General features: G+C 45.5%; 1 long non-coding RNA gene across 2 annotated transcripts; it reads left to right on the top strand.

The window, feature by feature from the left end:
* Positions 1-25,049: 25,049 nt before the first annotated feature.
* LOC138567508 (uncharacterized) lies at positions 25,050-127,699 on the top strand. 2 transcript variants are annotated; one of them, XR_011302231.1, is made up of 3 exons: positions 25,050-25,218; positions 25,951-26,029; positions 125,679-127,699. It is a non-coding gene; the product is annotated as an uncharacterized lncRNA (long non-coding RNA). The 2 variants fall into 2 exon arrangements; XR_011302230.1 differs by lacking the exons at positions 25,050-25,218; positions 25,951-26,029 and adding an exon at positions 30,562-30,724 and having other exon boundaries at positions 125,679-127,673.
* The last annotated feature ends 16,480 nt before the right edge of the window (positions 127,700-144,179 follow it).

The following is a 144,179-nucleotide window of genomic DNA, read 5'->3' as shown; positions in this document are numbered from 1 at the left end:
GAACGAACATTAAATGGCTTTCGTTTCTGAAATTATATTCATTATCGTTTCTTACGTTATTGCCCCACACCCCCAAAAAGAAGTCTTTCGGGATGGTCCCGGCCTGTCAAGGTCAAATAACAATAGAACCTTATACTGAGTCGTGGGCCATTCCGGCACCCGAGCAAAAAATCAAAGCAGCTGACCTTCACTTTGAACGAGCACACATTCCTAATTAGCTACATTCAGTGTAAGGCCATCTCACAGGACTTGAAATGTACACTCCATCTTTGCATTTTGTCTGCGTGCATTTGCAGCCCCAGAGAACCATAAATACGGAGACATTCTATATTTTTTGAAAAATGATTTATATTACTGTTTGGTTTAATTTAATGCGCAAATGAACAAGGTTGGATAGACACATTGCATGTACATTGAGCAATCACTTTTATTTACACAATACATAGTTACACATATTCAATGGGCCTGCAACATGAGGAGACTCCAGAGCAAAGTCACAGGTGACACCCGGGTGGTTCGCACAACTGCACGGTGAAGGGAGGGGCAACGGTGGAGAGACACATTGCATGTACACTGAGCAATCACTTTTATTTACACATTACATAGATACACATATTCAATGGGCCTGCAACATGAGGAGACTCGAGAGAACAGACAATAAAATTACAATCATTTAAACCGTGATGTGTATTTCTCAATGAGCTCTTCTTTAGGTGGACATGGAACACAGGCAATGTTGGGTGGCAATGCAGTTGTCCCCTGCACAGGTTCGTTCACAACTCCATTTATGTGCCTATCTAGGACGTCAACAATAAGTCTTTCAATAAACTCATATTGCATATCCTCAAACACTGGTTTGATCACCCATTGTTTACTTCTTTTAGTGAAGGCCTTATTGTAGCGAAGCATCCCTAAAGTTCCGGTTGTCCTACTTTGTTGACGGCCAACATTATGGTTATGTGCCAAGACCGCTAGAAGAGTCCGATTTATCATGCCCTCCATGCCAAAATGCAATCGTTTTGGCCTGTACTTTAGGCACATATTGTGGAACACCTCCAAATCTCCTGTGTGGCAGAATTCCGTGAGTCCCCTCAAATCTCTTGTTATAGTTTTATCAAATACAATCTTTTCAATGGCTTTGTGAGTGGGTGATGAAGGAATCAACCACTTCTTCTTCCGTGCCTCCTCTGTGGACAAATGGCCATGTTCACAATTGTGGAAATGTTGGTTTGTGTTCCAACGGTGAATGTTGGTACAGTGTAGCATTACTGACCGCCATTTTTCCAGTAGAATTTCCAACGACCCTCCACATGTTTTTGAGCTCCACCAAAGATGGTTGCTGATTGACTTGGACCACTGTGAAATACCTTGCATATCTTTTTTTTTACCTGCAGCCGACATTTTTTTATTGATTGTTTTTGCAAGATGCCAAACGTCAAATTGGTGATTTATATTTTTGTACTCTTCTCTCATTGTCTTGGCAATTGAAACGTGTCTGTCCGTGGCTATCAGGTCGATCACCATTCCCCGCGATTGTAGTTCTTGCAATGATGCTACAAAGCCAACTTTCTCCATGGCCACTGAGGATGTACTTTGTGACACCTGCACGACCACCAAACTCACAATTTTCTTACTTTCCATGTCCTGAAAGTGGTAGGTGCAGTACTTGGCTGAAAATCCTGGGCTGTCGCACTGTCCATCACCGGCTAGCCTGAACCGTTTGCCCGCGAATGTACTATCAATAGACATTTTTTCCATTCTCCAAGCTTCGGTAATGGCTGGAAATAGATAATCGGTTTGGTATTTGTAGAACTGAGTTTTCGCAATGAAATGGATTCCCACAAACTGAAAGAAAGACTCTAACTTTTTAAAACTTGAACCACTAAAAAGTGCAGCCGCTGCACAAAGTAGATTGCCTGCTGGCAGTTGCCCCAGCATGGATTGTGCAGACCATGAGAAAGGATGATATTTTGTACAGGTGGCATGTATTTTAAGGTTAGTGCCTCGAATTGCACGAGTCACATTAATCAATGGCTCCCCACATACTTCCCCACCAACCGAATGCCCACATTTCATCCGAATAATAATATCAATCAAACAACTATCGAATACAATGAATTTGGCCTCTTTCCTTATACTGTCACTCTGCATCCCAGCTGGTTCGGCCTGTAACGTTGAGGACATGTCACTCACATGAAAGGTAGAATCTCTGATATCGTCTTCCGCTATGTTCAGTGATATTGATGGTGTTTCATTGTCGTCCACTTCATTCTCTTCCATTGCAACATCTGTTCCTTCTCCGGCGATGGGTGAATAAAACAATTTCTTCAACTTTCTCGCGGTCTTAGTTTTTGCGGGTGTGGATTCTGTGAATTGATCTCCGACTGCATCCGAACTACCAGGAGGACATTCACTATCAATGGCTGGTGGTGGTATAGCTCCGTTGTCAATCACTTCATATTCTTCCCATTGGCACGATGCATCTCCAGTCTCAAGTCCCTGCCAAAAGGTTTGGCAAGCAACATCTCTCGTTCGCTTCACTGTCTGTGTAGATCTAGTTCGTACACCCACTCGCAACTAGAGGACAGATTGGAAAAGGGATGTTCAGTTTAAACACAACTTACAGTATTGAACTATTAACAGTGAAAAACAACATAATATAGTGACCAGGACACTAACCTTCTTTTGCTTTCTTTTCTTTGAAACTTTCTTGCCTCGAACTTCAACATCAGGACGCTGTTGCTCCGACTCGTGTGTGCATGTCTCCACTTCCTCTTGCGCTGCAACGACTATATTTTCATGATAAGCACATCCATCACGCACTGAAGCTCCATCGACTCCCTGAAACATAGAACTTTCATTAGTATGTATAATAATATCGAAAACACAAAATGTACTTGGGGACCAATACACACGTACATCTCAATAGCAAAACACGAATGAACGCTTTGTGTAGAACATTGAAACGACAATTATTCACGCATTGTTGATCTAGTTAGAAGGAACTGTCAAGATCCATTCCTCGGGCTCCTCATAGACTTCCATTGATGATATTATTGAAGATGATGCTTCAGTAACTCCCTGAAACACAGTAATTGCATTAGTATGGTTTTCTATTTTGTTAAAAAGAACATAAACTTTGTGCAGGCGTCAACGGCTCATCTAAATAGACCTGCACAAATGATCAGTTGTCTAAAATAAATAATGGATATGTAAATATGATTCGATTTGCTCGATCGTTGGAAGTGTCACCACCCAGAGATCTGCATCAACTACTAGGGGTGATGTTCTTGTAGAAGAAGCTCTGTCATCTCCCTGAAACATAGTACTTGCGTTAATAAAGAAGGATAGCGGATGTAATCACGTCATATGATTTCGCTTGATCGAACTGTCAGTATCCATACCTCGAAATGCATAAGAACATCAAGGGACGATGTAACTGTGGTGCACACTTCTGCAAGCTGTTGCGCCGACCCGTAACTGCATGCTCCCCCTTCTTCTTGGACTAATGCTCCATCGACTCCCTGAAACATAGGACTTTCATTAGTAATGAACACAATATTGAAAAAAGAAGACACATAGGAGGGCGACGACAGAAGGACATATCAATGGCTAAAAACGAAAGAAACATTGTGTGTAACAATCACGCTACAAGAATGCAAGATCTGATGATCTCCATCGATGGAACTGTCCGGAAACGTACCTGGAGCATCTGAGTGACATCAACGGTAGTCGTCAATACGTTGGACTCCTCAGCATCTCCCTGAAAGACAGTACTTGCATTATTTTGGATAACAATAATTATAACTGAAAACAAAGACTAGAGGACGAGTACAAGGGTGTACCATTAGGTAAAATATTTACACGATAAATTAAAACTATTGATTTACATGCCTAAAACAAGTCAGTGGCAGAATAGCCAAGTAAGATTACCCGATAGGCGCTTGAAGTGGCTGATGACTGCAATAACGACACGGATGGAGAATCTTCTGCCTTCATATTGAGTGGATACATAAATGGGGAAATTATTGTTAGCTAATGCTACACACTACCGCAAGGCCGAGAGATAAATACGTAAACTTGACTCACCAGTGGAGGGATGTGGACGAATAGAGTGGGAATAGCGGTTGAGAGCAATTTTCGCCTCGCTCGCGGTGTGTTCTTCTTCATTAGCAATGATGTGGAGTACATGTCAGAGGTAAAGTGCCTGCTGCAGATGCGGTATCGATCACCCCTCTTGTCCGCAAAGACTTCTAGGACTCTACTTTCAAGCTCAGACGGTGGATATCCGCAATATCGGACCCATTCTCTTATCTGATCTATTGTCTTAGGGAAAACATGCATTATAGTACCTTCAGATTTATTATGGGTCTTCGAAGGGCAACCGCCAATGGAACAGGCAGGCATTGTGGAAAGTTCTGAAAAGTAAAGATCAACAATTCTCTATGAATACCAATGTAAACTCAGAACATGTGACTAGTTCCTTGCATGTACTGTCTTGAACGAAAAGAAATTGGACGCAAAATGATTATGGTACATGGCCTTACCTTGAAGAACAAACAGTTAGATGCAGGGATCAGAGTAGTTTCTTGTCGTAGAACAGGGAGCAGTTCACAGGTTGCAAACTGACGAGTTTCCTCGAAGTGGTCACGGAAGTTCACAGAGACGAAGAGCAGATAACCAGCACCTTCACGGGTTCACTAGCAAAGCGCAAAGAAGTGCTCATTAGAAATATGAAGTGGGTTATAAAGAATTCGAAACAGGGGTGTGTTTGTGAATGAATGACGTGTATATGTCGTGGCATTATGCGGTTTGCAGGGGGCCGTCCAGCGTGAGGGGGATGCTTGGCAGGAGACACGGGGTCTGGAGGTAGACATGGGAACAACAACCCATGCTCTATAGACCACTTTGAAGTGTACATGGTCTTTGGCACCTCTTGGCCTTTATCGCTCCCTGACAGCTCCACTTACCAGCACAAGTGCCCCGGTGCGAACTGCCTTTGATAGGGCGGGGGGTGGATTGGGGCGGTGGTCGTGCAGACAAGACACAGGAAGACTCGTGAATGGAGACACACTTATGTGGATTGCAGGGGGCCGTCCAGCGTGAGGGGGGATGCTTGGCAGGAGACACGGGGTCTGGAGGTAGACATGGGAACAACAACCCATGCTCTATAGACCACTTTGAAGTGTGCATGGTCTTTGGCACCTCTTGGCCTTTATCGCACCCTGACAGCTCCACTTGCCAGCACAAGTACCCCGGTGCGAACTGCCTTTGATAGGGTGGGGGGTGGATTGGGGCGGTGGTCGTGCAGACAAGACACAGGAAGACTCGTGAATGGAGACACACTTATGTGGATTGCAGGGGGCCGTCCAGCGTGAGGGGGGATGCTTGGCAGGAGACACGGGATCTGGAGGTAGACATGGGAACAACAACCCATGCTCTATAGACCACTTTGAAGTGTACATGCTATTTGGCACCTCTTGGCCTTTATCGCTCCCTGACAGCTCCACTTGCCAGCACAAGTACCCCGGTGCGAACTGCCTTTGATAGGGCGGGGGGGTCGATTGGGGCGGTGGTCGTGCAGACAAGACTCGTTTGCCGCAGGGCCTCACCAAGGAGAGGCCATCTAACTGCATGTAAGAGGCAGGCTGCAGGATCTAGTACATGGAAGGCAGGGGGGTGAGTTTATAAATACCTCAGCCTCCCAGGAGAATATATGGGTGCTTTTCACCCTGGAGACCCTGGATGCCTAGGCAGTTAGTCAGCAGCAGGCTGGCCTGTGGTGGCAAGGCGGCACGGGCCAGAGGGGGTCATCTCTGTACCCGGTGCCCAAAAGGATGATTTATTATGATCAACCATATTGATTATTTCCCTATAACCATGTTTTGTATCAATAAAATCCAACGGCCTTCCTTTTATTGCCAACGCTTGAACAAAGTGGAGACACACTAGATTCATTTAAAAAATCAAAACAACCATTGTTAAAATATATGTTGGGTTTTATTTTAGATCTTAATTTCAATTGAACATAAATAATAAACATAACACATTGTAAAGTTCCGGTTGCAGCACATCCAGGGAAAATCCGCGGTATTGTCCACTGTCGCTGGGGAAAAGTTGTCTAATGGCAAGTACCGCACAGGCAGGTATTACTCTCCGAACGCGGTGTCCGAGCCTCCCGTGAAGCCACCAAGTGAAGCAACGATAGGCCACCAGCCTGTACCACCTGTGAAAATGAAAGATGCAAACTGTATTAAAATGACAAAACTTTCTTATCACTGTCGATTCAGGTAAAAAATGTCATTCTGCTTTGAAAAAAATTCTATCTAGAAAATGCACAATATGGAACCAATTTACATGCATTCAAATGATATGTAGATGTAATTTTATATGTGGGAGACGACCATGAAATAGTAGTGGCATCACTGACATCACAACCAGAGTATACTTACTCGTTACTCGGATTACGCGGACGAACAGTGCCGCGAAGTTCGTGCATAAGCACCATCATCATCCTCAACACGGTCCGTGAGAGGCAGGCTTCCCTGAACTCTGGCAGCTGGATGATGCATTGCGTACTTGGCTCGCCTTCCGAAATGTAGGCCAAGCACCCGGAATTTTCACGGCAGCAGCAGTTCTCCTCCTCAGTTGGCATTAGCTCGCACCGATTGCACGTGCACCAGGTGGAGACGCCGTCCATGCGACATGGTCCAGGCTCTTCATCCGTTGACTGGTCCTCCCAACTGCCGTCCGAATCCCCATCGTTTTCGCGTGCTTGCCTTTCCAGTAGTTCCTCCTCGGTGTACTCGGGCTCGTACATATACGGCATTATTGTAGCCATTGTGTGGTAAAGAAAGTAAAATAATTTACAGAGATGGTACAGGTGTTCACAAGGCCTAGAAGCGGCGAAGGTAGCTGACCAGAGCACAGAAACGAGTCACAGAATACTCAAAGTAACACAGAGAGAGGAATGGAATCGAAAATCTGCTGCTGTGTGTTGTGAAACGGTGTGTTTATACTTATTGAGGAAAGAGGCGCCCTGCCATTTCCATGGCGACACGTCATTAGCTGAGGCGCAGCGATTGTTGACACGAAACGTGCTTTGGCGTTGGGAAATGGGCGGTACGCGTCTGCTGATGTCAGGCTCAGGGGCGGGGGATTTGATTTAGTGCCACAAAAGCAGGTCAGCCAGGGCGATGCGGCAAGTGATAGGATTATCAGAAAATGGCGGCTGATTTCGAGTGCGTTAATGGACGAAAAGTCGGGTAAGGTCCATAGGAAAGTTTTCTACGATCTACCGATTTATGCTTAAAAACACATGGCCGAACCGTAGGGACAATAAAAAAAAAGTCCCGGAACTATCCTTTAAAGAAAATGTATAAAACACATAGAGGAGTCAGAGATGAATGAAGGGTTTGAAATACAGGGAGAACAAAGGGTGATTTTTTTTTTTGATAGGCTGGAGCTTTGGCGAGGCTGGACTCACGGACTACTGATCGTTGTCACTGGAGAAGACTGGTGATAAATAAGCAAGGAGTTCATTGAAGGCTATAGCTCGACTCTGGGGCAGTCTTCTGGCAAAAACGGGCTGAGGCATACATAGTTGCAGGAAAGGAGATTGCCAGACAAGGGCAAGACGGCTCTTCTAAAAGACTGAGAGACAAGATTCATTTGCATGCTGAGTATCAGAGAGAGAAATAAAAATGAGGCACCCTTCTGCAGGGTAATTGGTGGGGTGTCAGATTGGACATGAAAGGCGACACTTCCTTAATCTTTATGGTGCCAAATGATTTATGGAGTAGGCTGTATTCAAAATCTTGAATGGGAATTTGTCCCTGCAGTGCAAAAAGGGTCAACATTTTACAAGCCATCGTAAGATAAGTGAGAACATTTGAATAACAGAAAACTGAAACCCTAATGCTTTTATAGTGTTTTGGTAACACACAAATGCAGGGAAGGGGCTCTGAGGTTAAAAATAAAAACGTGTATGCATTAAACTAAATGCTAAATTAAAATGTGGTTTTTCTACATGTGTCTTATGATAAATGTTTATTGTATTCGTGCTCAACAAGTGAGATAATACAGTTAACTGTTTCTTGCTGATTTGATTTGAGTTGATTTATAAAGCGCAAAAAACCAGGCCCAGGGGCAACCGGGCGCATACTCTTAAACATGTTACAAAAAGCAGTAGTTACAGAAGTTACAAAAATATACAGCATATATACATGTACATACTCTTAAACATGTTACAAAAAGCAGTAGTTACAGTGAGTTACAAAAATATACAGCATATATACATGTACCGAAGGGTACCATTAACAGGGTATAATACAGGGACAGAGCAGAGAGAAAATGTATATTCAGTTCTGTACCCCACATGGAGTCTGGACTGTGTCAAGGTTTCATGAGTCTTGGGAGAGCAGCCATGTTTTAGCATTGTTCTTGAAGGAGTGGAATGATGGTTCAATTCTGATAGGTGTGGGCAAGGTGTTCCAGAGTTTGGAGGCCAGGACGGGGAAGCTCACCCCACCAGCTTTTTGGAGTTTGCATCTAGGCACGATGAGGCTGTGAGTTTGGGCTGCTCTGGTAGGTCGAGTGGAGGTGTGGCGTGAGAAACGAGTGGACAGGTAAGGTGGGGCGTTGTTGTTCAGACATTTGTGAGTCAAAGCTAGGGTTTTCAGGGCAATTCTCTGTTTTACCGGGAGCCAGTGTAAGTCCAATCTGACGGAGGAGATATGAGAGCGTCTCGGGATGTTTAAGGCTGCCCTTAATGCATTATTTTGTACAGTTTGCAATTTATTAAGGTTAGACTGACCGGTCCCTAGGTAGAGAGCACTACAGTAGTCGATTTTGGCCATAACAAGAGTTCTGGCGAGTGTGATACAGTCGGTGGAGTTTAGGATGGGTCTACAGGCAGTGATAAATTTGCAGGTATAGGCCGAAGCTGACCTAACTGCATTTATTTGTCTGTTCAGAGAAAGCGAGGAGTCAAGATAGACCCCTAGCGTCTTAGTATCTTTGGAGACTTTAATGTCATTGCCGTCAATAATGAAGGACTTGTAGGTTTGGTCTAGTTTGTTGAGCCGATGATTTGATCCTAAAAGTAAGAGCTCAGTCTTATCATCGTTAAGGCAAAGTTCGTGCTGTGCCATCCAGGCCTGGATGACCGAGTAAACATCGTTAAGGGCTTTGGTGTCAGCTGTGTAGTCTCCTGTGATAGGGATGAGTATCTGGGTGTCGTCCGCGTAGTTAGTGTAGGAGACACCCAGATAGTCAAGCACATCAAAGAGGGGCTTGGTGAATACGTTATACAATGTAGGGGATACACACGAGCCTTGAGGAACGCCACAGTGAATGGGGGAGGGATCCGCTGATGCCAGCGGTGAGAAGACCCTCATGGATCTATTGCTCAGGAATGAGTGGATCCAGGCATTGGCAGAGTCGGAGAAGTGGGCTGCGGATTTGAGATGCTGGCAGAGTATTTGGTGGTTGACCAGATCAAAAGCCGCGGAGAGATCGAGGAGAAGGAGAAGAGCTAGCTTCCCATTGTCCTTCAGTGACTCCATCTGAGTTTTCAAGTCGATCAGAGCTGACTCCATGCCATGTTTAGGGCGGAACCCTGATTGTCCTAAGCCCAGGAGATTGTTTAGTTCGAGGTAATCCTGAATCTGCAGGTAGGCTGCGCGGTCCAGGATCTTGAGCAGGAATGGGGCTGTAGTGATAGGTCTGAAGTTAGTTGGGATATTAGGGTCAAGGGAGGGTTTTTTGAGGAGTGGGATAACCCATGCATCCTTTAGGTTGTCGGGGACAATACCCGTCTTGAAAGAAGCATTTATGAATGCTGTAATGAACGGGGCTAGCTCATGAGATGCTTCCTTGATAATAGGTGCTGGGCAGGGGTCGCCTTGGCAATTGGAAGGTTTTAAATTGTTTATGATGTTTTCTACTTCGAGAGTAGTGAGTGGGGAGAAGGAGGAGTGAGTGGGGAGAAGGAGAAATGTGTTAATACACATTTAATTTAGGTTAAATGTGTATTAAGTGTAGGTGTGGTCGGTGGTTGGTCAAGCTGTAGGGATTTGTGTTTGTCCCTGATTTTAGATTGGAGGGTAGCAATTTTACCCAGGAGTGCTGACTGAATATTGGTGCACCAAGTGTTGTCTTTGGAGCATGAGTCAGGGGGGGCTGCAGGTGTCTCGAGTTCCTTAAGGATATTAAAGAGTTCCTTAGTATTGGACTGGGCTGACATAATGCGGTTATTATAAGAATCTTTTTTTGCCTGGAGTACAGCTTCTTTATAGTTAAGGGTGGCTATCAGAAGACTGTCCTTGTAGGCGTCGGAGTGGTGACTTCTCCAGCGTGACTCTGCTGAGCGTTTCTCTTTGCGTAACACTCTAAGCTGGGGAGTAAACCATGAGTTAAGGTGTGCTCGTTGTTTGGGTTTCCTCAGTTTGAGCGGGGCAATAGAGTTGATGGCTGCAAGCAGTGACTGGTTATACATGTCGGCTAGGTTGGTGGGGTCTGAGCAAGTGTCAGGAGCGTTATTTAGCATGGGAAGGATAAGGGGGAGTATTTTTTCTGTCGTAATGTTCTTTTTATTTCTAGTGAGGGTGGCTGGGGCGACCAAAGGCCTGGGTGGTGGGGCTGCTTCAATGCTGAAAGTGATGACATGGTGGTCAGACCACAAGCAAGGGGGCGTTGGAGATTACGCTAATATTGCAATTGGTGTCACTAAGCCAGTCAAGGGATCGCCCTTTAATGTGGGTGGGTTCCTGTATGTGGTGAGTGAAGCCTAAATCTGTTAAGGTGTTAGCTAGATCGAGGGCCGCAGGATCATTAGGGTCTTGGTTTCCTAGATTGAGGTCGCCAAGAATGATGGTTTGGGAGTTGGATTTAGCATTGTTGAGTACTAACGTAGAGATATCATCCACAAAGGATGTGGGTGGACCAGGGGCTCTGTATATTAGGTGGATGATAGCCGTTTGGTTAGCTGAGAGCCCAAGCTTGACAGAGAGTAACTCTGCAGTTTCCACCTTAGTGCTTGGGATGGTTCTAAGTCCTAATGGGTTATTAGCGATGAAAGCAATTCCTCCACCTCTCGAGGTGCGATCACATCTGATGATGGAGTAATCAGTGGGGGTGGCCAATGAGAGTGCCGGGCCAGAAGCCGCGTGCAGCCAGGTCTCGGTGATGGCGATGAAGTCGAGTTCCTGAGTTTTGATAAGATCAGCAATGTCCAGAGCGTGTGCAGCTGGGGATCTTGCGTTAATCAGGGCAGCTTTAATTAAACCAATGTTGCTTGATGAAGCTGTGATGGTTTGAGTGTGATTGGGCGTGGGTCAGGTGGCCGTTTGTGGAGGCGGGCTGTGCGTATGAGTTTTGAGGTATGGGCTCAGGTACATGGGGTGTCCCTTCTTACCCATAAGTCTAGATCCTAATCTTAGGTTTCTAAGAGTGATAGGACATGGTTGGTTAGGTGAGGGTTTTTTGGCGAAATGGTCGAGCCATAGGGCCGGATTGTTCAGGTAGATGTTGTGGTATTGAGGTGCAGTACTTTGGTAGGTATCAGGAGATCTGTGAGAGGTGGCTATGGATGAGGTGTGCAAGGAGCTAGGTGCAGCTAAATCGGGAGGTGGTAGGTGTGATGACCTGGTAATTGACCACACTGAGAGTAGTACTTGTAATGAGGAGAGCAGTGACCTTAGGGAGGACCAGCGTGGTAGCATGTTACCGAGATTAGGGAGGAAGGGCCGCTGGGTCTGTGAGGCAGTTATAGATAAGCGTTACAGGCACTATTTGGCTATGCAGTGCGTGCTCTGTACGAGCAATGCAGGCTAATGAGGTTAAGACAGGTTAAGTCTACGTATTCAGAGTCAAGCAATGGGGGTGCATCAGATCAGGGTACACAGGCAAAGCAAATACCAAAGCTTGCATATACATTAGCATGTTAGGCAGGGAACAATGCAGAATGCAAGAGGCGTGATCTAATTTTAACGGTGCAACAATTCAGGCAGAGGAGACATTCTAGTGTTGGCAGCAAGTATTGGCAGATCAGGTAAATGTCAAGTTGAAAGGCTCGGCAGAGTAAGGCAGGTACCCTGGAATTAGCTTAGATCATGTGGACATGTCTTACGCGGAGCGGTGCAACATATGCAGGCATAGATCAAGGTGTGGCGCAGCAAAATTGGGAATACACAATGAGCGTATCAGGCAGGCAGAGCAGCATATATCATGGAGCTAACAAGTGGGTCCAAGTTGCGGTTCTGAGCAAGAGCTAAATTATTTCAAAAGCGAGCATGGGGTTGACAGCATAGTAGTTTCAAGGCAAGCACAGGCGAACAGAGCCGCAAATGAAAGCGGTGCAGTGGTCATGCAATGGGAAGGTATGGGCTGGGTGGCAATGAGAACAGACATAGGCAATGCAAGCAAATAAGGCGCTGAAATGGTGCGATCACTTGGTGGTAAGCAACCGCGAATAGGTAGCGACTAGGGGCTCAAATACGTAGTCGCCTCAGTTGATTAAAGTCAGGACGCTCGTAATAGATGTGCAGACTTAGTACAGAGGTGTGCATGGAGCAGGTTGCTACGTTGCTACAGCTTGTCAAGTGGCGTATGTGATTATATTAGCATAGTAAAGGCATTACCAACATCAGGATAGATAGTATGTCAGCAAGTTCAACAGGCAAGATAAATGCTTGTAGGGCAGTAGGCACAGAGTGGACAGCTTATATAGCTATACTAGGTATCAAGCTTGTGGGAATAAGCATAGCATTCGGAAGTGCTGGAATAGTTGATAACGCTACCAGTCTTAATTTCAGGATGAGGAGAGCGCTAGTCCATAGGTTCACGAGGAGGAGAGTCAGCTGTGTAACCACAAGCAGGGATTAGTGCGAGGTGAAAAAGGGCATAGTGTCCAGGCGAACGGCGAGTAAGGCTGAGGACAGGCTAGGACAGGAGTCAGCCTTGTTTCACTGGGCCTTGGTGAGAGTGGGCCGGCTTCGCCTGCCGGCTCCCGATAGGTAGCTGAAGAAGGGTCACCAGCCAATCGGGACTCAGCAGCGTCTGCTGGGTGGATTAGGCAGTGGATGCCTCAAATGGGTGGCGGGCGGCCATCTTTGAGAGTGCTGGGCTCCACATGGTGAGCAATGGTGGAGGCATGCACATGGTCGCAATTTCGGCCGGTGCCAAAGCAGATTTCAGTTGCAGGGACAGCAAGGGCATCTGGGCATCGTAGCTGGGATATTGTGATGCAGAGAATCCGTTTTGTACAATTTGGAGGTGCACTTACCGGAAAAGGTTGTAAAATTCGGGGTGCCTTCCCTTTGGTAGACCACTGCTCCTGCAGGGTCACGGGAGCTCCTGCTCCACTGAAGAGGAAGGGGGGAATGGTGTAGCGGCTGGGACAGGCTAGGACAGGAGTCAGCCTTGTTTCACTGGGCCTTGGTGAGAGTGATATTGAATGATATTGAAAATATAAAGTGACTAACTGTGAAAGGGTGTGGTAGTCTTTATTGCGTCCAATAAGTGAAATCATCATTACTGACAAAATGTGCAGTACTAAGCCTGGTAATGCATAGCTAAGATCCCAAGGTATAATAAAATTAGCAAAAATGAAGGATCAGGTTATTTTTTCCTACACTTCAAAGGATCAGCAAGCAGTCTGGCTACTTCTATGTTTGTGGGCATGTCCAGGTAGAGTATTCTTAAGCAGTCATTCAAGTAGTTTCTTTAAGAGGAAGATGGTTTCGGTGCTTATTTTATGGTGGGAATTTGATTATTTTTGGTGCTGTAGGTTCTTTTCTGCAGTATATGCACTTTTGACCCATGCACTTGCGCGATCTGAATGACACCTGGCCTAGTAGGATCGTTTGTCTGTCTCCCCTTGTTCCTCCCTCCCTGCCTCGTCGCGCCTTGAAACACTTGTGTATAGGCGCGTTACAAATGCCATATCATATCATATGTGTTAATTGTGGTCATTGTATTTTTTTATATTATTAGCTGTGGTTGGGTTATTGGATATGGGCCAGAGATGGCCGAGTCAGCATTTGTCTTTTGGAAGAGGTGATACAGTAGCTGTTTAGAGGAAATTAATAGGGATAAGTTGCAGTAGGCTATCAGGAGTAGGGCAGCGTAGGTTATAATGTTTTTCGTTAGGGTCGCATTGCATGGACAGCATTCTTCTGCAGTTACTTTTAAGTTTTTAGTTACTTTAATTAATACATCTGAAGTTATGTATTGGAAATTGGTGATTTTTTAGGGTGTACACACATTCACTGTGGGGCAAGTGTAGACCTTATTTGTTGTTTATTATGAGTTTGCATGTCAGAATTTTAACGAATGACATGTTACCGGAAACAGAAATATATTATTCTTTTTTTTTTAATTGTGCGCCCCTGCCCAATCTCCCTGTTTCCCCATGCTTCTAGCCGCACCCTGAACCACTCCCCACGCCTTTTAACCCTTTAACCCTATACCCTATATATTTAGTTTTCGGTATTTTTTAGGTAAAATGTCGTTCATTGTTTTCTTTTCGGTAACATCATTGAGTACCATCGTAACATCTTCTTGGAAGTCTGAGGCTAATTTATTGGCAAGAGGAGTTGTGGGTGTTGAATTATTTTAGATTTGTTGTGGGTAGTTAACTCATTGTATATTATGAACTCCTCTTTGGCTTTTTCATTTCCCATAAGCTCAATTCCTTGGAGATATCCTTCAATATGGACTGCAGAAATGTCCAACTACCTCTAACGATCTCTAAGGCACAATTGTAAGATACATGTTTCAGCTAATGTCAGCACCTATATAACACATCCATTCTGTACTAAAGTTATCCTATCACCACTTCTGAAAAGACACCTAATTGCCTTTGGGGTTCTCTTCACTCATCAGTCTACAATTCCACAATGAGCAAGCAAACGTTTACACCCGATTATTACAGCTGGATCATGCATCTAACATCTACAAAGACACCTGTAACATCCTTGCAGAGGACCAAAATATTATGAACATAATGTTTTGATCATCAAACTTAAATCACATTCACTCTTAAATATTCATCATCATCATCATCATCATGTTAACTTTATCCACAATAAGGTCATCAAAGTACACATGCACCATGAAGATTAATAAAAACAGATTCCATCTAGCCCCCTGTAAAGATCTGGGTTCTGGCAAGATGACTCTGACATCCTGGGATGTACCCGTGACTCCGTTAATAAGTTCCTTGTGCATGACATCAAGTACATGAGGTCAGGTACACAAAAGTTAGTGGGCATCCTCTCTCAGGGTGTCTACATCTACAACTGACTCTCACAGATCACCACTCATACATCAACATTCTCTCAGGCTGCATTCTCTGTCAATCACTCAAACATTCCATGCATTCTACTCAGGGTCCAGGGGAAGCTTAGTCACTACATACCCCCCCCCTTAATAATAACAAACAACACCTACTAGCAAAAGACACGCACTCACAAACACACACCATCCAATGCACATGCATCTCTTACCTCAAAACAGGAACACTCTACACACACACACAAACCCAAAGACCGTCCTCATCCTGTGGGACAATTACTTCACCAAACAATGTCTCTCCCCTTTTCAACACCGTAAAGAAGAGACACCATCAACTTCAACAAAGATACCCTTCTAATCTCCTCAACAACTTCAGGCATACCAGCCCCTCTACCCATTAGTCAACTCACAGCGCCAACATCACATCAATTACTCAGCTCCCTCACACCCACATCAAATGCACAACTCACTGGCTGCACACTCCACATATTCCTAAAACCAGGCTGGGTATTCTGAATACCTGGATAAACAACACCTCAACCTAAGTGTCACTATCCCACATGGGCCCGTGTTCATAAAACACCTTCTACAACATACCTCTTCCTGCAGGGAGCACTAAAATCACCACTCACCACAACATTCAACTCTTTATTAACCACAAAACATAAGTCAATGAATACATTCACACTACTTCCCAACAGCCACACTATACACACAACATACTGGCTGTAGACTACCACTCTTAAAAACCAGGCTGGGGATTCCAAATACACGGATGAACAACACCATACAACATAAACATCCAAGGTGCCGTGTCGCCACCCCCAACAGTTACCTGTGTCCCATGAACCACCACCTAGAACCAAATACACTTGCTGTAAGAAAGCTCAACATAACCACACACAACAACACTTGGCACTCACAGCATCACACATTTGGCATCTCATACAACCATTGGCAATCTCATACCATGTCCACACACTATAATGATCAAGTAAAACAGTTGACTACTTAGCATTTCAAATAACACAAATTCTACTAGTGAACTTCTAAAATCAACCCTTATTGACAAAGGTCCCACCTGCAATAAAATCATTAGTGTGGACAAATTTCACAAATCACGTTTCTGAAGTCCATTTACTGCTAAATTAACCAGTGCACACTGCCTATTAATCTTTAAAGTCCATCTGTGGGAAAAAACTGTTAAGCATAACTTTTACTATTAACTCACAAATATCCACTTCACTACTGTGCATTCCTAATAGAGGCCACGACTCCCAAAATCATCCAGTGCACACAAAATCAGTTGCACTCACCATCTCATCCCATTCATCATAGAATATCTACAGGCCTCACATCGCTACTACTATAACAACTAATAACCCTAACCAAAAGAAATAAACCAATTTGTCTTCATTGCTGCTCCTCCTGTCAGCATGAACTTAAAAAGAAAGTCCCTCTTGCGACATGGCCCCTCTTCCCACTGGTCTCTTGACCAGCCCATTTCCAATAACTCTGCCAGTACTCTTCTGTGAATGCCCAGTGTACTGCAGTTGCTCCCCGGCATTTGCTTCATTTTCTTTATCTCCTGCATTGCTCAACACCCTAGCAATGCCGCCCACGAGCAGCACCCACAATGAGGTAAGGCTTCCTCTCCAGCTCGCCCCTTACGCTACACAGTACTGAATCAACAACACTGTGCTATACTCCTGTAGTGTTTTCATTCTTCAGCAAAGTCATAATTCGAGCTTCTCAGACCCTCCAAAGTGCTGCTATGGGCTCTAAGCCCCTCCAGGTGCTCTGCTAGAGGACCTATAAGCCCCTTCAAAGCACTGCAATGGCTCCAAGCCCCTTCATTACTGCAACTGAGCACCAAATGCCTCCAATGCGCAGCAATGGGCTCCAAGCCCCTTCATGTTATGGGGCCTCATCCCCACCCAGGCACTAATTCTTCATAGCTGCTTTATCCAATGTCTCTTTTGCCTGCTGGCTGGCACCTCTCTGTTGCCTGGCTCTGGCTCTGACCTCTAAATCCAGCGCATCCAGCGCTTGCCTTCTCTGCGCCTACTAGCAAACAGCGCAGCCCCTACCTGAGAGAGGATCTTCTTCTTTGGTTGGGGGCAGTGCATGTCCCTTCCTTTGTGCTGTCCCCCCAGCACAGCCAGCATCCTCGTTGCCATTGTAAAGTTCTGGGCTCTGGCAAGATAGCTCTGACATCCTGGGATGTAACAGCGACTCCTTTAATAGGTTCCTTGTACATTACATTAGGTTCCTCAGGTCAGGTACACATAAGTTAAGGGCAACATGCACCCGCATCCTCTCTCAGGGGGTCTACATCTCCAACTGACTCTCACAGATCACCACTCATACATCAACATTCTCTCAGGCTGCATTCTCTCTCACTCACTCCAACATTCCATGCATTCTACTCAGGGTCCAGGGGAAGCTGAGTCACTACACCCCATCACAACACAAAAACTAACATGATGTCAGAGCTAAGAACAGTATTAATGGCGGCTGTATCCAAAAGAATAGAGCGCTGCTAAATTGTCGGTCTAAAGTGCTCCCATGTCATTGCTGGGCCCCTCAGATCTTTTCCCCAATGGAACTGCTTTGGCCACCGTAAGCAATCAATTCTCAAGCCTAGTTCCAATCGGGCACTTTGGTCTCATGTCAGGACGTTCTTACAACGAGGGAAGGGACTGATTTTAATCCGGTTGGATGATGGGGCATTACGTCTCATTCCGCTTCCCAATTGTCCTTCAGCCAACCTTGGGTCCCTCGATTTAATCTGAACCTTGTCATGAGTACTTCCCTCGTGGTATCCTGCTCTTGTACAGCTTATAATATCCTCTCTGATCAGGGAGTGACAGCAATATACCTTTCTAAACCAGCATATACATTTGTTGGTGAGGGAGTCTCTGGCTACACTTCGGGCGCCAGAGCATTTGGGAAACCTATGCAAGAAGACAACCCGCCTCCCCTTCGAGGCCCCCTCATGTGTCCACACCCCAGACCCTAGGATTGAGCATTATTTGATTTTAGAGCAATGGGGTTTGGAGCATTAAAGATAGCGTGATCTGGGGCCAATCTCTTTTTATTTTTTATTTTTTAATTTTTTTTTCCAACTTTATTTAATAATTATACAGAAAATAATACAACTGAGTAACAACAGAATGGGAACAAGTAAGAGATTACTCCATATACATCAGTGCAACAAAATGCAAATTACTACTAAATTAACTGCTATTCAAAAGGAAATCCGAAAACATCCCCACCCACCTATCTCATGGCAAGACGTAACAACACAAAACACAAAAAAACAACAACAACAGGACAAAACATATACCCCTACCAACCCCCCAACCTCAATATCTACAAAATAAACCAAAGCCTACACCTCATCCAAATAAATCACTGAATGACCCCCATCTCTCCAATCTCTGATTGATGTTCTCCCCTGCTTACCATCCCACTGGTAATGGTTGCGCCAATGCTCAGTCCCCCCCTGGCTGTCCCTCCGGGATGTATAAAATGGTTTATACTCAGGATTGGCAGTTGTGAGGGAGATGCCAAGGCCGCTTTGACACTGAGGGCCCCTTACTGGACAACACTTCAGTATTGAAGATCGGACCATTCATGACTACCTGGGGCACATCCTCCTTGTGGGTTCCAGGGGGTTTCTCCACTACTGATTAGATACTCCTAATGGCCTTGCTGGCTTGGTAGGGGTTCCGTAGATTGGCTACATTTGTCCCCCTGCACTTATCTAGGACCCGCAGTAAGAGTTTCTTCAGGGCAAGCAGTTCAGCAAAAACTAGAGAGCATTTGCAACCCGGTACTGGTTCCACAGGGGAGAGAGCAGCGCCTGGAATGGAGGACCATCTAGTGGAAGCCGCTGGGTTTGGATAATTGGCACATGTAGCGCACCCTTATTCAGTGGGCAGACCGCGCACCTCAAATGCTTGGGGAACAAAAATGTTTGGTAATTTAGAGCGGCTGAACCTGGGCAACAAGATCATTATCCCCTGTACCCCTCTTCCAGGGGGGCTGGGTGTTGCATTTGAGGGGGAAAGCACATTGATGCTCTCTAAATTGGAAATTACAAGTGGCGTGGGAGTTGACGATGTGTAGTAATTACAGTTCACCGGTCACTTCACCAGAACCTTGTGGTCGGGGTTCCCAGAGTGGTTTATCACAGGCAGGGACATAGAAGTAGGAGTAAAATCAGTTGCAGCAAAATATGTCTGGGTGGTTGTTTCGACGAACCCAGGGGTGTCCATGCCCTGGTCAAGCGCCCCTCGGCTCAAAGAAATAGTAGGGAGCACGTCAGTTCTCACAGGGCTTGCATCAGAATGGACTAGGGAACATTCCCTACATTGGGATTCGGGGCTGCACAGTCTTTTCCATTATCATGCAGTTTAGAACAACCCCCTACAACAGAGTCATTTGCGTTGCTCCCCATAATGGATGCGGTGCTTCCCAGAGAATAATATATTTCCTGTATCAAATTGTAGACATCGCCTGTTAGCATGATAGGGCTATGAGCTCTCATCCTGGTGCCAACTAAGTCAGAGTTTGGGGTGGGTGGATCCTGCATCCTTCATTTGACCTTTAGCATGTTCCTCTTAGTTGTACAGGACACTGAAGGACTTTGTGATGGCAATGCTGAGGGGTGGTCAGCGATATCCACCTTATCGACAGATTCTGTTATTAGTGCCATGTCCCAACCTGTGAAAAGGAAAAAGAGGACAAAGGGGCAAGATGGCATTTTGATTAAGCCCCACCCCCTTCACACTCCTCAACTTGTCCAAGTTGTCCTGATGCCTGTTTCGGGGTTTCACCTTTTTTAGATGCCAGTAATTCCAATCGCTAAACGCCCTTGAGTCGCTGAACACCCCTGGGGAGCTCAACACCCTGCACCCTTGAACTCCCGGTGAGCTTCGGCCCGTGCGGGATAGTGCTGGTCATGTAGGAGGGGATGTGGCCTGCAAACCAGTCCTCTGCAGTACGGAGGACCTTGTGGGCCAAGAAGAAACTGGGGCTGAACACCCCGTGCCCTCGGACCCCGCGGGGTTGGACCGACATAGTTGAAAGCATAATCAGCCATCTAAACACAAACCGCATTCCTAGACCCAGCCTGCACAGCCTTTTTCCAATGCCTGAAAAGACCTTGCATTTCACGTAGGCAGAAAGGAGACATCTCAAAATGTGTCTTTAGAGAAGTAATGTGCTCCAATTCCACTATCTAACACGGACACCAGTCTAGGCAAGGTGCTGGGAATCCTACTATACTCAAATAAGAAATACCCTATTAGAAATCCGGTAACATAAGGCTCATTAGTAAATAAGTACCCACACTCAAATTGCAAAATATGCTGCAGAAATGCAAACATTGTGACAAATGCAATGTGAGGTACAGAAGCATTGTGTGAGCATAGTTGGAAAGTCACTTCTCTCTTTGCTTATTTTTACTCCTTGTCAAAGGCAGAGTTGCATGCTCCAGTAGATCCTGTAGTCGTCAGATTTCTTTAAATCCTCGTTAGGTTGTTTTGCCGTCTGGAAGGATTCTGAAAACGATTGCATCGTATAATGTTAGACCTCCATTTATCCTGTCAGTTTCTAAGATCTTTGAAATTGTTGCCTCTTTCCATCAAATACTGATTATAGTCACGAAATGCATTTTAATTGCTTTGCTGTCACCCTATCTTGTCAGTTTAAGCTTCTTGGTGCTTATGATGTACACGGAGCAACACAGGTTCGATCCCCGAGTCCGCGCTTAGAAACCTCTGGGTATTAAGCGTGTTATAAATAACCAATCATATCAAATCTAGGTTTCATCTGGCAAAATGTCTTCTTTCCCCTGTAACACTCATGTGTCAAGAGCTTGTGTCTTTTTCTTAAAAACGATTGCTTCCCTACACCCCGGTTCAGCTTCAAAACGGTTTCAAACACTTCCTCATCCTCCACTAATGACCGATTTCTTCGTAGAGTTGCTGGATTATTTGTTTTAGGGGCATTGAGGCCTTTTAAAATACTCCTACAGTTAAATGAAATCTCGGCCTACCTGGGACTCATTGCATTGCTCTCTGGTAGCATGTTCCTCCCGGAGCACTGTTGCTTCCCTACCTTTTTCCAGGGCCCAGACTGCTTATCACTGAAGCGCGCGGGAGTAGGCAGCGCTTACAATAATTTCCTTTGCAATTCTGCGTGGGAAAACTGGGCATTAGCAGCTGAGTGACTAAAGGCAGGTAGCCCATGGTCGCTTGCTAGGTGTTGCATGGCACCCCTGTGAGGGGCCATGGTACGTTCCATGGAGGTATGTGGTCACATGGTTACCCATGTGACCAACCTAATAAAAGGTCCGAGCCGCTTCCGGCTCGGGAGTCACGAGTGAACCTGACTCCGCGTGGTGTGTTGTGTTGGTGCCTGGGGGGTGCCTCGCCACGTGTGCTGGGCCCAAGGTCGGGGCCCAGCTGGAGGACGGTGCCCCTGCCGGGCAACGCCGTCCCTGTGAGTCCCCCAACCATGTGAGGCGGGTTGGGGAGGCGACCCCGGCCTGGGTGCCCCCAGAGCCGGGGCCGCGGTAAGCCGGTGGCCAGCCGGCTGTGTGAGGCGCTCCGGTGATCTGGAGCGGGGTGGGCGGAACCCCCACCCCTGAGTATGCGGCGTGATCGCCGCACTGAAGTGTGTCGTGTCGGGTGCAACCCGACACGAATATGGGGCTGCCCGGTGGACCGGGACAGCCCCCAACAATGGCGACGAGGCGAGGGGCCCCGCGTGCCCCGGAGAAGATATGGTGCGGGCCCATCTCCATCTGGGCCCGCGATGTGGAGGAGCGGAGACGTCCTTTCCCCCTATCCCCGTGGGGAAGAGAAGTTTCAGCGGCGGCGGCCGCGACGAGGAGCGGCTAACATCGCCGCGGTGAGGAGGCGCTGCCCCTCCCCCACCCGCGACGAGGGGAAACGGCGAGCATCGCCGAAATGAGGACGCGGGCCCAACTCCAACGGGGCCCGCAGAGGAAGCATCCCCTGCGGCCAACTGCGCCGCAGGAAGATCGGCGATGGAGCCATTTCCCCACCCGGAGGAAGAGGAGGGAAACGAGGGGCCGCCCAACAGCTGACGCGGCCCCCGACGGAAGGCGGGCCCATCATCAGCTGGGCCCGCAACAAAAAAAAAAAAAAAGGGGATGGTGCAGGCCCGAATCGAACGGGCCTGCAAAGGAAACAAAGGAGGCGGGCCCAGCATCAGCTGGGCTCGCAAGCACAATAGAGTGCTCGCCCCGAGGAGCGGGCGGAGAGCTGCCTGCCCCCCCCCACCCGCAGGCCGCGGCAAACATCGCCGCCGAAAAAAAAAAAAAAAAGGCAGCGGGCCCAACACCAGCTGGGCTCGCAAGGAAGCTGCCCGCCCCGTGTGGGGTGATCCTGCGGCGTCGCAGCACCGTGAGGTGGGCTGTCTGCCCCCCCAACTGGAGGAAAGCATGCGGCAGTGCCCTTCAAGAGCATGGGCCTGCCGTGCAAAGAAAAGGGGAAACGAGAATGCAGGCCCCCAGGCCCCTGCAAGGAGGAACAGGGTTTTCTCTGCCACCCTGCCACGATCTCCTCTCCGTGCAAGTGGACTTAGCCGATGTGGCCCCTGGGCCTCCCCAGGTGCGGCTTTGCCGGTGTTTTGTGTAATTGTGTAGTAACTGTCCTAAATGAACTCTGGTGAGGGTGCGAGCTGGTTTCCGGCGACTCCATACGGAAGGTGGACCTCATGAGTGACATTCCCCCGGAAGACTGTGAGCCGGCAGACATGGACTTGCTTAAAATGGTCCAGTTAGTGGGCAATGTTGTGTGGTGCCCACCTTCAGGCTCCGAGTGCTTTATGTGGTGCCAGTAGCCCTCACTGGTGCCGTTTAGTGACATGAGAGCCACTCACCCAGGTTAATAAAGGGTGTGTAAAGTAGTCGAGTGGCTCCAGTAGTAGTAGTGGTAGTCGTGGTGGAATTTTGGAGTTTTTGCATTGTGTTATGAAAAAGGAGGAGTGTTGCATGGCACCCCTGTGAGGGGCCATGGTACGTTCCATGGAGGTATGTGGTCACATGGTTACCCATGTGACCAACCTAATAAAAGGTCCGAGCCGCTTCCGGCTCGGGAGTCACGAGTGAACCTGACTCCGCGTGGTGTGTTGTGTTGGTGCCTGGGGGGTGCCTCGCCACGTGTGCTGGGCCCAAGGTCGGGGCCCAGCTGGAGGACGGTGCCCCTGCCGGGCAACGCCGTCCCTGTGAGTCCCCCAACCATGTGAGGCGGGTTGGGGAGGCGACCCCGGCCTGGGTGCCCCCAGAGCCGGGGCCGCGGTAAGCCGGTGGCCAGCCGGCTGTGTGAGGCGCTCCGGTGATCTGGAGCGGGGTGGGCGGAACCCCCACCCCTGAGTATGCGGCGTGATCGCCGCACTGAAGTGTGTCGTGTCGGGTGCAACCCGACACGAATATGGGGCTGCCCGGTGGACCGGGACAGCCCCCAACACTAGGTACGTTTGCGTGGCTCATTGCTCTTAACAATGCTTAATTTCCATGGCTTTGCGCCATATGTTTCCTGTCCCAACACAATTTGTTAGGTACACTGTTTTGTTAGGTAATACAACATATCCCCATTAACTACTTCTTTGTAAAATGCCTTTCTACAGCATCCCATCAGCAGCATTGCCACAAATGGACGCCCACATTTAGCCCACCTGGGCTCGGAAACAAGCCCAAATCTAGGCCAATGGCCTGCTCCACCAATCGCCTTCAATATCGCAGTGTGTCTGAAAATGGAGTTATCTCACTTTTGTTGTGTGTCTAAGTATGGAGATTAAATTCGCAGAAACCAACAAGGACATTTGTTATGCCCACATTGCACGGCTGTGCTAGTTTTCCATTCAAGATTGGCAAAATTAAGCAGCAACCACATATATTCTGATTTAACATAGTTCCTTAAGCTACTTTATTATGATCCGTGCCCTTTTTACAGCTCTATATCCCCCATTCGGAATGACAGTATATACTTAAAGGAAAGCGGAGTAATGCAAGGCTAATTATTCACCTCTTGGTTCTTGAACTTACTTTCAAGTCTTAGACACACAGGCCCCGATTCATGGAATGTTTGCGCTGTTCAAAGTGACTTTGCACTGCTGAAAAGTGACTTTGCACTGCCGACACAAACCCTGATTCATGGAACTGTGCAAAGTGTATTTTTGCAGTGCAAAGTCAGGGCAAGCGGTAATTTTTGCAGTACAAAAATGACTTTGCACTGCAAAAATACACTTTGCACAGTTCCGTGTTTGTGTCGGCAGTGCAAAGCCACTTTTCAGAAGTGCAAAGTCACTTGGAACCGTGCAAAAAATTCAATGAATCGGGCCCCCAACCTGCAGCTAGTCACTGTTATATTTACTACAGGTTGTGTGCATGGGCGTAATTATAGGGGGGGACGGGGTTTTTCCCCCCCCCCCAACTTTTGGCCCGCATTTGTGACCGGTCTGGCGCCAGCTGCTGAGTAAAAGCAGAAAACAAAACTCAGCTACAAGCAGAAAACGAAACTCGGCTGAGCTGCGTTTCGTTTTCTGCTTGTTGCGTGTGCAGCGCTGTGTGGGCCGGCTGGGTCAGTTTGCTTTCCTATAGTAACACTGTAACGCATACTATACGATATTTCATTGGCTGTTGTCAGCCAATGAAATTCGTTATAGTGGGGTCACGGGTGGGTGAGGAGGGTGATGATGACGTGCACGCTGCTGCTGCGCACATGCATGCGCGCGGGTTGCAACCTTCTGGAGTTTTCGAGCTTGAGGCACCCTGGTACCTCAGAGGCACGTGTCCGCACATCACAGACAGTTTCCCACTACAGTGACGGTCGGTGCGAGTCTGACCCGAAGAAGATTCTTCAGTCGATAGGAAAGCAGCAGGTAAGAGGAGAACGAGACTGTAAACTGCTTTTCGGAATGGAGGCATTCTCCATAGAAATGCAGGGAATGGATTTTGGTTGATTGTTTTAATTTAAAACATAGTGACTAGAATATGCTGTGCATTAGGAGCAGTTGAACTTTGCTTTGAGGTATCAGACTATAGATGGGATCTGTTAGGCTCCGAAGCGGTGTCAAGCTATGGGGCAGGGAGGATGGATGGGTCGTAATAGCCAGCCTTTTCTCACCTGGAATGTTTCAATTAATGGCGATGGCCACCTACAGTCATTCATTCGGTTTAATAGAGCGCCTGCCCGATAAGAAATGTGTTGCTGAAGGTTTATACCATGCTGCCCACCTCTCATCTATTCTAAGCAAACTGCAAAAATAAATGGTTCTGTACTTAGTTTTTCGACACATGGTGTGGAAGTTAGATCGGATGAACCGCAGCTGGCCTGTGGATGAGAAACTCACTAAGGTGTCATCTGCCATTTAAACGTGACCTAACATTTCAAATAAAAGGTCACCCTGCCAGCCATCCAATGGCGCGCCTATTCCTCAGCAGCTGCCGCAAGTTCATTGGGGGTGGGACGCCTGCTATAAATATCCGAATAGAAAGACAGCGGATTCTGGTTATGTGGCCATCGCTGGGAGGGACTCTATGCAGTCTGGGCCAAACTCTTAATTTCAATATCTCTTTCTTTTGCCTTCTTTTGTGTCGTCGCTGCCTTCCAGTTCCACCGGAAGAGGCCACCCCTTCACACATGTCCATGGTTCATAAATTGCCTTCTTACCTGGCTTTATTGTTATTGTGGTAAGAGTTCTTTTTTATTTTGCTGGGGATCTGCCCGAAATATGATCGAATTCGAAACTAATACGTTGTATAGCCCTGCGAGTTAGGCGCATGCTGCGAGAACTGCATGTGACTTGCAGGTTACAGGTTGTGACCTCCAGGTTACAGGTTGTCGACACATGGCAGCAACTGTTATTAGTAGAGGTGTATTAAAATCAGCTGAGGGAGAGTGTCCATGTTCACTTTTTTTTAGCAGTAAGACTAACGCATGATTTTAGTTTGTGTGTGCATTAATTTATGTACTTCTTAATGCAAGGCGAAATGTGAGCGCTAATCTTTCCGTACATTGTAATTTTTTTTAAATCATAAGTTATTGTCACCTAGCTAAAATGACGCCATGATCATCAGACCCTACAGTTCATAGTGGTGATTTTGCTTTCTCACTAAAGAAACGTGAAATTAATGCTTTGCAGGTGTCCCTCCAAAATGAAAGCCATGCCAATTACAAGGGAAAACAGCTGTGCATGTGTTCCGGTAGCTAATCGGTGTGCACCTGCAACTGCCCATAGCAGCAACCGCGCACACTGACCCCAGCGCCGGCTTGAGGTGCGCTCATGGGGTGCGGCCACCATCCCTTTCAGTGCAGCCCCCGTCCGTCTGATGTAAATTCCAGGCGCTGTCCCACTTCTCCAATCCCCTTAATGTATTATTCAGTTACAGAGGGGGAAGCTAACTTCGCCTCTGGCCCATTGGGGTCACCCCGCTAATGGTGGTGACCATCAAAGCCTCCCAGGGTCGGCGCGGTCCCGTGGCAACGGGATTCAGATTGTTCCCCCACCGTTCCCTTCATTCACTATGTATAACAGGAGATCCATAGCCTACCCTGCTTTTAACTGTGACCTAAGCTGCCATACCAATTAAACATCACCCACTCGCATAAGCAAAAATGTATTAAACATGGTATTTCACGTTTACCATTCAGTGTTTCCTTAAGTATAGGACATTCCTCTGCTTGTGAGTGGGCTGGCCACACTGGAGCGGTGTGCCTGGTGACTTATTTCCCCTGTAATCAACAAAACAATTTTTCAGGGTGAGAGGTCACACCAAAACATAACCAATTGTTCTACTTTTCTTCTTTTCTCTTGAAAAACTGGTAGAAGTCAAAACCTGTTCATGTCTTGGCTTAATACATTTTAATTAGTATATCAAAAATATGTGATAACACAGTATTGGGATAGAAGACCCAGAGAACAATAAAAACACACAATACAGGTAGGTATAATCCGGGTTAATGAACTGGATTCAAATGGAACTAACAAAATCTGCTAAAATATGTTACAAAAATAAGTAAAGCAGATACAACAGATGACAAAAGAGCTAATCAAATGAACATATAGAAATCAACTGAACATTGCTTAAATGCTTAAAAAAATTGATAGAAACCCCGGGACCCGAACAATCTATATTTACATCCTGAAGAGGGCCTGCATAACAAATCTCATTCCACAGCCCTTATTATTGGCCGAAACACCTTGTGTCGACGATCACTTTTTATGTTCATCAAAGCAATGTTCAGTTGATTTCTGTATGTTCATTTGATTTGCTCTTTTGTCATCTGCTGTATCTGCTTTACTTATTTTTGTCACATATTTTAGCAGATTTTGTTAGTTCCATTTGAATCCAGTTCATTAACCCGGATTATACCTACCTGTATTGTGTGTTTTTATTGTTCACTGGGTTTTCAGTGCCAAGGTCTGCCCACTCCATCCGCCCCTTTTTTTCAGTTGTTATGATGTCCCCCCCAACATTTTCAGCAAAGTTATTCCACTGCTTGTCCTGATGCCTGTTTCGGGGTTTCACCTTTTTTAGATGCCAGTAATTCCAATCGCTAAACGCCCTTGAGTCGCTGAACACCCCTGGGGAGCTCAACACCCTGCACCCTTGAACTCCCGGTGAGCTTCGGCCCGTGCGGGATAGTGCTGGTCATGTAGGAGGGGATGTGGCCTGCAACCCAGTCCTCTGCAGTACAGAGGACCTCGTGGGCCAAAAAGAAACTGGGGCTGAACACCCCGTGCCCTCGGTCCCCGCGGGGTTGGACCGACAAAGTTGAAAGCATAATCAGCCATCTAAACACAAACCGCATTCCTAGACCCAGCCTGCACAGCCTTTTTCCAATGCCTGAAAAGACCTTGCATTTCACGTAGGCAGAAAGGAGACATCTCAAAATGTGTCTTTAGAGAAGGAATGTGCTCCAATTCCACTATCTAACACGGACACCAGTCTAGGCAAGGTGCTGGGAATCCTACTATACCCAAATAAGAAATACCCTATTAGGAATCCCGTAACATAAGGCTCATTAGTAAATAAGTACCCACACTCAAATTGCAAAATTTGCTGCAGAAATGCAAACATTGTGACAAATGCAATGTGAGGTACAGAAGCATTGTGTGAGCATAGTTGGAAAGTCACTTCTCTCTTTGCTTATTTTTACTCCTTGTCAAAGGCAGAGTTGCATTCTCCAGTAGATCCTGTTTGAGTCTGGACTAATGGTCGTCAGATTCCTTTAAATCCTCGTTAGGTTGTTTTGCCGTCTGGAAGGATTCTGAAAACGATTGCATCGTATAATGTTAGACCTCCATTTATCCTGTCAGTTTCTAAGATCTTTGAAATTGTTGCCTCTTTCCATCAAATACTGATTATAGTCACGAAATGCATTTTAATTGCTTTGCTGTCACCCTATCTTGTCAGTTTAAGCTTCTTGGTGCTTATCATGTACACGGAGCAACACAGGTTCGATCCCCGAGTCCGCGCTTAGAAACCTCTGGGTATTAAGCGTGTTATAAATAACCAATCATATCAAATCTAGGTTTCATCTGGCAAAATGTCTTCTTTCCCCTGTAACACTCATGTGTCAAGAGCTTGTGTCTTTTTCTTAAAAACGATTGCTTCCCTACAGCCCGGTGCAGCTTCAAAACGGTTTCAAACACTTCCTCATCCTCCACTAATGACCGATTTCTTCGTAGAGTTGCTGGATTATTTGTTTTAGGGGCATTGAGGCCTTTTAAAATACTCATACAGTTAAATGAAATCTCGGCCTACCTGGGACTCATTGCATTGCTCTCTGGTAGCATGTTCCTTCCGGAGCACTGTTGCTTCCCTACCTTTTTTCCAGGGCCCAGACTGCTTATCACTGAAGGGCGCGGGAGTAGGCAGCGCTTACAATAATTTCCTTTGCAATTCTGCGTGGGAAAACTGGGCATTAGCAGCTGAGTGACTAAAGGCAGGTAGCCCATGGTCGCTTGCTAGGTACGTTTGCGTGGCTCATTGCTCTTAACAATGCTTAATTTTCATGGCTTTGCGCCATATGTTTCCTGTCCCAACACAATTTGTTAGGTACACTGTTTTGTTAGGTAATAAACCATATCCCCATTAACTACTTCTTTGTAAAATGCCTTTCTACAGCATCCCATCAGCAGCATTGCCACAAATGGTCGCCCACATTTAGCCCACCTGGGCTCGGAAACAAGCCCAAATCTAGGCCAATGGCCTGCTCCACCAATCGCCTTCAATATCGCAGTGTGTCTGAAAATGGAGTTATCTCACTTTTGTTGTGTGTCTAAGTATGGAGATTAAATTCGCAGAAACCAACAAGGACATTTGTTATGCCCACATTGCACGGCTGTGCTAGTTTTCCATTCAAGATTGGCAAAATAAAGCAGCAACCACATATATGCTGATTTAACATAGTTCCTTAAGCTACTTTATTATGATGCGTGCCCTTTTTACAGCTCTATATTCCCCATTCGGAATGACAGTATACACTTAAAGGAAAGCGGAGTAATGCAAGGCTAATTATTCACCTCTTGGTTCTTGAACTTACTTTCAAGTCTTAGACACACAGGGCCCGATTCATGGAATGTTTGCGCGGTTCAAAGTGTCTTTGCACTGCTGAAAAGTGACTTTGCACTGCCGACACAAACCCTGATTCATGGAACTGTGCAAAGTGTATTTTTGCAGTGCAAAGTCAGGGCAAGCGGTAATTTTTGCAGTACAAAAATGACTTTGCACTGCAAAAATACACTTTGCACAGTTCCGTGAATCTTGTGTCGGCAGTGCAAAGCCACTTTTCAGAAGTGCAAAGTCACTTGGAACCGTGCAAAAAATTCAATGAATCGGGCCCCCAACCTGCAGCTAGTCACTGTTATATTTACTGCAGGTTGTGTGCATGGGCGTAATTATAGGGGTGGACGGGGGTTTTTGTCCCCCAACTTTTGGCCCGCATTTGTGACCGGTCTGGCGCCAGCTGCTGAGTAAAAGCAGAAAACAAAACTCAGCTACAAGCAGAAAATAAAACTCGGCTGAGCTGCGTTTCGTTTTCTGCTTCTTGCGTGTGCAGCGCTGTGTGGGCCGGCTGGGTCAGTTTGCTTTCCTATAGTAACACTGTAACACATACTATACGATATTTCATTGGCTGTTGTCAGCCAATGAAATTCGTTATAGTGGGGTCACGGGTGGGTGAGGAGGGCGATGATGACGTGCACGCTGCTGCTGCGCACATGCATGCGCGCGGGTTGCAACCTTCTGGAGTTTTCGAGCTTGAGGCACCCTGGTACCTCAGAGGCACGTGTCCGCACATCACAGACAGTTTCCCACTACAGTGACGGTCGGTGCGAGTCTGACCCGAAGAAGATTCTTCAGTCGATAGGAAAGCAGCAGGTAAGAGGAGAACGAGACTGTAAACTGCTTTTCGGAATGGAGGCATTCTCCATAGAAATGCAGGGAATGGATTTTGGTTGATTGTTTTAATTTAAAACATAGTGACTAGAATATGCTGTGCATTGGGAGCAGTTGAACTTTGCTTTGAGGTATCAGACTATAGATGGGATCTGTTAGGCTCCGAAGCGGTGTCAAGCTATGGGGCAGGGAGGATGGATGGGTCGTAATAGCCAGCCTTTTCTCACCTGGAATGTTTCAATTAATGGCGATGGCCACCTACAGTCATTCATTCGGTTTAATAGAGCGCCTGCCCGATAAGAAATGTGTTGCTGAAGGTTTATACCATGCCGCCCACCTCTCATCTATTCTAAGCAAACTACAAAAATAAATGGTTCTGTACTTAGTTTTTCGACACATGGTGTGGAAGTTAGATCGGATGAACCACAGCTGGCCTGTGGATGAGAAACTCACTAAGGTGTCATCTGCCATTTAAACGTGACCTAACATTTCAAATAAAAGGTCACCCTGCCATCCATCCAATGGCGCGCCTATTCCTCAGCAGCTGCCGCAAATTCATTGGGAGTGGGACGCCTGCTATAAATATCCGAATAGAAAGACAGCGGATTCTGGTTATGTGGCCATCACTGGGAGGGACTCTATGCAGTCTCGGCCAAACTCTTAATTTCAATATCTCTTTCTTTTGCCTTTTTTTGTGTCGTCGCTGCCTTCCAGTTCCACCGGAAGAAGCCATCTCTTCACACAGGTCCATGGTTTTTAAATTGCTTTCTTACCTGGCTTTATTGTTATCGTGGTAAGAGTTCTTTTTATTTTGCTGGGGATCTGCCCGAAATATGATCGAATTCGAAACTAATACGTTGTATAGCCCTGCGAGTTAGGCGCATGCTGCGAGAACTGCATGTGAATTGCAGGTTACAGGTTGTGACCTCCAGGTTACAGGTTGTCGACACATGGCAGCAACTGTTATTAGTAGAGGTGTATTAAAATCAGCTGAGGGAGAGTGTCCATGTTCACTTTTTTTAGCAGTAAGACTAACGCATGATTTTAGTTTGTGTGTGCATTAATTTATGTACTTCTTAATGCAAGGCGAAATGTGAGCGCTAATCTTTCCGTACATTGTAATTTTTTTAAAATCATAAGTTATTGTCACCTAGCTAAAATGACGCCATGATCATCAGACCCTACAGTTCATAGTGGTGATTTTGCTTTCTCACTAAAGAAACGTGAAATTAATGCTTTGCAGGTGTCCCTCCAAAATGAAAGCCATGCCAATTACAAGGGAAAACAGCTGTGCATGTGTTCCGGTAGCTAATCGGTGTGCACCTGCAACTGCCCATAGCAGCAACCGCGCACACTGACCCCAGCGCCGGCTTGAGGTGCGCTCGTGGGGTGCGGCCACCATCCCTTTCAGTACAGCCCCCGTCCGTCTGATGTAAATTCCAGGCGCTGTCCCACTTCGCCAATCCCCTTAATGTATTATTCAGTTACAGAGGGGGAAGCTAACTTCGCCTCTGGCCCATTGGGGTCACCCTGCTAATGGTGGTGACCATCAAAGCCTCCCAGGGTCGGCGCGGTCCCGTGGCAACGGGATTCAGATTGTTCCCCCACCGTTCCCTTCATTCACTATGTATAACAGGAGATCCATAGCCTACCCTGCTTTTAACTGTGACCTAAACTGCCATACCAATTAAACATCACCCACTCGCATAAGCAAAAATGTATTAAACATGGTATTTCACGTTTACCATTCAGTGTTTCCTTAAGTATAGGACATTCCTCTGCTTGTGAGTGGGCTGGCCACACTGGAGCGGTGTGCCTGGTGACTTATTTCCCCTGTAATCAACAAAACAATTTTTCAGGGTGAGAGGTCACACCAAAACATAACCAATTGTTCTATTTTTCTTCTTTTCTCTTGAAAAACTGGTAGAAGTCAAAACCTGTTCATGTCTTGGCTTAATACATTTTAATTAGTATATCAAAAATATGTGATAACACAGTATTGGGATAGAAAACCCAGAGAACAATAAAAACACACAATACAGGTAGGTATAATCCGGGTTAATGAACTGGATTCAAATGGAACTAACAAAATCTGCTAAAATATGTTACAAAAATAAGTAAAGCAGATACAACAGATGACAAAAGAGCAAATCAAATGAACATATAGAAATCAACTGAACATTGCTTAAATGCTTAAAATAATTGATAGAAACCCCGGGACCCGAACAATCTATATTTACATCCTGAAGAAGGCCTGCATAACAAATCTGCATTCCACAGCCCTTATTATTGGCCGAAACACCTTGTGTCGACGATCACTTTTTATGTTCATCAAAGCAATGTTCAGTTGATTTCTATATGTTCATTTGATTTGCTCTTCTGTCATCTGCTGTATCTGCTTTATTTATTTTTGTCACATATTTTAGCAGATTTTGTTAGTTCCATTTGAATCCAGTTCATTAACCCGGATTATACCTACCTGTATTGTGTGTTTTTATTGTTCACTGGGTTTTCAGTGCCAAGGTCTGGCCACTCCACCCGCCCCTTTTTTTCAGTTGTTATGATGTCCCCCCCAACATTTTCAGCAAAGTTATTCCACTGCTTGTCCTGATGCCTGTTTCAGGGTTTCACCTTTTTTAGATGCCAGTAATTCCACTCGCTAAACACCCTTGAGTGGCTGAACACCCCTGGGAAGCTCAAAACCCTGCACCCTTGAACTCCCAGTGAGCTTTGGCCCGTGCGGGATAGTGCTGGTCATGAAGGAGGGGATGTGGCCTGCAACCCAGTCCTCTGCAGTACAGAGGACCTCGTGGGCCAAAAAGAAACTGGGGCTGAACACCCTGTGCCCTCGGTCCCCGCGGGGTTGGACCGACAAAGTTGAAAGCATAATCAGCCATCTAAACACAAACCGCATTCCTAGACCCAGCCTGCACAGCCTTTTTCCAATGCCTGAAAAGACCTTGCATTTCACGCAGGCAGAAAGGAGACATCTCAAAATGTGTCTTTAGAGAAGGAATGCGCTCCAATTCCACTATCTAACACGGACACCAGTCTAGGTAAGGTGCTGGGAATCCTACTATACCCAAATAAGAAATACCCCATTAGGAATCCCGTAACATAAGGCTCATTAGTAAATAAGTACCCACACTCAAATTGCAAAATTTGCTGCAGAAATGCAAACATTGTGACAAATGCAATGTGAGGTACAGAAGCATTGTGTGAGCATAGTTGGAAAGTCACTTCTCTCTTTGCTTTTATTTACTCCTTGTCAAAGGCAGAGTTGCATGCTCCAGTAGATCCTGTTTAAGTCTGGACTAATGGTCGTCAGATTTCTTTAAATCCTCGTTAGGTTGTTTTGCCGTCTGGAAGGATTCTGAAAACGATTGCATCGTATAATGTTAGACCTCCATTTATCCTGTCAGTTTCAAAGTCAGGCCAAGCGGTCATTTCTGCAGTGCAAAAATGACTTTGCACTGCAAAAATACACTTTGCACAGTTCCGTGAATCAGGGTTTGTGTCGGCAGTGCAAAGCCACTTTTCAGAAGTGCAAAGTCACTTGGAACCGTGCAAAAATTCAATGAATCGGCCCCCAACCTGCAGCTAGTCACTGTTATTTTTGCTGCAGGTTGTGTGTCTAAGTCCAGCAATAATGAAAAATGCAAGAAAATAAATTAAGCAGGAACACAATTACTTTTTGCTAATACATGTCAAACAGGTGTCATGGAAAAAAAATAAGCCAGCTTTAAAAGAAACATCAGAGTCCTTTTGTTTCAGTAGTTAACAGTGGGAGCTGCGTGGATGCATTTATTTGCAAAAGCCTCCACCAGCTCTTATCACCCAAACATGAATTCCAATTTGGCGAGACTTTCTGTCATTCACAGTTGGCAAAGTGCCAGGCTTTGAAATGCACAGAGACGTTCTGGCATTTGCATGACCTTAATGACAGATTTAGGCGAGTGGTGTTTTGACACAGGTGGTTCTGGTGAATGGGGTCTGAAAGGCCCCCAGCACTGTGAATCCCTGGACAGTCACACAGTCCACACATGCCTTCTGCTCGCCCACTTATACTATTTTTTTCGAATGGTTCCTTCTGCCGTGAAACGTAGCCCAAATCAGACCAACATTTGGAAATCTGCACATGCTCGTACTGTAAATAGACCAACATGGCAGCTCTCCCCATAAAACCTTCCACATCCCATTGCATGCCTTATTGAGCACCCTGCAGCACAAAGGAGTGGATTGGGGTGAGGTTTCAAGGCGTGTGGGGGACTCACAATCGGGGCCGGCCTGAAGGGCAGCAGCGCCCTGGGTGAAATAGCGCCCCCCCCTCGCCCACCGCACGCCCCTGGTTAACAGGGGGCGAAGCGGAAGGGGAAAGGTCAGGATAGGCAATTTTATTTTTTTTTAACCTCCTTGCCTCGGCGAGGAGGTAAAATAGGGCGCATCAGCACCCCATTGTCATTGAATGAGCCCGTCGCTGCGGGTGCAATCAATGACAATGAGGCGCTGCCACGCCTTCTTCCACTATGCCAGCTCGGGGGACCCCTTGAAGACTCTCCCGAGCTAGGGGTGTCGGGGGCCAATGGCACCCTGGGGGGCGTGGCGCCCCGGGCGGTCGCCCGGCTCGCCCCCCTAAGGCCGGCTCTGCTCACAATGCTGTATCAATGAGGGTGGTGGTGCTCCTGTCGAGGTTCCAGGCAGTGATCGGTACCACTGCCTTGTCCCGGCTTGCAGCGATCTCTCTGAGTGTGAGGCCTTCTCCCAGGGACGTCATTTCACCAAAAGGCCAGGGATAGCGGAGGTGACATCACATGACCATTGACCTCTGATTACATCACAGGAAGTGATGTCATTTGACCCTACCGAAAGTGACATCACAGGAAGCGATGGAGGGAAGCGATGAAACACACCTTTTACCCCTTGACAAAACAGGAAGTGGCATCACATAGCATTGTTCCAAAGTACACTATGAAACATATGGTTACAATATCACTGTAAGGTGATATACATTTCATACAAGAATGTACCCCTTGACAAAACAGGAAGTGGCATCACATATCATTGTTCCTAAGTACACTATGAAACATATGGTTACAATATCACTGTAAGGTGATATACATTTCATACAAGAATGTACCCCTTGACAAAACAGGAAGTGGCATCACATATCATTGTTCCTAAGTACACTATGAAACATATGGTTACAATATCACTGTAAGGTGATATACATTTCATACAAGAATGTACCCCTTGACAAAACAGGAAGTGGCATCACATATCATTGTTCCTAAGTACACTATGAAACATATGGTTACAATATTACTGTAAGGTGATATACATTTCATACAAGAATGTACCCCTTGACAAAACAGGAAGTGGCATCACATAGCATTGTTCCTAAGTACACTATGAAACATATGGTTACAATATCACTGTAAGGTGATATACATTTCATACAAGAATGTACCCCTTGACAAAACAGGAAGTGGCATCACATATCATTGTTCCTAAATACACTATGAAACATATGGTTACAATATCACTGTAAGGTGATATACATTTCATACAAGAATGTACCCCTTGACAAAACAGGAAGTGGCATCACATAGCATTGTTCCTAAGTACACTATGAAACATATGGTTACAATATCACTGTAAGGTGATATACAATTCATACAAGAATGTATCACCATGTGTATCAGCAGAAAAAAACATGCTCTAACTGCAACTTGCGAAAAGCAAAATACATAGTAAGAAATGGATGCTTATTCTACTCTAAATGCTCTTTGGAGGATTTTGTCTGCATTGTGAATTTGAGGTGTTTAAGAAGAGATTAAATCAGCGACTCACCCCCTGATGTGTGCCTGAAATAAACCTTTAATGAGTCTAGCAATTATTGTATAGAATTCCAGAAAGACAAATTATTTGTTATTCCTCCCCTGGTTTTTTTAAGAAGCCTGAACAAGAACGCCAGCCACTCTAGAAAGAAAGAGCCACATGGCATTAGACCAGGAGCATCAATTTGAAGAAGAGAAAAAAAAAGTTTTTTTGTTTACATTTTTTTTGGGGTAGCAAGGGAGACCCCAGGGTTAGCAAGGGAGAGCTTAGGGGTCGCACGTGTGACCCCTAGCTACCCCTAAATGACGTCCCTGCCTTGTCCTAGGTGACCCTGGCGGAGCCAATCGAGAACCGTTATTCAGAAACTACATACTCTATCATCCTGAAATGGATGGCCGATGTACGAAGTCACTGTAAACGCCTTCCGTGTTATGCTTTTTAATAACTTATCCTGTGGACACTTTTATTGACAATTTGCTGGATCCACATAAAGGGCCCGATTCATGGAATTTTTTGCACGGTTCCAAATGACTTTGTGCCGCTGAAAAGTGACTTTGCACTGCCGACACAAACCCTGATTCATGGAACTGTGCAAAGTGCATTGTTGCAGTGCAAAGTCATTTTGTACTGCAAAAATGACCACTTGCACTGACTTTGCACTGCAAAAATACACTTTGCACAGTTCCATGAATCAGGGTTTATGTCAGCAGTGCAAAGTCACTTTACAGCACTGCAAAGTCACTTGGAACCAGGCAAAAATGCCATGAATGGAGCACAAAGTGTCACTCCCAAGCCTTTTGCCATCTGCCTCTCCACACGCCAAGTGCTGAAGCTGACATCAAGCGAACAGAGCATGGCCTGTGCAGCCAAAAAGACATTCTCTGAGCAAGGGACCTTCCAGTGGATTGTACGCTTGAGGCACCGGCGCAATAAGCAGTGCCGCTGTGCCTATTGGGACTGCAATGAGATGATGTATAACTATTAAACTCCCCTGTGATTTAAAAGTGTTTACATTGTTTACAATCAGCGCCTAGCTGTTTCAGTGTTTTTGTAGTCGTACAGAAGTCATGAATTGTAAAGCATATTGTCTGATACAGGATGTTGTAGTACTTTGCATAAGTTAACAATTTGGTGTCAAAGAAATAAAGAGTAAAACGATCTAACACTAGGATCAATCTGTTGCATTTACGCAGCTTCACTATTAAATTAGATTTTCAGAGATATTGCATGGACTTAGTGCAACAAGAGCACACCAACAGTTCATGACATCATGTTTGGGTGAATGCGTGGACTGACAGAGGATAGATGGATGGAAGAAGGGGTGCACTATTTAAGTAGTGCGGCTCTGGGAAAGGTCTTCAAGATGCTTCATGGTTAGAGCAAAGGGGTGAATGGAAGATACAGATTATAAATTGTGAGTACTTTTGCTGATTGTGAAGTGATTGGTTTTATTGCGATATTTATAGATATTTCCTGACATGGAACAAAGATATAAGAACAAAACTGTAGAGAGGCAGATGCATACGTCATTCGACCCCACCCCCTCATCTCCTTCATATTGGTAAAGCAACAAGAAGGCACTGTGCCTGACAACGGGTATCATCTCAATACGACATAGAAGATATGAGAGACAGTATGCGCTCACACAACTGTCCCGAATGTTCCCTCAAACTGATGCATTAGAAGGAAGTCTGCAAACACCACTAGGCATAAAAGAACTATAAGTAAAGTCTGACAGGTGTAAAGTGACGTCACAAAGAGAAGAGACGAGACAAGGGTGCACTGAAACGATATATGAATACTTAAAGAATGAAGATGTGACTGAAGTAACAAAGTGAACATACAAATGTGAATACGAAGAAATCATATACGCTGAGAATATAAGTACAAGAAATGCAGTAAATGAATATACGCAGAAACGCAAGGTAGATAAGATATATAGAAGCTTGCTAAACATAGAAAATATAATGTGAGTAAAGCAGCCATGTTGAGAAAATGGATGTCGGTTTTGTGTAATAGTAAGCGAGAAGCCTCAAGGAGAAAAACGAAGGCTGCAGAGCTAGCAAGTACTGGAAATACAAATTTGTGCAAGAACAAAGCATAAGCCGGTCAAGTGGCACAGCGAGTAGAGCGCTCGCTTTGACATCGGGGCAGAGTCTGCTAACGCAGGTTCGAATCCCGGCGGGGCCAAACTCAGCCTTTCATCCTTCCGAGGTCGATAAATGAGCACCACACACCGTGGGTAATAATAAGCAGCGCTCAGATACCTGAGGGTTTGTAGCGCTATATAAATACCAAATTATTATTAATATGTGTTTGGCTCAGAATCAAGGATGCAGCAAAAAGAGGCAACTGCAGGGCTTGAAAGGAGTCAAAGAGGATAATCCATGTAAACAGGACATATTTCTCTTAGATTAAGTAAACAAGTGAACATTTGAAGGTGCCAAGTATGGTACAACCAAAGATGCAGAAAGCATATGCAAGACGGAGCAACCAAGTCTCCAGAGGCCAAAGAGAGTAATAGCACCTAATATAATTGAATCAAATGGCACTAAATAAGAATGGAAAAAATCATGGTCTCCTCACACGTGGAGCATGACCAGGAAACACAGCGTATTTATAAGTCTGCATATCAAGATAGCAATGTACCTTCACAACCTTTAAAGTTCTCGGAGAAGAGAACAGTCAGCAAGGTTAACTACAAAGAAGAACCCTTGGTTTAGGGCCTAACTAATGCGAGATGGTAGGCTAATTAGTCAAGTCGGAAGTTGTCTGACATTGTTCCTCGCACCTGGGTTTCGTTTTGCTTATGTGCTGCTAACGAGCCGAATGTGCAAAGTGGGAGGAGAGTGCCAACCAATCATGAGAGCCTGTGTGATGGAGGATTATACATTGTTGGAGAGGCCTATCTGCTGCAGTTATTCTGCTATTATCTGTATTGATAAGGGGCAGCTCATGATGTTGCTAACACCTAGATGAACTATACGTATATATGTTCCCTTAACCCTCCGCCCTATAGGATTTTACTGTTTGCCACACAGGATGACGCCATACCTGACGTACATCGAGGTATGCTCGCCAGGTTTCCTTACTTTATTGAATAGATAATAAAGTAGTATTTTGCCATATTCTTTGTGTCTGTCTGGTTATTTGGGCCTGAGATTAGTTATTGTGGTGATCCGATCTAGCCCCTCTGGAATGCTCCAGGTGCTACTACACAAAACAGTCATGACAAATCTATTTTGACAAAAAGTTATTTTAATATTAAAATGTATTTACAATTAATGTTTTTTGTCATTAAGTAAACAATGCAATTTAAATAAAAGCTACTTAAAAGAGTCATTCTGGCAGGATACCGGGATACTAACCCTACCATTACCAGCACCTGATATCCTGGTATTACTGGGATATTTCAAGAGCCGGCAACATTGTTAAATCCCCATTCCATTGAGTCCAACAGGACTCCATGGAGGGGAGTGCGGATATTTCGAGCACTGGTAATACCTGTGCTGGAAATACCATTGGGTTCTTGCCGGTGGGGGCCTGATTTATCTCCATCTCTTAGCTGGAGGTAAATCAGGGAACACCCACCTGCAAACTTATAGTTTGCCAGTCTGAGAAAATTGCCAGTCGCGGAATTACCAGCAATTTTCCTGGACCGGCAAACTTCTATAGTTTGAAACCGGGAACACATTTTTAAGCAGTTACATTTTCTTTGGAACATTTAGCATCCTGGAATAGGCTTGAAACAAAACTTTTTTTAAAAAAATGTGATGAAAATTGTAACAATTCCGTAAAAAATCTGTACATGATTGTAGATAGCTGATCTTAGTTAAAAAAAAGTCATGTACTCTAAAAATTGTGATAAAATGAATCTAACGCTAATGTCAGTCACTTGAGCACGTGTGCTTTTGCTCTGTATTCTTCCATTATTTTGTCACAGTTGGAGGAGTTTGGACCATGGGCAAAGGAAACTGATAGTTGTCAATGAAATTTTGGATTGGATGGTATGTTCCCTATTGACATCCTGTGTTGCTCTTTTATGAATGTAAATCCAGCTGCAGTGCTGCTAGTTATGTTTTTGGGAATTGTGAATTGCTGTAGTACATTTTTCTTAAATATTTGACTTTGGAGTATTTTTTCTTAAATGACATTTTTTGTTGTGTGGTGCAAAGCAAAAACATTTGTCAGAGGAGTACAGATACGTGAGAGATGAGATGTGAAGAGGGACACACAACCTGTGTTTGTTGTTTCTATTTTTGTCCACCCGGTGACTGCCTATGGTCATGCTGATCCCTGTTGTCATTCCTCCACTACCTCCTCACCCCAAACTCTTTGAGCTAGATCTTTTACACTGCAACATAAAACAATGTGCTGCCCTGGAGCTCATATTGTTATTTGTAGGTGGTCTTCTGAAAGGGAATGACTTAACTACAGCTGTAAATCAGCTCCTGGTTTGATGAAAATAAATATCTCAACCAAGATTGCCTGCAAGGACTTGATTAACAAGCAATGTCTTTCTAAAACTAGCTAAAACATCAACAACCTCTTCTTAAACTGCTTGTTTCATTGGCCACATTGCTTGCTACGTTAAATGATACTCTGCTGACAACGCATGGGCAGATGGGGAAACCATATTGATGTTATCTTTCGAAGCATAACAGTGTTATTTTCCATAGCCCAGTGCCATTTTTTCAGCACATCTCACTGCATGACTTTCAGTTTTGGGCAGGGAAGATAGCTCAGGGGCAACACACTCATCTTGGAAACAAAGTGATGTGGAGCAACAAAGGTTCGATCCCGGGTCGTGCTTCTTTGGTATTGTTATAAATAACCAATCAAAAATATCAAATAAAAAATCCCGAGCAGAATAGTTACTTCACTTCTCTTTCTTTTTTTTCTGCTTATAAAGCGCCAAAGCCCTCAGGCATCTATCGCTGAACAGAAGATCAGAACTACAGAACGAGGATATCAGATTCATTCAAATAAACAGCCTAGTCTTCAGCAACTTCCTAAAGGCAAGGTGATATTCTTCCTTCCAGAGTGATTCTGGTAGCTCATTCCAGGCCTCTGCTACCCGACCATTGCCCAAGGCTCTTTTGAATCGATTGACCTTCAAAAGGCATGCGTTAGCTAAGCGAAGATTCTGAGTGGGATGATAGATCTCTACTTTCTCTTTAAGATATTGAGGGGTGGTCCCGAAAAAATACACTTATGTTCCAGCGTTAACAACTTGAAAAGGACTCTGGCTGCCACCGGAAGCCAATGCAGCTCTCTCCGGGCCGCTGTCACTGGTTCTCTCTGTGTCATATGGTGGACTATGTGCACTGCTTCATTTTGTATTTCCTGCAGTTTCTGTATAGCATCCTTACTAGAACCCCCTAACAGAGAGTTGCAATAATCCAATTGCGGTAATATAATAGCCTGCACTAATTTTGCGTGGTTATCCCTTGTGACCATAGGCCCAACCAATCTCAGCACTCTGAGATAATAATTGGTGTACCTCACTATGTAATCCACGTGGGCATCCACGTTTAGATTAGCCTCCATATAAGTCCCGAGGGTCTTAACCTTCGTAGCCACTGAGATCAAGCTACCCTCGATATGGAAGCCAGAACAATCTTGACCTAAACTTTCCCAGGAGTGCGTATATCATCAGCTCGGTTTTCCCGGCATTTAAGCATAACCAATTCATGAACATTCTATTTTTAATGACCATATAGAAGTTATTTAGCCTCTCCTAGTCCTCTGCATAATTTTCGCTAAGCTCCATACATAGCTGAAAATCGTCTGCATAGTTTGTGAGAAAAAAAAACAATCTCTCCAATTCCACGCACAGAAGTTGGATATAGATATTAAAGAGAGAGGGGGACAAACATGCCCCCTGCAGAACCCCACAAACAGTGGGCTCTGTATCGGACGGCACATCTCCCCAATGGACCCTAGACCTCCGTCCCTCCAAAAACGACTTCATCCACCAGACCGACTCCCCTGAAAATCCCCCTATAGCAACCTGCCTCTCTAACAGTATTTTATGGTCCAGTAGATTGAAGGCTGCTGAGGAGACAAGCAAAATCAGCAGAACTGATCCACTCTTCTCCAACACTGTCAGCATCTGAGTCTGGAGGTCAATCAGGGCACTTTCTGTGCCATAGGTACGTTGGAAACCCAATTGTTTTTTATGCAGCATGCTTATGGCCTCCATGTGCCGTTGGAGCTGCATAGTGGCCACCTTGTCAAGCAACTTAAGAAAGAAAAAAGTGTCAGATATAGGCCTCATGTTTGATGCATCATAGGGGTCCAGACCCTGTTTTTCAAGAGAGGTGTCACCACAACAGCTTTAATAATTTGTGGTATGACACAGTTATTAAAAGATGCATTCACAAATCTGCATATGAATAATACAAAAATACCATAATGTTGCAGGATGACCTTAGATGGTAATAGGTCCCCTGGACAACTCGTGGGATGCATAATCTTTAGAATATCCTCAACTTCTGAAATCGTCACATTTGAGAAACAAAATTGCGGGGAGGACACCGCCATGTTTGCTCCCTGGAACCAAAAGGCATTTGGTCAGCCACCATTTCTTGTTGCCTATTTTCTATAAAATCACCAGCAGTTGCAATATTTAACCTTTCCAGCTCATTACAAATCTTAGCTTAAGCAAGCACAACTTTGTGTGCAAATGCCTTTTGAACTCGTATACAGTCTTCTTGTTTAGGGTTTATGTTTTTATTAAGTACTTTAGGCTTTTCCCATGTTCTAAACACTTTAAAAAGTTCCTTTGTTTCATTTCCAGCCCTGCTTATTTGTTCGTTATAATGGTTACGTTTGGCTTCTATGATCTTTGTTTCATTGTTTGTTTGTTTGTTTATTCACTTTTATTGCGCACCAGACCCGTAAGTAACAGGGCGCAGCAGTAACAAAATGCAAAGCTTACATAGTTACAAGAAATACAGTACATACAATAAAAGCTTACATAGTATCCATGGTTATAAAATATACAAGATATACAATAAAGACTTATGTGATTACAAAAATATGCAATGTACAAATATACAAGTGACAGAGAGGCACAGAGTTTAAATGAGAATATAAGGCGAGTGAGACTCAACTGATCAAGGTACGGAGTAGGCCTAGAGGTAGGAGACTAGGGGTCGGTAGAGATGAGGTGTTTGATGACATTTTTTCGGAAAAGTGGGTAAGGTTGGTCTACTCTTATATCTAGTGGCAGTAGGTTCCAAGATTTAGCAGCCTTCACTGGGAAGCTATTACCACCAATTGTGTTGAGTCTGTATCTATGTATGGCCAAGCAATTAGCATTGCCAACTCTCGTAGGTCTGAGAGAGATTCTTCTATGAAGTTTATCTGTGAGGTAGCTAGGGGCAGTGTTATTTAGAGCGTTGGGAGTCAGTGATAACGTCTTTAGCTGTATTATGTTACCAGTAGACAGCCATTTATGATGGCGTCTAATGGAGGAGATATGGGTTATTTTATTTATGCCAAGTGCTGCTCTCAAGGCATTATTTTGTAATGTTTGAGCCGCTGGATGGTATTTTTATTAGCACCACTGTATAGGGCATTACACTCGTCAGTTCTGGATAGTATTAAGGCTCTGGCCAAGATTAAACAACTTTCATTAGAGAGGAATGGCTTGCCAGCTCTAATCAGCTTGCAGGTGTAGGCTGTGGTGGAGGCCAGGGATTTTACCTGTTTATCAAATGACAGGGTGGAATCCAGGTAGAAGCCAAGGGTTTTTACTTCCTTGGAGACTTTGATGGTATTTCCATCGATGTTGAATGAGGAAAATTCCTGACCTAGTTTTTTTATGTTGGCATGTGTTCCCATGATTATCAACTCTGTCTTATCATCGTTCAGGCATAGGCCATGAGTGGCCATCCATGCCTGGATGATAAGATATACCCTGTTCACCAACTCCGTGTCCTTGCTCTGATCCCCAGAAAGCGGGAGGAGAATCTGTGTATCATCTGCATAATTGATGTAGATGATCCCCAGATGGTCCAAATCATCAAACAGGGGCTTGGTGAAGATGTTGTATAGAGTTGGAGAGATGCAAGAACCCTGAGGAACACCGCACAGGATAGGGGTAGGGTCTGCAGCTGCCGATGGAGAGAAAACTCTCATGGTTATCTCGCTCAGGAATGATTCAATCCATCTGATAGCCTCAGGGGAGAAGTGAGCGGCAGAATCAAGGTGTCTACAGAGGATCTTGTGGTCCACAAGATCAAATGCAGCTGAGAGATCAAGTAGGAGCAAAAGTACGGACTTACTTTTGTCTCTCAGCTCATCAATTTGGGATTTTAAATCGATAAGGGCAGTTTCTGTTCCGTATAGAGGACGGAAACTAGATTGTATGTCTCCTAGGAGTTTGTGCCGTTCTAAGTGTTTCTGAATTTGATTATAGGCAGCTTTGTCCAATATTTTGAGTAAAAATGGTACAGTGGTAATGGGGCGGTAGTTGGTAGGGATGAGGGGATCTAATGTCTGTTATTTTAGGAGAGGTAGCACCCACGACTGTTTTAGGTTAGCAGGGATGGAGCCTGAAGTAAAGGAGACATTAATCAATTTAGCAATGAACGGAGATAGTTCCCTGGCAGCATCTTTTATTAGTTGCGCAGGGCAGATGTCGCCTTTACAATTAGAAGGCTTCAATGAAAGGATGATTTTTTCTACTTCCAGCTTAGACATTTTGGTGAAATGGAAAATATTGTCACGTGCCATCGGTGGGTCACTAGGCAGAGGGTTTTTGAGTGAGTGCTGTAGATTCAACGTTTCTTTTTTGTGCTGGATTTTATTTTGGAGCATGTTAATTTTGTTTGATAATGCCTGTTGGATGTCTGTACACCAGGACTTATCCTTAGTACAGATATCAGGTGTAGCTATAGGTGACTCTAATTCTTTTAGTATAGAGAAGAGTTCCTTCATGCTAGAGTTGGATTTGGCAATGCGCTCGTCATAAGAATTATGTTTAGCCAGGCAGACTTCATTCTTATAGTGTGAAGAGAGCAAGGTTAATTTGGCTTTATTATCGGTGGAGGGGCAGAGTCTCCAGTTGGTTTCGCTTTTTCTTTTCAGAAGGCGTAGGTCTCTAAGTTGTGGCGTGAACCATTTATTTAAGTGGGCTTTGGGTTTGCTAGATCTAAATTTAAGAGGGGCAATTTTGTCCAATGTAGTGAGCATGATATTGTTGAATTCCTGGACTAGGATGCTAGGATCTAGATTTTCTGGTAAAGCATTTACAGTTGGAAGGATCGCAGGGATTACTTTATCAACTGTAATACTTTTTTTGTTTCTTGTTAGACATGGTGGCTCTAGTAGAGGGGCAGTGGGAGTAGGTCTGGTCATGGATAAGTGAAAGGACACCAGTGAGTGGTCTGTCCAGGAGAGAGGTGTGATGGATGAGATAGTAACTGCACAGTTATAATCCGCTATCCAATCCAATGTTCTCCCCTTAAAATGGGTGGGTTTATTGACTTTTTGAGACAAGCCTAATGCCTTGATTGTGTTAGCTATGTCTGTAGCATTTTTGTCCATCAGGTCATTAAAGCCTATGTTGAAGTCCCCTAATAAGAGTAATTGAGAAGTTGGTTTGAGGTTGTTAGAAAGTATATTATGCAGATCCTCCTCGAAAGTGCCAAGAGGACCCGGCGGTCTGGTTATTAGATGGATGGTAAGTGATTGAGAATTATTTATCTGGAATTTAGCAGATAGAATTTCGCAGGATTGTGACAATTGGGTAGGGGCTAGTCCGAGGGATAGGCACATTCTGGAGATGATAGCGATACCGCCTCCTTGTGCACCATCTCTGTCTTGTCTGGCTATTGTGTAGCCATCTGGGATGGCTAACATAAGCGACAGTCCTGCTGCATTATGTAGCCATGTCTCGGTAATCGCAAGGAGATCCAGATTGCCTTCTGTGATTATATCAGCAATGTCAAGGGCATGGGCGACAAGCGATCTTGCATTGAGAAGTGCTCCTTTAAGGGAGGGGGCCTCAGTAACCGCTTTGACCTGGACAGGTTTGGCTGTGATATTATCGCTTGATTTACATTTATGATTATTGGTTTGCTGGGCATTAGTATTGGCGATAGAATGTGAAGGTGACAAATTAGAATGAATAGGTTTCAAAATATGCTGGAAGTTAGTCTTCAGGTTGGTGGGAAGTAGTGATCTTCTCAGTGGTTCATGTAAGTTTGTTAATCTGGCGCAGAGTCTAAGGTTTCTAGTAGACGTGGCACAAGGTAGGGAAGCAAAGGATGCTGGCCCTAGGGCAATATGGAATGCAGGTTGTGAGGGCGTAGCATAGTGTGTAGCGGTATTTGTCAGTTTGAACGGGCTAGGATCTAGTATGGGTGCTAGAGCGAGCTCAGTGAAGCATACTAGGCTTCTAGTGTAAGTATGTAATGTGGCAGTCATAGTGCAAAACAGAATAGTTAGAATTGACATCTTACTCAGTTAAGCGGCAGGAATATGGCAGTGCTAGTCGAGGCACCTATTCCGGTACCAGTTGGTCAACACAAATAAGGCAGTACTTGTGAGACAACGAGGCGCCTGGGCCAAATCACAATTGGGCAGCAAGATTAGACAAAGTAGGTCAATGCAGGTAAGGCACCTGGGCTGGCACACAATTGGGCAGCAAGAATAAACAAAGTATGTCAATGCAGGTAAGGCACCTGGGCCAGAACACAATTGGGCAGCAAGAATAAACAAAGTAGGTCAAACAGGTGAGGCACCTGGGCCTGCTCACCACCAAGTGTGGCAGTGCCAATAGGCAACTGGGTGAGATATCTATTCACAATTGGCAGTTTATGCAACACAGATTGTACCGTGCAGGTGAAGCATCTGAGCACCTAGGCCAGATTACAAATGGGCAGCGGTGGTGGACAAAGTATGTTAATACAAGTGAGGCATGTATGCGAGGTAACAGTTGTCAATTTAGCCGTTAGACAGCCCCGATAAGGTAATGCAAGTAGGGCGGCAGGGTAAGTTACCAAGCATGGAGTAAGGTCAATACCTATGTGGTGCCACGAAGTGTAGATAACCAATGGGCAGCAGTCCAAATGACATAAATATAATGAATGATATGATATGATATCTTATCTTTGTACTACTTCTCCCTATGTTTCCATTCTTCTTTGTTCTTGAGAATTTTGTCCGTAAGCCATATATGTTCAGCCTGTCTTTTCCTTAACTTTAGCTTATTAGGAGCAATCCTGTCAAGCAGAGCTATCATGTGTCTATTATAGCTCTCCATCAATAGATCAGGATGATCCAGCTCGGTGGTCTGTGTCATCAGGGCATTCATACATCCCGCCAGATCGTCTGATGTAATGGTCCGATAATTTCTCCCTAAAACCTTACGTAGCAACTCACATTGCTGCCTGAAAGGTTTTGGGAGTTGGATCTCGCATAAGTAGAGAGTAATCCAACCACACACAAGGGGTAGTAGTAGTAACGCTTGTCAGTGTTATATTTCCACTGGCCAGCCAGTCCAGTGAATTTCCCTTTATGTGCGACGAGTCAGAGTTATGTACAACAATATTCCCATTATTCAGTAATCTTTCCAATTCAAGTGCTTTGTCTATTGGGTCTCCTCTCCATTGATTTAAATCACCCAAGAGAATTATAGCACTGTTTGCTTTCTGCATGGGAGATAATAAATGTATGAGATCTTCATTAAACAGGGGAGTCTCACCTGGTGGCCTATAAAGAGACACAAAATTAATACTGAAATTTTGATTAGGAATGATCTTCGTGTGGAGAATATCACATACTTTGCAATCCACCTTCACCTCATACATCTCAATTATCTTTTTACAAATAATGGTACTCCACCTTCCTGACCTGTTGTATGATTTATTCCAAAAAAGGCATAGCTAGGGAGGGTTACTTGCTCTATGGCAATGGGCCATGGGCATCTGTGAGCCATGTTTCTGTTATACACGTTATGTCCACATCTTTCTCCAAATTGAAGTCGTGAATGTCAATTGTATGTTTGACTAAAGACCTGGTGTTAAGAAGAGCAAGATTAAAAGAGCTAATTGAGGCCAAATCAGGACCAATACTGCTTTGGGCATCCCCAAGAACAACATTTGCAATTGGGGCACATTATTATTATTAGAAGCAACTTCCTTACTTTCCATGGAGTACGTACAGTCCATGGTCACAAGCAAGAGATGCTAAAGATCTAATGGAAAGCGACCTGCCTAGAACATATAGGGCATCATTCCGAGTATGGATTTAATACCGGTACCGAGTCCGCCCTGGTTCAATGGGGAATTACCCGTCCATTCCGACCTTGGAGGGACCGGTAAGTCCCCATTGAAAAAGGCAATCCCCATTCCCATTTGAGCCCCCAATTTGCGGTACCGTTATTTGCTCCCTGGTCCCTTTGCAGCTCCCACTAAGGGCGCCTGGTAAAACCAGGCGCCCATAGCGTGACCTGCTAAGGGACCTCGGAATAGGGCGCAAAGGGATTACCGGCACCGATGTCCTTAACGGTGCCCGGTATCCCTTTGCGCCCACCTTGTAATGAGGCCCATAGTATATTGCCATAAAAGAAAAATGAGGCCTGTTTCAATCCTAGCGTATATATCGTAGCCCGGCAGTGAAAAACTTCTATTCCCAAGCACGTACCTTCTGAATTGATTTCTTTCACTAAGAAATCAATGTTTAAGTGTATAAACAATCTACCCGGAGTTCAGTGAAGGACAGAATCAATACTTTTTAAACATCAGTGTTCGCTGCTCATAAAATATCGCCATCCACAGCTCTTATTAGTGCCTGTTTTCTTCTTAGCTAAATGTGTGTGGTGGCTGTGTGCACGTAGACATTCGGTTTACGGTTTATTGCTCAATTGAGCCATCACGTGTATTGAATTCACTGTTTCTTTTCCTCTTTTTTAGAAAAGTGTAGGTTTGTCCTAATTTTGTAGAAAGTAAACATTTGGCAAGTGACTATGGGCCTCATTACAACTCAGGCGTTAACACCTGATTCCAATTTTAACGGCTGCTTCTAGCAGCCGTTAAAATCCATGGCGCTAATCCGCCTTGGTGCTAATTACGCCACCGTAATTTACGGTGGCGTAATTAGCGCCTTCCCCACTCCCATTATGCCCTATGGGGCAAAATGGGAATGGGGAAGGGTAAAATGGGAAATGGGGATAGTTTACACCATGGTGGTAAAGTTGGCGTACTTACCGCCTGGGTCGTAATGACCCCCTATGAAAGTTACAAAGTGTCCATCCTTGAGCCAGTCCTTGCTTTTCAACCAACAACACTTTGAATTGGGCAATTTCTTGTTGTTTACATAGGCTCGTGAGTGTCTACTTGCATCATGTAAAGCAAATTTGACAAAATGGGAAACTGATGAAAGGAGTCACATGACATAGGTCCACGAACCAAACATTGACAAAATCAATCGGTTGCGTTTCGTTTGATAATATAGCGCTATTCTTACCTCTGATAAATCACATGCACTATTGTGACTGGGTCCATTAGGTTGTTCTTTGATATGATATGATATGATATGGCATTTATAACGCGCCTATACACAAGTGTTTCAAGGCGCGACGAGGCAAGGGAGGGGGAACAGACAACGATCTTACTAGGCCAGGTGTCATAAAGATTGCGCAAGTGCATGGGCAGGGGGAAAGGGAAAAGTGCGTGGGGGAAGGGAGAGGGGAAGTGCAGTACAAGGGATAGTAGAATAAATAAGATAAATAAAAAGCAGTCAGCTGGTGGCAAGTGCAAGTTAAGTGCAGACGTAGGTGCTGGTAGGGGGACTGTAGGGATACAGAAAACAGTCCCCAGGTGCAGTGGTTGCCAGGGAGGCAGTGCTGGTGTGCAACTGGCGAGGACTGGGCCCGAGATCAGAAAGGGTGGCCAGGTAACCAGTGCAGTTTCTGCCAGAAATTCAGCAGGGGAGAGGGGGAGAGAAAGCAGAAGCAAAGAGGAAGGTTTTGAGATGCTTCCGGAACCGGAGATGGTTCTCCTCAAGTTTCGTGAAGGAGGGAAGGCTGTTCCAGAGGGAGGCCCCTGCCGAAGAGAGAGATCTACCACCAACCCGTTACTTGGAGAAGCGACTGACCCTGAGGGAGTTGGAGGCGGATGAGCGAAGAGCTTGAGAAGGAAGATATTTAGGAATAGAGAGTTGAAGGTAATGCGTCCCCAGGCCCTAGAAGGCATTGTGGACAATGCAGAGGGTTTTGAACTTAATACTCGCAGCCACTGGGAGCCAGTGCAGAGATTTCAGTCCTGGAGAGATACGATCCGTGGGCTTGAGGCCAAGGACAAGTCTAGCAGTCCTGTTCTGGATAAGTTGCAGAGGGCGGAGAGTAGAGGTAGGCAGATTTAGAAAGAGACTGTTAAAATAGTCCAGCCTAGAGAGAACCTGGGCTCTGGAGACAGTGAGCTTCTGGGGGAAGGAGAGGAAAGGAAGAATACCTCTGAGGAGGTGCAGCTGGTAGTGTGACTTCTTAGAGACGTCAGAGATGTGAGGAGAGAAGGAGAGTGTGTAAGGTTTTTAGCCTTGCAGGTGGGAGCAGGAAGAGGGCCAAGAGAGGCCGGCCAGAGAGCTGCAGGGAAGGAGGGAGCGGTTGTGTGCCGATGAGTAGAATCTCAGTGTTACTGGCATTAAGGCAGAGGTCATTGGCGGCACACCACTCCTGGATAGCAGACAGACAGTCAGAGATGAGGGAAGGAACGGAGGAGGCCGAGAGTAGCCTGAAAATGAGCTGGGTATCATCCACATAACACTGATAATTGGGACTGAGAGCAGTGATGTGGTGGGCAAGGAGTGCCAGGTATTGGTTGAACAGCCAGGGAGAGAGGTTAGATACCTGGGGGACACCACAGGTAGAGAATAAGATATCAGAGAGGAAGGACCCAAGTTGGACCTGGGAGGGTCGGTCAGAGAGGAAAGAAGTCAGCCACACCAGAGCCTGATCAGTGGTAGCCAGGTTATCAAGGAGACGGTTGGGCAGGATGGCATGGTTGACAGTGTCAAAGGCAGAAGAGAGATCAAGCAAGATGAGGATGCAAGGGGTGTTAGAGTCAAGGTTGGAGAGCAGGTCTTCACGGATGTTCAGGAGAGCAGTTGCCATGCTTCTGCCCAGGAAGGGAGTTATGGAGATTGGGAGATAGTTAGCCAGGCAGGAGAGGTCGGCAGAGGGTTTCTTGAGAAGAGGGTGCACAAGGGAGTGCTTCAGGGGGGATGGGAAGGTTCCAGTGGCAAAGGAGTGATTGTAGAAATCAGCCAGGGCAGGAGCCAGGGAGTCGATGTGGTCCTTGATAGCTTTGGAGGAACAGGGGTGAACCTGTTGTGACAAGACTTTCATAGATCAGACTTGTCTAGAAACCTCGTCTGCAGAGAAAAGGGGAAAGGCAGAGAAGGAGGGAGGGGGGGTGGCTGCAGAAGGGCCAGAGGAAGAGCAGGGAATGAAGGGAGGCGATAGGAGGAGAGTGAGGACAGGATGTCCTGAGTTTTTTAAATGAAGTGAGAAGCCAGTACCGTGCAGAGGGCCTGGGAAGGGACAGGAGAGATAGATACTGCGGCAGGATTGGCCAGTTCCTTGCAGATTTTAAAGAGTTCAGTCGAGTTTTTAGATGCCGCAGAGATGCAGGCTTGGATATGAGCTCTCTTCTTGGTGAGGACGGAGAGCCGGTATTGCCTTTGCAGCAGGCAGCAGGCCAGTTTGTCAGAGGATGAACGTGAAGCATGCCATGTCCTCTCGGCCAACCTGCACTTGCATTTTAGGGTGACGAGGTCTGAGTCATGCCAGGAGTTACACTTTGCTTTGGGCTGGAAGCAGATTCTCATGAGAGGGGCAAGGATATCAAGAGTATCAGATATAGAAGAGTGGAGCGTGGAGAGGGCTGTGTCAGGGTGAGAGTCAGCCAAAGGGGGAGGAGGGGTTGAGAAGGTGGCAGCAAAAGCCTCAACTGACACTCGCTTCATGGGTCGGCTGACCGATTAGGTGGGTAGCAGTGCTGGAGGTGGCTTGGCCTGAGGGGTAGGGAGGGTGAGGTGACAGGATAGGACAAAGTGATCACTCCAGGAGAGAGGAGTGGAGAGAGGGACAGAGAGGGGAAGGTCTGAGGAGATCAGAACATCGAGAGTGTGCCCTGCAGAATGAGTCGAGCAAGAGGGCAGAATGGTGAGTGAGAGAGAGTCGCAGAGGTCACGAAAGAGTCCAGAGGGGGGACAGGAGGCATCCAGATGGATGTTGAAGTCTCCAAGAACGAGGAGTTGAGTGGTTGAGGCCAGGAGTGAGGAGAAGTCCGCCCACTCAGAGAGGAAGGAGGAAATCTGACCAGGTGGCCGATAGATTCTGTTTTTTAACCCCATGTGGACTTTTCCCTTGTGCACTAGAGAAAACTGCTGTCTGTGTGTACCCTTACAACTTGGCCTGTTTCTTTTACAAATGATGACACACTGAATCCATGTTCAAGAAACTTGTGTTTCCACTCTATAATATTCTTCTAGGGGGCTGTGGATGTGTCCACATGTATGTGTTGTTCAACCTCTTCTACAGCCTTTCTTCTGTAGCATGCACATTCTTCCTCTTCCTCCCACCCTGCCTCTTTTCCTCTGTTGACTCTAGTCTCTGCCTGGCTACCTCCTAACTCTCCACCTTGACTCCTGTCTCTTCCCCCTCCATCTCCTACCTGTCACTGAAGGAACCTAATGTCAAAGCAAACATTCTTCTGGATGGAAAACCATCTCCAATTCTTGACATGCTTAGTTCATTAAAGTTTCACTATTCGGGCCCCATCTCCACAAAAAGTTATTATATTGGGGAGGCATGACTGTAAGAGAATAATCTGGCATGTCCATTGAGATGTTAATGTTAAAGGACATTTGTACCGTGCACTATCACCACCGGAGTGGTCCCCTGGCGCTCTGGCCGGTCTGAAAGAGGGGAAAAGGGAGGGCGAGTTAGTGGGAGGAAGCTGGAAAAGTGCAAGAGAGCAGTGATGTGCTGTTGGCGGCCTCAGCCCGATGGGTCCGTCGGCTCGGCCTGGGGTGTTTGCGGTCGGTAGTCGTTGTGTACTGTTGTGTGAGTCTATGTGTGTTTTTTTTATTTTGTTGTTGCAGTGTGGTGAAGTTTATGTGGTTTGTTGGGCTGTAGGTTGTAGGTGGTTGTGTTTGGTTTGGAGTTTCAGAGGTGTATGCAGAGGGGGAAATTGTTAGTGGATTGGTTAGTTGGCATTTCTGTCTCGAAGTGAGGCACTGGGTTTGCGTAATCTCCCCTGATGGGGTGTGGGAGCATTTCTGCACCTATGTCCTGATCTGGGCTTGTCCGGTACTCACAGTCCCTTTCACATCTGGCCTCCACTTCCATCAACTTCCTTCATAACCTTACCTGCCTTCCTTTTCCACTCATACGGCCTGTGTACATGCTAATGTCCACAACTCAGTTCGAGTGTGGCGATTGCTAACATTGAGACAACTCTATAACAGTGTGGTACCTGGTAGCAATTATGGGGCAATTGAGGATGTTGGCTGGGATTGGCTGGGGTTGTTCATTCTGTCCCAATGGGTGTTGCTTGTGTTCTATTTGACTTTGGTGTTACCTGTCTAGTTGTGGGGGGAGTTTCTTGGTCAGTTCTGGGTGTTGTCAGTGTCCTCTTAAGTTTAGTATTCCTTTTTTCCTTTCTGTTGTTTTGGTTTTCAGTTTGAGTCTGTGGTGTTGAAGAGCCAGTATTATGGGCTGTGGGGGTTGCAGGGGTGTCCCCTGCATACATTAGATGCCCAACAGGGAACAAACAACCAAAATCCGAAAAAAGGCTCAAATTCCAAAATGCAAACAAGTGGTCTTAGCAATTTTGTAATTCAAGATTTTTGTATTCGTTTTTTTAACTTACATCTGTAATAGACACAAACACGCATACTCAAATAGAAATACATCCAGCACATAGATCGACACGCACGGCAACCAGTGTGATGGAAAGTGGCCTGTCCTTTCAATGAGGTACATAAACTGCTCTTTGAGAGGCGGTTCATAATCTCTGTTATAATGTTACCCCTCCCCATAACCTGACTTGCATTCTATTCAGGCTTAATTTGATGGATTGCGAATCTGTGGTGCAAGAGGGGCAAATGGATCTCCTCTTCTGACCTGGTGCTTACCGACTGTGATAAACTAACAGTGAGGTAATAGAATACACTACAAAGGAAATCATTTTCAGAAAGTAGCGAAAGCAATATCAAGCAAGGAATACAGGATTCTCTCCTGATGACCCATTATATAAAAAATGGAGAAACACGTGTAGACAGAAGGAAACTGGTAACTAAAAAGTGAGTACTAGACTTTGGTTCAAAAAGTGATGAAAAATATTGGAAGAAAATAATATACATTAATACAATTATAATGAAAAAGGCCATTGAGTGGAAACTATGATATTTTGAATGAATCTAAAGTTACCACCCTGACAAGACAATATATGATGCAGAAGGTTGGCGCACTGAGAAAGCTACCATCTGAAAAACTTAGAGTCTATATAAAATATTGAAACGAAACGGTCACAATATGGGTATCTAAGGTGCTGACAACTGAATTCATTCTCACAAGACACATTCGCCAAGTTTATGTAGCAATTATTGACCGGTACCCTTGCCATCTCTCTAGATTAGGAAGTTTCACTGGAAGGACTCACACAGGGTGTGTAACCTCTGCCTTCCCAGGGATCATCCCGAAAAGCAGTGCAAGTTCTGCAAACTTTCTTGACCTAAAACAGTAAAGGACCAGAAGACTAAGCACTGGACCTATCGCGCCATCCAGGCAGAGGCCACTATAAACGAGGAGGGAGCCTCCAGCGATAGCAGCATCGTTGTCCTAAGTGACATCGAGGGCGATCGCGACCTGATGGCTTTTCACGCGTGCAAGACCCCAAATCAAGCAGGCAGGCCGGCAGTTCTGCTACAGAGACAACACCCGGCTGCTCAAGCACCCACACTGCATGCCACACTTCAACACCGCCCCTTCCCCATGGCAGTCGACCATGCCGTCGACCGATAAGCCACACGCAGTGTCGAAGGGAAGGTCCAAAAAGGCCTTGTCCTCTGGACCATCGCGATCGCCACATGACATGCCCCCAAAACAGACGCTAAAGTCTGTTTCCGAAACCGCAAAGCAAATCAGATAAGTTCTCAGATACCAGCGACCTTGCGTCGGAAGATGCATCGGCGGCCCTTTCTAATAATTCCTAAACGATAGAAATCATTTACAAAAAGTCCCAGACAACCTCCTCACAACCAAAATGTCAAAGCACTCAAAATATTTGATGCCCCTATCATCAAACACCTGTTTAAAAGGATAAAGAACACACTAATGACACCCTAGTGACACCCTCTCGGGGTGATGCACCACAAACAACCCTCCACTTCGGAGGCTTTCCCTACACCTGTTTTTCCAAGCTCGACACAATAGACGCCTGAACAATTTGATATAGTAGTGAGGAGGCTGTCTAGCTTTAATTTATTTGATCAACACCCTGATCAACTGTCCAGCCTCCAAGGGCCCTCTCAAGGCAAAGCAGCTAGAAAGTAGCCCGACACCAAAAGACCCCGCCTAGACACTGCCCAGCCTAGTACCTCAGCAAACGACCCTGAGGACCTTTACTACATTGACATGCCAGGCTTGCATGACTCTGGTTCAATAGCAGACCTAGACCAAGTGGACCTAGACCAATATGATGATGATGATGATGATGATGATGATGATGATGATGATGATGATGATGATGATGATGATGATGATGATGATGATGACGATGTATCCCATCATACAATCCCCGGACCATCATGACCAACCCGTAGCTGGTTCCCCTGTAAACAATTCAGCGCCGCAGGTGAGTTGGGGCACGAGAAGACCCTCCTGGGGTTCTCGACGCACCATTTTGGTACTTGGTTGGGGTCCCGGCCTGCAGTCCAGTTTCCCGGCTTCCCTTCCCTCCCTCGACCTGCTTCCCAGCCCAGCCCCTGATCCCTGATTGGGCAGCCTAACCCTGAGCCTCGCTAGGCTTGTATGGAGCCCCACACCCTGCAGCCGCCATTCCATCCGGCACTGCAGATTAGTTGGGGCATGAGAAGACCCTCCTGGGCTTCTGAATGCACCATTTTCGTGCTTGGTTGGGACCCCCTGCCCCGGCCTGCAGCCCAGTTTCCCAGCTTTCCTTCCTCGACCCGCCCCCCAGCCCAGCGCCTGATCCCTGATTGGGCAGCCTGACGCAGAGCCTCATTAGGCTCGTATGGAGCCCCATTCCCTGCAGCCGCCATTCCATCCAGTGCTGCAGGTGAGTTGGGGCACGAGAAGACCCTCTTGGGCTTCTGGATGCACCATTTTGGTGCTTGGTTGGGGCCCCCGGCTTGCAGCCCCGTTTCCCGGCTTCCCTTCCCTCTCTCGACCCGCCTTCCAGCCCAGCCCCTGATCCCTGATTGGGTAGCCTAATGCAGAGCCTCGCTAGGCTCGTATGGAGCCCCACTCCCTGCAGCCGCCATTCCATCCGGCGCTGCAGGTGAGTTGGGGCACGAGAAGACCCTCCTGGGCTTCTGGAAGCACCATTTTGGTGCTTGGTTGTGGCCCCCTAACCCGGCCTGCAGCCCCGTTTCCCGGCTTCCCTTCCCTCCCTCGACCCACCTCCCAGCTCTCCCACCCCACTGTGATTGGTCCATCCAGCTCGAAACAGAACTACCCACCTCCCCTCCCACCTACCAACCATGATTGGTTATTCACGCCTTCTTAGCACACCCACCCAGGGCAGCCCTCTGCCCAGCAGCCCCTGCGGCTAAGGGCCCCAAGGCAAAGGGCAGCTTCTACATTGGCAGCTCCAAGACGTGTCTGCAGGTGTCCACAGGGGAAGCCAATGAAGCCAGCAGTCAACAGACACCAACAAAAACTGTAAGTGTGGCATGGGTGGGGTGTAGAGCAATTACTCTACTCCAGAAAGCCCCTGCCACTCTACCTTACCTTTCCATAACGTAGACTGCCATAGACTTGCACCATGCACACTTGGAGAGATTTGTGACCACCAGCCTAATCTACTCATGGCTGGACTGTAAATGTTGCCGCAGTACATAGTTATATACTTGCCAATGTTAACTAGTGCCATACCTAGAGAGAATTATGAAGATTAGCCTGCGTCGCATCTAGATAGGATTGTGAATGTTAGCATGTGCCACACTTAGATGGCATCCTTAACCTTAGCCTACGTCACATCTACATCGAAATTTGAATGTTAGCATGCGCCACACTTAGATGGCATTCTTAACCTTAGCCTGCGTCACATCTGGATGGGATTGTGAATGTTAGCATGTGCCACACTTAGATGGCAATCTTAACCTTAACCTGCATCGCATCTAGATAGAAATGTGAATGTTAGCATGCGCCCTACTTAGATGGAATTCCTAACCTTAGCCTGCTTTGCATCTAGATAGAAATGTGAATTTTAGCATGCGCCACACTTAGATGGCATTCTTAACCTTAGCCTGCGTCACATCTGGATGGGATTGTGAATGTTAACATGTGCCACACTTGGATGGCATTCTAAACCTTAGCCTGCTTCGCATCTACATAGAAATGTGAATTTTAGCATGCGCCACATTTAGATGGCAATCTTAACCTTAGCCTGCATCGCATCTAGATAGAAATGTGAATGCTAGCATGTGTCACACTTAGGTGACATTCTTAACCTTAGCCTGTGTCGCATCTACATAGAAATGTGAATGTTAGCATGTGCCACACTTAGATGGAACTTTGATTGTTACCGAGTGCCACACTTAGATGGAATCGTGATCACTAGCCTGCCTCACATCTAGATAGGATATTGAAGATTAGCAAGTGCCACACTCAGATTGAATAGTGTATGATAGCAAGCATCACACCTAGACCCAATTGCAAGGAAAGCAACACCAACTAACCAATCCACTAACAAATTCATCCCTCTGCATACACCTCTCAAACTCTAACCAAACACAACCACAAACCTAAACACAGCAATCCACACAAACTTCACTACACTGCAACAACAAAACAAACCACACATAGGGCCTCATTACGAGGTGGGCGGTAAGGGATTACCGGCACCGGTAAGGGCACCGGTGCCGGTAATCCCTTACCGCCCTACTACGAGTTCCCTTTGCGGGTCCTCCCTTAACACCTGGTTTTTCCAGGCGTTAAGGACGGGCCCCGCAAAGGGACTCTGGAGCTAATAATGGTACCGCAATTTGCGGTACCGTTATTAGCACCTTCCCATTCCCATTGAGCCCTATGGGGGCTCAAATGGGAATGGGGAAGGGCCCTGGTGAATGGGGAATTACTGGTCCTGCCAACCTTGGAATGGACCGGTAATTGCTCCATTCACCAGGGCGGAGTCGGAACGGGTTTGGAGGCAGCCATGGCGCTAACAGCGCCATGGCTGCCTCCAACCTCGTAATGAGGCCCATAGACTTGCACAATAGCACATGACGCCTACCGACCGTAAAACACCCCAAGCCCAGCCAACGGACACACCGGGCTGCGGCTGCCAACAGCACATCACTGCTCTCTTGCACTTTTCCAGCCTATTCCCACTAACTCCCCCCCCCTATTCTCCCCTTTTCAGAGCCGCCAGAGTGCCAGGGGACTACTCTAGTGGTGATAGTGCGCGGTACAAATATCCTTTAACATTAACATTAACATATATAAACAGTTCATTTGATGGACATTTAGAGCTGTACTTACAATTAGACCTGGTTGCCTCAACAATGTACTCTCAATTTACTTTTGAATTGTAGAAATCCTATTGCCCCACTATAATTTTGGGAGCATTGACGACATGGCAGTTCACGGTACACGACTACAAGGCCTGTTGGGTCTTACACTCTGAAGTTACACACACCAGTCTCTCTTCCCTGTCTGCTATGTACTTTCATTTGAATGCATTTCAGTGACCAAGGAGCCTAAATTAGGATTTAAGCGGGATGATGAGCTGCTCTGATGGACACAGGAGGTAGGTGTGGGGAGCTCAGAGTACTGTCAAGGGTTCCTCGTCTCAAAGTATCCATCCTGCACATTAAACCCACACAATAAGTACTTGCAAGGGACTGACGGGAGTAGATTCATTTTCCATAGTCTACTGACCACAATAGCATACACCTAGTATGAAATGGCCTACACATGTAACACAGCATTTACTCCCACGCACCAAGAGCGGAGTAGCGCAAGCTTTATCACAAGCAGTGTGGTCTTCCCCCCTCTCATTTTAAAGCATTGGGGGTCATTATGAGTATAGCGGTATACAGTAAAAATGGAGATAATGCAATTACCACCACTCTTATCGTAGCACTGAATTATGAGCGAGCAGTAATTCAGGTGGCAGAATTATCCTTCTGAGGTTTGGTGATATTGGTTGTATATTTTTTCTATATAAAGCCCTTGAGCGTAAGTGCTATATAATAACATATCACAATCATTTGGTCATAGGCGTCTGTTTGCATTCACAGTAATTTGGTAATATGGGCCTAAACACACTGATCTTAATGATACATATGGTGATCCATTCTTGTATGAAATGTACGTCACATTATAGTGATATTGTAACCATATTTTTCATAGTGTACAATGCTATTTGATGCCACTTCCTGTTTTGTCAACGAGTGAAAGTTCATGTTCCATCGCTTCCCGCAATATTACTTCGGGGTGAGGTCAAATGACATCACTTCCTGTGATGTCATCAGGGGGTCAAGGGTTGTGTGATGTCATTCCGCTACCCCAGGCATTTCGGTGAAATGACGTCCCTGTGCACCCAATCCTCTCAAGAAGGGAACATAACGCACATGCCTTGCCCAAACACACTTTCCAACACCATGCTGCCACTAGCCTTTGTGGATGTGGACATGCAGATGCTCCTGCTCCACATTGAGCTGCAGAGGGAGCAAGAACAGGACAGGGTGAAGAGACAGAGAGTAGGAGGAGGAGACACAGTGTAAAGCAAGCACCCACACCCAGGCTCAGGCCCTCAACCTGGACCTTGACAGACATGCAGCTAATCACCATGTATCAGCTGAACCGGGAGACCATAGCTGAGCTGCTCACCCAGATCCAGGATGACAAAGAGAGCAGAACCAACATAAGAATAGGCTTACCGCTGCTGCTGAAGCTGGTCTCCATCTTGCAATTCCTGGCAACTGGCACCTTCCAGCACACCCTGGGCATGCTGCACGGTATGTCCCAGCCGACATTTTCCAATGTGCTTGTGCAGGTGCTGGAAGCCCTCCTGTGCCATATCACCCGGCACAATTCCCTGCCCACTACCCCGGCACAGGAGAGTGCCATGAAGGCACATTTTCTATGCAGTAGCCCAAATGCCCAATGTGATTGCTGCTGTGAACTGCACCCATGTTGCTTTGGTGAACCCCCCAAGCACGTATACTTCAACGGGAAGCAGCATCCCTCCCTCAATGTCCAGCTCACCTGCAATCTTGACCTCTTTATCACACACTGCTCTGCTCACTTCCCTGGCTCCACCCACAATGCCATGATCATGTGTACAAGGAGAGGCACAGAAGGCAACGGACATGGATATTGTGTGAGTACAAGTGTCATTACACAATGGCCCTCATTACAACCTTGGCAGAGGACCATGGTGCTATTAGCACCATGGTCCATGCCGCTAAGGTTGCAATTCCGCCATGGTGGATGGCGGAATTACCGCCCCATTCCAAGGTGAGTGGGGCGGTAATTCCCCATTCACCAATGGCCCCTTCCCCATTCCCATTTTTGCCCCATAGGGCATAATGGGAATGGGGAAAGGCGATAATTACGGCACCGTAAATTACGGTGCCGAAATTATCGCCAAGGTCCCTTTGCGGCATGGCTTTTAACGGCTGCAAAAAGCAGCCGTTAAACAGCCATCCCGCAAAGGGAACCTTGTAATCAGGCGTTAAGGGTCAGTGCCCTTTACGGCGCCGTAAACCCCTTAACGCCTGAGTAGGAATGAGGCCCAATGTAATCTTGCAGCACTAATGAAATGCTATGTGAAGGGGTGGGGACATTGCCACAACTGAATACTGCATGCCCTGTCAAAGCCCTGTACAAGCAGGAACTGTCCTCTCACCACACACAACAGCCTACAACCGCATGATGGACAATGCTGTAGTAATTTGCCAATGCATATCACCCCTACAGGCTAGCAACACACACCCATGAATACAGGAACCACAATTCAACATTATACATCACTAATCACTATTCATGGAACGACAAATTCAACACTACACCAAAGGAATGCAACAAAGGCAGTAGTAATGCCATGTACATAGGTAACCATCTATATGAAGCCATCACGGAATAGACGCAGACAACACAAACCTGCAGAAGTATGACTAACCATCCATCAGGGTACATGAATGAGAGCAACGCACAGGCCCAACACAGGCACCATGGCATCCTGCCATGACAATCAGAGACTGTGAACGCCACACATGCTGGGCGTGAGCTCTGTACATGGTGTTACACGACAAAGCAAATAGTGAATGACTCCACATGCAAGTTCTGTGATTGTAAGATAAGTTGCGCGACAATACTTATGAAATGCATACACAGAGTGTCTATCAGCATGCCATAGCAAAAGACAACACATCTTCAATTCTCTGTGGCCGACACCTATGACCTGTGGGATGTTTTACCCATGCATCCGAGCCTTACCTCAAAAACTGTGCAGTACTGGCATTGAAAACATCTTGATGGCCAGAGCTTCCCAGAAAATGCCCAGGGAAATGCATGAAGAATAGGCTGCCACCCATTTTTGCCGATGTTATGGGCACAGAAGGGCACTGCCTAAAACCACCATTGGACTACACACACAGTAGCCTGAAACCATTGGGAATGGCAATGCTGATTGCCAAAAGCAACCTAGAACTGTGGGGAATTCATTTTCTTAAATCCCAAAAATGGTTGCATTACCAGTACTCACCACTATCAGAAAGCCGGCGTTTTAAAACCACCAGACCTTTGTGTAAAACTGAATAAATGAACCCAAAGCAGGCCAAAGAAAGCCTTACTGAGAGGTGGATACAATGTAAAGTTATATTCTGAAGTGACTTGAATGTTCATAACAAGACTGGCTGAGCTCTGCAGGTCTGCAGCAGCCTAACTGAAACTCGATTTAAAACTACCAAAAATCGAAATTGTTTAAATTAACTGAGTGACCTACTTTTGAGTGGCACATAGTTTGTCACTGTTGAAATGTCATAGTTTTGAACTAAGAATCAGCATTCTAGCTGCATATGTAAAAATTGTCTTGACTTAAACTGGGGAACAAAAAGTGACATTTTATCTGAAACCTGGCTTAATGAAACTGAATTCTGCCCACCAGCTACCCCCGACAGGAGTTGAGACTTGCACAACAGCTGTGTTCCCAGGCCTAGCTGCCTTTTGCTGTTCCCACCAAAAGGGATATGACACTTCTCTGATTGAATTACCTGGGCTCTGCAGGAAATTGAACAAAGCCCTGTCCTGACTCAGGCAAATGTTTTATTATGGGGGTCGTAAAAGTGGCTTCCTCCTGGAAGGAAAGGGGAGGAGCACTGCCTGTGAGAGCAAGCTGGCTTGGCAGAACTGGAAAAACCAGAAATTCAACCTTGTGCTGGGGGAAACCACACCCCTTTGGGGCCAGAACATAAATCTAAAAAGATGGATCATTCATAGAGCGGACTTGTGAAAATTTTATAAGTGATATCATTATTCTTGTGATTTTTCTGTGCACATTTGAAGACGTGGTAGGACCCGGTGGTATGTTCAGGGGGGTTTTAGCGGAAAAGAGGATATTACTCTAAATGTATGTATGTTAAAAATCTGACACTCCACCACCTAATGCCCACATGCTTTGCGAACATTTGTGTAAATGCGGGGACAAATCCAATATTGGTAACCCGACCAAAAAGTGAAATATGTTGCCATTTTTTAACTCAAGCTCCTAGAAACGACAGAATTGGAACAGGGGCTACCATCAGTAAATGCATGATGTGTGTATGCAATGCCAAACAAATGTCTATCGGGGAAGTATGTATTTGTATCAGATATAGATTGTGTGTAAAGTTGACAGGGGTGGGTTCTCTGTATCATAAACAGACCTCCTCATGATGACACTTCATTTCATTCCCCCAATCAAGGGGAAGAGGAGGAAGTGGCCAATGACAAGTGGAGAGGGGTAGGGCCTAGAAAGCTAGCCTCTCCACCCACTTTCAAAACACATAAAAGCAGACAGTCAGGACAGATAGGGACATTCAATTCCATTTGCTGCGGAGCATGCTGCCAGACCATACAACATCCAGAGATCCAGACTTCAAATCCATCAATCTCCAGAACCTGTAGCAGTACTTAGAAAGCAGAGCAGTATCCAGAATCCAGAGAGGCTAGACCAGCAGAGCAGAGCTGACCCAGACCGCTGTTCGCAGAACCAGAGAGCTGAACCGGAGTCCAGTCCAAACCTGACCAGATCCGTGGCGAGGCCTATTTTAAAATATATTGTGAGTACCTAGCAGAACTGTGCAGAACCAATCTCTTAGTTAAAATAATCTAATCCAAACTATTTTAATCTAAGTAGAACTGCCTCCTAGTTGTCACTTGTCATTTGCAAAGCTGTCACCTGTCATTTTCTAGCTGCAAGCTGTAACCTGTCGCTTTGAACTTTAAACATTTCAAATCCGAAAAACTACCTTTATTTAATCGTTCGTATCTCTGGAACCGTTTGGGCTAGGAACTTGGTTTAACTTTCCCCTGAAAGCTTAGAATCTCACCTTTTCAACGAAGCGAGAACCGACTCCCTACTCCTTATACTTACTCCGTAATCACGATTCTCGCACTCGCGAATTTTACCGCGATTTGCGATTTGGTTAAAAATCCAGCCACGTGTGAAAACAGCAGCTTCATTGCTTTCCTTTGCCAAAAATTCGTTTAACCTGCTAGTTACTCCTAGATCCTTGCTAAAGTGAGCCTGAACTCATCCCAAGTATATTTCACTCACCCTGAACCTCCTAAAGGGAATTAAAACCATTTTCAGCATATTTCTCTCTGCATTGTCACCATATTCAAAGCATTTTGCCTGTGTTTCAAAACTCCTATCTGTTGTATAAGCTGCTGGGGGGGAATTGAACTGAATTCTATTTGATTGCATTCCTAAGAACTGTGTCATCTTCATCTCCTTACAGTGCATAAAAGGGGGGGTGAATTGTCCAAGAAAGTGATTACATTGTCTTTTGCTGAAATCCTATCAAGTTAATTCCTGTACTGCATTTCATTCCACATTGCATCCATTTGAAACCATAAAAGTATTGTTGCTATCGTATCCATCCTATAAACACTCATCATTGATTATAAAGAAGTGTGCTAGTGCCGGACTATCCATTATTGATTACTGCTCAGATTAAGTGTGAGATTCAATTATTAATTTATTATAAAGTGTGATATATATATATATATATATATATATATGGTTTAAATTATCAAATAAACCGTTTAAACTTGCAAAACAGAACTACTTTGTGGCTCAGTGGGGTCAGGGGGATTCCAAGAGAGGGGTGTTATATAGGGGTAGTCATCCAGAACGCATGAACTGGACGTAAAGATATATCCATAAGGGTTTCCATTCAGTATCCCAGACTAGGCATTGACTTAGCTGTAGTGTTGAATTGAATCCTCTTACAAATTGGGGGATCGGGCCGGACGTTTGGGTTAGATCTATCACTTGTGCAGATTAATACAGTGTGCCAGCTGACCAGATACACATATCCGGTCGGATTACCACGCTGTGTTACGCTGTAAAGCACTCCTCAAAGGAACGCTCTAAGAAAAAGGTCTGTTTTGGAAAAATAAAATACTAATTTCTTTAAGTCAGGACAGAGACCAATCTCTAGAATGACGACCTTAGTAGACATGAAAATAGCCAGAGAGCACTTCTTACATAAGTTATTTGTGAGAGGTGAGTGGACTCACCAGGACCGCATGGTCTGGTTGCAGGCCATCACGCAACAGGTCACTGAAACAGGGTCAGATATATGGGGAGATCAGGGTTCCCTACATGTGGCCCTGAGTGAACTATACATGGCTCCTAAAGCTAAGGATGAACAAGACAAGATGGTTAGGATAGCGGCATACCTGTACCTATATATGGGAGACATGCAGGATAAATGTACGGAAAGCCAAGATCTGGCGAACAAGCGACAGATGGCGTTAGAGAAGGTCCAATCTGACCTGGTCTCTTCTGAGCAGAGGCTGCAGGGGAGCCAGGAGTCAGAAAATGATAGTAGGCAGTATATCATTAAAATAAAAGAGGACATGGATATACTGCAACAGGAAAAGACAGACCAGGATACCAGAATTCTGGCTTTGCAGAAGGAACGCCAAGACAGTTTGGACTCCCTACTGCAGAGCCAGAAAAAGCTGGAGCAACAGATCAATTTCAACAGGGCATGCACAGAGCAGGTAGCCACCCTGCAAATCCAACTAGACAGAGAGAAAGAGGAGAGCAATAAACTGATCCTGAAATACCTGGATACCCAGGCAGAGTTTGATCAGGAGCGCCAGAAAGCTGGTGCCTTCCAAAGGCAAAGGGACGACCTGACGTCACAAATTCAAGCTCTTGGTCAGGAAAGGGACACCTTAGGCCAGGAAGTCTGCCACTTAAGAAGAAAAAGGGAAGAAAATCACCTGGCCCACCAGGGACTGGGTGACCTCCAAAAAGAACACCAGGACTTGCTAGAGCACACCAGGAGGGTGGAGGAGGCTCTGGCAAGACAGGAGCAGGCCAATAGGGACACAGCTCAGGAGGTAACCCTCCTGCAGCAAAGACTGGCCCAGTGCTCCAGGACCAATCAGGAAACGCAGAGAGAGAATGAGGCTCTCTGCCAGCACAACGATAGGCTCCAACAACAGGTAGCAATGCAGGAGAGACTGATAGAGTCTAGTAAGGCCTTAACTGAGGAACTGAAGGCGCAGGCTCTTGCATTGCAACAGGGAGCAGGGGCGGATAGAGACCAGGTTCGCTGGGAAAGGGAAACTCCTGAGCATAACCTCAGGAGCCCTAGTACCAGAGGCCTTTATCTCTCTCAGTCCCTGGACTCTGCCACCCCCCTGTCCCCTGGCGCACATGAGCAGCGGGCCACAGGGATGGCAGATTACTATCCAGCCAGAAGCATGGGGCTCATAGGCCAGTACCTCCCAGGAATGGATGGGCAGGCATCCGGGTATGGGCACCCAAGCACAGTGCAAGTTAGTGGGGAACCCCAGGAGAATAGGCCCATTAAGGGCATCCTGAAAACTTCTGCCCAGTTAGGTCAGTGGGGGGGGGCGGTACCCATCAAATCCTGGCAGCAAGGAGGAATCTGAAGACTCCTCTGAACGGCGCAGGACACAGGAGACCAGGTCCCCACATTCTGCCAGCCACTCCCAGGCTCGCAGAATCCGGGAAAACCTGGAAGAGCAGACAGGAACCTCTGGGAGCAGTGCCTCTGAGTCAGAGGATGAATGGACCAGGGTTACCCGAACCAAAAAGGCCAATAAGGCAAAAAGGGCCTTGCTTAAGGACCCATTGAAGCAAATAAAGGCAATAAGGAGTGTTATCACGCCTTATCATAAGAACGCCAAGTATTCCGTATGGGAACACTTGGAGCTCTATGAGCAAATGATGGAGACTTTTCATTTGAAGGACAGCCAAAGCTGTATCCAATATGTAAAGTGGACCTTCTCACCAGAATACTCCAGTTTCTTTGCGGGGCTGGAGGACCAAAATCATTTAAGATGGTCCACCTATAAGGCGGCCATCTTGAAACATTTTTCTGTTCACAGAAATCCTCAAGAGGCTCGCAAGACAGCCTACAATTTGCAATGTGGGGAGGATCAGGCCCCACAAGAATTTGTGCAAGAACTGAAACGTGCCTTTGCGCAGACCACCAGAAGGGTGCGCACAGACAGCAGAGAATTTGTTAATACTTTTTTCCATGCCTTGCCCAAATACATAATGACCCAGCTCGTGAGAGATTTTCATGAGAAAATATCTTTAGAATGGGTCATTGAACAAGCCACCCGCATCTACGAGGTGCAGAAACCGGTGGAAAACAAAAACCAGCCCAAAAACCCCAAAACCAACAGCACCCCTGCTGCTGCCAAGGTGGCAGAGGTAAAGGTTGCCCCCGTTTTGGATTTGGAGATGGGGGGGCCTAAAAACCTACCTGCACCTAATAATGCTAGGCCCAGAAGGTCCTCGGGCCAGTCACAGACAGGGAGCCAAGGAGGCAGCCCCACAAATGGGGTCCCTCGCTCTCCTGATTATGTAAGTCCCCGTTACAAGGGAAATCGACCCATCCTGGGTTATGTGTGGACTCCTCCAGCCCAAGGGGGGGATCCAGCCAAGCACCTAACCCAGGGAACTTCCCTCCTAACTTCCCACCGGAGGGCAGAAATTCTCCAAATCCTGGGCAGAACTTTTTCCCCAGGTATCCACCCAACTTCCAACCCCAAAATCATCCATCCTTCTTTCCCCAATTCCCTGAGCCCAGACAACCTAATCCGGGAGAGGGGAGGCCAAGGGTGGAGGGGTACCCAAATCTTCCCAATCCGGGATCTTACCAGAGAAGGGATAGCTACCCTTCCCGGGATCAGCCCAGGGGAGAAAATAGAGCCCCGTATCAGCCTGAGCGGGTTTCCCAGTTAGAGCGCCAGGTCCAAAATATGGCACGGGATCTGGGTCACATACTGAGGGCTCAACAGAACCCTCAGATGAGCATGCCACCGCAGAATGCCCCAAACTCTGGACCTGGTGCTCCAGAACAATGACGGGGGCAGCACCCCGATAACACACCGGTTCCCAGGGAGGAGGCACAAGGGGAAGGGGGGTGTAAAGCCTTGGAGGAAGCTTCCTTCCCAACTTGTAAACAGCCCCTGGAATACCAGGAACCGGAAACAAAATCTCCTGCCCCTGAAAGCCCGCCTCCCAAGGAGCAGAGGGGGGGTAGGAGAAACAAAGGACCCAAACAGACCCACTTTGTAGAGGAGGTACAGGTCTTCCAATTTGAGGGAGAGGGATCCTCAGAGGATCCTGGGGAAAGGACCTTCTCCTTCAGAGATGGGGGAACTCCTCCCAAGGAAAAATGGGTCCCAAGGGATGCCAATTCAGACTGGGGAGATATGGAGACTGAGCTACCGCCGCCCATCATCTCATCCCAGAACCCACAATACCAAAATCCCCTGGTTCAAACCCATCCTGATGACTGCCTCCAAAAAGGGGGGGGCGGCCCAGAACCGGAACCAGGGGAACCCACAATGGCTCTGATCTCCAGTTGCCAACTTTTTCTTTCAGATTCCCAAGGCTCTCCACAGAATTCTGCCCAAATTTCTTCTCTTGCAATGTCCAAAACCAGAAAGTTAGCCCACCAGTTGTCCAAAAATGTGCATTATCTGTGCCCCCTTGAGGAGAAGGAGGGAAGATATTATGCCCGGGTACAAGTACAGGGGCAGGGTACGATTTCAGCGCTGGTGGACACGGGATCTCAAGCTACCCTTCTGTCCAGAAGGGCCTTTGATGAACTGAATGCAGGAAGGGGAGGGAATTACCAAATTCCTCTCACCTCACTTCCTGGACAACTCCAGAACTTTGACGGGAAGGAAATTCCCGTCGAGGGGACGGCAGATTTGGACATTAAAATTGGGCGACACAAGTTGAAACACCCAGTCATAGTTGTGACTCCAGAGGGCACCCCTTGTTTACTAGGGAATGACCTCCTGAGAAGGTTACAAAAAGAAGTATCTATCAGAGCACACCTAATTACTCAAAAACTAAATAACTATTTAGAGAGATTTTATTACAATTCTGGGTGCTGGGGAGGAATACACGCCCTGACACTGGAGCATGTGTTAAACATAAAACAAAAAGTGTCTAAACTTAAAGACACTCCCGTCCCCTGCACACCTTACAAGCTGAAATAAATCAGTCAAATTTCATAACATTTGCACTTTTATATATAGAAAGAATTGTCAATTTAGAACATAGGTAACAAAATATCTTCATAAAAGTACAGAAAAAAGCTATCAACTGACTTCCAATATGGCCAGCATGAAAAACAAATCAAACCAGACAAAGAAATAAGCTCCCAATTTTGAACTGCAGCTTCAAGCTCTACGCGTTTCGGGGACTATCCCCTTCTTCAGGAGCAAAAATATCTGCAAGTATAGATATATATACAATTAGAGGACATCTCACATATCATTAAAAGTTTGGACAAACTAAACACATTAAATAAAGAGAATACATTAAATAATTATGTACACATAAATCGAACCACAATTCTACATAGCATACACAAGTGGTTGTATATTCACAGTGGTACAACTGGTATGGCTCCAAATGTAAATCTCAAAATGCATTAAAACCTAAAACACTTATTCGTATGTACCTCACAGTGGGAATGTTGTCAAAGAAAATAGAGTCTCTGTCTGTGCATCTGTCTGTGCACGACGTACACATAACCAGGATCCCTGCGAATACTCCTGCCGTCCTCAACAAGTGAAATGTGATTGCCGAACTCTGGAATATCAAAGTATATCTATCAGCTCCAATTACACGTAATTAAATCACCAAACCTTAATGACTAAACAACTAGTTCAAAAAACACCTATTACTCATTGGCAACTAATCTGTGCAGCTCAACGATCACCAAAATCCACAACCTTGTGCCACCACCTCATCTTTGTGCCAACACATCAACTTAACACAGAAAGTTAAAAAGCCCAAATCCTCAAAGAAAACCCAAAATTTAAAATGTGCAACTCTTCCAACATATATTATTTACCTAAGGCAAATCAATAGCCAATCCAATCCAAATTCAGGACTTCCAGTACTCCGCATCCAATGTAAAGCATCCTGCTGATTATAGATATGTATAATGCAACTAAAAAACAAACACAAAATATACCATTTACAAACTAACACCACCTTTCCAATACAAACATAAATAAATATAAACACATCCACACAGCTTAAACTTACTTCCAGAAGCGCACCTCTTCACCTCAGATTCAACGGCTCCTCTCCAATTTACACGTAACAGATCCCAACCCACAACACACTTCCTGGCTCATTTTATACTGTTTCCTGGTAGTCACATGATAAAGTCACGTGACCCGCCGGCACTGAATACTAAAAGAATGCACAAAACTCCCTGCAACCTGCCAAATACACAGCTAATGCTAACTAAGCACACAGGTACTGAGTGAGTAAATCAAACAAAATAAAAAAGACACCAAAGATAAATGTGTGTGTAGTTAAAAAGGAGATAGACATAGAAGAAAGACTGCATTTTTGAAAAAATAAAAAAATAATAAATAAGTGCCTTAAAACTATTGCTGTCCATCAACCATACTTAACTACGTGGCAAATTCAGAAATAACCAAGTAAACTAGTTATGTACTAAAGATAAATGTGTATGTATTTAAAAAGAAGATAGACATAGAAGAAAGACTACATTTTTGAAAAAATTGAAAAAATAATGAATAAGTGCCTTAAAACAATTGCTGTCCATCAACCATACCTAACTACGCAGCAAGTTCAGAAATAACCAAGTAAACTAGTTATGTACTAATTACCCAAACCCAATAACTACTATTCCATACACCTCTAATGGAACAACCAGTATGTAACACCCGGAAAACACAAATCCCTCCATGTGACCTCAAACTCATATCAATTTATGCATTATGAACTACGCGGCAAATTCAGAGATAACCAAGTAACCTAGTTATGTACTCATTACACAAATCCAATAACTACTCTTCCATACACCTCTAATGGAACAACCAGTATGTAACACCCGGAAAACACAAATCACTCCATGTGACCTCAAACACATATGAATTTATGCATTATGAACGACTTAAACCATTCACCAACCATACCTCGATACCTACACAAAACAATTCAAAGAGAACTCTTCATTGAGCCCTCTTGGAGATAAAGTCCCCAAGAGGTCAATCCAAAACATCTCTCTCTGAGCTAATATTCTCAAAAAGTCACCTCCTCTGGGTGGTTTCTTCACCACTTCCAAAACATTAAACCTCAATTGTGCAATAGTATGTCTAGACATATTAAAATGCCTAGCAACTGAAGATTGCATGAAGGTGAATGGAAGAGTAGTTATTGGATTTGTGTAATGAGTACATAACTAGGTTACTTGGTTATCTCTGAATTTGCCGCGTAGTTCATAATGCATAAATTGATATGAGTTTGAGGTCACATGGAGGGATTTGTGTTTTCCGGGTGTTACATACTGGTTGTTCCATTAGAGGTGTATGGAATAGTAGTTATTGGGTTTGGGTAATTAGTACATAACTAGTTTACTTGGTTATTTCTGAACTTGCTGCGTAGTTAGGTATGGTTGATGGACAGCAATTGTTTTAAGGCACTTATTCATTATTTTTTCAATTTTTTCAAAAATGTAGTCTTTCTTCTATGTCTATCTTCTTTTTAAATACATACACATTTATCTTTAGTACATAACTAGTTTACTTGGTTATTTCTGAATTTGCCGCGTAGTTAAGTATGGTTGATGGACAGCAATAGTTTTAAGGCACTTATTTATTATTTTTTTATTTTTTCAAAAATGCAGTCTTTCTTCTATGTCTATCTCCTTTTTAACTACACACACATTTATCTTTGGTGTCTTTTTTATTTTGTTTGATTTACTCACTCAGTACCTGTGTGCTTAGTTAGCATTAGCTGTGTATTTGGCAGGTTGCAGGGAGTTTTGTGCATTCTTTTAGTATTCAGTGCCGGCGGGTCACGTGACTTTATCATGTGACTACCAGGAAACAGTATAAAATGAGCCAGGAAGTGTGTTGTGGGTTGGGATCTGTTACGTGTAAATTGGAGAGGAGCCGTTGAATCTGAGGTGAAGAGGTGCGCTTCTGGAAGTAAGTTTAAGCTGTGTGGATGTGTTTATATTTATTTATGTTTGTATTGGAAAGGTGGTGTTAGTTTGTAAATGGTATATTTTGTGTTTGTTTTTTAGTTGCATTATACATATCTATAATCAGCAGGATGCTTTACATTGGATGCGGAGTACTGGAAGTCCTGAATTTGGATTGGATTGGCTATTGATTTGCCTTAGGTAAATAATATATGTTGGAAGAGTTGCACATTTTAAATTTTGGGTTTTCTTTGGGGATTTGGGCTTTTTAACTTTCTGTGTTAAGTTGATGTGTTGGCACAAAGATGAGGTGGTGGCACAAGGTTGTGGATTTTGGTGATCGTTGAGCTGCACAGATTAGTTGCCAATGAGTAATAGGTGTTTTTTGAACTAGTTGTTTAGTCATTAAGGTTTGGTGATTTAATTACGTGTAATTGGAGCTGATAGATATACTTTGATATTCCAGAGTTCGGCAATCACATTTCACTTGTTGAGGACGGCAGGAGTATTCGCAGGGATCCTGGTTATGTGTACGTCGTGCACAGACAGATGCACAGACAGAGACTCTATTTTCTTTGACAACATTCCCACTGTGAGGTACATACGAATAAGTGTTTTAGGTTTTAATGCATTTTGAGATTTACATTTGGAGCCATACCAGTTGTACCACTGTGAATATACAACCACTTGTGTATGCTATGTAGAATTGTGGTTCGATTTATGTGTACATAATTATTTAATGTATTCTCTTTATTTAATGTGTTTAGTTTGTCCAAACTTTTAATGATATGTGAGATGTCCTCTAATTGTATATATATCTATACTTGCAGATATTTTTGCTCCTGAAGAAGGGGATAGTCCCCGAAACGCGTAGAGCTTGAAGCTGCAGTTCAAAATTGGGAGCTTATTTCTTTGTCTGGTTTGATTTGTTTTTCATGCTGGCCATATTGGAAGTCAGTTGATAGCTTTTTTCTGTACTTTTATGAAGATATTTTGTTACCTATGTTCTAAATTGACAATTCTTTCTATATATAAAAGTGCAAATGTTATGAAATTTGACTGATTTATTTCAGCTTGTAAGGTGTGCAGGGGACGGGAGTGTCTTTAAGTTTAGACACTTTTTGTCTCCTGAGAAGGTTGTCACCCCTAATAGATTGCGTAAACAAGGTCCTCTGGACCCAGACTAGCCGACCCATAAAATTAAAACAGAGTGTCAACCATGTTAGTTTAAACAGCACCTGCCACATGGTTGAACAAAAATCTGACCAAGTAGAATTTCACTTCCAGAACAACCAGATTCCAGACGTGACCGTAATAGCAGTAGGACAACATACTGGTGATGGGGGTCCTCTCTATTTCTGAAAATCAACCTTCCTTCCAGTTTAAGGTGGTATTCCACACTGGAAGGAAACACCCTGAAATTCTTTACCAATCCACAATCAGAAACTCCCACTCCTATAGTCCAGAAAGATGTGAAATCAGCTCAGAGCCTGGCTGATATTCAGCAAATTGGAGAGCAGTTGTTCATCCCTGTTCAGTTAAATGATGGGAAGGACTCTGTTCTCGCTCGAGTGTGCGTGAACAATGGTAAGAGCTTCATCAGCGAAGCCATGTTCCGCCAACTCCCAAAAGATCCAGCCATTCCCACATTCAAACTGATAGACAAATGGGAAATGGACCTGGAAGCACCTAATTCCAAACATCTCCTGCCAAGCAGGTGTATGCTCAAAATCTCCATTGGCAACAAGAGCATAGTCCACAATTGTTGGGTCGTGCGAGACGTCACTGCCGCTTTTTACTTAGGCAGTGACATTCTCAATCGCTTTGCCATTAGTTTGGACCTAATAAACTTCAAAGCTTGGTCCCGATTAGCGGATAATCCCATGGGCTTTGATGATCCAGAAAAAGCATTTAGGTCAGCTCAATTGCTACCTTATGCAGTTGAAATTCAGATCAAAGAGGAAGTCACCATCCCAGAAAGGACCCGACAATTCTCCCTGGAAGTGAAAGCTAAAAGAGGACAACATTTGAAAAACCCTGATGCTTACATACATCTAAACGCTTCTCTCCAACAGCAAGGGTTGGGGGTAAACCCAACTCCATTAGTCAACATAGAACATGACACCATTCTAATAGAGGTGGATAACAGCGACTTAAAGAGTATTACTCTAGCCGCCGGCACCATTATTGGAATGGCGGTTGATGACCGACATTTTTCCATCGATTTAGGTAATGAACTGTTAGGGCCAATCCCCAAGGACTGCTTTGACAGAGACAGTGATGACAATACAACACCAGACAGGATTTTTACCCGGCATGGGGGGAGCTTCCTGGTGTACACTTCTTGCCCTTATGGTAAGGAAGATGTGACTTGTGACTTCAGGAGGGATGAGGTGATTTTCCAGGTCCATGAGGGCTGCCTTTCCCACCTGAAGCCTCCAGTCCAAATCAGCAATCTGACCAGGGACTTCTCCACCCAGTTGGAGGAGGCCGCTGGGATAGCCAAACCAGAAGTCTTTCCAGGCTTCAGGCAGATGGTGGAAGAGAGAGTCAACCTAGCTGATGCCTGTGTGACTCTGGAACAAAAGCAAAAGTTGAAACAAGTTTTCTTGGATTTCCAAGATCTCTTTGCGGTAGACTCATATGACTGTGGCCGCACCGACATCCACACAACAACAATCCCCACGGACCCTGGCATGACTCCAGTGTTTGTGAAGCAATATCGTTTGCCTCTCGCATCCATGGAGTCCCTTACTGAAATAATTAAGAACCTTGAGTCCCGGGGAATAATCCGTCCAGTTCACAGCACCTTCAATAATCCGGTGCTGGGAATACTGAAGCCAAACGGCCAGTGGAGACTCTGAGCCGACCTTAGGGAGCTCAACAAACGGGTCCATACTTCCCGATGGCCTCTGCCCTACATTGACCAAGGGCTGGCCCAGATCCAGGGGTCACAGGTATTCACTGCAATAGACCTGACCAGTGGATACTGGACTGTGCCTGTCAGTAGGGAGAACCAATACAAGCTGGCTTTTACCTTTGGGGCCAGCAGTACATATGGACCCGGACTCCCTTCGGATACCTCAACTCCGGCAATGAATTCAACATTTTCCTACACAAGGCCATGCCCGACCTGGGTGCAAGGGGTAACCTCGCTTATGTAGATGATGTCCTCATCAAAAGTTCATCTGTGGAGGAACACATAGCGGAGATCCGTTATGTTCTGACCCAGTTGAGGGCCGCCAGAGCAAAACTTTCCTTTCAGAAAGCACAGTGGTGTAGAACCCCTGTTAATTTCTTGGGGCATGAGATTACTCCTCATGGTCTCTGTCCCCAGGAAAAGAAGGTGGAAGCACTCCAAAAACTGAAAGACCCCACAACTCTGCGGGAACTAAGGAGCCTCCTTGGACTGACTAATTACAGCAGAAAGTTCATTGAGGGCTACGCAGAGATCACCAGACCCCTGATTCATCTCCTGAAGGGGGGGGGTCAAGTGGGAATGGGGTCCAGAACAAGCCGAGGCGGTAAAACAACTCAAAAGAAGCCTCTCACAAGCGCCTTGCCTAGCTTACCCTGTCAGGAACAAGGAGTTCTTCCTGGAGACGGGGTTCTCTAATACGTGCTTGACAGCAGTATTATACCAAAAGCATGACAAGGTCAATAAAGTAATCTCCTATGCGAGCAAAACTTTATCCTCTGTGGAGGAAAAATTCAACGATTGTGAGAAGGCACTCCTGGCAACGGTGTGGGCATTGAAGAATTACCCCCCGTTTATCCATGGGGAACACATCATAGTGGAGACTCCACACCAGCCTCTGCAATTTCTCCAAAGTGACAGAATCCGGGCCGGAAATGTGAGTAATTCCCGAATTACTTCCTGGATTCTGTCAATGCAAGGCTTTCCTGTGGAGGTCAGATATGGCCAAAACAAGAAGAGTCCCCTCGCGCAAGGTCTGGCTGACTTGCATGATTGTGCCAGAGAAAACTGTCTCGAGGACGAAAGTCTAAAAATCAAGGACAACACAGAGGCATACCTTAATTCCCCACACAAAGTCTTTGAAGAGGACAAGTGTGAGGGAATGCCCACTGTCTATGTGGACGGATGCTCGTACCATGTTGACAACGACGGGGAGAAAGAACTGGTGGCTGGCGTAGGGAATGCATGGGTGAAGGAGTTCCCAGAACCCTCCGCTGGATACAAAATTGGTCCCCGAAGTAGTCAGGTGGCAGAATTGATGGCTGTGCATCAGGCCATCCTCACTGCTGTCCAGCATCAACTCCACGAACTGGTCATAATCACGGGTTCGTGGAGCACCTGGTTAATTGGAAACCCAGAGGCATGTTATGTGCTAACAACAAACCCTTGAAACATGGGAAGTTGATCCAAAACATTGACGATCTGGTCACCTCGAATGAGATGACCATCTATTGGAAAAAGATCAAGGGTCATTCCAAAGTAGAGGGACCAGACAAAACTGGAAATGACTTAGCTGAACAGCTGGCCAAAAACCGGGGCCATCCAAGGGGATCTAATTGAGATTGAGTCCCTGTTGGGGGAAATCCAGGTCACTGCTATCACTAGGTCCCAGACAAATGCTCACAATGACCTTTCAATTGCACAATGGAGCAAGGAGACCCCTGATGCTGATTTGATTACCGCTCAGAAGGGGGATCGAATAATTGGTACATTTTACCAACACATTGAGGACCCTGAGAACTTTCCCCTGACGGATACCGATTACAACGGGAAAGAGGACCTTAGAGTGTTGATGAAATGTCCAAAAATGTTCCGGATCCAAGACGGTTTGTTGGTAAGGAAATCCAAAGCTGGCCACGATCAGTGGGTGGTTCCTACCTCATTCCGAAGCCTGATGTTAAGTCACGCCCATGATGCGGCCACCGCCGGTCATAGGGGGTTTCACACAACACTGGAAATTTTAAGAGAGGTTGCATACTGGCCACACATGGGCCAGGACCTCAACCAATACTTGAAGGGTTGTCTTGTGTGTGCACAATTTCAGCCAACATCCCTCACACACCGGGCGCCTCTCCAAAAGAGGGGGATGACACTGCCATGGTCAGATTTACAAATCGACTTTGTAGGCCCTGTGATTCGCTCGACTAGAGGAAACAAGTACATGTTGACCGTTACATGCTTGTTTACCAAGTGGGTGGAATGTCTCCCAGCCCCAAATTGCAAGGCAGAAACAGCAGCTGCCCTGATGATTAACCACATCTTTTCCCGTTTTGGTCTACCTCAAAGGATTGAGTCAGACAGAGGTAGCCACTTCACCAGTGAAGTAATGACAAAGATGTGGGAGATACTGGGGGTCAAGAGAAAGCTACACATTGCTTACAGGCCAGCTTCTTCTGGAGCAGTGGAGAGATACAACCGAACCATTGTGAGCATATTGAAGAAGTTTGTGGCAGATTCTGGGCCAAGTTGGGATATCCGATTACCTCTGGTCCTAATGGCCATCAGATCTACCCCTTCATCTGCAACCAAAATGTCACCATTTGAGTTGATGACGGGACGCAAGATGGTGCTTTCTCAGCATTTGCTCTACAGAACCCAAGAGCAAACGTTGATAAAAGCCTCCACAACTCATGAGTATGTGGAGAATTTAAGGAAACACCTTCAGCATGCTTTTGCCTATGCTCAGCGGAATCTAGAAAGATCAGCTGAGAGTATGAAGACCCACTATGACCTGAAAACTTCCAGGAAGGAATATCAGGTGGGGGACCGGGTCTATCTATACAATTTCAAAAGGAACCAGGCCAAGCAGCAAAAATTTTTGCCTACATGGAAGGGATCCTATGAGATTATAGACAAGATCTCCCCTGTGGCCTACAAGATCTGCATCCCCAAAGGCGGTTTGGCAGAGGGGAAAGACAAGTGGGTACATATAAATCAGCTAAAGTGTTGCCATCCCAGGCACACTCTGCAACAACTGGAGGAATCCTCTGGAATCCTAGAGGGTACTGTCTCAGATTAATTCAGTTCTAACTTAAAATATCCTACATATCGCCTATCAAATTCTGAGTTTCTCAATGTGGGTGTTTTCGTTTTTGAATGCAAAAAGAAATGTGCATGTTAATATGTTTTGACTATAAATTTATATGCCACCCCACTATATCAATGGTGGGGGAAAAATGTCTATGAATAGGTATTGCCGCTCTTCCTTTGTCGTCCTAGGAGAAAGAAAACCTTGAGACTGGCCAGGGAGGACGATCCGGAGACCGGGAGCAGAGACGCCAGGGGCCCGGGGTACCGCCCAATCTTCCCATCAGGACCGGCGAGGAGAACCGATCGATCCGACCGGATGGAGAAAAAGATGCTGAACTGTGCCATCTATTGGAAGAAGATGAGGAAACATCCCAGATCTTGCGAGTTCCATCAGTGAAACAGAATGGCCATCGCAAGAGGGGGGCTTGTGGGATGTTTTACCCATGCATCCGAGCCCTACCTCAAAAACTGTGCAGTACTGGCATTGAAAACATCTTGATGGCCAGAGCTTCCCAGAAAATGCCCAGGGAAATGCATGAAGAATAGGCTGCCACCCATTTTTGCCGATGTTATGGGCACAGAAGGGCACTGCCTAAAACCACCATTGGACTACCCACACAGTAGCCTGAAACCATTGGGAATGGCAATGCTGATTGCCAAAAGCAACCTAGAACTGTGGGGAATTCATTTTCTTAAATCCCAAAAATGGTTGCATTACCAGTACTCACCACTATCAGAAAGCCGGCGTTTTAAAACCACCAGACCTTTGTGTAAAACTGAATAAATGAACCCAAAGCAGGCCAAAGAAAGACTTACTGAGAGGTGGATACAATGTAAAGTTATATTCTGAAGTGACTTGAATGTTCATAACAAGACTGGCTGAGCTCTGCAGGTCTGCAGCAGCCTAACTGAAACTGGATTTAAAACTACCAAAAATCGAAATTGTTTAAATTAACTGAGTGACCTACTTTTGAGTGGCACATAGTTTGTCACTGTTGAAATGTCATAGTTTTGAACTTAGAATCAGCATTCTAGCTGCATATGTAAAAATTGTCTTGACTTAAACTGGGGAACAAAAAGTGACATTTTATCTGAAACCTGGCTTAATGAAACTGAATTCTGCCCACCAGCTACCCCCGACAGGAGTTGAGACTTGCACAACAGCTGTGTTCCCAGGCCTAGCTGCCTTTTGCTGTTCCCACCAAAAGGGATATGACACTTCTCTGATTGAATTACCTGGGCTCTGCAGGAAATTGAACAAAGCCCTGTCCTGACTCAGGCAAATGTTTTATTATGGGGGTCGTAAAAGTGGCTTCCTCCTGGAAGGAAAGGGGAGGAGCACTGCCTGTGAGAGCAAGCTGGCTTGGCAGAACTGGAAAAACCAGAAATTCAACCTTGTGCTGGGGGAAACCACACCCCTTTGGGGCCAGAACATAAATCTAAAAAGATGGATCATTCATAGAGCGGACTTGTGAAAATTTTATAAGTGATATCATTATTCTTGTGATTTTTCTGTGCACATTTGAAGACGTGGTAGGACCCGGTGGTATGTTCAGGGGGGTTTTAGCGGAAAAGAGGATATTACTCTAAATGTATGTATGTTAAAAATCTGACACTCCACCACCTAATGCCCACATGCTTTGCGAACATTTGTGTAAATGCGGGGACAAATCCAATATTGGTAACCCGACCAAAAAGTGAAATATGTTGCCATTTTTGAACTCAAGCTCCTAGAAACGACAGAATTGGAACAGGGGCTACCATCAGTAAATGCATGATGTGTGTATGCAATGCCAAACAACTGTCTATCGGGGAAGTATGTATTTGTATCAGATATAGATTGTGTGTAAAGTTGACAGGGGTGGGTTCTCTGTATCATAAACAGACCTCCTCATGATGACACTTCATTTCATTCCCCCAATCAAGGGGAAGAGGAGGAAGTGGCCAATGACAAGTGGAGAGGGGTAGGGCCTAGAAAGCTAGCCTCTCCACCCACTTTCAAAACACATAAAAGCAGACAGTCAGGACAGATAGGGACATTCAATTCCATTTGCTGCGGAGCATGCTGCCGGACCATACAACATCCAGAGATCCAGACTTCAAATCCATCAATCTCCAGAACCTGTAGCAGTACTTAGAAAGCAGAGCAGTATCCAGAATCCAGAGAGGCTAGACCAGCAGAGCAGAGCTGACCCAGACCGCTGTTCGCAGAACCAGAGAGCTGAACCGGAGTCCAGTCCAAACCTGACCAGATCCGTGGCGAGGCCTATTTTAAAATATATTGTGAGTACCTAGCAGAACTGTGCAGAACCAATCTCTTAGTTAAAATAATCTAATCCAAACTATTTTAATCTAAGTAGAACTGCCTCCTAGTTGTCACTTGTCATTTGCAAAGCTGTCACCTGTCATTTTCTAGCTGCAAGCTGTAACCTGTCGCTTTGAACTTTTAAAATTTCAAATCCGAAAAACTACCTTTATTTAATCGTTCGTATCTCTGGAACCGTTTGGGCTAGGAACTTGGTTTAACTTTCCTCTGAAAGCTTAGAATCTCACCTTTTCAACAAGCCGAGAACCGACTTCCTACTCCTTATACTTACTCCGTAATTTTACCGCGATTTGCGATTTGGTTAAAAATCCAGCCACGTGTGAAAACAGCAGCTTCATTGCTTTCCTTTGCCAAAAATTCGTTTAACCTGCTAGTTACTCCTAGATCCTTGCTAAAGTGAGCCTGAACTCATCCCAAGTATACTTCACTCACCCTGAACCTCCTAAAGAGAATTAAAACCATTTTCAGCATATTTCTCTCTGCATTGTCACCATATTCAAAGCATTTTGCCTGTGTTTCAAAACTCCTATCTGTTGTATAAGCTGCTGGGGGGGAATTGAACTGAATTCTATTTGATTGCATTCCTAAGAACTGTGTCATCTTCATCTCCTTACAGTGCATAAAAGGGGGGTGAATTGTCCAAGAAAGTGATTACATTGGCCCTCATTACGACCCTGGCGGAGTGGGTTTACGCCAGCGGTATTCGCGGCGGACCCGTCCGCCCTACTACGAGTTCCCGTAGCGCCATGGAGCGTTTTCCGCCTGGTTTTTCCGGGCGGAGAAATCCATGGCGCTACGGGACCTTGTTGTTAATTACGCCACCGTATTTTACGGTGGCGTAATTAACGCCTTCCCCACTCCCGTTATACCCTATGGGGCAAAAATGGGAATGGGGAAGGGTAAAATGGGGAATGGGGATTTACCGCCCCGCCAAGGTCGGAATGGGGCGGTAAATCCGCCAACCCCCATGGCGGTATCGGCAGCTTTCCGCCGTGCTCCATGGTGCATATTGCGCCACGATTTCCGCCAGGGTCGTAATGAGGGCCATTGTCTTTTGCTGAAATCCTATCAAGTTAATTCCTGTACTGCATTTCATTCCACATTGCATCCATTTGAAACCATAAAAGTATTGTTGCTATCGTATCCATCCTATAAACACTCATCATTGATTATAAAGAAGTGTGCTAGTGCCGGACTATCCATTATTAATTTATTATAAAGTGTGATATATATATATGGTTTAAATTATCAAATAAACCGTTTAAACTTGCAAAACAGAACTACTTCGTGGCTCAGTGGGGTCAGGGGGATTCCAAGAGAGGGGTGTTATATAGGGGTAGTCATCCAGAACGCATGAACTGGACGTAAAGATATATCCATAAGGGTTTCCATTCAGTATCCCAGACTAGGCATTGACTTAGCTGTAGTGTTGAATTGAATCCTCTTACAGACCTTTGCCCTTGCAGGTGACTCTGGATACCCCCAGCTACCCTGGGCAATGACACCTGTTATTGTTATTGTTATTTTGCACTTATATATCGCCTTATATACCATTGGTATGGTCTGAAGGCGCTTGTAGGTTGAACGCCCTTGGGAACCGAAGTTCAGATCAGTAGAGAGAGTAGGGAGAGTCAAAAGGTGCGTGTGAGCACCGGGTATGTGTGCAGCTCGTGCGGTACTCGTGTAATAGCTGCTTCTTAGCGGTAGGTGTGGTGGTTGAGAGATCAGGAGAATGTGTTCGTTCTGGCAGGATTTATCCGGAACGGATGTGGCTGCGTTAGGCCTGAGGAAAACGCCTGGCTGGGGGTGTGGAACCAGCAGTGATTACATAGAATGATGTGGAGTAAGCGGCGGAATGTTGGTATGAGAACAGTTATACCGAATGGTGTCATAGTATCTCTGTGTTCTAGTTGAGTGGTGATGTAAGGAGAGAGTAAGCATGGTGGTGTGGTATGATCGGTTATATGCTCTTTCACTGAGCACACTTCTAATTGCAACTTTCCCAGAGAGGGTACTGTGCGTATTTCTAAATACAGTTTTCCACAGAGAGGCTAATTGGGCACACTTCTAGATTCAGTTTACTAGAGGCTATTGGGCACACTTATAAATGAAACTTTCCAGAGTGTCTATAGGATACAGTTCTATAGTCAACTTTCACAGATGCTATTGGGGACACTTCTAAATTCAACTTTACAGAGCGTCTATTGGATACACTTCTATAATCAACTTTCACAGAGGGTATTGGTTGCACTTCTAAATGCAACCTTCATAGCGACGCTATTGGGCGCAATTCTAAATTCAATTTTCTACGTAGTGGATTCTGGGCGCACTATTAAGTCAATTTTCAGAGAGGCTTTTCCAGAGAGGGTGTTGGGAACACTTCTAAATTCAATTTAACAGAGAGACTATTGGGCACACTTCTAAATGCAACTTTACAGAGCGTCTATTGGATGCACTTCTATAATCAACTTTCACAGAGGGTATTGGTTACACTTCTAAAATGCAACCTTCACAGCGATGCTATTGGGCGCATTTCTAAATTCCATTTTCTACGGAGAGGCTACTGGGCGCACTATTAAGTCAGTTTTTCAGAGAGGCTTTTCCAGAGAGGGTGTTGGGAACACTTCTAAATTCAATTTACTAGAGAGACTATTGGGCACATTTCTAAATGCAACTCTCAGGGAGGCTATGGGTACACTTCTAAATTTCACTGAGGGGATAATGGACATACTTCTAAATGCAACTTTCATAGAGTGTCTATTGGGAACCCTACTAAATTCATAGCGAGGTTATTGGGCACACTTCTAGATGCAACTTTCCAGAGTGTCTATTGGGCACACTTCTAAATGCAACTGTCACAGAGGATCTTGGGTACACTTCTAAATTCAGTTTACCAGACAGGCAATTGGGCACATTTCTAAATTTATGGAGAGGCTATAGGGCACGCTTTCTTAATGCATCTTTCACATGTTAACATTTATAATTCCATCTAGATGCGACGCAGGCGGATATTAACAACTCCATCTAAGTGTGGATATGCTAACATTCACAATTCTATCCAAGTGTGGACATGCTAACATTCACAATTCTATCTAGGTGTGGACATGCCAGTATTCGCAATTCCATCTGAGAGTGGGCATGCTAACATTCACAATTCTATCCAAATGTGGACGTGCTAACAATCACAATTCTATCTAGGTGCGGACATGCCAGTGTTCACAATTCCATCTGAGAGTGGGCATGCTAACATTCACAATTCTATCCAAGTGTGGACATGCTAACTTTCACAATTCTATTCAGATGAGGACATGCTAACTTTCACAACTCCATCCAAGAGTGGACATGCCAACATTCACAGTTCTGTCTAAGTGTGGACATGCTAACATTCACAATTATATCCAAGTGTGGACATGCTAACATTCACAATTATATCCAAGTGTGGACAATGCTAACATTCACAATTCTATCCAAATGAGGACATGCTAATTTTCACAACTCCATCCAAGAGTGGACATGCCAACATTCACAATTCTATCTAGGTGTGGATATGCCAGTATTCACAATTCCATCTGAGAGCGGGCATGCTAACATTCACAATTCTATCCAAATGTGGACATGCTAACAATCACAATTCTATCTAAGTGTGGACATGCTAGGATTCATAAAACTTGAGAATCCATGCTAACAATCATGTTTCTGTCTAAATTTGGCGCGGGCTCGTCTTTGTGGTTCACTCGTGGTATGGTTAGCATTATACTGCAGGCAGTGTTTGATGTCCCGCCATTAATAGGTTTGGGCTGGTGGTCACATCTCTCTAATAATGCATGGTGCAGGTCTGTAGCAGTCTAGGCCATTGATAGGTAAGTTAGAGTGGCAGGAACTTTCTGGAGTAGAGTGATTGCTCTACTCCCCACCCATGCCACACTCACGGTTTTTGTTGGTGTCAGTTGGTTGCTGGCTTCCTTGGCGTCCCCTGCGGACACCTGCAGACACTTTCTGGAGCCGCCTCTGTTGGAGCCGCCCTTGGCCTCGGGGCCCTTAGCCGCTGGGGCTGCCGGGCAGAGGGCTGCCCTGGGAGGACAAGTGATGAAGGGCTCACGGCCCAATCAGAGCGGGGATGGGCGGGTTGGGAGGCGGGAATCAGGAAGAGGGTGCGGGTGGGAGAGGGACGCTCGGAGGGCCTGGGGGCCCAGTTGGCGCCCGAAAAATGGGCGGCGTGCCCGGATGGGCTTCCTCACCTCGCGCCGGCTGCCTGCAGTGAATGCAGGGGCCGGTGCGAGGAGGGTCGCTAGACCCTTTCAACCTGGGCTCACGGCCCAATCAGAGCGGGGATGGGCGGGTTGGGAGGCGGGAATCAGGAAGAGGGTGCGGGTGGGAGAGGGACGCTCAGAGGGCCTGGGGGCCCAGTTGGCGCCCGAAAAATGGGCGGCGTGCCCGGATGGGCTTCCTCACCTCGCGCCGGCTGCCTGCAGTGAATGCAGGGGCCGGTGCGAGGAGGGTCGCTAGACCCTTTCAACCTGGGCTCACGGCCCAATCAGAGCGGGGATGGGCGGGTTGGGAGGCGGGAATCAGGAAGAGGGTGCGGGTGGGAGAGGGACGCTCGGAGGGCCTGGGGGCCCAGTTGGCGCCCGAAAAATGGGCGGCGTGCCCGGATGGGCTTCCTCACCTCGCGCCGGCTGCCTGCAGTGAATGCAGGGGCCGGTGCGAGGAGGGTCGCTAGACCCTTTCAACCTGGGCTCACGGCCCAATCAGAGCGGGGATGGGCGGGTTGGGAGGTGGGAATCAGGAAGAGGGTGCGGGTGGGAGAGGGACGCTCGGAGGGCCTGGGGGCCCAGTTGGCGCCCGAAAAATGGGCGGCGTGCCCGGATGGGCTTCCTCACCTCGCCCCGGCTGCCTGCAGTGAATGCAGGGGCCGGTGCGAGGAGGGTCGCTAGACCCTTTCAACCTGGGCTCACGGCCCAATCAGAGCGGGGATGGGCGGGTTGGGAGGCGGGAATCAGGAAGAGGGTGCGGGTGGGAGAGGGACGCTCGGAGGGCCTGGGGGCCCAGTTGGCGCCCGAAAAATGGGCGGCGTGCCCGGATGGGCTTCCTCACCTCGCGCCGGCTGCCTGCAGTGAATGCAGGGGCCGGTGCGAGGAGGGTCGCTAGACCCTTTCAACCTGGGCTCACGGCCCAATCAGAGCGGGGATGGGCGGGTTGTGAGGCGGGAATCAGGAAGAGGGTGCGGGTGGGAGAGGGACGCTCGGAGGGCCTGGGGGCCCAGTTGGCGCCCGAAAAATGGGTGGCGTGCCCGGATGGGCTTCCTCACCTCGCGCCGGCTGCCTGCAGTGAATGCAGGGGCCGGTGCGAGGAGGGTCGCTAGACCCTTTCAACCTGGGCTCACGGCCCAATCAGAGCGGGGATGGGCGGGTTGGGAGGCGGGAATCAGGAAGAGGGTGCGGGTGGGAGAGGGACGCTCGGAGGGCCTGGGGGCCCAGTTGGCGCCCGAAAAATGGGCGGCGTGCCCGGATGGGCTTCCTCACCTCGCGCCGGCTGCCTGCAGTGAACCTGTGCAGAATCCACAGATGCCAAAGGAGGTGGCCTAAAATAAGGCACACACCGACCCAGGCTGTGCCTTTAGTGGACCTTTGGCCTGTTGAAGGCTCGTTTCCGGTGCCTGTACCAGACTTGAGGGGGGCCTTAAAATACAAGCCTGAGAAGGTGGAACACATTGTTCTTGCTGTGCCGAGCTGCACAACATATGTCTCAGGCGGAAATGCCCCCCTTCGCCCACTATTGTCATCATATCACCTCCAGAAGAGGTGGATTCACTGCCTGTGGGTGATGCGTTGCCATGCAGTGGACCGGAACAGTGCAGGGATGGATGTCTGGTTTGTCAAGACCTGATGGCCAACTTCGTTTAGCACTTTGATATCCACATGCTATGCACCTCTGTAAATATAGTCACATCATCAATTAAAAAAATTTACACAATGAGGAATGTCTGAGCATTGCTTCATATAAACTTTTATTTATTTTGAAATGTGCCAACACACTCCCCTACCTCCTCCCTCCCCACAACACCATTTCCAACACATGGTCCCGCCACATCCCCCATCCACACAACACCATCTCCAACACACAGTCTCCCAACACCCCCTGTCGACAACACCATCCCCAACACACCTCACAGCCTCTCCCCACATCCCCCTTCCCACAACATCATCTCCAACACACCCTCCCACAACCACCCTTATGCCTCTAACTCATGCACAGTCACTTGCATTGGTGCTTGCCCTTACTGGTCTCCGCCAGCACCTTTGGACTTGTATTGTCCGTCGATGGCACTTTGCCCCAAGCAATGCCAGTGGTTAAGATTCAGTCTAAACCTTCCAACCATCACCTCTTTGTTTTTGCTTTGTCACCCCGAGTGGGACGGGTATGCCCAGACGTGGGTCCCGTGCCTGCTGGGCCTAGAGACCCAAGCTACTCCTCACTGATGAGCCCCAACAAGGGTGAAACATGTTTGGGGATGCTTGTGGTCTCGTGCAGAAGGGATGTGACCTAGCAGTTCGGGCTGGACTTCCTCTTTTGGGGTGGGGCCAAGCCTGATTTGCATATGGTCTTTCCCCTTCTGTAATGGCTTGGCAGGCGAAGAACGGTGGTCTGGAGGGTTGCCCCGAGCAATGCCAGTGGTTAAGATTCAGTCTAAACCTTCCAACCATCACCTCTTTGTTTTTGCTGGACAAAGATCCTTCAGTTGGGTGATGGAGGTGGATTGGTCTAACTCCAGCCCCCAAATACATTGAAGTGTCAAGAGCATGCTGGCCTGAATTGCCTTGGCAAAGACCGAGATGCTCACTGTCATCTCCCTCACCCTCTGTCTTATGACAGTCACAGTGGCAGATGTTACAGCGGACTGTCGTCGGTCCCGGTCCATGGCCCTCGCTATCCTCCATGAGGCGCCCTGAACACAGTCACAGATTACCTGAAGATGTTGGACTTGAGTGTCTGCAAGTGTTTCAAAGTGCACCTGGTGCTGCTCTATAGCACCCAGCCTCCTAAACATGGCATCCTCTGATGCATGGGGCATGGGTTGAGGGATATGGGGTGGGCTGGGGCTGAAGCAGGGTGAGCCTTACGACCTGCCATATGCGTCACCCACTGACTCCTGAACATGCTGCCCATGTGGCTGGGTGTCCCGCTCAGGTGACAACAGGGTTTCATGGGCCAGTTGGGTGGGTGCCAGCGCAGTGACTTCTGCACACCTGCCAGCAGCTGAATCACCTGTCATGTCCACAGTGGCTGGCTGTTGGGGGACGGTTTCAGGTGCGAGGGGTGCAGAACCTGCAGATGCGCCTTCATGGCTGCCATTGGGTGCTGTACTGGTGCTTGCATGTGTGGGGATTTTGGGCCCCCTTGTCACAATCCTGCCCTTACTCCTTCTCTTCCCATTGCTGGGAGGTACATGGGTGGTGGCTGTTGGTGTTGTCCTAGAAGCCCGGCAATTGGATGTCTAGAAGTCTGGCAATTGGATGTAGATGGGCGTGCATCCTCTTCCTCCTGAGTCACCTGTAAACTTGTTGGTTGAACAATGACATGGTGTTAGTCATCATGCATACTTGTACGTGGGCTTGCTAGTCACACATGCTACATGGTGGAGGGGCATCCTACACATGGGGTGTGAAGGGTATGGTAGATTGCAGGCCAATGCATATGTGCATATGGCAACAGCAATGTGGGGGTAGTGTCTGTTGAGGGCGTACACCCCATTGGTATGTGCTCTTTACCCCTTGTGCTGCCAAGGTGGCATGTATGTACAGTTTTGCTGGGGGTCCACTCTGGCACTTGGCCTTTCTCAGCACACATGGGAGCTGCACATAGTTGTATGTGCTCCCATGCGCATTCATACTGCTGTGCATGGGTATGAGCACAGTTGCACATTTACCCCTGCATACAGTGCCAGCATTATCCCTGGCAGTGCCTGAGGAAAAATATTTGACACCCCCCATGGGGGTTACACAACAATTATGTTTGCTGTGCCACAACAGCATGGGGCAGCCTTGCATATCCATGCTGGTGTAGCTGCTGTGCAGTATTGCAATGGAAAGTGCCCAGCTCCTGTGCTGAAGCAGGGAGTAGATTATCTGATGATTTCAACTGAGCGCTGCTGCCATACCAGCATGGGGTAGCCTTGTGGTGCTCTGTTGGGGTGATTTCCATTCTGATAGGAATCCTTCACCATGCCAGCAAAGGGGATCCCCTATTAGATTACTCCAAGCTGGCGTGTCAGGGGGGCTGATGTGGAGGTCTGGGCAACTGCCCTGATCGCCCGTGCCTGAACCTGGCTCTGTTTGGATGCGCATCAGGAGCATTGCCATGAGGTAACATCTTACCCTGATCATTGGGCACATCTATGCTAAGGGATGCAAGCTTCTGATAGTCATTTGGCCAGTGCATTGTAAGGAGAAGGGGGGACATTCAAACTCAAGAGTTCCAACTTGGCTGCTAGCTCCGCCCTCGGCATCCCCTACCCCCTTTATCCCCCCAATGTGGAGGATGGAGCTGGCCTTCTCCCACAGGGTCAGGACTAGGTGGTCCATGGAGCCACTGCCTGTGGCCGATGACTCCCGCCGATGTTCAGACAGGAGGCTGCGGATCCGGCCTTCACGTCATTCCATCACTTCCTGCAGTCCTCACCATCCCATGGGACTGTGCCCATAGCTGTGACCTTCTTGTTGACCGTCTTGTTGAAGCCCAACCAGATGGCTGACTTACACTGCATGGATGTCTAGCGGTGCCCGGAACCATATATCCCCTCAGCATGGACCACCACCTTGTCAGCCTCACTGAACTTTTGCTTCCTCAGCCTCTAGTCTGGCCCCTTCCCTTTGATTTTTCCGGTGACAGTATTTCCATGTCCTGTGTGTCTGGATGGTTACAGGAAGTGGGGGATTCAGAATGGATTGAGATTTTAAAAATGGCTGCCACTGCGCTTCCCGTTCTGGTGATGACGCTATTTACCCTGGAGGAATTACCTTCAGCAGAATCAGCGCCAAATGTACAGCAGCAACAGTAATTCCACCAAATACAGCCAGAATTACTGTTGCTGGCTCAGTTTCGACTGAAACTACGCCGGATAGAATTACTGTAACTGCCAATGGTGAGTGTGCGCTCCCGCCAAGTTGTAATACAGCGGTAATTCAGCCCGACACCATGGCTATATTGCCACCCAGCTCATATTGATCCCCATTCTCAGGTACTAGCATTGTGCCTCTACCAGGCATGGAGTAAACATTTGGCTTCTCTTTCATTACAAAATATAGTAAATTATTTTTTTGTGTACGCCTTGATAATCTTATAAGTACTCTACCTCATCTTGAAGGCTAGAGCAGTCACCCCATTTAGGCAACAAATAAACATTGTCAGAAAACAAACGGACGGAAATGAATATTTGTTCAGGTTCTAGATTATGGCACAGAATTACAAACTCTCCTAATGTGAAAACTCTTAATTGTTCTTTACAACCAAAAGGGAGTACATACAGGCCCCCTTATTTATAGGGGGTAGCCTGTAGCTAATTTAGGCAAGAGCTGCAAGTACAAGTGTCTCTAAGCTTGGCCTCCTGTCTTATCAAAATGAGCGTCACACAGGCAACACATAGCTATTGCTTGCTCCTCAACTACAGTGTATGATTGTAGATCTGTAAATTATGCAGATTAGCGACAGTGTGCCTTGAAGGCTTGATGCTTATAATGCATGTTTTTACAGTCCCATTGGTTTGAATGTAAAGAATCATGGAAATGCTCTTGCTTTGCATGAGCATTTCCTTTTTGGGTACTTCGGAGCAGGCACGGATTGCACAATGCCATGTCTGACTTGCACCTCCACTGAAACTGGAATGTACTAGGGCAGACCAGGCACAGGGAAAGATCTGCAAGGGGAACATCTTCCAAAGTGCATCCCTTTGTCAATCGAGGGTGCTTTCTGGGATGTGTTTTTTACCCACCCTAATGCCAACAGCTGCAGTCACAAATGCTTTTTGGTGTGCAGTTTTCTGTGATATTAATAATCCTGCTTGAAAATGCATGCAGTTTCCTCTAATTGAGTGTACATTTGGCACAATCGAGTAAGGAAGGTATTTTGTAAATGTGGACCTATGTTCTGTGAGAAACATAAAGTTGACTGACCCACTAATCCCCGGGGATCTGTCATGCAGGTGGTATGACACGGCCATCGCTTCAGGATCCAGTTCTTGGGGATGGACCCGTGCGGGAGGATCACCTGGATGATGGGTCTTCAGGGAGTGGAAGTGGGACACCAGATGGTGAGATGAGTTAACCTCTTCCCTATAACACCTTTTCCCCATCCTACCAGGTAGGATACCTAGAAACTCAACCCCCCACCCCTTCACGACACAAACACTTTCTCACGGACAGTTCACCGTGAGCAAAAACGGACTAACACCAGAGCCGTATACCTGACATGTCCCAATACAATGGTCTGGCAAGGTCAGGCAATTACTGATCATTACACATACCTGACTTCCACCACACTTCCCCATATGGATAAAAGGTGGAGGACGAAAGAACACTTTCAGCGAGGAAAAGCACACGAGGAAACAGCAATTCAAAGATGGCAGTTTAATACAAGGAGAAAGGTGGCGAAACCAGAGAGGGTTGCAAGGAGGGAAGTGCCCTTGGCATTTAAAGACTGTTACTTTCATGAACCTTGGAAAGTTAGAAGCCTAAGACCGGGAACTAAAGCTGAACAAACCTACACTGTGCATCCAAGGTACCCGGGGCTCTCCCTTTATCAATAACCAAGGTAGGGAGGAGCTATTGCCACCATGGTACTGTCCTTGGCTCCTACAACAAAGAAGTGCCAGTAAAGACAGCACAGCCGGTAAATCAGGGAGACTGATACCAAACCAGCTTGTGTTTGAACCAAGGTTGCAAGTAGCAACATTGGATCAAGAAATCCAAAGAGGACAGTGTGTGAAACGCATGTGAAGACAGACGCAATAATATTTGGAAACCAAAGGAGTGAATGAACTTTGGGGGGGCAAGTAAGATACCATTTACAGAGTGATCCGGCGCCACGTGGGTGCTCATTCGATGGTCTCTGTTAGGTATCCAACTGAATGGCAACTGTTGTATCAAAGTGGCCCTGCAATGGGTAAAGCTAAATCCTGTGCACATTTGAAAGTCTTTGATAAACCAAGGTGAACTACAATTGGTCCAAGCCCGGCTGAGGGAGACTAATTGGAAAAGGGGAACAATCTGAGCCCGACTGAGGGGGACCCAGGGTGAACCATGTGTCACCCGAGAAAACAGATATTCTCTTAACTTTTGAAAAAGTGGGATCTGAGCCCAGACAATGGGGATCCACAGTAACAATTGTAAAATATTGGGGATCTGAGCACAGCTGAGGGGGATACAGGGTGAAGCACCCGAGTTAAATACTTGTAAGAAGAAAATAACTGTGTATCATATTTTTTGTACAGCAGGCCCTCTGAATCAAGAGACTTTGATGAGAAAAGAGACTTGGCCACAGAAGGCCCTGATGATGAAAATAGAACTGTATTCTTGTGTCGAAAAAGCCAGAGCATGTGCCTTGCTCGAGTGAATCGTCTTGCCCCATGCTGAACACGTAGGGGAGGGAGGCCAACGGCCTGAACATCCTGATATATCATTTTGTGAACACTACTTTCTTTTTCATGAACATTACCTCACACTATTTGTAAATTAGCAGTAAGGATTGGCAATAGTTCTTTTTTAGAATAGGCCCTTTTATTTTGCCAAGACTCCACTAGGACTGCATCAGTATTATTTGATAGTCGTAGCTTGCTCCCATCTGTAGATTTAGATTTAGATAGCCATTTATCACACCCTTGTGAAGGTTCAATAAACACTGTTGAACTGTGGTCACTTGTGTCTGTTTTACTGTTGATGCCATGCCTTCCTTACATGTGGTTTCAGGAGTGGGATGTGACTCTCACGCCTCTTTGGAGACCGTGGTCACTGTAGCATCGTTGGTCCCATAGGCGGATTTCGGCCATTTTTACTACCAAGATGGCCACCGCTACGGAAGGTGTGGATCTAGACGTTGAACAACCCAGCACCGAGAAAGGACCGCCCTCCTGCTCGAGATTCAGTTCATCTGTTCCTGGAATTCAAATTGACTCTTTCTATCCGTTTACAATATTTAGGAGCCTTGAGTCCTGCAGTCCAACCCGCCCTCTCGGTGCTTGTTCTTGCCGTACTTCCTTATACGTCCCCGTTTTTGGTCCCATCAGGTAATATTCCTAAACTATTCTTCTTCTGTTTATTCTGAACTCAGTTCTGAGCTAACCATTTACTATACACATCAGGTTCTTACCGGAGGACTTCCCTTCCAGCCTGATAGGTCAACCACTCCCTTTTACAGGTAATTCCTTGCTCTCTACCGTGAATTCCCTGTTTCATACTTACCTACCCCTTACTCACCATCCTCTTCTGCCTTTTTCATTAGACGGCTCTCAACCTGCGGTTTCCTGAATCTTCGCCGTCTAGACAACATCACTCCAGCAGCCACCGACACAGGGTTTTCTCCCCCAGAGGGTTTCCCTGAGGCCTTTCCCCTCCTCTAATCTTGACCAAGAGGCGGAGGAAGGGACTTAGGGAGGCCTTCGCATTCACCCCCTTGTTGGACACATTCCCTAGGCAAAGAGGAAGCAAGGAAAGGAAGAAAACTATCGGTGAGTCCTTGAGGTAACCATTCAGTTATTGATATCACTGTTCAGAAAACATATATATTACAGTTAGCAATGCCTGTTTTGATAAACTGGGATTATCCAGATACTGAACGGTCATCTCAAGGTTACGTTAGCTATCTTCAAGGGAACTATGGACCCAGCCCAACAGCAACAGTTAGTTACGGCAGTACAATCTTTGACTGCGGAAGTGCAGGCATTAAAACAGGAAAATGCTTTCTTGAGGCAACATGTAGGAAGAGTTCCTAGCTGTTCCGAATTACCTCCAGGCCCAATTCCTGGGGGTTTATATGACGGGAATCCCCACAAACTTAAGGCCTTTATCAAGGCCTGCACAGTCCAATTTTCATTTAAGAAGGTATTTTTTCATAATGACCGAGACAAGGTAGGACACATGATAGCACACTTAACTGGGCCAGCATTAGCCTGGGCAACGCCATTAGTTATCACAAATAACGCTCTGCTAGATTCTTATCCCACCTTCTTGAACAGCCTTAGATCCATGTTTAGTAGACAGGAGATCACGGTTTCAGCCCAGGAACAATTGTTGGACTTCAAACAAGGATCACAAGATCTACTGTCATACATCACCACCTTTAAACAGCTAGCAGCTGGAACCTCTTGGGCTGATGATGCACTGATAACGCTATTCCGTAGAGGATTGAATGAGGAGCTGAAGGACGAGGTGTCCAGAGTCTCTCGACCTCCAAATCTAGAGGAAATGATTACGATAGTTATGCAGATGGATTATCGTCTACAGGAAAGACTCAGAGAATGGCGTCGGAATCGTCCTATGAGGCCCTTGACTACGCATCCTCCCAGTTCAATGAAAGCTCAGACTGACGAACCTATGCAGATAGGAATCACAAGAGGTAGACTCACCTTGGAAGAACGCAACCAGCGTAAAGTTAAGGGGTTGTGTATGTATTGCGGATCCAAGGACCACGCAGTCCAAGACTGCCCTATCACCCCTACCAAGAGACAGGGAAACGCTTCTTCCCAACCGCACGGGGAACCGCGGCTAGGGAGTCAGTAACAGGTTCCTCAATGACATTGCTACCTTCTCAAGTCACTGATATACCCGATCTCCCTATGATTGTCCTACAGGTCATACTAGAATGGGATCCCTCAGACTCCGTTTTAGTTCCCGCCTTGATTGATTGTGGAGCAGCCGGAAACTTTGTAGATACCCACTGGAACGATAATCATAGACTACCATGCTCCACCAAATCTATAGCAATCCCAGTGGAATCAGTAGACGGGAGTCCACTGGTTTCTGGACCCATCAAAGAACAGGCAAGACCTATTCAGATGAAGATCGCTTCCCATCAAGAGGCCATCGTATTCGATGTCGTCCGCACGGCACATTATCCCTTGATATTAGGGTTACCTTGGCTTCATGCCCATAATCCATATATCAATTGGAAAGCCGGCACGATATTTCTAGGGTCAGAACCTTGTCTGACTCATTGCCTTTCGGATGGAGCACTTGGTTTCCGTTCTACAATCTCCGTACAAGAAAACAAGTGCACTTCATCAGTGTTAAATAACATCCAAGAAATCCCCTCTGATTACCGAGAATTCCAGGCAGTGTTTTCCTTTTCCGAATATGCAGAGTTACCGCCACATCGTAGAGATGACTGCGCCTTGGAACTCATTCCTGATGCTCCAATTCCCTTTGATCGCATGTATATACTGTCTATACATGAACGAGAAGTCCTAAAAGAATACCTCCAAAAGAACTTACGCAATGGGCATATTCAGGAATCCACATCGCCAGCCGGAGCTTCTTTGTTCTGCATCCCCAAGAAGGATTCAATGGAGCTTCGACCGTGTATCGATTATCGGGGGTTGAACAAGATCACGACCCCTGATCGATACCCGATGCCCTTAATACCTGATATTCTTGAGGCTGTTAAGGGAGCTAAGATCTTTACTAAACTGGACCTCCGCGGAGCATACCATCTTATCCGTATCCGCACAGGCGACGAGTGGAAAACAGCCTTTCGTACTCCCTTGGGCCATTACGAATATAGGGTGATACCATTCAATCTTTCCAATGCCCCGGCTGTTTTCCAGTGTTTTATGGACCATATATTTTCTGATATTCTTCTGCACTCAGTCATCGTCTATTTGGACGACATATTGGTCTTTTCAGCATCAGCGACTGATCACATTCAGCACGTAAAGGAAGTCCTGCAGAGATTGTCGGAAAATCATCTTTTTTGCAAGTTGGGCAAATGTGAATTCCATAAAGATAGAGTGGCTTATTTGGGGTACATTCTATCAGCCGAGGGAATCGCCATGGATCCCGGGAAGGTCTCGGCTATCATGGAATGGTCTGTTCCATTGTGCGTAAAGGATCTGCAGAGGTTCTTGGGATTTGCAAATTTTTATAGGCGCTTCATCCCCCACTATTCTGAGGAAATCCTTCCGATGGCGGCGCTTCTTAAGAAGAATGGAAGATTCCATTGGTCAGAGGAGGCCCACCAAGCCTTTGAGAGACTCAAAGAACGCTTCACCACGGAACCCATACTACTTACCCCTGACCAAACCAAAAGATTCATTGTAGAATCCGATGCTTCACATTATGCTGTAGGGGCCGTTCTACTTCAGGAAAATGGACAAAGATTAGAGTGTCCTGTGGCCTATCTATCTAAGACGCTCTCACCTTCAGAGAAAAATTATTCGGTTCTCGAAAAGGAACAACTGGCGATCAAGAGAGCCTTTGAGGAGTGGCGGCACCTACTACTGGGGCCAAGCATGCTATCAAAGTACGAACCGATCACAGCAATCTTCGAGCCCTGCAATACTCGCAGACCCGGAATAGCCATCAGGCCCGCTGGTCCATTTCTTTTCACCCTATGAGATCGTCGTCTCCTTTATACCAGGAAGAGTCAACCTTAAGGCAGACGCACTGTCCAGAAAAGATTATAACTCTACAACCCCTTTCCGGTCTGAACCCTTGTTCCCCAGAGAAAAATGTTTACAGGAGATTACAACCTTTCTTCAGTTGGTGGCTATTGCAACCTCTCAATTTCTCCTAATCAATCCCCGGTTTGAGACTATTTGGAAGCTTGTCTCCTCTCAAGGATGCTTCTATAGGAACAAACAACTGTTTATTCCCTCCGAAGAAGTAAAAAGAACAGTACTCCAGCTCTGTCATGATTCTCAGATGGCTGGTCATCGAGGAGTGACTAATACCAAGGAGTTGGTCCAACGCCATTTCTGGTGGCCAAAGATGGCTCGGGATATTCAAGACTATGTTTCAGCATGTGCCACATGTTTACAAACCAAGTCCCCTCGGTCAGCTCCATTGGGTCTTCTATCAGTGATGCCTGTCCCAGATCGCCCCTGGCAAATGATTTCGACAGATTTCATAGTAGAGCTACCTATCTCTGACGGTTGTACAGTGGTCATGGTGACAGTGGACTATTTCACTAAAATGGCACATTTTATTCCTCTTCCTCGCATTCCCAGAGCAGCCCAGATGGCGAGAATCTTCCTTTCACAGATATTCATGCTCCATGGGCTCCCAGAAACAGTCGTCTCAGATCGTGGATCCCAATATACGTCACGATATTGGCAACAAATATGCAAGAGTCTTAACATCTCCAGAGCTTTAAGTTCTAGCTTTCATCCACAAACTAACGGCCAGACAGAACGGCTTAACCAGACGTTGGAGGTTTATCTGCGCTGTTACATGTCCGCTTCACAGGACAATTGGTGTTAGCTGTTACCATTGGCGGAATTCGCCTACAATAACTCTCATCATTCCGCTCTGGGTTCCAGTCCTTTCTTTTGTTCGTATGGATTTCACCCTTCCTGTTTCCCTACCGGCCACCCTTCTTCATCCCGGTTTCTGGATGTGGACAATCTGCTCCAGAGCATTCAGAAGGGCCATCAGGCGGCCAGGACTTCTCTTTTGGATGCTCAAAGAAGAGTCAAACGGTTTGCAGACACACGCCGCTCTCCAGCGCCACTCTTGGTGCCGGGTGATTCGGAATGGCTGGCCTCGCGGTTTTTACCCCGTCACTTGGTCCCATCCAAATTGTCTCCTACATATTTCGGTCCTTTTCCTATTCTGCAGAAGCTGGGTTCATCATACTTCAAAGTCAGGCTTCTCCCTTCGTGGTCCAGGATCCATCCGGTATTTCACGTGTCCCAACTAAAGAAGGATGTGATGGATCGGTATTCTAGGTTGCGGAATACGCACCCTCCTCCTATTTCTACTCCGTCGGGACCGGAATATGAAGTGGCTGACGTGTGTGACGCTTGTATTTTTCGAGGCCGGCTTCAGTTTTTGATTGATTGGCGAGGATATTCGCCGGCTGACCGTTCCTGGGAACCTGCCTCGGCAGTTCATGCCCCGGCGCTGATTCGCCAATTCTTTCGGAATCATCCGGGTAAACCGGGGGCCCCTACCCTTTGGAGGGGGCATACTATCACGCCTCTTCGGAGACCGTGGTCACTGTGGCCTCGTTGGTCCCATAGGCGGATTTCAGCCATTTTTACTACCAAGATGGCTGCCGCTACGGAAGGTGTGGGTCTAGACATTGAACAACCTAGCGCAGAGGAAGGACCGCCCTCCTGCTTGAGATTCAGTTCCTCTGTTCCTGTCAGCAACGCGCAGATGCGTTGCTACTCTTCATTGACAACGCTACGTGAGTTTGTTTCTAGGAAGTTTGTTACTAAATCTTTCTGTGTTCTGTATTCCTTCTTTCTAATCCTGTCCTGCTTATTTCCCTCATTCAGACTCAAACCTCTCTCCCGGCTCCTTCCCTCGCTCTTACACTCACCAGCTACGATCTGGAAACCGCAGAGCAGTCCGCCAAGGAGTTTCGCCCCCTAGTGTTCGGTACGTAGGATAGAATAATCAGGGATTCCAAGGTCCCAATAGGGAATTCAAATTGACTCTTTCTATCCGTTTACAATATTTAGGAGCCTTGAGTCCTGTGGTCCAACCCGCCCTCTCGGTGCTTGTTCTTGACGTACTTCCTTATACGTCCCCGTTTTTGATCCCATCAGGTAATATTCCTAAACTATTCTTCTGTTTATTCTGAACTCAGTTCTGAGCTAACCATTCACTATACACATCAGTTTCTTACCGGAGGACTTCCCTTCCAGCCTGATATATCAATCACTCCCTTTTACAGGTAATTCCTTGCTCTCTACCGTGAATTCCCTATCTCATACTTACCTACCCCTTACTCACCATCCTCTTCTGCCTTCTTCATTAGACGGCTCTCAACCTGCGGTTTCCTGAATCTTCGCCCTCTAGACGACATCACTCCAGCAGCCGCCGACACAGGGTTTTTTTTTTTTTTTATTTTTTTTTTATTTTACTTGTAACAATTAGTTATTTACACAACTTCAATTACAAAAATTCATACAAAAATTCATCATCTTTCCTTATCATCAATTAGCTCTCTTATAGGTTCATTGTTTCCCTACGGCTCTTTCAGATGAGAAGTTTGTTTTCAGCATAAGGCTTTCTCCAAGATGTTGTCGAGAAAGTCTACCACGGCACAAATTGATTTAACATTATTTCCAGCTACCAGCATACACCACAGATGGTCAGTTAGTTGGAGAGTTGTTAGATGTTTAAAGAAAAATGCACGCTGAGTCGCCACCTGGTCACAATCAGAGACTAGATGTTTAAGTGATTCTACTTCGTTTTTACAGAACCTACATTTATTATTATCTATCTCTTTGTAGTGTCTCAGGTACATTATCTCTTTAGTTTTATATAAATTTAGCCGAAATCTTAAAAATTTGTTACGATGGTATCTTGATGGAAATCTTGTTAAGTATTTGGGCAGCTTGTCAAGAGTATTACATGTCAAGCCTAAATTAAGCGAAGATGACATTGCCATTCGACGTTCTTCGTTTTTTATCCAGTACCAGGATCTCAGTTTTCTTTTTGCAATCTGTGGTGTGTTACATACAGTCTCCCAAGAGATGTCCATGACCGCTAGAGATTTCCTAATTTTCGTAGCCCAAATATGTATCATCCCTGAATATTGTGTATCTTCCCTTTGTTTTAAGATCTCATAGGCTGGAGCGACTATTTTTAAGTTCATTTTTCGTAGCAAAACAATGGATTTCCAAAGAATCAGGCCGTCTAAGGGATCAAGGCCTAGTTCATGTCTTATTGCGACAATAGACACACAGCTTGGCAAAGCTAAAACTCCTCTCCAAAATTGCCCTTCCAAAGCTGCCCAAATACGATTATCGATGTTTAGTCCGGCCTCCGCCCCATAGGTCAGAGTAGGGATGACTTTTTGTCGATAGAAGGTTAAGACTGGAATCAGGGTAAATTTGCCAAATTCATTATGTAGGCGTTTTCCTTGTAGGGTGAAAGAAGTCATACGATGCTTCAAATCTAAAATCCACTCTTGTTCTCTGATGGATTTGTTTATTTGTATCCCTAAATATCGTATAGTGTGTACAGTCTCGATCTTTTCTCCAGCTGCATACCAACTGAAATTCTCAGCCAATCTTTTCTCTGCTGGTCCAAAGGACATGATCTTTGATTTCCCAGCATTTATTTCTAAACCGTTTGTCTGCAGATATATAACCAATGCTTGTATTAGACGTTGGAGTCCTATTTTAGTTTGATCAAATAATACAATGTCATCGGCATATGTTGCATAACTAATAGGTTGGTTATTTACTTTCGGTGGAAAACAGCGAATGTTCGCGAATGCCTTTGGTAAATCAGCAATGTATAACTTAAACAGTAGGGCTGCCAAGGGGCAGCCCTGTTTCACTCCTTTGGTGGTTAGAATTTCATTTGTCACGGTGCCTTTGTTATCGATGCGGACTTTTATTGAGGTACCTGTGTGTATAGGGCCATAAGTGGATGGAGAATATTTGGAGGGCACGACCATGATGTTAATTTTTCCCATAGATTTGTGCGATTGATTTGGTCAAATGCCTGCCGCATATCTATGAATGCTATGAAGATGCTCCCTTTGTTCTTCAATGATTCAAGTTTAAGTATGTTTAGGATGAAGAGATTAATTTCAGTTCCGACCTCCTTTGTGAAACCTGTTTGTCGCTTATCCAATAAGTTGTTAAGAGATGCCCATTTGGAGAGTTTTTGTTGTAAGCAAGTAGCAAAGATTTTCCCTATTATATCCAAGAGGGCAATTGGGCGGTAGTTGGCCGGGTTCTCCCTATTGCCTTTCTTGAATATTGGCACTATAATTGCAGTCCTCCATGAGCACGGTATCATCCTAGCTTCTGAAATTAGCTCAAACAGGTCTACAATAAAGTCGGCCCAAAGCTCCTTTTTTTCTTTTAAGAGAACATTTGTTAGCCCATCAGGGCCCGCTGCACGGGAATTCTTCAGTTGTGTTATTTGAGTAATAATTTTTTCTCTAGATTCACATACATCCCATGTGACCGGATTTATCGGTTGTATTGGAATGCTCAAAGTTGAGGTGCTTACAAATACTTTCCTAAAATGTTGTTCCCAGGTAAGCTTTGATATTCCATTGATGAAACCAGAATCTTGAGTGTTGTTGTTATTTAAAATTTTCCAGATGTCTTGTGAGTTCCGCTGAATAATTAGGCCTACCATTGTTTCAGCTCGTTCTTGATCTCTGATTATCTTGAAAGATTTTAACCAGTTTCGGTATTTCGTTTTACAGTTTTGGATTTCCCTTTTTTTCTCAAAAGAATTAATATCTTTCTTGTTAATTTGTCTGATGTTTTTGGTCATTTGTTTCTTTTGCAAATTTACCTGTGCACTATATATATATTTTTTCTGAGTTTGCGAGGTTTTATGAGTTTGTTTTTTTGTAGTGCCAAATTGGATTAACAAAGGTGCATAGTTTATTTTGTCGGGAGTTGTTGTTATATCATCCTTAAGGCCATCTCTCAGCTGACAGATGTGATGGTTTTTAATTCGTAGCCTACTCAGCCCCTCATTCACTTCCAGAGGTAAATCATACTGCGCTGATGTTATGCGCTGTTCTAGAATACAGATTAGTTCCAATATATTATGATCACTTACTGCTGTTTTACTTATTGACATTTTTGTAACTTTTGACCAAAAAGGAGCAGAGATCCAAAAGTAATCTAATATTTTTTGGCTTTTATCTTTGTTCCAGGTAAAGTTTGGGGGAATGTCACCTTTAATTGAACCATTGACCATCTCGCAGTTTCTCGATTGCATCGCTTCTAACCATTTATCTCCTCTAGTTGGTATTACCGTTTGTTCAGTCTTATTTTTGGAAGATTTTTCGAGCCATGAGAAGTTAAAGTCTCCACATATTATTATGATGGTCTCCAAATCTGATGTTAAATGGGGATCAATAATTGCCGTTACTGATTTGATAAAACTTGCAGTAGAGATCATGGCTGGGTTCCAATAAAGATTAATAATTAGTAGTTGTGGGGAGGGTATATTATCCTTCCGGCTCAGCTGTAGTAGAGTTCCAAGTACAAAGAGGTTTGGCATGAATGTTTGAATGACCTCCCATCCATAGGCATTATTAACCATTGTGATTAAGCCAGAGAAAGGTCTCCCACGTTGATGTTTTCCTGCTTTATTTAGAATGATGGAATAACCGTCTTTAGATGGAACTTCTCGAAGCCATGTTTCTTGGAGACAAATGGCAAAATTATTTATTAAGGCCTTAGGAAAATCATTGAATAAATGAAGGAATCCTCTGGTGTTCCAAGAGAGGATCCCACATTTTTCTGTATCCGTTTTTGGTGATGGTTATGTTTGTTGATCTTTCTGTGATGTAGCTCGTTTTATGGTTTCATCATCATTTTTCCATGTAGATTTAGTTTCTACTCCACATTCTCGCAATGAGAATTGGTTCCTTAATTTTTCGCGACGACAATCGTTTCTTGATTTTATTTCATCACTTTTCCCATAATTTAACATATTTCTCTCTGAGTGTATTTCAAATCCATAGGCCAGCAATTCATCTTGTGCAGCAAAAAGAGTTTTTTCCACTGCTGATGAATTAATATGTAAGAAAACTTTGTCAGCGGATTCCTCTGAAATGTATTCAACAATTTGAATGTCTTCTGATGTAATTGTACGGAGTGAAGGGATGATATGCAATAGTTTCATAATGTTTCTTCTGTTTAAGTTAACATCTTTATCATCAGACAACACATTTTCCACTCTAATTCTCCAAGAATGATATTTGGAGCTAGATTGACGTCCATCGCTTTCACTTATTCTTAATGAGATTTGTTTATTTCGCTGAGCAGCAGTCATTTTCGGATTGAAATTTTGTGATGATTCAGATACTATTTTTCTGTTTGTAACCTGGTGTGTTCTAGGTTGATTAGGTTCCGAGGAGTTCGTATCAAAGGTAGAAGGAAACATGGTGACCTTTCTATACCCTTTATCCTCATCACGTATAAGTTTCCTAGAGAGTACTTCGCTTGGTCCAATTGGCCGTCTTTTACTCAATGTCTCTGTAGATAAGGTTAAGGAGGAACTGTCAGAGTTAAGTGAGTAAGTTGAGAGGTCACATAGGTCTACTGAGTCCTCATCTTGTGCAGAATTCGAATCTAGACGAGCACGCTTATTTGGATTTTGTTTCTGTATTGACGATGGTTTTGCATCATTCAATTTATTCCGTATCTCCTTTGATTGCACAGTGATGACGTTATCTACAGCAGCCTCTTTTGTAGGTCGTTCGAACAGCGCAAGCTTTTGTGGAGTTACTATATTTCTTACAAACTGTTTTACATTGGTATTACGTTTTTTTGCTGGATTATTTGCTTGCTTTTTTGGAGCCAATCGTACCTTTTTTTCAGACAGTGTTGGTATCTTTAAGCTGTCCACTTGAACATTTTTTGCTCCACCCTTAAAGATGTCAAACGAATTTATGAGCCTCGATGTAGACGGTAGTGTTTGATTTTCAGTCGCACTGTGAATTTCCAGTGATTGTAATGGTTCTCCGATCTCTATAGCCAAATGGGTCAGATCTGTTATTTCTGCAGCATCAGAGGAGGTCTGGGTTTCTTGTATTTGTGCCGTTGAGGTTGTTCTTCTGTCTGCAAGTGCCCTACTAGTGTTTGTAGGTGGGCAGGTCAGCGGGGCTTCAGTATTTGGTTTAGTTTTGACTGCTTGAGCAGGAATTTCCTGGAGTTGTCTATTATTCCTGTTAGAACTAGGTGACTCCGCTTGAGGATTATTCTTTGAGAGATGGGCCGCAGCTGATACGGAGTTTGTAATTTTAGGAGCAGGAGTAGTTTTATTCAGAGTGACAGCTCCACTTAAGTGCTCTGGTAATTGTTCCGTATTTATTGGAATATTGTGCCTTGCCCATTTCATACATTCAAGCGTTGCGGCCATTAAGGTGGAATTATCCACGTGGGTACTTGCTAAAAGATCTCCAAGGCGATATTGCCATTGTGAGGACGTCTCCGCCTCTCTGTCCATTCTTTGCAGCAAGGCATTATTCATATGTTCCATCTTGTCAACTTTTGAGATAAGCTGAGTAATTTGCGTACTCTGCTCTTTTATAGCCTCATTTAGACTCTCGTACAGTTTTACGAACGGAATTAGCGCCAAAGAAGTGGCGGCCAATACATTATTGTGGATTTGAATGCCAGCTGCTACTGACAGGTTGGATTTATTCATTTGATCCTGTGCAGAAGTAGCAGATGTAAGTTTTGGCGCCGATTCATGTGTTTGTTTGGCCATAGATTCTCGTCTCTTCCTACGTTGCTGTAGAGACTCATTTTCTACCTCATCTTCATTCATTTGGATTAGATTCTCCATCTCAACAGTCTTTACAACATTTTTATCACCAAAGGTTGTGTAATCAATTATTGAACTGTGGTTTGGAAGATTCTGATCAAAAAATCCAAATTTAGAATGATGGCAGATGTTATTGGAGCTATGTCTGCTTATTATACGATTTACATGCTTAGAGTTGGACTTTTCTCCAAAACTCTGTATCAGTTTTTCTTTGATGGCATTGTAGCCAGCAGTTAGCCTCTCTGTCAGACGTGCCTCTCGTCCTACTGGATCTAGAGCTTTTAATGAGGTCTCTAATGTTGGTATTGGATTTATTTCTATATTAAGCAGATTTGATTGAGGTGTTGTAGAGATTTCATGTGGGTTCCAAGTTTACACTTCATGTACTTCTCCGCTGCTATTTGCTGTTATAGGTAGACGAGAGTGTAACAGATTAGACTTAATTAAGCTCTGTTTGCGGTTTACAAATCCAGTTTTTGTGGAACCTCGAGAGGCATATGATGACATTAACACATTAGGTTCAGCTTCATGCAGTTTTGCAGTTACTACCATCACGGGCGTCATAGCTCCTTCTTTAGTTTGAGATATATTTTGTACAGCATTTTTGTCTACCTGGCCATTTGGTTGGTTTAGGGGGGACATGGATAAGGTGTTTGCAGACACTTGGATTGACAATAATTCTGAATCCGTTACATCGAAAGGAGACTGGATCGAGGAGGTATTTATCTCGAACACATTATCCTGCGTTCTCAGTTCCGCAACTCGGGTCGTAAAACCAGTAGAAAAAGTCACGGACCGGATTGTAGAGATTTCACATTTATTGCAATTCTCCGCTAATGATGTTTTATCCAGAACATCTACACTTTCGTGTACTTGGGCAAGTTTTGTGTATGCAGCACTTAGAGAGCTCTTTCTTGCTTGCCTCGTTAAACATAGAGCGCAGGGCAGTAAAAGTATTTGTTCACGTGCTGCATTCGGAGTCAATTTCAGTCGACAGTGAGTTAATAGATTGCCATTAATGATGATGTTTTCTGTCAAAGTAAGCAAGGAGCTTACTGTATATAATGGCGTTGTAGGTCCGCCATTTTCAAATTGTGTGATTTGAGACAACGTAGGCACATTTAATGTAAAAGTTCTTACCTCATTTACATCATTGTACTCGAGGTATTTTCCTCAGCGGTATTTACCAATGCCTGTAAGGGATGATCCGCTCGTTCGGACTGTATTCGAGTTTTCTGTTTTTGGCGTGTTTGGGGGCCCATCATACGGCTTATTTGCGTCCACTGCGTACAACAGCCGTATAACAGCCAATGGGCTTCTTTCCACCGGGCTTCCACAAGGGTGGTAGCCTCCGGGTTTTAAGGTGGCGCCAGGTCACGTGATACAGTCACGTGCTGAGTGACACGCCTCCTCCAGGAAGCGTGTAGCTGGCTCGAAGTCGGGCACACAAACAAACGTTTTCCTTTGAAAGTAAACGTTCACACTGAGCGGGTGGCAGCCTCCGGGTTTTAAGGTGGCGCCAGGTCACGTGATACAGTCACGTGCTGAGTGACACGCCTCCTCCAGGAAGCGTGTAGCTGGCTCGAAGTCGGGCACACAAACAAACGTTTTCCTTTGAAAGTAAACGCTCACACTGAGCGGGTGGCAGCCTCCGGGTTTTAAGGTGGCGCCAGGTCACGTGATACAGTCACGTGCTGAGTGACACGCCTCCTCCAGGAAGCGTGTAGCTGGCTCGAAGTCGGGCACACAAACAAACGTTTTCCTTTGAAAGTAAACGCTCACACTGAGCGGGTGGCAGCCTCCGGGTTTTAAGGTGGCGCCAGGTCACGTGATACAGTCACGTGCTGAGTGACACGCCTCCTCCAGGAAGCGTGTAGCTGGCTCGAAGTCGGGCACACAAACAAACGTTTTCCTTTGAAAGTAAACGCTCACAGGGTTTTCTCCCCCAGAGGGTTTCCCTGAGGCCTTTCCCCTCCTCTAATCTTGACCAAGAGGCAGAGGAAGGGACTTAGGGAGGCCTTCGCATTCACCCCCTTGTTGGACACATTCCCTAGGCAAAGAAGAAGCAAGGAAAGGAAGAAAACTATCGGTGAGTCCTTGAGGTAACCATTCAGTTATTTATATCACTGTTCAGAAAACATATATATTACAGTGACTCAATTGAAACAAATTGGGAACCCTGCAATTCCAGAAGCTTAGTCATAGAGCTTCCAACCCATCTGTTGCCACAAAATAATCAATAGGCCTCAATATCTGTAGCAGTAGAGAAACTACTATCCCCCCTGGGAAACGAGGAATGATTCCCACAGACTTCGCTTTGATTCCCCCTTCAGGGTGTTATATAAATCTGTCCTGGCTTGGAAGTTTGATATGGACATTCTAGCAGGCATCATCGACCGTGAGTTCCAGGGAGACATGAAGGTTCTCTTACAGTAAATCGTAGGGACAACATTTCCCCAGGGATTCTTGAAAAGGCTCTATTTCCTCATTTTAAAGAAAGTGAACCAGAAGAAACGGAGAGAGGTACCTTAGAAATTGGGGAAGCTGATGAACCATCTAACACTGAAGAGAAAACGCAAAAGAGCCTGCCATCTATCCCGACCCAGCCTTCGTCCAGCAAAATGACCCAGCCCCGCTGAGGCTTTATTTGCAAGCTATTCCCAAAGGAGAAGGTCTAGAGAAGGAAAGTCATTTTTTTCTTCTTAAAACAAGGATTGCTATATAGAAAAGAAACATCCGCGGAAGGCTTAAGAAAAAATCAGTTAGTAATCCCCAAAAGCCACTGAAAGATCGTATTAGAGATTAAATATTCCCATCTGACCAGGGCACACTTAGGACAATCCAAAACCCAGGCACATATCAGTGGGAATTATTACTGCCCAGTCATCCATGCTGATATTAAAACCTTTACTCACATCCCATTGCCTGCTCCTCTGAATCCTTTACCAATAATAGAAGTGCCCTCTTCAAGAATTGGGATTGACATCATTACACCTTGAGAAATATCTAGATTGGGCAAAAAAGATGTCTTTGTGATTGTTGACTATGCAGACAGATACCCTGAGGCCTTCCCTATGTGGAACAACATCACCCAGCAAATTCGAAAGCACCTCCTACCGTATTTTTCCAGGGTTGGCTTTCTTAAGAAAATCCTGACAGATCATAGTTCACATTTTATGAGCAAGCTCATGGGTGAAGTCAAGGAACTATCCATATTCCACCATACAAACTTCAGTGTACCATCCCCAAACAGATGGTTTGGTAGAGAGATTCAATAAAAAGGTTAAAATGATCCTAAGAACGTTGGTAATTAAAGAGGAGAAGGACTGGGACCGTTTGATCCCCTGGGCACTATTTGCAGTGAGAAAACCCCCTCAGGCATTTACTGGATTCTCTCCTTTTGAACTACTCTATAGTAGAGAACCTAGAGACATGCTGCACATGCTCCTGGAGACCTGGGAAGAACAAGAAGAGGCACCCACTCCCCTTTCACAAACTGCTACCATATAGCAAGAACATATGAGACTTGTTCAAAATCTAGTCTATACTCATATTGAAAATGCCCAAATCCAACAAAACCCACCCATGACAAAAAGGTGAGGTTAAGATCGTTTTCCGTAGAACAAAGAGTATTAGTCCTCTTGCCTACCTCGGAAAAAAAATAAACTTGTCTCTAAGTGGCATGGGCCATATGAAATACTGGAATTAACAGAAACCTGTACTTTTAAGGTAGACCAACATGACAGGAAACAGATGGTCCATCTATATCATGTAAATCTCTTAAAAGAGAAGAAGGAAAACCCGTCTGCAACCAGTGCAGCGATACTATCCTGTTTGGTGCCAGAAGAGATAGACAAATTTGAATTAATTCCTCAAGAGCTATCTAATCAACAACAAGAAGATGTAAAACATTTAATTACATAATTTCTTTCCCAATGTATTCTCGTATAAACCAGGAAGTGTGAACGGTACCTATCACTACAGTAGAACACCTAAGGGAAAAGTAGTTAATCTGTAACCATATAGACTCCCGGAAGCCCATAAACAGATAGTGGTTGAGGAAGTGAATAAAAGGTAAAGAGCAAATATTATCGAACCCTCTTCAAGCCCATGGTCCTCCCCTTTCGTATTGGTCACCAAACCTGACCATTCCTGGAGGTTTTTCATAGATTTACACCAAGTTAATGCCATTTCCGACTTCGATGCCTATCCCATGCCACGCATCAATGACCTAATTGATAAACTCGGAAACGCCCCTATTCTATCAACCCTAAACTTAATAAAAGGGTACTGGCAGGTCCCAGTGTATAGACCTGATAAGAAAAAGACCGCTTTCTAAACGCCCCAGGACTGTTTCAGTTCAAAGTCCTCCCTCTTGGCTTACACAGGGCTCTAGCCACTTAACAATGACTTATGGACAGCATATTACAGCCCTACTCTGATTTCTGTGGTGCTTATATTGATGACATCGTCATTTTTACTAAAACTTGGGAAGACCATCTTTTCCATCTCTTTACTATTTAGATTAATGATACAGCACATGACGTGCACATGTGGTTATGATAAGGAATGGACCGTTCCAGCCATCAGGACCATTACAATTCCTGACCTGGTCATTCTGAGCAGCCATTAACTCAAATTGAGTTAAGAAATGTAGAAAGTGAATATGACAGCTGAGCAATCCACTATACCAGGATGCCCGTTATCACACAGGGTTCCTGATTATGGGTACACACCCAGTGACTGGTCTGATGCTCTTTCACACGACCACAGCCTAGGGAAGCTGGTGGGCTGGCGGACTGTGTCAACCTGTTGCCCCGCATGTTTGATTGGTTCATCATCCGGTTAGATATGTGATAGACCGGGATCACTTTTGAGATCAGTGCAGATGCGGTACACTAATTATGCATATGGAGCATACGTAGGCTGGATGTATATGGCCCTTTATGAAGGCTGAATGCAGTCCTCTTTCGATGACCATCGTGTGGGTCAGTAGTCCTACGCTTATTTCCCTGATGATTGCCAAGTACTAATGAAGAAGAAGGCTAGCAGATAGATTTGCCCGTCTATGTGATACTTTCAGACGCCAGACGTCACGATGAAATGGGTGCAGATTGAATCTGGTAAGTCGCAGGATTCAACATTATCAGAATTCGTTGTACTTGCGCTCCGTGCAGAGCGCTATACACCTTGCAGCAAGGTCTGTGCGGCTCGCAAAAGACCTTGATAGCATCCAGCCCAGGGGGAATACGAGGAATATTTTTCCTAGGTCCTCCTCCATTACTTATTCCCCAGCAATTGCTTAGGAATATTGAGTAGACACACTAGAGAGAGGAATATCTAACATATGTATATATAACAGGCTCTACATGATAAGTGAAATATAGAAGACAAAGCTGCTGATAAATAATCTTATGGATTGTAAGCACAGATATAGCTCCATTGGTGCAAGTATTTAAATATGACTCATTTGGGGTAGAGCAACCAATACTAAACTAAACTGAAAATTGTTTTTGTCTACAGCAAAAAAACAGGAAAATTGTAATACAGCTGGAGAGGCAGATTTCTAGATGTTTATAATGAAGTTCATTTAACTATCCGCCCTTTGTGGGTAAGTGCTGGGGAGACCTATTTTGAATGCAGTAGGCGAGAGTGCCTATATACTTAATGGAACTCATTGCCCAATATGATCTAGCAATACATATCTATTTCTCAATTTTTTAAGGAGGACTAGAACAAACATACCTTTTGCAAAAATATCTGGAGTACTTTGTCCCAGAACAAAATTACGAGCAATTAAGTGATCGATCTACAGTTACAACTACAAAGGTATTCTTTACTATTACATATATGAAAATACTCTATATGTGCTACAACTGACTAAATGATGAAATTTAAATAACTCATTAATAAGGCTATGTGCAAATATAACGGCCCGCTCCGTTGGTTTTGCATTTCAAAGGGCTAGTGTGAAGACATCACTTCTAGGACCTAGTGAACGATTGATTCCATCTCTTTTTCTCTTGCATCTCCAGAGTTGATACATGGAGGTGAGTGAAGGTGTATACAACTATGTGTAGACTTGTTATTTACACAATCATAGTGTTTTTGAAAGAAATGAGGATGACAATGCACACTGACAGGTTTTATCGATTTTACTGCATGTTTTTGTGTAGGTGGTGCGGCTCACCCCAGTCCATAGAATGCATGATCCAACAAGCTATTTACATCACGTCCTGAAGAAGGTCTCAAAAATAGAAGGGCCACATTGTTAGTGCTCAAGTCTATGACCGAAACAAGTGTCGACGAAGAGAACTGCTCAAAATCAAAACGAGCAGTTATTGCCACTTGTAATAAGGAAAGGGTCAAAATACTTTGTAAAATGAAGTGTATGGAATATATTGTAACAACTAGATTTAGTTACATAGAAATGGAGAGAGCCATTGCAACTGTTGGGAGTATGGGTATGAATGAGTGACAGAGAAAATTGATAGTGTAAGCAGAAACCTTTATGTGTATTTGAGTTCATGATAAATTCATTGCTTTGTAGAGTTTAGAGATTAGCAATGATACACATATTTTTATACATATATTTTTGCACTGTGATTAATACAATTGTTTTGATAATACATTAAATGAGATAATCCTGTCATCCTTCATGGGATTAAATACAGGTAACCCCTTTATTTTTGATGGTGGCAGAGTTCATCCACATTTTATGAGAGTCCATTTGACTATGTGGGGCATTTTGGCAGAATGACTGCCATTGTAATTATGCAGATTTGGGGATTTGTGGCGTAAAATGGCAAGATTTACGCATGAGGCTGGAGGTAAATCCCCCACTCCAGGGCCATACTTATAGTATGACGGTGTGGGAAAAGTAGCGGTAATTCCGCTACCGCCATGTTTTCCCACACCACCGTTCTTGTAAATGGGGAAACCGACAACCATTCTTTTTGTCCTCTCTGCTGCTCATCATTTCTATAGCAGTGAAAATTAATGCAATTTTGTGTAAGCCCTATTTTTGAAATTGGACTCAAAGCCTTTTGAAACTTTGGATTCTAGTAAGCATTCACCTTCCTATACCTGAGAACCTCTGAAAGATTTACTCACATTGTCTATAATAGTCTCTATCCTATAGGCTACTATCTAGTTATGGCAGCTTCAAAATATGTCTACACCACACCAGACTGCAGCACAAAGATATGCTGTCTAGCCCGCTTCCATAACTTAGTGTCTGACCCCACTCACTACACTCATGTATGAGAGGGTGGTGGAGCGCATTTCACCCAAACAGGGCATTAAAGGCCTTGGTGACAGGGTAAAAAAAAAACATTGCCATCCCTGTTTGCAGATGGAAATGTTAGTGTGGCAGCTGCAGTTTAACCAGTGCTGTCACACTTCAAAATAAAATCATGGCAGGGTCTGTCATGATTTGGCTCTCCCCCTGCGCCTGTTCAAAAAGGCGCAGGGGGATCCTCATTTCTGTGCATTTTAAAGCATGTTCTCTATGTGAATTTGGGATGTGCTTTGAAAATGCACAGGAACCCCCTCTTATTTATGCAAATGCACAAAGGGAGAGGTGCTCATTCGGATGCCTTTTGTGAATTGGGCTGATACTCTTATTTTTGGCACAATTGAGGAGATGCGCTTTGGTCTTCTGTTAGCCAATTTTTCAAAATCAACAGTTCAGAAGTTAGTGGATGAGGGAATCATCATGCTTAGCCTGTCTACAAAACCAACACTCTATTATATGGATGAGGGAAACACCCTCGTAAGTCTGTCCACAAAACCAACACAGCTCATCAAAAAGAAAAGGCCCCTGTGATAAGCTCTACCTAATGCGGGAGCTACCACCCAGATCTGTCCCAAGGAAGAGACACGTCATTAACACTTAAAGCATATGCATATCATGTATTTTGTTGCAGCAAGTGAGCACTCCAGTGTTTATTAAAAAAATATTTTATTCATTCAAAAACATAATTCACATTACAATAGAATTGAATTGACTGTCTCCTAGCATAGGAGTAACCACTAAACAGATTATACACAATTTAATCTTTGTTTTCAAAATGAAAAAATCACAAAGTTTGTTTTCCTTGCACCCGTGAACACCTTCACCATGCTAAATCATTAATTTGCTACTTAATACCACAATTAAGTTTATATATGTAAAATGATAGGACCTCTAGGAAACTAACATCATTGGGTCCTATTTCTGCTCTAGAGTGGTGTAGTGGAAGAGCCAAATGCCCCTACAAGAAGCTCCTCCCCCATGTTGCCTATATGTTGGGAACCGGAAATTGAGACATGCGCAGTACCAGTGAGGATGCCTATACTGCAGAGAATTATTGAAACAAGGTATCCATTGAGAAAATCCTATCTGCATTCACGAAGACGTAATGGTCTTCTGGAGAAAGTCCTGGAAGAAGTATGAAAATTAATGAGAAAGAAGACTGGTGACGCCATACGAAGCAGAACTGATGCACCCAGAAAAGTCACAAATGAAGAAGGAATATAGACATTTATTAGGATCCGAGGATGAGGTATCGAAGAAAAGAAACATTTTGGGATCGAAATGAAGATTCCCGCTGTGAAGAAACACTGAAGAAAATGCAAAGTCATTTTACACTTGTACAGATGCTGTAACGCAAGTAGAAAAGTAATCCTGAGGCTGGCTATGGAGTGAATAGATTGCGGCGATGTGCCAATGTATATACATAGAGAATGTATAGAACCTGGATGTTCCACAATGCACTTTAGCAAACTTGAACCCCATGAATGGAAAGGGCTTTAAGTGTGGTTAGTTGAAAACAGCTAATGGCGAAGGAGAATTCAAGAAAGGCTGGCTGGTCCAGCTCCAAAAGTCAAGGCCACCGTGAGCCTGATTGTCTGTCAAGAAGCTACATGAATGTGAGAAAAAAATAAATTTCTGTTTGAGGTGAAATGGAAAAACACTGAAGGTGCCAAGAGTTCTTCATTTAATAGAATTGTATGCAACAAAAAGCTTGAAAACGTGGTCTCTAGCACATGGTCACATGGAAATAGACTTTGGGTCGAGCTACACCGAAACCAGAAGATACAACCATGCCACACTCCCTTTTATTCTCAGGCACAATGCGCCTCTGCAAGGCCAAGTTCAAAGCCTAATTGAATGACAGACTGTATGAGTGATGATAGATGTTGGGCTAATTGGGTGGGGAGGCATGACCAGGCCAGCCCTCCCAGCACCTGGGGTAACCAGCTTGCGTGCTGCTAGCAAGTGGAATATTCTAGAAGGTTACAAGTCTGCCAACCAATTATAGAGGGCCACATATCAAAGAGCCCTATAGTTTGTGTAACCAATAGGGTGTTGAGTATTAGTATAACATGTGTAGCCCGGACTGGGCTATGGAGGTAAAGAAGGATGTGAGCCGGAGGGATATCGTGCAGAACTTTCTTTATTCAACTTCATGCATTAACTGGCGTCACAGCGCCAACACCGCTCCCCTTAACCTCGCTTCATTAACTACGCCCCTGACTGGGCAGACGTGCGCCTTAAAGGCACAGAGACGGATAACAACACGGAAGATGACTTGCACTTGGGATGGATTTAGTTGTCCACTATCTTAGAGACCCGATCACAACCCATGTCTGTATGGAACGTATACCTAGATGTTCCTGTTAAGCCTATCACATTCCCTAGTGATGAATTTTTAGTATAAGAATGTTGTTTTTTCATGTAATGCTTTGAGTGCGAGAAATCGAGCGAACGTCCGTTGATGTCGGTTCTAACTCTGTGTTTTAGATAATTGTTAATAAAACAGTATTGAGTTTTGCCAACTTCCTGAGTCGGTTTGATTATTGAATTCTGCATCCCCATCCATCTCTAAGTATTGCTACCTCGTCTTACGGTGCCCGAGGTCCGAGGGTTCACTATTTTGCTCGATTCTGATTTATCAAACTTAAATTGAGCCAAGTCATTTAAATTCATAAACTAACAGTAGATTCCATGTTTTAACTACGACATGTTTTTCAATACATGTCTTCTGAACCCAACATATGTCATGTTTCAGTTCCCTCGTCTATGAATGCAGAACATTCATTAGGGTTTATAGCTAAAGGAGCCACTTTCCACTTGTAAGCTCAATTCACAAGATTTAGAACAAAAGTGAGCATTATCAATCCACCATCCAGTGTTCATAGCATTTCAACACTCCAATGTCCATATATAAAACATTTTAACAATAATGCTTCATCCCGATCACAGAGGGAGATGTCAGGTAGAAAACTATCCTGTGTGTGTAGTGAGGGGTCAGAAATGTTAGACGGACACAAAGGTAAAGTTTTCCTAAAGTTTGCCATTTATTCAAAGTAAAAGGGGGTTCTGATAAATGCCTAACTTTCCCTATTCTGTTATGTTATGTTATGTTACTTGGCATTTATATAGCGCCTTATGTATCATTGGTATGATCTCAAATCACTGGTAAGTTGAACACCCTCGGTATCCATAGTTCTTGTCAGGAGAGAGAGAGAAAGAGAGAGAGAGAGAGAGAGAGAGAGAGAGAGAGTCTTATGGTGCGTTGGAACACCGGATATGTGCGCAGTTGGTGTAGTTGTTGGATGGTAGCTGCTTCTTAGCGAAAGGTGTGGTGCTGAGGAAATCAGTTGGATGTGTTCAGTCTGGTGTATGGACATCCAGACTGGGTTCTGGCTGCATTAGGCCTGAGCTAGCCGGAATGAGCTTCAGCTAGCTGTGTTTTTATAAGGGTGATGAGGTGATCATGGAGTCGTGTTATTATGTGAACAGCTAGACCGAATTATAAGAGGAATAGCTGTGTTCTGGTTAAATGATGAAGTATAGTAGAGAGTAGGCCTAGTGGTGTGATACAGTGGCTATCAGTATAAGCGCTTGAGCCCAGGCACGTAGCAGGACAGTGGGGACGTACATAGTGACATACATATATATAGCGACAGGATGGACAGGAGGTGTATATATGGGATATATATATATATATATATATATAGGGATACAGGTACATAGGATATATTGGGGATTCAGATATTTGGTATCATCCGCACCATCCGTAATATCCGCACCATCCATAATATCCGCACCATTCCGTAATATCCTCACCATCCGCACCATCCGCACTATACGCACCATCCGTAGCATCCGTAACTATCTGCACCATCCGTAACATCCGCACCATCCGCACCATCTGCACCATCCGCAGCATCTGTAGCATTCACACCATCTGTAGCATCCGCACCATCTGTAGCATCCGCACCATCCGTAACATCCGCACCATCCATAACATCCACTCATCCGTTCCGTCCTCTACATCAGTTCCGTCGACCTCATCTGTTTCGTCCACTACATCCGTTCCGTACATTCCGTTCGTTCCATCCACTTTATCCGATCCATCCGCGTGATCCGGTCCATCTGCGTGATCTGGGCCATCCTCATCGTCCGGTCCATTCGCGTGATCCGGGCCATCCATTCCATCCATTCTATCCGCTTCATCTGGTCCATCCGCCAGATCCACTCCATTCGTTCCATTCAGTCCATCTGTTTTAGTCACCCCATCCATTCCATCCACTCCATTTACTCCTTTATTTTCCTTTTCGAACTACTTTTTTTTTCTGTGACTATTCACTCTGTTTACTCCATCCTTTGACTCTATTCGCTCCATCAGTCCCTCTGATCCATCCAAATTGTCCTATCATGTGGGTGTGCACCAGGTAGGACAGCTTCGTTGTGTGTTTCGTCATTCGGTTGCTGGGGGATTTGGACATATCTTGGGAGGACATTTCTGTTATGGGAAGAGCCATGTTTTCAGTAGTTTGCGGAATGACAAGTAGTCTTCGGTGAGTCGGATGTGGGGTGGAAGCGAGTTCCATAGAGTGGGGGTCAAGGCTGAGAACGAGGATCCTCCTATCCTGACTCAGTTGGTGTTTGGTATCACTAAAAGGAGGGCGGAGCTTGAAATATCTTAGAGTGTGAGATGGGTGGTATGCTTTAAGCTTGTCTTGCAGGTATATTGGGCCGGTTTTGTGCACTGCTCGGTGTGTGATGCATAAGGTTTTGAAAGTAGTCCTTCGTCCAACTTCGAGCCAGTGGAGAGTTCTGAGAGCTGGAGAGGTGTGGTCTCTTGGGCCCAGTGCTAGAAGCATTTTGGCCACAGTGTTTTGTGCTTTTTGTAATTTAATGAGGTGGTATGCCTGGACTGCGAGATAGAGGGAGTTAGCATAGTCCAGTCTCGACATTACAATAGACTGAACATCAGCAAGTCTGTTAGGAAAGGAGAGGTAGGGAAAAATGCATCTAAGACGTTTGAGGTGGAAATGACAAGGCTTAGATACGTTGTTGATTTGGCGAGAGGGGGTTAGGTCAGAGTCGACAGTACATCCAAGTTTTAGTTTAGCGTGGCCAAGGTGGTGGGTGGACTGGGACAAGGTAACGGGTGGGGAAGAAGCTTGGTGTTGCTTCACACCATGATTTCGGTTTTGGTGGGGTTTAGGAGGAGATGGTTTGTAGTCATCCAACGATCAATGTCAAGGAAGCAGGCTGCAAGGTTGGGCTGAGAGTTGGAGTCTGAGTTGAGGAGTTTTAAGATTATTTGGGTGTCATCAGCATAGTTATAGCACATGATACTGTGTGGGCGAATTATTCCAGGGAGGGTGGACATATAGAGGTTGAACAGGAGGGCTGATAGGCATGCTCTTTGTGGTACTCCAGTATTGAATGGTCGGGCAACGAAATTGAAGGTGGAGAGGAGGGTTATATGTGTTTCCAGTTGTTGAGGAAGGAGGCTTTCCATTTGATAGCGTTTCCATGGATTCCTAGGTAGTGGAGGCGGTCCAGTAGGATTAAGTGGTTAATTGTGACGAAGGCGGCAGAGAGGTCTAGGAGGATTAGTGCACAGCATCCTGCAGAGTCTGCGGTGATCTTAAGATCATCCCAGATTGAGGCCAGAGTGGTTTTGATTCCGTGTCGTAGTCTGAACCCTGATTGTGCGGGGTCCAGGAGGTTGTTGGATTCGACAAAGGCGTTTAGTTGAGAGTATGCAGTTCGATCAATGAGTTTAGCAAGGAACTTGGTGTTTGAGATGGGGCAGTAGTTTTTGGGGTCGAGGGGGTCGAGGGAAGGTTTTTTTAGAAGAGGCTTGACATGTGCAGTTTTGAGGGCGTTGGGGAAGATTCCCGAGCTGAGGGAGTCATTTAGTATGGTTCTTGCGTACTCTCCTGCGCAGGCGGATGAGAATATTTCTTTGAGGACTGAGGTGAGGCAGGGATCAAGGGGGGAGCCAGATGGTTTCCGAGCAGAGAGAAGGTCAAGAAATGTGTCTCTCGAGATTAGTGTGAAAGAGTCGAAGGTGGGTGGAGTTATTGTTGCTGTGGCGGGTGGGGGGGTGATTGATAGGGTGGACGGATTAGGTGGTGGTGAGAGGAGGGCCAGTTTCTTGTTGAAGGAGGTTGTTCTGTCGAGAGCAGTGGTGTAGAAGTGGAGAGAGAACAAGTCGCAGAGTGATTGAGATGGGGTGGATTGGGCTGTTGTTCACTGTGGTGAATCTTGCATCTAGATTGTGTGCCCTAATAGCGTCACTGTGCTGAATCTTGCATCTAGACTGTGTTCTCAATAAAATTGAGTGCGCCCTAATAGCATCACTGTGGTGAATCTTGCATCTAGATTGTGTGCCCTAATAGCGTCGCTGTGGTGAATCTTGCATCTAGATTGTGTTCCCAACAACATTGAGTGTGCACTAATAGCGTCACTGTGCTTAATCTTGCATCACGATTGTGTCCCCAACAACATTGAGTGCACCCTTATAATGTCACTGTAGTGAAGCTTGTGCCTAGATTGCGTGCCCTAATGGTGTCACTGTTTTAAAATTTGAATTCAGAAAGTGTGCCCAACTACATTGAGTGTACCCTAATAGCGTCAGTGGGGTGAATCTTCCTTCTAGATTGTATTCCCACCAACATTGAGTGCGCCCTAATAGTGTCACTGTGGTGAATCTTCAATTTAGAGTGTGTGCCCTAATAGCGTCACTGTGCTAAAGTTTGAATTTGGAAAGTGTGTTTGGATAGCGTCAATCGCTGAATCTTGCATCTAGATTGTGTGCCCAAAAACATTAAGTGTGCCTAATAACTTCACTATATCGTCCCCTAAAACTTTTTCTACCGCACTGAAGCTGAATTAAATAGCGTGCCCAACAACATTGGGTGCACTCTGATAGCGCCACTACGTGAGTCTTGCATCTAGCTTATGTGCCCAACAACATCTAGTGTGCCCTGGTAGCGCCACTCTGCTGAAGATTAAAATTAGAAAGTGTGCCCGACACCACTGAGTGTGACCTACGATTCTCACTGTGTGGCCCCAAAATATTCACTGAGTTGAATCTGGCAGCTGGAAAATCTGCCCAAACAACATTAAGCGTCCACTTAAGCCTTACTGTATTATTGTGCAACCGCATATTGAGGCCAAGCGATATTATTGAGTGTACTCATTAATTTCACTGTGCAGTGAATCACCCGTCCAACTCCATTCCCCCATCCCTTTATCACGGAAACCTGGTTCTCCAACGACTTTGCCCCTGTTGCTCATGAGACCTCCCCCCCCGACTACTCCCTCATCCCTCTCAACAGACCCTCTAGACGAGGTGGAGTAGCAGTCGTTTTCAAATCACACTTCTCCATCATCAACTGCCAGACAATCACTCCTTCTTGCGAATCACTTCTCATCAAACTATCACTCCCACCGACGTTCTGCCACCGCTTCCTAATCATCTACAGACCCCCGGCTATGACAGACATTTCACAACCAACCTCTGTGACACTTTAGCCACCATCCAAATAAACCACCCCTCTCTCACTGTTCTAGGGGACTTCAATATCTGGCCAGACATTCCCACCAACCCCATGACCCACTCACTGGTCGACTGCCATGATGCCTTGCTGCGCTTAACCACCGCCTCCACATGAATGGCCCATCTCACACTAAAGGACACACTCTTGATGCCATCTTTATCTCCCACGACCAGATACATCTAACCCCCCCCCTGTACGTGTCATTTGGTCTGATCACTTAATTGTCCCTTTCACCATCCACTCCCCTGACTTCATGACCATACTTGCGCCTTGGGTATCCTATAAATCAAAGTGGGTATAATCTTTGGCCACAAGGTAGGGGGAATGGACCTAGAGGAGGACGAGGTGGATTTCAAAACCCTCAAAGAGGAGGAGGAGTTTATAGAGGACAGCTGCAACAATGCTGGAATTGCGGGAGGATAGGACATATGGCCCGAATGTGTAGAATCTGAGTGGGCATGCAGCAGAACTGGCAAGCTCCACGAGTGAGGATGAGCTATTCTCTACAGTACAATAGAGAGGCACAAGAATATTATGCCCAAGATCACACACAGAATCAGACACATGCGCAGCAAATACAGCAAGCACAGATAGTTTAATTTCAAGCGCATTTGCCACAAGGGCAAACACAGCAAGTGCCTATGGAAACACAGCAAGTACACACCCAGCAAGCACAGACACAACAAGCAATAGTGGCACAATGAAATGTGAATACAGGAGCCCCAGCCTCCACACCCATAATAAGGAGCGTGACCATGGTAGGAAGAAATCCTTTCACAGGTACGGGGTCGAATTTATATTCATAATAGGAAAGCCGACAGGGCAACCTGATTTGTTCAGTACTATCAGTGAAATCAGACCCCAAAGAGGAACCAAGGGTCAGGGTAACGATAGCAGGTAAGACATTTTTGGTTGTTGTGGACACTGGAGTGACTTCTTCCTGTGTTCAAGAGGGAAAAGTATCCAATGTGTGGCATTGCCAGGAATGTGCAAGGTTTCTCTGGGGCTATGAGCTTAGTTCCTTTCACTGCCAAACTAAAATCTTTATAGTAGAACATGACGTGTCTATGCCACTATTGTATTCTTGGCAGACACCAATTAATATATTAGGACGTGACTTGATGACAAAATTAAACATGGCGATATATTTTGATGGTAAATGGATAGTGTGTTTGTAAAGACTGGAGGGGGGTATCTGTACTCCTGCTCGCTATATGGCAGAGTCGAAGCACAGAACACCCCAGCCAAGATTCTCTATTGCAGTAGCTATGGACGAGGAATCAAGGCTTAAGCTCTCAGGAGGTGATGCGGGCTGGTTCCTAAGTACAGTGTAGTCTCCAAGCACCCATAAAGGAATATCCACACACTATGTTAGTGAAAACACAGTCTTTATATAAATAAGGCTTTGAGTATGTACACATACAATAACACACGTTGTGCCACGACAATTCTAAAATGATAAATATCTACAGTCTCTATGTGGTACCACAATTACTCTTGACTCCATTAAAATGCATCAACTGTACTCAGTTCAAATGTCATACAAATCAGTTCATAAAGTGAACCAGTAATAGACATAGGAGGAAAGCAGGTTGGTTAAAACAATAGGCAGAATTCTGGCCCATTACCTAGACACAGTTCTGTGCGAGGAGCCCCTCACCTGGTATCCTGTAAATAAAGATATAACACAAGCCCAGTCCATGTATTGTTTATGTGAGTCTTATTCCCTTCTAAACAGTTCCACCACCCCAATGTACCTGGAATAGCAGAGTTCGACGTCAGGTTGGCGATGGATCCTTCTTGAGCGGCTCCCTCTAAGGCAGGAGCCACGGATCGTCGAGATCCCATGAGCAAATGGGTGAACACTGTAGTTGCGGCAGCAGCTTCGATTCTTGCGGTGCGCGTTGACGATCGGTCGAAAACATCCTGCAAGCGGAGGCGTGCGGTGCACCTCGACGACGATTGTTCATTGCTACAAGGAGTCAATGAAGAACTTTGGGCCTGCAAGGGCATCGAGTCGTCAGCATCTCTGCAGTCTTCGGGTGGCGGGAAACCCACAAGGGGATTCTCCTCAGTCGTCGGCGGACTTGACTTTCTGCGGCAGGACGAAAGTGGTTGACGAGGATGAGAAAGGGAGTCCTTGTTTCAATGTTCTTAGGCAAAGGGACACTGCGGCTCTGGTTGGCGATGGTGGTCGTCGATGGTGATGGACTTAAATATCTGGGCGCTTCTCTTCTTGGTCCCGCGGCGGTCCCCGTCCCTGGTCAGCAGCCTTTCGAGGGTCTGACATTCAAGGCGATTTGGCAAAGATCAGCTGGTGAACGATGGTCCCTTATAGTTCAGGAAGAGGTCTGCTAGCCAGGTCCTCTCTTTGATCAGTTCCTTGACAGTCACGCAGCCAAGGACAGCAGCAGCAGTTCTTCTTCCAGTGGGCTTCAAGGTTAAGTATCAGTTTCGACTTCAGCTTCTGAACGTTTCTAGCAGTGAGAGGCGCCCAGGCATACATTGGACTCTCTTTCAATCTGCTGGGTCACACTCAGGAAACCAATCACTTAGAATGGCATTCAGCAGGCCGGCAGCCAATCAGGCTCACAGGGCATTCAGGCCATTCTCCTCCCTCTCAAACACTCACAACAAGGAATGTGTATTGGGACAAGTACCCAGCCATCCAGCACTCCACACTGCATTCATACCAGTTTCGGGCAGGGCTGTCTCAGTCTTTGTGTCACATACCAGAAACTAGACACCCATAACAAGAAGTGCAAGTTGGTCATCCACTCCATTGACCCAGGTCCCACCCCAAGGATGTACCCACAACATGCAGTCATTGGGAAGGCTCCAGCCAGTCTGGCCTGGACTTCCCCACACTACCATGTATGGAACTTCCACCCAACAGTCAGTCAAGGGGAAGGGATAGAGCCAGGACTTCCCATGACTTTGGGAAAAACAAGGTAACCAGTAATAGAAAGCAAGAGGCCATCTTGTCTCCTATCAGGAATCAACCGATTCCAATGGCAGGGCCTGGGTATCCCAAAAAGGAGATACTCAGGGCACCTGTCAAATTCAGCATGGAGCTGCCACCAGCCCATACCCTGCTCTGTGGGCCACACACAGGTGCCCAAAAACATATAATAGGGGTACAGGGTTGTACTCCCATCCATGGGTGCCATAAGGGTTTCCCAAGGGTCTGTACACCAAAAGAAAAGAGGAAGAGCTGCACTGCCAGGAGTCCCACATGGACTCCTGTGCAGAAAATAACACAGAACATACACGAAAAAGGCACTACAGAACAAGTACAGGGATGCCCTGTCCCTCCAATGCATTTCCAGCAACACAGTGTTCCACTCTAGGGATACATTATATGAATGTAAGAGAGTTCATACTAGTATTTACAGGCCAAAAGGCATTACGAGGTGTCCACTTATATCCAGAAGTATTTTGTATGGAGTGAATATTTTGTTGACATGGATCCCTAGACTGATAGGTAAAGTGTTGAGAAAACCTGAAGAATTTTTGTCTTGGCCAGAAATACCTATAACTGATGAAGAAGGACAGGTTATCCCTTTAGAGTTCGAAGCAGCAGTATTAAGGGTGGTTGTCCATGGGACAGATGATGAGGGAAGAGGATGGAGAGCAGTAATAGCTATTGGTGAGGTGAAGGATACAGACTAACAGATTTCACAGATGAAGAATTATTTAGAGATGATTATCCAGATGATGAATTCGTATTTTTCATAAGTCCCATTTCTGCTTTAGTACAGCAGGGACTATTGGTACCATCAGAATCCCCATGTAACACAGCTGTGTATCCAGTGAGGAAATCAATAGGGGGGTCATAGATATTCTTTCAGGATCTCTGTCCCCAAAACAATACAGTGAAAGCAGAGTTTCCTCTGGTTCAGAATCCAGCTATATTATGCAATATTCCAGCCACAGCCAAGTATTTTACAGTAATAGTTTTAAAGAACGCCCTTTTCTCAATTCCCCTGCATGAGGACTCACAGGATTTGATCTTGTTTTTGTATAGAAATCAGCACTGGAAACAAACCAGTTTGCCTCAAGGGTACTGTGAGTCCACCTCGATCTTTAATAGGGTCCTCTAGATGGACCTGGGTAATTTACAATTCGAGAGCACAATCATTCAATATGTAGATGATATATTAGTGTTCAATGAGACAGAAGAATTGTGCAGAAAATGCTCAGTTCAACTAATTACTATATTAGCAGAGAAATGATATAAAGTAGAGAAAGAGAAATTGCAATATTTCCAGGAAGAGGTCCTGTGCATAGGTCAGCTAAGCTCTCAAGAAGGGAGAAAGGTGACACCTGAGAGAGCAGAAGCAATCATGAAAATTCCAATAACAGAGACAGTGAGAAAAACATTGCAACAATATTTAGACCTATGTATTTATTGCAGGACCTGGATTTATTTTTATTACAGTGCATATATTAAACCACTTTTAGAAGGACTTAAGATAGCACAGTTAGTAAAAAAAAAGATAACATGAACATATGAGATGACTGAAGGTTTTGAAGAATGAAAAAGGGTGATTGGTACAGCCCATGTGTTAGGAATTCCAGATTATTATGAAGAGGTTGATCTATTCTCACACTCAAATGGAGAAGTAATGACAGCAGTCCTCACGCAGAAAACAACCTTAGGACATGGACATAAACCAGTATCTTATCATAGTGGGGTTTTAGACCGAGTAATGAAAGGGCATTATCCTTGAGAGCAAGTGTTAGCTGCTGCTGCTTTCACGATTGAAAAGGCTGCAAGTATTACCACGGGGATCTCAATGACATTATTTGTTGAGCATTCCTTATTTGCTATTTTAGAGAAGCCCAAAAGTACATTGATTACACAAAGGGCATCAGGATATGAGGTAATTATTTCAAACCCAGCAATCAAAATTGGTAGATGTAGAGTAGTGAATCCAGCAACATTTATAGCAGAACTAGTAGGGAAAGAGGATGATGTACTTGACTGCACAGAGTATACTGAATTCTATGATGATATTCCCCATGTAAGAGAAAATGCTCTCTGAGTGGGGGAAATCCTATTTATTGATGGTTCTTAAAAAATTAACCAAAGTACGGGAGAAAGGCATACGGGAATGTCAGTAGCAAAGCTAAACAGGAGTGCTGAATTTGAAGTAGGAGACTGCATTAAGATTGTTCAGCAGAGGCTGCAGAATTAATGGCATTTATTGTCACACTCCAGAGATATGAGGATCTGGAAGTGACAGTGTACTCTGACTCTGCCTGTGTGACGTCAACTGTACATGCAGGATTGTCACGCTGGAAAAGGAGGGGCTTCCTCTGCGCAGACTGCACACCAGTGAAACATGCATCTCTATTGGATAAACTCGTGAAGGCACTAAAGCTCCCATTGGCTATCGCCGTTGTCAAATGCACAGCCGAAAGGGCAGCATATGTCCCATATATTTCTGGTCTTGAAGTAGAAAGTGTTAAGCAAATGTCAGGATGATGTATGATGGTGCAGGAATGTTTTAAAATGTTATATATGTTATCCATTGCACAGTTAATTGAGGTACAAGGTTGAGCACCAGAAGAGAGCAGGACTTACAGCAGAGACAGGGGTGTTCTTTATCCCCTACTGAGGCTTTATGAAGACAGGACAGCACTGGAAAGCCAGTTATGACTTTAGCATTATTGAAGGTGTTGCTGGAGCAGCTTCACTACCCTGAACCCACAACTAGAGAGAATCTTGCTGTCACAATTGCAGAGGACTGGTTCTCACCAAATTTATTAGACCACATGGCACAGTTTATTGTGAATTGCATTGTGTGCCAGAAATTCACAGCAGGCAACACTTAAAGAACAGTGAGAGGAGCAATCCCCAGACATAATGGTCCTTTTTAGCATCTACATATAGATTGTGCGAATATGTGACAAACATGCTACAGTTATAGGTATATGCTAGTGGTAGTATGTCCCCTTTCCATATGGATCAAGGCAGGTCCATGTACATACCCCAAAGCCACATTTGCTGCCACGTTTCTTGTGCGTCAGGTGTTTCCTAGATGGGGTGAGTGGGAATTCCTACGGTCTGATAACGGGCTGCATTTTGTAAGTGAGCTATTTGAACAGGTCACTCTTTTAGTAGGTATAAAGCACAGGTTTTCCTCTGCCTATCACCCACAGGTGAATGGTTTACGTGAGACGTTAAATGAACTCCTTAAAGAAAGGATAGCAGCAAAGATCAAGATAACACTGAAGAAGGGATGGCTTCATTACCTACTTCTTGCATCATTTGCACTTAGAAATCAGACTGGCTCAGATCACAACTTGACTCCTCATGATTTGGTGACTGGACGCCACATGAGAGTACCTCTTGCTCTTCTCACTCAAATAGAAACTGATGACCACAGTGTTGAAAAAACATTAGGTGATGAGATGCATGATTATTTAACAGATATGTCGACTAATGTTTCTTTTATTTCCCAACAGATAAAAAAATCAGAGTGAAGGGTCGAAGAAGATTGATGAAGACAGCCAAACAGTTGATTCTAGTAATTTGCTAAAACAGCCTAATTTGTATCCATTTTACCAAGTGCTTGTAATAGGTTTTGTGTGCACTTGAAACAAACCCCACTTTGTAGGACCACCCCTAGTAGAGGTGTCACTCCCACCACAGTCAAACTTGTAGGAAGAAGAGCCTGGTTGCATTTGAATGACATAAAGCCACATAAAGGAGAGGCCCCTACCCCGGCATCCATTAACACTGAAGCAAGAGAGAAGCCCCACGGATGAAGACAAGATTGGCTACCACAAGCTAAAATAAAGACTTACTGAAATAAAGACACTTTGAACATTTATAAAATCTAAGGAAGAAGAGCAAATAACTGTTGCAGCAGTTCCAGAACTATTCCAGATAGGCAATGGGCCTCATTACGAAATGTGGCGGAAAGGCAACAACGGCGCCGGTAGTGCTACCGGCGCCGTTGTTACCTCTCCGCCACATTACGAGTTCTGCTTGCCGGTGCCGGACTGCACGCGTGGTCTGACCAGACATCCAGATCGGCACCCGCGAGCACAACTCGTGATTGCAACGGCACCGTTATTAACGGTAGTGGTGCAACCATGCTCCCAACCCCCATTCTGCCCTGTTGGGCAGAATGAGGATCGGGAGCCCGGCCATACCGGCACCCGCGAATGGGCAATTACCGGCCCAATCATCTCGTAATGGGCCGGTAATTGTCCATTCGCGGGTGCAGGGCCAGTAGCGAGTTTGGCAGTAGCCGTGCCCTTTATAATGAGGCCCAATGTGTTGGTGAATCAAATAATCAAATACAAACAAAAAGAACATTTGATACTTTATTTTACCTGTAGCAATAACGTTGCACACATTTCTGTATGCTATTTTTACCTACTTCCTTCAGTCTTACCCAGCTCTAGTGAGATGACACGTTGATGATGTTACATTCTTTGGTAATCCTAAAAACAGTTTTATTATTTTCAGGACTATCATTGCACTCATTTTACAATTCCTATTATAAAAAAGTGTGTTTTTTAAACATGATAGAAATTACATTTTGAATTAAAAAATTGGAATTCTTCAAGTGATAAGAGACACATGGCCAGCAAGAAGATCAATAAGTCTCTTTGGAAAGCTTTTAGTAAATTCATACTATACAATGATTTGTTTTTTATTCCTTATTATTTTGGCATTTTCAGATGTTCTGGATGGGCATGCTCTTTCTATAAGCAAAGGTTTTGCCCATCTTTTTGGAAAAGCCTACATAATTTGCCAATGATTTTTTTAATGTTAGACTTAAATCGGTAAAATTTCAAACACATTCCAATTGGTCCGTCTATGGACTTTTTGCAGAGTGTTCCAACAGGGCCTCTCGAGGATTATTGAAAGCTCTGTTGGCTGATTACTTAATCAAATGTTTGGGGCAGCCTCTTTTATCAAATTTTCTCAACAATATTGCTCCTTCATTTTCAAAAGACTCTTTTGCACTGCTATTTTGTTTGAGCTGAATTAATTGGCCAAAAGGTACATTATCCCTCAGATGTTTAACATGGTGACTATTATAGTGAGGTAATGCATTTGTACCCATATCTTTGTGATACAGTTTCACCAAAAACTTTCCCCTGTTACGATAAATAGTTACGTCTAGGAAGTTCAAGCTAGTATTGCTCATTCTGTGTGTAAACTTTGCATTGGTCATTTTGTTCATTCAGCCATCTCACAAAGACTGATGCATAATCCCCAGTACCTTCCCACATTATCAGCACCTCATCTATGTAATGTTTGCAAATTAAAATCTGCTGTTGATATGGGTTGAATTCAGGATATACCACAGATTTTTCAAAGTACTCTATGAATATGTGTGCCAAGCATGGGGCCATTGTGGCCACCATGGCTGTCCCTTTTGTTTTTGATGATATAATTTACCATTACATTCAAATAAATGTTCTGTTCATGCTAAACCAGCACACCAGAGCAAGAATGAATTAGGAAATGGGTCTGTATCTTCCTGTCCCCATAATGCTTCTATGATCAACTCTAATGTCACGTCTTGCAGAATGTTCATGTACAGGGATGTGATATCTAGACCCAGAAGAATGTTGGTGCTGGGATCAAATGTCTTATTTACAATCAGCCGGATGATATCCCCTATGTATATAAGGTAGGATTGAATTTTGCCCACCAAAGGATTTAGGTAATGGTCAGCAAATGTGGACAAAGATACTGAATTAACACCAGAGACTTTTGGTCTCCCTGGGGGTTGCGATACATTTCTGTGTATTTTAGGGAGGCAGTAGAAGAAGGGATTTCTGGGATTTTCATTCAGCAGAAACTATGCTTCTTTTTTTAGTAGTCCATTTTCCATGAGCAACTTCTTGTTTCTTTTATTTCATTTCTCAAAATGCGTCTATAGAGCGCTGGCCAATTTTCCCATATACTCGGACATCTGTCTTATCCACAATAAGACGTCTACACCGCTGTGCCATGCCGAGGCATCCGCAACTCACAGTCACCGTTAGATCCCCCTTGAAAGGCATTCAGGACCTGAGTATCATCACATTGTGTAATATAGCCTTTCACTCACGGAAAGATCAAACAAGAGATTCTGAAGATGTTCTCTTTTTCCTACACCTGCTGCAGGGCTCATATTATTTAGGTTAAGATAGTCCCTTAAATGGGGCCAGTGACTCCAAATTGCCTGTCCCCAAAACATCGAGCACTTCATTTTGTAGCATTTAGAAACGTTTGTGTTTGTTACCACAAATGAGGTAACATTTGCTAATATTGTACCTGTCAGTGTGCACGTGTGTGAGGAGAAAGCCAATCAAATGTCATCCCAAAATATACTGTATTCATGATCCCAAACAAAGGTTAGAAAACTGCAGGTACTGCTGAGCCGTGGCTACTGTGGGACGTCACCAAAACCGAAATGTGTGTAAGAAAACTCATGCAAGCAGTTTCTTAACAGGCAGAGATTATTTAGCCAGGGTAGTGAATTTTCATTAGGCTGCATCACGCTTGCACAAGGGTCCAGTGCAGCGTTAAGCCTATATTCACCTCTGTTCAGTGTCTTCCTGCAGTCTGGAAAGGTTGATAAGGCAAACTTTTACTTAATAAGTGGCTAACACACTTTTAACAGATTTGGTCCAGAGTCTCACACCTTTTTGGCGCAAGTAATGGGATGGGCCTGTTCCTGCCCTTCCTGTGCACCAGAAAAGGTGTGCTTAATTCACAAAGGACATCTAAAGGTGTGCACTTCAATGCACTTTTTCACCTCATTGTGCATTTGTGAAAATCAGGGAGCGTTTCTGTGCATTTTAATGTGCAACTCAAATTTGCAATTAGGATGCGATTTCAAATGTACAGAAAACAAACACAGTCCCCTGGCCCTTGCATGCATTTTGTCCAAGTTGTACTGCTGCTGTCCCACTTGCATCTATAGCCCCCAAACAGATAAACACATGTTTTTTTGTTTATTATATGTTTATGAGTTCACAGTGGCGGGCCTTTTAAGAGCATACGAGCCTGTCGTACATTGTTGTATGCAAGTAAAGGGGCTGATCAGTGCAACATATGCGCTGCAGCACTGCCCCTTGGAAATGATCAGGTCATCTCTGTGGTTAAGGTGACCTGCGCATGTCCGAAAATGGGGCTTCTAAAAGCAAACGCATCCTATGCTCTATTTTTAGGTGCCCTATTTTTTTGCGAAATGGGCTCCAGCCGGTGTAGGAGGGGGCTGAGGCAGTTATTTCACTACCGAGGCCATTTTGTCAGGCCAAACTACAGTCGACTACGTTTACGTCACTCATGTTATTCTCTATGGTGATGGGAAATATGAGGGTCCTCTACTCTTCTCAAGGAGGCTCTTTTTTGCTTTGTAAAACACAAACCAACAATTAAAATGCCAACAGGAATGAACGGGAAAAAAAGCAAGCCTCTTGGGAGACAGAGCGGGAGTGCGTTATCTGAGCTACGTGATAAATCACCATAGAAGGCAGAGCGTGGAAATAAAAGAGTTACTTATTTTTTAGTGGTCATTGTCAGCTGATGCCAGAAATATCACTGCAGACACTTCAAAAGAGCAATATGGACGGTGAGGCTCATCCCCTGTGATGAGGAAAGCACATGGTGCTGCCCCAAAGGGGATTGAAGCGCCAAGGCATAACAGGGCGGAGGGGCCGAGCCCCCCTGCCCCGCCTGCTGCCTCACTAGTGAGGCACGGGCAGGAAAAGGAAGTGGGGCCATATACCATGGCCCCTATGTATGGTACCTGAACAGGGTGAGCAGCCTCTTTGCATGTCCGCTCCCCCTGTAGCAGGATCAGCGTTGTCTCTCTGCTGCAGGTCAACTTTGTTGGCGCAATCGAAGGTGAGTGGGTTCGAGGTGCCTTTGTGGACCCTGCGAAGAAGGGCACAGACGCTGCTTTGACGGGCGGGGCTTTTGTGCCTCTCCCTCCCTCCTCCATTTGTCTTTTCCCTGCCCAGGCCCAGCATCAAACATTTTGCGTGGGTGCTAGGCGGGTGACGGCAGCGCCGGGTTCCTGTTCAACTACAGTAGCGCATTTTGTCCCATTTGGGATTAATTAATCCACCTGTTTGTTTTACCCCAGTACCCTGGTGTGGAGTGCACGAGGTGCGATGCAAGCCCAGAGGGTATGGGTCATAGCATTGTAGTTTCCAGGAGTGGGGAAGCAGGACACTTCTAACGTGTTACCCCAGTAGCATTCACATTAGCAATGATGCGCACCCAAAACTACCATCCCTGTGAGCGCTCCGCGCCGATGTCCCATTTCAAACGCCAATACCCAGTAAAGATGGACCCATTACAACCACTCCTCCCCAGTTCCAGAGTACAATTGGGAATGCTGCAAAACCCCAGCTCTTTTATGGGATATAAGGGTTGGGGCAGAGGATAAGTTGGACTGGCTCTCCTGCCCCAATGGACCATCTCACCGGGGGTCTGGTCCTGCTCCCGGTAGTTCGTTGAGCGTAGTCCGTGCCGTGCCCCTGGTGAAGCAGAAGTTGCGTAGTTTGATTTAGCATGGGGTGAGAATGTATCTCCTGGTGCGTCTGAGTGAGTTTGTGAATTGGCCAGGTTGTATTATGGTGAAGGAGCAGACCTAGGACCCTAGAGGCGCCCGTGGTTGGGCTTCAGTAAGTATCCAATCTGGGAGTCTCTCAGCCTCCTAGTGTGGTTATGTTCCGTTGTGCACAGTGTGCTATGCCCGTGGCTGCCCGTGGAACGAAGGGGGTTTGTCGATGCATCTGTGCCATTATATATTGTGACTACTCGGTGTGTGACCAAGTTTCTCGTATAAAATTTGGGTGAATCTCGAAAGCATGTGTGCCCATCAAAATGCATTGAAGCGCTGGAAAAGCACCGCGCTCACCTGATAGCCCGGGTGAGCTTGTTGTGTGGGTGGCAGCGGTCACAGAAATCCTCTTAAATGGTCGTTGGATGATGTAGCGCCACCTCAGAGTAATTAGCAGTAATGCATGCTGTGTTTGGGAATCATCTGCATGTGGTAGCTAATTACTATTAAATGCCACAAATTGCAAAGTGGGGGTGCCCTTCACTGGTGAAGTCCCTGTCCTTCGTAAAATGCAGCCCTTTGAAACACAGTAGAGCTTAGGTTATGGTGCCTCTCGGCTGTGAAAACAAAGCAGCAGTGAGCAGGGTCAGCCTCTCAAACATTTAAAGGGGGCGTGTCAAACGTCCTGCGGGAGAAACGCAATCAACACAGCCAGGGAGATGATGAGCGTTATCAGGAGGTTAAAGATAACACAGGGTGGGGTGCAGCAAGTCCAGAGAAGGGAAGGAAAGAGGGTAAGTGAGTACGGTTGCACATCGGCAAACAATGGGGTGAGTTTGCGGGACATTCTGATCAGATTATGGAGGTGAGTAAATGGAACAGTCACTGGGGACAATGCACAAGTAGACAAACATAAAGGACAATGAACAATGGATATTAAGTGCAGGTAGACAGTATGGCCAGCTGTACTCGGGTTGTGACCACGATGGATGAAGTGCTAGAGTGGAGGGAGAGGAAGTGAGGGACAGAGGCAGGTTGGAGAAGAGGGAACAATGTTAGCTAGCAGGCACATGAGACGTAGGTGAAGAGGCTAACTGAAAGGCGAGGAGGTAGGCTTTTAGTTTGGTTTTGAACAAATCTGTGTGGACTGTTTCTCGGATGTGAGGCAGAAGAGAATTCTGGGCAAGCGGAGCAAGCTGTGAGAATGAGCAGAAGTGAGAGGACACACAGGGAGCGTGAAGAACCACAAGGGTAGTCAAGGAGGCAGAGCAGAGATTACAAAAAGGCTTGTAGGAAAGAGTGTCAGGTGGGAACTGGATAGGCAGAGGAAGAGATGAGAGAGAGCTTTTGGCAGAGAAGAAGAGCACGTCTGTTTTGGTAGAGTTTAACATCAGAGAGCAAAGCCACACCCTATATTTAATGGCAGAGAGACAATTAGAAATTCTGATAGCGAGATCAGAGGAGAGTTCAGGAACAGAGACGATGATTTGGGTGTCATCCACAAAGAGTTGATTCAAGAACCCAGAGGAGGAGATTAGTGTCCCAAGAGGAGAGGTGTAGAGTGTAAAGAGGAGCAGACCCATGTCATGACCCTTTTCAGGAACCCAAAGCCTAGACAGGGTTCGACATCCTGGGGTTCAATAACTAACCAGGGTGCAAGGTTGTATCACTAATCAGGGCAGAAAAGCACATCTACACCATTTCCATGGTCCAGTCTCTTGCACTTTCATCATTCCAAGATGGCTGCAGATGTTTAGAAACAAATCAACACCAAGAAGGCCACTGACCTAGCCACAATAACAAAAAGCAGGAAGCCGTGCAGTTTTCTGAGCACCCAGGGCTTTAAAAACCATGCCTGGTCTTGTACGTGCTTTGCATTGTCTTGTGAGCACTGAACACGCGCCTAACATTTACTGCGGTCTGAATCCATGATCTCTGCTCCTGTTCCTGCAACCAGCACCATCATTCAGCCACTCCAGTGACCTGCAATAAAGAAAAAGAGAGTAATCAATACAACGCGCATTCCGGCAATTTCCGCAATGCGCTTACAGTGAACCGACAAACATGTTAAGGTAGCGCACTTGCAAAATGAGACATTATATTTGGAAAGAGACATTAATCTGAAAACATTACTGACTACGTGAAAAAGCATAATTGAAACCCGGATATACAGCACGCTTGCAGAACGTAATGCGTACATTTTCCCGTGAAGCTAACACAGTGACTACACGAAGAAGAAAACTTAGAACGAGACTTGTTTTGCTACAGAACACTTACTGTTAGCAGACCTTCTGCTAGGTAAGTATCTGCTGCTTTAGCTTATTTTCTCGCCAAAAAACTGCAATCCTGCATGACGAAGGGGTGAGTTTAAGAGACATAGCAAGTTGGCAACAACACAGAACCTTACACTATGAACAAACAGTATACTACCTCAGAGTCTAACACAACAGTGTCAACAAGCAGGCGAAGACCACATCAGGTCTGGGTCTTTAATCATCCAGTGAGGTAACTGGAGGAAAACTGAATCTGTGTTCTGTCTGAGCATATGGCTGTTATTATGGTGAGCCAACATTGAGGGTTATCATTTCTGATAAAGCATCATCAGGGTGTGATGCAGAGGGTTAGCGCCAACTATTCTATAGTATCTAAATCCTCCTCTATCTCTCACAGAATACCTCCACACTGGTGCTAGTCTATGAGCAGCATTCCAGAGAGGGGCCATCTCGCATTACCACAAACCACCCACTTCTTTTGGGTCAAAAGTGTGTAAGTGCATCTTGAGTGACGCACATGCTTGTTCAAGGAGAAGTGTGGGCATAGTCATCTCATCATCAGCTGGGCTGTCATCCATCACAACAAGAAACCAGGTAAGCATTACACCCAAGATAGAGCCTTGCTGAACACCAACAGTTAGAGGAGTGAGTTGAGATGTATTGTTGCTCCAGGAAAAAGAGAATTGGTGAGGTGCAAGGTAGAACCCTATCCAGACAGGGGCTTGATTGCAAATCTCAAGAAGAAAAAGAGTATTGAGATCAGAGTGATCAACACTGTCAAAGGTAGCAGACAGGATGAGGAGATTTCGGATAGAAGATAGGTTGGAGTGCTTAACAGAGGCAATGAAGTTGGACACATTCATGAGAGCTGTTTCATTGGAGTGACTAGAGCGAAAACCTGCTTGTAGGGGGGGCTCAAATGTTGTGGGTTTGTCTAAGTAATTGGTAAGACGGTTGAACACAACCATTTTGAGCACTTTAGAGAAGTGCGGAAGGAGAGACACAGGGGGAAAATTAACCGGTAGGTTCGGTCAGCCCCTTACCTTTTTAGAAGAGGGATGATCATGGCTCTTTTGAAAACGGAGGGAAAGCAACCACAGTTGAAGGACGGGTTGAAGAGTTCAGCTAGATGAGAGGCCACTAAAACGACAGACTTGACTAGCTGAGGAGCAAGATGGTCTGATGGGGCACAAGAGGGGATAGCCTTACTCAGTAGAGCTAGGGATTGGAAGCTGGAGAAGGCATTGTTGGTGGGAGAGGCATTGGGTGTAAATGAGGAGAGTGAGAACTGTAGGTCGAAGAGCAAGTCTGGAATGGCAGATGGTTCACATTTCCTTTTAGAAATAGGTGAAGTGAGTGGTGATGAAAGGTCAGAGGGTGGAAAGGAGATGGTGGTGGAAACAATTGAGTGATCAGATATGGATGGTGTGACAGTAGTATTAGTCACAGAGAGAGAGGTGTATATGAATAAGAGATCCAAAGAGTTACCCCCTGTGTGGGTAAGAAGGATATGGATGGAGTGGAGCGCGTGGTCACTAAAAGTTCAGATTTCTCAGAAGTCTTGGCACACTTGAGAGAATGAGGTAATGTTCAGTGGAAAGCGAATCAAGGAGTTGCGCAAGATCATCAAAGAATGGTCCAGTGGGACCATTATGGTAATAGGTGGAGATTATGCGTACCGATTAAGGCAGAGCAATAGTAGAGATGGGGAATTCAAAAGAGGTAGGAGAGGACATGGCATTGGAGATTTGTGAGGCATTGAGGTGGGAAAAGAGTAGTTGTCTGACGCCTCCACCTCTTTCAGTCAATCGAGGAGAGTGAATGCAGGATAGTTAGGAGTCATGTAGGGTTGTCAGAGTGGCAGTGTCAGATGGAGAAATCCAGGTTTCAGTAATAGCAAGAAGGTCTAGGGGAGGCCAGTCAGAGTGAAAGTAGTCAGTGATAAAGGTAGTGTTGTTGCCAGAGTGAAAGTAGTCAGTGATAAAGTTAGTGTTGTTGCCAGAGTGAAAGTAGTCAGTGATAAAGGTAGTGTTGTTGCCAGAGTGAAAGTAGTCAGTGATAAAGGTAGTGTTGTTGCCAGAGTGAAAGTAGTCAGTGATAAAGGTAGTGTTGTTGCCAGAGTGAAAGTAGTCAGTGATAAAGGTAGTGTTGTTGCATTCAGACTGAGCATTCCAGAGTGCAATGTTCAGTTGATGATGTAAGGAAGAGTAGAGAAGTTGAGTCTCAGAGGAAGAGAGGCGAGGTGGATAGGCGTTAGAGGAGGTATGGTTAGCTTGTCGGCTTTGCTTGTTGGAAGGAGGTGGAAGAGAGATGGAGTAGTGGGAGTTTCAAGTTGTGAGTTTTATAATAGGGATAGAAAAGGAGGAAGTTGTCGCATGATTGGAGAAAGCCTAGAGTGAGGTGAGTAGGAGAAGCAGCAGGAGGAGCAGGAGTGAATACATTATAGGTAAGTAGCCGATTATATAGAGACAGTACAGTAATTAGGAGGCTGGCGTACTTCCAGGTGCAGGTGTATGCAAATAGTTGTTTTAGTGAGTGTTGGAGTGAGATTTGAATGTTGTTTGTGTGCTTGTGCACAGCATTTTTGTGGCAACCTGTGGCAAGCAGGGGCTAACAGGGAACACAGAATTAAATAGAGAAGGATATAGTAGCAGCCCTTAGCTCTGTCTTCCCTTTGCTCTGGACGCCCAGGTGACTGGACGCCCAAAGGGCAGTGCTGTTATAGCCTACGAAACCCGGACGTAACATTGTCAGAGGTCATGGCCATTTGTCTTTACGGCCATTCCCAAGGACATACAGCAGCAGCAGACATAGCCAATGGTCTTTGCCACCCACTCACCAGCATTGCTCTCTGATGATGGGGGGCTTGAACCACCATCACCGCGGGACATGACAAGCTGTTTTCACCCTCTAACAGGCAACCACTGCCATGTGGCTCACTTAGTGTGTAAACCAAACTCAGGTCCCGCTTCACCCGACACCAGCATGGTGCCGCAACAATCCTGCAGCAGATAACCATCCAGGCACTGGAGGCTCTGGACGCCGGAAACTCCAATCATGAGGAATCTGGCACTCAAAGGAACCAGGTTAGCCCCCAAAAAAGACCGCTGGGTTCCTCGTTACTTTATTTGTGCTTAGCTTACACAGTTTTGGTTATTCTTGGAAATCAGAGTGTTTACTGTGCATATAACATTGCTAGCATTAGCTATGTGGATTTAGAGTTATTTCTATATCTAAGTAAATATATCTGGCTAGAAGTATGCATTTATTACTTGTGAAACTAATCGTGCCACCCTTGTATCACGTGCCACCCCACTAACCCTCCTTAAATCTAGGTCCCTGAATATTCTACCATATCTAACACAGGTGAGCCAAGAAAGCTGCAAGTCTTGATGAGCCTAATTCCAGCGAAGTCCTCACCACTTAGGGATATTAATGGGAACAAAACTCTCAATGCCCTCCCAGATACCCACAAAAATCACTCTTGACTTATGTATGCACGTGTTGCGCAACCTAAAATTACCCAATCAGCCAATACATATTGGACCAACAGGAGAGCAAAACCAGTATGCTATGGACCAATTATCAACAAATCATGCCTTACGGAGGGGCACAGCATACAGTAACAAGCATGCACAAAGCCAACAGTGTTGGCTTTTTTGTGCACAAGGCATAGGCATTTACCAGGCACTACATACTGGTTATATCTGACATGAGATGGAAACAGCTGAAAAGGGGTGAGAGTACCTGGACATATGATGTCAGTGCCTGCCAAATGCCTTTCTAATGCTTGCACATACACCAAAACATCCATTTTTTTTTTCAGTGCAAGGGTCTGATATGTAGAATCCCATATTACAAGCAAAATGGCCGAGGCTATAATTTGTTGAGACATTGTTGGTACACTAGGGCCTACTTTAATCTCGTGATTAAGCAATTAACACTCATAGAGCCTATACAGCACTAATCCTGAGGTGCTGCATGATAAGGCTAACTGAATGACATCCGAGGAGGGTGTATTATGGGCAGCTAGGTGCAAGCAGTGGGTGTGAATAGCCATAAGGTTGCGCCTAGAAACACTTGTGTACAGGCGCTTTACAAAAGACATATCATATCCTAAGGATCAGCTTGGTCATGGCTAGTCAAAGGGAGGACAAAAAGCCTAACAGCACCTGCAAGCTGTGTGTGTCCCCCTCAGATCCCATTCCCCATCTGTATTCCATTGCAATAGTTTTGGCTTATAGGTAGCGCAAAGGTGCCACCTAATAGCCACTGCTCAAAAGTCTGGGCTTGTGCCATACCTAACAAGAAAGTATCTCTACACATGAAGGTTAAACAAACTCCCAGCGGGGATAGCACGATCTTAGATTTTCTGAAGTCATGGTACAGCTCGTAGGAGCCTTAACAGGCCACGTCATGTATATATGCAGTGATCTTGTATAGTGCTTAGCGTCATCTTCAGGTCAGTTTAAAGTGCTGCAAGGGAAGAGGAAAAATTGAAGGATTGTTGGAAAGGAAGAAGTAGGTGGTAGGGCAGGCCAGGTAGAGAGGACTGTGAGGTTGGAAGTGAAATCAGTGGATGATAGTGAAAACGAAAATGATCACAGCAGTTAAAGCTTCATTATGGACCACACTGAGAAGGGAGCAGAGTGGTCCCAGACATGCAGTTCTCTGGCCCAGTGAGAGAAAAGCTTGACTCTGCAGTGCACTGTTTCTGGTATCGCTCCAAGTGCTGGAAATGAACCATATTTACGGGGGGGAACTCCCTCCCCTCTGCATGAGAGGGAGGAAGTAGCAGGTGGGGGATGGATTTTCAGTGGTGTGGGTGGGAGTGAGGGACAGAGCTAGGTGTCGAATAATGTGGGTGCACTGAATATAGGATGCTGACTGCTTTGCATAAAAACAAAGTGCATTTTGGGAACGTAAGAAAGACCACCAGTTTATCAAACATGTCTGTGATAGTAATTCAAATGTGCATTCCTTCTGAGCATGCAATGGACACTGGGTATGCTCCTCGATTAATCTGTTAGAATAGTCACTGTGAGGAATTCGACCATCTGCACAGTGGGTGTGCGCTCGACTGGTCTTTTTAAAAATGTTTTATTAAATGGAATAATGGTAGACCAACCTCAGGGAAATGTGCAGGGCTAATCCACACACATTTCCAATGCTCACACCATGACAAACGCCTAGACTGTGTACTCTGGGTGTACACAGCATACAAGAACAGTCCGCCCTGTCATATTTAGTTGGGATATGACAGCCAGGAGTACACTATGTCATCTCCAGAAAGGGGGAGGGCCAACCCTCCACCTGCCATGGCCAGCCTGATTAAATAACAAAGGCTCCATGGAGCCGCCCTGCTCTTTTGTTCAGCCCTGCAGCTTGTGGCAGCAGTTATCATACTAATAGAGTGTACCTCAAACAGGCCCACATGGGGCCTGGCTGCAGAGGTTAACAAAGGAGACAGGAAACCCCAACAACATTTCATATGTAACTGTATAAACATAAAGCCAGCTCCCGCCCTCAGTGTCATTGGCAGTGAACTTTCATGTCTGGGATTGTGTGTTTACAGTAAGCCTCCCCGGTAGGGGGACCCCATTCATCAGGTAAGAGAATGCAATTTGCAGGAGCCAGAGAGTCTGGTCTCGCTGCAGCTTCAAGGGGGACCTGCCGCTCTAAACAGGAACCACAGAGAGATCCATTAACCAGAGAGACTCTTTGATCAACAACAGACAGGAATGGGTGGGACTTAGTAACACATGCTTTCACTCCTTTACCTTTCCTGTTGCAAAGCACTCTGGTTATGACCTCATGCATACAGGAGATTGTTGGTGGGGACCCCAGGATTAGTTCATTAAGGTGGCCTAAGCCTACACCAATCACTGTGGCCCACTTGGTTTTAAAAGAGGACTGAGCCCCTCTTTGGCAGATCATCTGAAGATTTCACTTGAAGTCACAAAGAAGAACTCAACCTTGGACCCTGGCTGAAGGTACAGTCTGCCTTACATCTTCGGACAGTGAACGCAGGCTGGGACCTCCAAATGAGAGAAGCAAGATCCCTCCCCTAAACATTTCCCTGGGAACAGAGGGAGATACCGAGTCCAGAGAACCCTCTAGCCACTCCAGAACCAGTACCCAGCCAGCACACAGCGTGCCCAGCTAGGCTCTGCAGCAAGCTTCCTATGTAGGAAGTGCCAGAAGGTCTATGCACCTACAACCAAGGTCAAGGCAGCTGCCTACAACACACTCTGCAGCTTGGGCCATCCACCTTAAAGGACAGCACAAGCCAATTGAAGAAACTGGGAGAAGTTCTTTGACGAGCATCTATCGATGTTCACCTTAAAAGATTTTCTCAAGCCAGTTGAGTTCTTCGAGCTGCAACCGACGGCAACACTGACCATCGTCAAGCCGCAGTCGCTTAAAGACATCCGAGACGTCTTGACCAGTGCTTCAGAACCACCGACCAGCACTGAGACAATGATTCCTGACCTGGAGCGGCCATGTAGGCTAGCCTGCAGCTGTTCATCCAGCTTCACTCGCCGAACCGTCTTGCCGCTTGATACCTGCAGCTGACACGTGTCTTGAACTCTGTCACAGAACCCTGCAAAGCACTCTAAAGCTGACTTGACCCTGTCAAGTACCAAGAACACCTACAGCACAAGGTACATTGTGGTTCTGTCCCTCTGGTGCTTCCCGTAAGGCCAATAGAGACATATTTAAGACCCATTGCTCCCTTTGTGCTGAAGCCAAATAACCTTAAACTGTTTTGATTATTAACCATACCAACAACCCTCCATTCAGTATCCAGAGTGCATCCCTTGTCAGTCTTTGAAACTGTCTGTCCTCTGCATTCCTTTACAGGGTGGGTTGTGTTTCACAGTGTTGCTAGAGTGGTCTGTTGTGATGTTAATAAGATAGATATTTTTGATACAACCTTGACTGGACAGTCCTTTGGGTAATAATTGTATTTTTGTGTTGCAAATAACCAAGGAAACACAACTTTTTCAGCGATGAGCCCGTCCTCCGTCCACTTTACCAAACTTGGACAAGGAGGTTTATAATGTGCTTGTTATTCCAATCTGTTTGGATCCCCTCTGGTGTACTAGAGGTGTGGGTCCGATGGATGGTTTAGAAACCAATATTCACCCCTGGACCACTGGTGCCCCGGAAGTTGATTTGTCACAGTCACCCTAACAGTAAAATGCGTTCAGCGCATGAAACATATATACAGCTTTGGACTGTCTCATTGTTTGTGTTTGAGCTGTACCGGTGACCAAAGGACGACTTTCAGATGCGTTTTGTAAAGTCGTTACCTATCGCGGCATATTGAGTCTCGCATTGAGACACACACAACGTTCAGGAGCCAGGTGGCAGTCAGGGGCAGAGAGGTTCCTCACCTTTTGGGAATTTTTAGCCTTAGGGCTACACAGAACTTTTTGTGGCCCAATTCCTTCCCTGATTGCTCCTGATAAAACTCAAGGACATAATACTGGATTGATGGCAGGATTACTGTTTGCTGGTGTCTAGGTCCCTGCGCCCTTACAAAATGTGCCGAGTAAGCAAGCTGGCGACATGGCCTTTCAAACATTTCAATTTAAGCAGGGCCTGACAAAGCAGACATAACAGTTTTTGTTTAGCAGTCATTTAGGGATCCAGCCTCCCCACTAGTGCCATTTTGTGTTCTCCTGAAGAGAGACAACTAAAACTGTCCCTCTGCAGCCACTCAACCCTTCCCTCCAAGGCTTTATCTGCGATCTTCAGTTTCCAATGGGGCTAATGATATGTACATATTCCAAAAGGAAGCATCAGTGTGTATTTGCTGGCCATAGACAGACCTATCCTAAAGGTGTACAATAATCACAGACATGTTTTACCCTGCTTTCGGCTCTTTGGGTGGATGATGTGAATATTGGTGGAGATTAATCAAGTTCAAGCAAGGTTCATGTTATGTAACCCCATTACAAGGTTGCTGGTCCGGTAACAACGGTATTGGTAAAGTCGCTGGTACCGTTGTTACCGGTCCATCAATCTATGAGGTCTATTCGCGGGTGCCTTTCAGCCCGGCTGGTCTGACCTGCTGGGCGGAACAGCACCCGTGAGCAGACCTACACGGTAACACCGGCACCCGGAAAAGGGGAATTACCGGGTCCGGCAGAGCCAGAATGCCCCGGTACATCCCCATTGCCGGGTGCCGGTAAAAAAATGACTCCGACGGCAGCCACACTTATAATGACCCCCAATCACCCATTGGAATTTACATTAGGAGTTATCTAAGCACCACACGGCCTCCCCCGCCTGAAGCCACTAACTTACAACGAAATGAATTAATTCTTTGCGCTTCTGTATATTGTATTGTCTTGAGTGATGAGGTATGTGCTCTAGGACACAGAACTGCAGCAACTAAAATTACTTGTGTCCCAAAACAATGTGTTTGCTTGTTTCTCCTCTGTCCTTTTGCCACCACAGTAAATTGTGTGAAGTTGTTGCTTCATTATTTTGAGCGTCACACTTTCCCTTACTTTTCAAGTTATTATTGCGTCTTCAAACTGTTATCGAAAATATGGCAATCTGTAATTTTCAACTTTAACAGCACGCGCCAGTTTGAGGGTTCTACCTGGTATAGCAAAGCTGCTGGGTCTTGCTTACTCATAAGCACCACAACAAGCTAGAGGAACGCCCTCCCCTTCTGAAATCAGCAATTATCCCCTGTAACACACTGCCTCCCATTGTCTGCGCGGACGCTCCTGCTGTTTCCTCGCATGGCTCCACTGGGGGCTCGAGCAGATGGAATCGCACTCAAAGCCCTGTAATTAAATTGCTCCCTCTGACCCTGCTGCGTGTTAACCGAGTTCACTGCGCATGCACTGACTCGCCGTTTTGCCTCAGTTCCCTCTGAGGCATCTCCCGCCCTACTCAGTCAATAGACGTGTCTTCAACGCACAAAAAGAAGCATTTGTCTAAAGATCCTAAACAAATCTGCCCTCCTTTCCGCATCGCTGTACAAACACAGGCCCAGTAGTCTGATTTCAATGTGCACAGCGTGACATTGACAATGTCAGAAATTTAACAAGCGATAAAGGACTAGGCCAGAAGCCAGCAGAACAGCTTCTTTGATCAGAACTACTTGGTGCTTACGCTCAGAGGTTACCTCTTGGTCATTTTCTCACCAGACCCGCTATTTCTCTCTTACTTCCTCTTTATAAATAAACAATATCATACCATCCACCCTCCTCGTCACAGTCCTTAAAGAGATGGGGAGGATTGTGACAGGGACGTCATTTCACCAAAATGCCAGGGGGAGCAGAAGTGACATCCCACGAACCTTGACCTCTGATGACATCACTTCCTGACCCCACCCTGACGTGACATGGGAAGTGATGTAACACAACCTTTCACCCCCTGACAAAACAGGAAGTGGCATCACATAGCTTTGTTCATAAGTACACTACGAACAATATGGTTACGATATCACTGTTATGCAGTGGTCTTCAAACTTTTTAGGCCTGGGCCTCCCCCAAGAAAAATGCGGGCAGGCCGGGCCCCCCCATAAATGCCAAACAGACAGTAAGTCCAAATGGCTATGAACTATTCTGTGCTGTTACCGCACCCTACTCCCAGTATTTTCCCTGGGCTCCCCCACTTGCTGCCACCACAGTCTCTGGGTTCCTTCATTCCACTCCTACCCAGTCCCTGGGCTCTCCCCACCCCACCACAGTCCCTGGGCTCTCCCACCCTGCTCCCGGCACAGTTCCAGGGCCAGTGGTGGCTGGTGAATTTTTTAAGTGTAGGAGCATAAATATTTCCCCCAGATATGCCATAGCGGCTGCGCCTGGGAGCCCAAACCAATCAATGGGGGGTTCAGAGTTTTCCTCCCAGGAATTGTTTTTAAAATAATGAGTTAAAATGTTGTAAAAATGAGTTAAAACGCCAAACAGTTTGCAATTGGCACTGGGAGGTACAGGGGGAAAGCATGATATTTTTTACTGGACATCTGAGATAGATGTCCAGTAAAAAGATAGCATCCCTGTACCCTGGGCCCCACAGTGCCTAACACAATCAACATAATTGTATGTGCATGTAAGGCGCTCGGGGGCCCAGGGAGAAAGCATGGAATTTTTGACTGGGCATCTATGATAGATGTCCAGTAAAAAAATCTCATCCATGTCCCCTGGGCTCTACAGCACCTCAGAAGGAGAGCTGATTTTGGCAGGTGGGTAGGGAAATTAAGCAACAAAGTCATTTTTAAAATGCCTTTGTTGTACAACACCCCTGCCCCACTCGCCAAAATCAGCTCCACGGACCAACACAAACACACACACATTCACAGAGCATTCACATAGCAAGCACTTTATCATTCACACAAGCACCATCATCATACACCGATTCATAACACAAGCATACATGCATACATACAAATATTTAAATAAAAAATAAATGAACAGAAACGTACCTTCTGCCCCAGTCCTGAAGTTTCCTCCCCAGTGCTCTAGCTCCTGCATCATGAGCAGGATGCTCTAGCTCCTGCATCATGAGCAGAAATTGGGGAAGCAAGAGCTGCTTGGGTCCTGCATATGCGTGCAGGGGCCTGCGTGTGTGTGCTGGAATGCCCCACACCAGGCTGCTGTGTCCGTAGTTGTGCGAGGAGGCGCAGGAGTTCCCCCTCGCACATACAGACATGCAGTTGCCCAAACAGCGCTTCCAATAAGCTATGCAAGGTTTGCGAGGAAAAATGCCCCCAGCCTTGCATGGCTCAGTGAGCATGTGCGGCTGGGGAGAACTGTACTGTGAAAGGGAAACAGCGTTTAACTTTGGCATTTCAGCCAGTCCAGGAACACTCACTCAACTGGAAAAAAACAGCTGAGGGAGTGCTCACTGTTTCAATGGGCTGGCTCCTCAGCTCCTCCATAATGGGTGAGGAGGCCACTGAATCTACACCCCCTTGCCCATTATGGATGAGCCGCCAGGCTGGGACTGGCCTACAGGCCAATAGAGCAATGCTCAAACCAAAAATGCAAAATGCTAGTGGGGGGTCGTTTCTTTTTTGGTATAATTGGGCCACTTTTTTGGCCAATGTGGGCCCATTTGATGAGATGCTTCACTATGCAGCAAGTCGTTTTGACTTTTGTTGCTAAATTAATCTTCCTTAAATATCACAATATGCTTGC

Source organism: Ambystoma mexicanum, chromosome 2p, assembly GCF_040938575.1.
Source record: "Ambystoma mexicanum isolate Mex_15411 chromosome 2p, UKY_AmexF1_1, whole genome shotgun sequence".
Classification (NCBI taxonomy): domain Eukaryota; kingdom Metazoa; phylum Chordata; class Amphibia; order Caudata; family Ambystomatidae; genus Ambystoma; species Ambystoma mexicanum.
This window is presented reverse-complemented; position numbering and strand designations above follow the sequence as displayed.